The 144,179-nt window shown below is 34.9% G+C and overlaps 1 protein-coding gene across 2 annotated transcripts; it reads right to left on the bottom strand.

Moving 5' to 3' along the window:
* Positions 1–31,813: 31,813 nt before the first annotated feature.
* Positions 31,814–92,601, bottom strand: LOC123531949 (uncharacterized). Of its 2 annotated transcripts, XM_053518743.1 has the most exons (3): positions 92,478–92,601; positions 54,578–55,357; positions 31,814–33,305 (listed from the first exon to the last, which is right to left on the bottom strand). In XM_053518743.1, the coding sequence occupies exons 2-3, from the start codon at positions 54,903–54,905 to the stop codon at positions 32,350–32,352; spliced, it is 1,284 nt and encodes a 427-aa protein (XP_053374718.1). In that variant the 5' UTR covers positions 54,906–55,357; positions 92,478–92,601; the 3' UTR covers positions 31,814–32,349. The 2 variants fall into 2 exon arrangements, with proteins under 2 accessions (XP_053374718.1, XP_045169193.1); XM_045313258.2 differs by lacking the exon at positions 92,478–92,601 and having other exon boundaries at positions 54,578–55,866.
* Between the last annotated feature and the right edge of the window lie 51,578 nt (positions 92,602–144,179).

Here is a 144,179-nt window from a genome sequence, read left to right as displayed (position 1 = left end):
GGAAAGCAAATCATTTCCTCGGGAAAAAATGCAGTTAAATTTACACTGAAGCCACCAATATTTAAAAACATACTTCACACATACCAAAATGAAGACAACACTAATGCGTTTCTTTCCTTTAAATACATCCTGATGTAAATGTAGACTGTACGTTCTATGAAAAAAAGGCAGAATGCGGATTGGCTTCTACTAGAAATGTGGCTACAAGATTAGTTAATTTGATTTATAAATACTTTCAACAAACAATTCATTATGAAGTTAATATGTGTATGTATCACACAAACCAAATCGGTTCCGCCGCATCTTGTCCCATTTAAGGCCTTAACTGGTACCGTTTCTTTCTTTATTCTAATCGATTTCAATAAATATGTAATTTCTTTCTGGATTAAACTTCCGGTTTATTCCGTACACAAACAAAAACTGCACTTGTCGTAAAATGATTATAACTTGCATAAAAAAGACTATATGATTCATTGTCGATGTTTTGTCTAAAATTTGATACAATTGTTGAAGATTGTCAGTTGTACAGTGGCGCCATTCTGTGCTTTAATCCGACAGTTAAGGAATTCGAAAGTGTCAATTTAAATATAAATACACATTCTATTGCAGTTTTGCATGCAAGAAGAGAATCCAGGAGTTTTTTGTTGCTGTCTATTTTGTCTGGAGTTCTCTGCCATTGCTCTCCATAACGAATTTCAAGGAACAATAGGGTTATCATAACAGCAGCTCGATCTGGCTCGAGTGGATTTTGATAGATCGGATCTCACAAGGCACACAAGTGCCGTGTGTGATTCGTCCTCGCAAAATCCACGAGAGCCGAATACAAAATCCCAGATCGAGCTATTGTTGTAATGACCCTTTTATTATATACCTCCGTCTTTTTGTTTGTTGTTTTGTTATCGAACGAATCTTTATTGTTTGTCGATGTTAAAATAGAAATAAGTGAAGATTTGAAGTTTTTGTGTGCGCTATTTATTGAACAGTGTCAGGTTATGAATATTAAAGGAAAATAGTCTGGCAACATACAATACAAAAGGTACAATATAGTACGGATTTTTTTTCCTGTTCATAATTATTTACTTGTGAAATACAAGCAGTATTTTCGACAGAAGTTATGTAGGTATATAATAAATAGCTATATTATATGACTATATAAAATCTGTAAAAATCGGCTTGTATTTCAAAAGTAAATATGAACAGGCAGAAAAAAAAAACCGTATTCTACCTTTTGTATTGTATGTTACCGGACTACTTTCATAAATATGCCTGACCAGTCACAGTTCTATAAATAGCGCACATAAAAACTTCACTATGTTCCATTTTAACATCGATAAACATTGAAGATTTCGTTCAATAACAAAACACCAAACAAAAAGCTGGAGAAATATAATAAAAGGGCCATTATAACTGTAGCTAGATCTGGGATTTTGTATTCGGCTCTTGTGATTTTGCAAGGTCGGATCACACTCAGTGCTTGCGCGCCTCGTGAGATTCGATCTGGCAAAAATCCACTCTAGCCGAATACAGCATCCCAGATCGAGCTACTATTATTATAACTCTCTTATATTATACTCGCTTTTAAATTAGTTAATAATGTTGAATTAAAAGAGTAATTGTTTAAAAGTAGCCTCATCCTTCAAATGACTACAGGTTTACTTAGTTGACTTTCGTGACTGCTGATAAAATGAAATCACGTAGCTCTCCTCTACATCTAGGGAAATCTGTACCGAGTGTACATAAATATTCTTTATAGAACAAATCTTTGTCCGGCTCACTGTTTAAACTTGTATATTTTAAACTTAAATTCAGAATAAATTCAGAATAATATAAGAAAAAGGAAAATGTTCATTTAAAATAAACGTTTCTAATTTTTTTATCTTCAGATATTTATTTCAAATTTAAACACCCTTATCAGATGTATTTAACTTTACTCAATATATAAATCAATTGTGTACGAAATTAAATGACATGTGTAAATAAAACACGTGTTTTCGTGTTCAGATATACATGCATTGTGTGAAAGACTTTATTACTGAGCTTATTCTTTATTATTCACTTTTTAAACCTGAGTACTGTTTATATATCAAATTAATAAATATGTTTAGGTACGAAGGTAGTAATTCGCCGAATATGTCTTCGTGGTCCACTTGAATGTAGTCCATATCAGTAAATAGTGCCATTTTCCCGGCTGGTAAAGGCCATTTTAATGCCAGATATAAGCTTTATTGATGCTCGATTTAAAAGAGGAATATATGCGTATGATTTTAAAGGTGGTGAATCAGATTTTGATCAAGTAAGGGATTTGGTTGAAAATTTTTAAAATGTATTAAAATTTCACTGGACATTTTTTTAAAATTTGGTCTTCCAGGAGATAGAAATATAATAGCATCTGTATAAATATGATTAACATTCTTATTACCATTTACGCTATTAACGTTAGCCATTATATAATAGTTGTTTCATTTTCAAGTATAAAATTTGAGTCTAGTATACCTTTTATCTTTCTCTTCAGATTATTCTGTTCATCACAATTTGAGCAGCATACTGCATTTATATGCAAACACGTTTATGTCTTAACAAAGTAATGACTATATAGTCATTCAAAATTTCAAATCATGCCAAGATTAAGTATTGTTTTCAATTAAAGGGAGGTAGTTCGGAATCTACAACTCGCTGTTATGCAGCGCAAATAATGAATACGCTCTCTAATGCGTCACTTAATGCTAAAATTACATTTATTATAAGGTGATGTAAATATATGAGCTGAATAATGGTTCCAATGCACCATTTAAGAAATTCGCTGTACATTAGTTGACAATAATTTCATTACGCGGCCTTTCATTCTCAATTGCGTCCCTTTATCAAAGTGTGCCGCTTGCCGCTTACTCTTCAGCTTTAGATACATATCGCCGATGCTTTGAGACAAAGCTATGTATGTTACAAGACAGTTGAAATCATAAAAAGGAAGATTTATACTTTCACAGCTGCATTGGGGTGTTGTGAAGTAAAATCATCACTTTCGTGTCGAAATTTACATACGTATATAATTTACTCAAATGACAAACTACTACATCGGTTTTGTATCGTATTTAGTTAAACCTTTCCCACTCGAATACACAAAGATCTAATTATAAGATAAATCTTGCTGACCACAATGTTCGTTGGGCAAATTATTTCGCTTCATCGTTCCATTTTTATTCTGTAATTTCCAGTCGAAGACGCTAATCAAATTTCACAGTGATCAGTTATTCCACAAGTTTCCTACACAATACTTGCTGGGTCTTAAAGTTAACGAAATGCTGCAGCACATCCTCTAAACGTTTACAGAACAGAACAGAACAGAACATATATTTTATTTTTAGGATTTGAACTTTACAGCTCCTCATCCATAACATGAACATATAAACTAATGTCAAGGTCAGAATAAACAATACACAGTTTTTTTTCAAGCATAAAACATGTATAAGCTACATAGATAGTATGTGGTTACGCCTCTTATAATGAGGGTAATATAATATATAGATAGAACATGACAACTACGAACTCAGTATTACAAATCGAACTATGCATCCAGAATGTAGCTGATTCATTGTTTAGTTAAATCCATACATTGCGGCCCCAGCTACATCCGTGGAACAAGTCCGATCCCGAACACTAAGCAAAGAAAGCAACAAAGCGATTATTACAAACTCATGAAATGCATATATACATACTAGCGTAATAGTAACAAATAACACTGCATGTAAATTTCATAAAAGCAACAGTTACAAATTCCCATTCCTACTGGGTAAGTGTATTGAGCCTAATTTTCAATGCACATAGGATGAAACATGTCAGTTTTTTAGCACAGTGTAATCTTGTGAATTAAACAATGACAATAATTTGTAAACATTCGGTCTAATATAAACATTTGTAGACAAATAACGTTTTCGAATAACTTTGTATTTATCGCATACCAGAATAAAATAGAATTCATCCTCTGTATCACCTTTATTACATAACTGGCATATTCTTTGATTACGATCTAGTCTGTTTTGACCATACCTTCCTGTCTCAATTCTTAGGCTATGTGCACTGAGTCTTAACTTTGTAAACTCTTTCCGATCTTTTTTGCACAATTGATCCAAATAATATTCATAGCCAAAATTCTGTTTAAGGTACTTATATACAAACAATACACTTTTTTTTTCCAAATTATTTCTCCAATCCTGAACAAAACAGTCAATAACACGTTGTTTGAAATATGCTAGAAAACCTTTTTGTTCAATTAAACTAGGATTTTCCCAAACATAGCCAAAGCCATATTTATACAGTAAAGTTTTTACATTGGACGCCCAATTCTTCTTGTTATTTTCGCAGTCTTTTAATGAAGTAAGATAACATGTTCTTAAGATACAATTGTCTGTATTTAAAATTTTCAACCAATATTTTATTATTCGTATGTACCGATTAACATAAAGTGGGTATCGCCCCAGCTCACCATAAATACCTACAGTGCTGGTGGACACTTTAACATTGAGAATCCGTTTGCAATATTTCAAGTGTATTCGTTCTAACTCTTTTGCTTTAGTATAACCCCAAATTTCTGATGAATAACATAAAATTGAAGTGACAAAACCATCAAATAGCTGACATAATGTCTTTGGTGTAAACTCGAATTCCTTGATTTTATACAGAAGAGTGTTCATGGCTTTGAGTGCTTTACCTGTAATCAGCTGTTGATTGCTTTCAATCTGAATCTAAAACTACACCTAAATAATTAAAACTCTCGACAACTTCTAAGTCTACATTTTTATATGACCACTTTTCGTTTGCACGTAATTGTCCGCGTTTTCGAAAGACCATCACTTTGGTTTTTGATATGTGAACCTGAAGGCCCGATTTATCACAATAGTCATTTAGATCGTTCAAGTTGCGTTGCAAGTTTTCAACAGATTCAGCTAAGATAACCATATCATCCGCATAAAGCAAGAGGATTAATGTTAGTTCATCTAAATTGAGTCCGATGCTTGATTCTGTACTTAACGATAACTCCAAATCTTCTATAAACATGGACCAGAACAAAGGTGAACAAATTTCGCCTTGTTTTAAACCCACAGCAACATCCATAAAATCGGAGTAAGTGTTACAATGTCGTATACGACATCTCACATGCTCATACATTGCTCGCACAATACGTAACATTTTCCCATTTACACCTAATCTATGCATTTTTAGCCAAAGGGCATTTCTGTAAATCGAATCAAAACATTTGCTCATGTCAATAAAAGCACAGTATAACCGTGTTCCGTTATTTAACATATGTTGTATTAAACAATGAAGACTGAAAATCGCGTCAGTGGTTGACAAAGTTTTTAACCCTTTCGGAATCCAAATTGTGAATCAGATATAACATTGTTTTTCTCAGACCATTCTATTAATCTTTTATTTAAGACTGAGGTAAATAATTTGGCAAACACGCTAACAAAAGTTATCCCTCGGTAATTATTTACGTCGTTCTCACTTCCTTTTTTGTGCAACGGGACAATAATGCCTTCCATCCAAAGCTCTGGAAAATGCCCGCTCTCAAATATTATATTAAATAAGTCTGTAATGTGTGATGCTAGTATGTCACCTGCTTCAAGGAAATATTCATTTATTAAATTATCGCTTGCTCCTGCTTTACCACGTTTCAGCGATTTCAACGCGCAGTTCACCTCCTGCACAGTGATATTTTTATCGAGCTCTTCAAAACTGGGATCGTCTGTTTGTAAATCCTCGGAGCAGAAATGTTCGGCATCTTCATGTGTAGTAATGTTTATTTGTTGTGTAAGATCTTTGAAAAAATTATAAAACTCGTCTGTAGTAATGTTACTGCCATTACATTCCTTAGTTTTTTTGAAAATATCTCCAGAAATCACGAGGTTTGTTCTTCTTTAAATTCTCTATTTCAGCCATCTTTCTAATCTTAAATTTTGTCTTCCTTTTCTTTATAAAGGATTTATATGCTCGTTTCTTTATCATAAGGTGTTCTCTATTTGCCTATTCTTAACACTATTAAAACAAGTCAAAGCCTCTATATATTCTTGCTTTTTTCTATGACAATCGGTATCGAACCAGTCAGACTTTCTAAGCACAGGCTTAGTTTTAAAGCGTGGATATTTATTCACGTTAACAGTACAATTATATTGAAACAGTGGTGTACAAACATCATTTATAGCACTAACAAAACCAGATATGGCAGTTTCTACTGATTCTTTATCTCTATCCTTAATATTAAAAATAATTTGATTTAACTCTGGTAATTTTGCTATAAGACCACTTCTAAACAATCCTCTTTTCTCATCACTCCATTTAATCTTTGATTGGTGAATTTCTTCGCTATTAATATTTCTCCGTTTATTTCCGGCAATATTAAATTTCAAAACTGCATGGTCAGAAAACATATTAAAGTCAGACACCTCAAAACCGTTCACATCCGAAAACCCATCTTGCTTGCACAGTAAGTAATCTATAACAGACAAACAGTTGCCTCCGCAGTACGTAAAAGGACCTTTATTGTCTAGTCTACCGTTACAAATTCTGAGATCGGTCGCTTTACATAAGTCTAATAGCTGAATTCCATAATTATAATATTGTGAATCCATAGAGCATCTTTTCCATGGTATGTCTGGAACATAACTTGAAACATCTGTAATCGAGTTTACACGGTCGTTCGGAACATAATCAACTCTTCTATTGAAATCTCCCGCCACGAACACCGTCCCAATATTGTTGAAATATAAAATATCCGCCTCTAATATTTCAAAAAGATTGCATTCTACTTCATTATATGCAGGTGATTCTGCACCCCAAATATAAACGGCACACAGGTAAACATCATTCTCTAAACCGAAAAAGACTGCATCAAACCTAACCCAAATGATTGTATCATAGTGATTTCGTATTATTTCTATATCTTCTGACAGCGTTTCCTTAAAATATAATATTATTCCACCACTGTTTCGTCGGGCAATTTTATGTTGAAATTTGCGATAAAAATTCTTAACACAATAACCATCAAAGTCAATTTTACTGTCACTATCGGTCCAAGATTCAAGAAGGAGTATAACATCGGATTTAGATATAATGTCACAAAACTCGTCACTGTCCCTTTTATCTGCCGTGAGACCGTTACAGTTCCATACCGCAATCGATATATCACCCTCTTGCACCTGCTTCTCGACTTTACCGTATGGCCCGTTCGTGTATACCTCACCGTCTACTATCAATTTGTTATATTTTATATATGCATTTTTACCATCATCGCGCGCTTTTTTCATAATGGGTGTGAGTTCTTTTCTTTGTACAGTGACATTTTGCGGATACTGATCGTGCATGAATAAACCAGTTTCTCTTGTATTCAGGTTTGCTTTGCCTGCCGCCTTTACCGCTTCTTTATCTTTGAAATTCCTAAATGCGACAACAATATTTCTAGGTTTCTTTGGCCTACGTTTACCAAAACGATGTGCTCGCTCGATGTCAATTTTCCTCACCTCTTCGCCGCATATTTTCGACGAATCATTGAAAAAGTCTTTTACAAGCCTCTCGGTTTCCTGCGTAGTCTCATTTTCCGTCTCTGCAATTCCCCCGATTATCAAGTTCTTTATCATCGACTTGGATTGAATATCGGTTAAAATATCTTTTAATTCCCTATTTTCATCCTGCAAATCTTTGACAATGCGCTGTGTTTTATCCAAATTGTAATCCTGGAGCTCAACCGAATCTTCTACAGTGCTCAACCTTTCGCTGTTTCGTGTAACTCTAGCATCGACGTCCGTCCACAGTTTGTTGAGCTTAGCGTTCATGTCGGACACCTTCTTTTCTAGGGATTCTAACTTATTTAAGCGGTTACTCATCTCATCAAATGTACAATACATACAATGGGTCTTTCCTCACCTGTGTTGTACCTTCAAACTGGCGGTAGTTTTGCAAATAGCAGATTTGGGAATATACTAATAAAAAAGCCAAACACTCGTATATAAACATTTATTATTACTCTATATAGGCCTACGTCCTTATTGTATAAATCGTCGGTCAAAAGGTTTTCCAAAATGACGGGTCAAACGTTCTCAATTGGTCACTTATGGTACCAAGAAAGAGAATAGCAAGAACTATTTGCAGAAGTTTCGGAAGAAGAATGAAAGGTCAGCTTTTTACGCGACATATCGAGTATTCTCTCCCTTGATTGCCTATATTGTTAAAGCAATTCCGTCAGATTTGATTGTCTCCCTTACATTAGCCGTACATCAATAATTAAACCATTGATCTATATATTGTTTCGTCATTTCCTTGATATAAAGCTTGAATATTGTCCCATAGAAGCCACATAATCTTCTGCATTTTAGTTAAGTTTGTTCTTGCCATTTTCGTTATGAATCCTGCTACTTAATTGATTCATATAAAAACATTATGTCTGCAAAAACATTTCTGTAAAGAAACATGAAAAAGCACCATTTTAGCTTACGATTTTACGGAATGCAAGTTTTCATATAACAAAAAATGAAAACATTTAGATTTTATTTCCTTTCGTTTTGAAATCATTATGCTGTGTTTGAAATATGGCTGCCACATTTTCGACTAGGAGAATGAAATATGTTAATTTATTTTTAAATCATATTTCTGATTATTGTTTTCTCTAATATCGGGCAATGGTTTGAAAATTGATGAACATAGAAGAAAATTGTATTGAATATAGTGTTTTTGTTTAACTCCCTTTATGGTTCTTACAGTAACAGTTCATGACTGTGCAGTATTAAAGGCAGAGCTTTCCTAACGATGTAGTTACGCATGAAAACTATTTGGACAGCTGATTCATCTGTTTTTAACCTTGTGGAACTTTAGATTCCGTCATAACAAGACTGCTTAACACTGACATCCGATGATTATTTCAAATACGAGATTTTTCAAAAAGCAACAACAAAACATATAAAATGACTTCCATCTCAATAAAAACTAGATGAATATGAAGATACATAGATCCTATTTTGTTTGAATGCTCCTGTCTATTTAAGGTTTAGCAATATATCACAAAACCACAGATTTTCTTAATATACAAACAACATCTTTATAAACAGCCCATCTGTCCAATATATTTTTACCGATCCCACCCGTAAAATTGGATACTTCAACTATTGTAAAAGGGTTGTCCGCCTTTAAAAAAGAATGCCATTTGTAAAGAAATAAAAGTAAACAATTGTCAAAAACGATGTTTAACCTAGTTATGTAAAGTTTAAGCACTCGTACGTTGTTGCAAATGCATCAAGACGAAGACATGTAACAACTTTTTTAAAAATGGTGAGTTTTTAAAGGGGTTGAACTGTCAAGAAGTGTGGCCCCTCCATGCAGTCCCTTTCAGAAATTCAATAAATATATGAGTAAATTGACAATGGGTTTGTAGAATAGTATAAGTGTTTTATATGCCGTTTGATTTTCATGTAAAACAAAGAGCTATAAAAATAAATAGATCGGCAACTTGAAAGGCATATAGAGCAAATCTCGTCAGAAAAACGTGACAACTGAATGAGATCTCGTTTACCAGAAGTGCCGCGTTCTCCATCGGCAATTTTGTATGCGAACGCAGTTATTCATCGGTAAATTAATTATCACCGTATGACCACGCTTCTTTTGATGGTAAGGAAGGTATACTTTGTGTCTTAAGACTATTTCACCTTAAACTAATGTTGTTTTAGAATCTAACATGTATTTTAAATGTAGTTTTAAAGGTACAAATTGTAACTCCATGCTCGCCGATGTTTGTTTTTACTAACATGCTAAGATAACGCCGATTCGCGCTCTGACACGAGATCACGCGAGATTACAGCCAGTTGCCATTCTGTGTATTTTATACTTCTTTGTGTAAAACAATTCTTTCTTTCTATGATTCGGTGATGTTCGAACTTCCTTCTCCGAAACATGGACCTAACTCTTAACAGTAGTTTTCTGTCACTTAACATGCCTTGAAGTTTGCTCTTTAAAAACGTGATAAAAAGTGATAAAGTAAGCAATATGGTATCTGACATATACATTTGCAATACCAGTCTTATATACAGGTATGTATGTAAAACACGCACGCACATTTGACTGATTACCAATTTTAACTGGACTTAGTCCTTTCTATTGTCAGATAACTGTAAACTTAAAGGTTTTCCGTAAAGAAAGACACTTTTGAATCCGTCTGTACATGTAAATTCCGGCACAACCAGTTTTCGACCGCGTTTTCTGTTCAGTTTTGTTCACATGCAAGTCCAACTCTTTGGTTTATTACCACACATTTTCTATCAGCATAAGTGCTATAAAGCATATACCGTTTAAGTTTCAAGTCTCTTACTGAATCCATGGCACGATCTATAATTTTTAAATTCGTTAATAGGAAGTCATGCTGGAAGTTTACAACCTAACTCAATCCATGTGACTGTGTTATTTGCGCTCCAACAAAAAGAAACGGCACTAAACTTTTACTGTAGTTTCCTTTCACCCTGTCAAACATAGAACACCCACAAGTCAAGTCTGGTAATAAACATCAAAGCCAAAATGGCAGATCAGTATACATGTACTGCATGTACACTTGTTTGAATTGGCAGATAAACTACAAGGGGTAGGGTAGAGTAAATGGCGGACAATAGGTACATTATCATGTGCACAGTAACTCAAAAGAACCTAGGTGTCACATCTGCTACATTGATAACCGTCAAAAATAACAATGCATTACTTTACTGCTAAGCTTTCGAATCTCCGAATATTTCAAAATGCTCAGAAAATGAAGAAAACTGTTGTAGGGACCGGAATTGCATTTGGTATAAAAATTTTGTCTGGTATGCTTCACGATTTTGGTAGGAAACATCGGTTAAGGAATATATATTTAGTGCAAAAGGTACTATGTAAATAATGAATATTGGTTTACTATAAAAAGTAGTCGCAACTTGACCGCGATGGTTGACCTTAGGCTGATTATTCATATCGATTATTTCATTGTAGAAATCAAGGGTGCATAGGGTAGCTTAGTATATTTATATGGAATTAGTTTGTATACAGCGCAGTATTAAAGTATATATATTTATACATAAGATCAGTTAAAACTTTCCAATACACTAATTTATATTTATACATATATTTCATTTTTCTCGTGCAGCTTGTGTTTTACGTACACTCCTTTTCAATAATAGGTTGTGCCTCATTATGTATTATAATGCAAAGTTCAACCATCGGGGTCAAGTTGCGTCTACTATAGTAAGTAAGGATTTATTTAAGTGTCAATATTTGGCAAAAAAGCAAGACTTAATCGCAAAACTCGAATTGTATAAAGACGATATACTGTAGATCTATAGTGCCATTTATACAATAACTGTGTGTGCTGATTTATAGATTAATCATGAAATAAAATTTACCTGTGTGAAGTTTCCTAATTAACTGTAATGGTAAATATATTGCATGCTTTTCACGAACAGACCACGTGACAAATATAGGTCGAACTAAGGTCTGGTATTCCTACTGTACAAATTCGTGGAAAGCATGCCTTGGTTTTTTCCTTGCTAAAATAGACATGATATTGCTTTTCCGGGTTTTTAGGCTGGCGATTATTCGCCAGACTATTATAACCATATATCGAGTTTCTGTAAAGTTCAACAGGTGCTGAGACTGACAACACAAAATATAATTTCATGCGCAATTCAAAAAGTCCGCCACGTCTATCAGTTTTGCCATAGAGTTGTATAAAGATTGTTAAACTTACCTGTTTTAATAGATCTATTTGTTCAAACATGTTATAATAGTGTTTTATTTTTCTAATGGTAAATACTTGAAAGATAACATTAGAAAATATTACATAATGATGGTAAATTAATTCGCCTCTATGAATGAAATGTCCCTTATGAATGGAACTTTTTCGTAACTCAACACTACTGACCGCTTAGTTATAAATTATGACCCCGGTCTATAAATGCTAATCAAACAAACGCTGGTTCCGAGAAACAATTGTCGATATGAGTTCTACTGCGCATTATTCGACGACCTGACAAGAAATATCAATTAAAATGAACTTATAGTGATATGAGTTATGTTAGGTCTTATACTGAGGGCTTTAAGAATCTATTCTTCCAGCTCATTTGCTATAGGCACTACGGGACGAAATCGCTGCGTGAATTGCCAGAGTAACGTGAGAAGAAACAAATGACCACATTCTACGTGTTATATACAGTGTAACTTCCGAAAACCGAACGACCTCCGAACCAGCCTAAAAGTTCGGTTTTTGGAATTCAGAAGTTTGAAAGTTTGTAGGCAAAGTGGACGTGGTGCACAAGAGTTATGTTTTCTTACACGTAGGATGAAGAAGAATTTTATCCTTTTTAATTTTACAATTTCATATTAATTAATTGATTGATTAATTAATTAAATTATTACAAACATTAAGGATAATAAATACATAAATAACAAATATAAAAAGAAAGAACAGAACTTTAATAATGGCATTTACGCAAACATTTTCCACTTACATTTTACCATCTTTGGAGTCTCGAGTTCGTAAACATTAAATTTTAAGTAATGTTGATAATGCATAGTTTAATCGGTGTAACTAAATCATTTAAATCATCTATCTTTCTTTCATTCAAATATTAAGAAAGTTTTAAACACATAAGATATTTAATTCATCACGTTTTCATAAATTGAATACAAATGGAAATAATCGCTAAGTACTTCCTTACTTTTGCATCAAATGATCATTGTGATTATATAGCGTGTCAAAGTGTCAAAATAAACGCGCACCGCTAATAAATAAACAAACGAACATGGTGACAGCGTTTCTGGATGATCAGGTGACACTTCTAATCCAGCAAATATTTTGCTGTTCGGTTTTCAGAAGTCAATTTTAGTGTTAAAATATAAACGGTGCTTCAAAAATCGTCCGGTTTTCAGAATTCGGAAGCTCCGCTTTTCAGAGGTTAAAAATATATGGAAATAAGAACAGAAAAATAAGGGACCTTGAGTTTCGTGCGGTTTTCAAAGGTTTCCGGTTTTCAGAAGGTCCGGTTTTCGGACGTTACACTGTACCTTAATAGGGTTAGGGTTAGGGTTAGTAGTTTTTTTCTTTTTATTATTATTATTAGCGTACGTGCTATATTTTGTTACAGAAATAATGTTTACATTTACAACAGAAACTATAACATTACTTAATGTAACAGCAGGTTTTTTAATGATATTTTCATACTAAATTCGTTTAAAACATTCTGACGAATTATGAAAGATATAATGTAAAAAGTACTTTATCACCAATTTGCTTAAAGGGCGGGGCGTAGATGTATGCGAATTTTGTTTAAACACACGTTTTCAGCTGTTTTCAGGTTATATTAAGATAGTGGACCCGTACAATTGCACTAACATGATACTGTCCTGAAGGTAATATATTTTTGCACTGTTATTTATCTTTAAACCCGTTTCGTTGTTGCTTTTTTTTTTCTTTTCCTTTTTCTTTTTATTATTATTATTATTATTATTTTTATTATTATTATTATTATTTGTTAATTTTGTATAAATTGTGTTGTTGTTTTTTCCTCCAGCTGAAACAGAGACAAATTTCAATGTTTTATCCATTGCGCAAAACGATCGCAGAGAATTCATTTTACCAAATATTTTTCTAAATGAAACCTCAAAGTATTGCGTAACAATTATAAAACACAAAATAAAATTGTCGATAACAATTTTTCTAGGGAGCCTCGAGTAAAAGGATTTAATCGGACAGAAATTAAGCTCCAACTCTTAAAAATTATGGCCTTGCTCTCTGCATTCATAAAGAAACATAGGGCAGAAGTAAAACCTACCTAGCTACATTTCTTCCAAACTTTGTAAACTTAAGAATAAATGTAAAATTAAGAACTATTACAAATGTAACTAAGTATTTTCAAAGATGTCACCCTTCAGGTTAAATTCATTTTAAACAGCAAGAAATGGCTACTCAAATAAAACATTTCCGCTTTTGTATGACAGATCAATGATAATAAGTCTTGAAAAAAAGAGTTTATCTTATTTGAAAAAAAGAAATATAATGAACAAAGTTTGGTCCTAGTTGGGCCTGAACCTACGCCCTCCTGAAAAATTGGTTAAAGTAATCTCATGGTAGAAATTGAATACGCTTTAATAAAAAACATTATTACGGGTACGTCAGTTTTCCTAACCATCGTATTAGGAAAGAAACATGACTAGACAATAATCATTAACAGTCCGGTATGTAGCGTTATTCGAGCCCAAAATTTCCCTCATACCGACAAGAAAATCGTCCCACCTGATCAGTGCCTGTACATTCATACATGATGTGTGTCGTGGAGGGGAGGGGGATTGCATATCGAAATATAGATGTTGTGTTTGATTCCTTTGTATTTTATCTGATATAATGTCCCTCAATGTTTATAATCGCTTCTTTAGAAATCTATATAAACGGTTATGGCACGCGAATTGTCCAATAATAACGTGAACCCAGGTTCACGGTCGAAAATCTAGGATTGACAATCGATAAAAACTATGTTTTTCGAACGTAAAACCAGATTTTTCTAATACTTACCCATATTTTTGAGCAAAAACACGCCCAGGTTTCAACTAGGTTTTTGAATTGTACTTTGAATTTCGGCCGTTATTCAAAGTTCACGAGCGTGAACCTATTTTTACGGAAGTAAACCAGGGGTCACAAGTGTAAAGCATGGTTTACGAACGTGAACATATGTTAACGATCGAGAACTTAGGTTAACGACCGTGAACATGGGTTTACGACCGTAAACATAGGTTCACGCTCGTGAACATAGGATAATGACCAAAAATCATAGTTTTGTTCGAGAAACCTAAGTTTATCGAGCGTAAACCTTGGTTCACGTTCGTAAACTATGGTTAACGTTCGTAAACCCAAGTCCATGGTCGTAAACATAAGTTCACGTCCGTAAACAATGGTTCTCGGCAATTGAATTATCCAATAATTACATTCTTGGTCGAAAAACTAGGATAATCGAATACTAACCTAAATTTTCGAGCGAACACACGGGATAACGGGCGTAAACTATAGATTACTCTCTTAACCTAATGTTTACGTTCGATAAACTAGGTTTCTCGATTGAACTTTAACTTGGGTGTACAACGTGAACCTACACTTACAAGCATGAATTATGGTTTACGAAGTAATCCTATGTTTTTTCTCGAAAGAATAGGTTTACGTGCTTTTACGTTCGAAAAACCTAGTTTATCCATCGTTAAACTTAGTTTTTCGACTGTGAAGCTGGGTTCATGTTATTTAAGAAATAATATATCCCATTTAGTGATTTGTCGCTGAATAAATCATTGTTTGGAGTTAAGATGCGAAGGAATTAGGGGTCTGTATCACGAGGGCGGAGTCCGAGTAATATAATAATATGCATCTGAACGACAAACAATGACTTTATTCAAGAGCAAATCACTAAATGAGATATGTTATTTCGATTCTAATACGTTACCAGGGATTATAAAGTACATCATTGACTGCATAAATTAAATATTTGCCCGTTTTCAATCGGTTTCTTTTCCAGCGCGCCGCTATAAAATGAATTGGATCGTGTTAAAATATTGGACAATTTCCATACATGCCACGTCCGTAAACTATGGTTCACTATCATAAACCTAGGCCCACGGTCGTAAACAGGGGTTCATGTTCATAAACTCGTAAATATAGGTTCACGGCCGTAAACCATAGTTGATTTTTAATTCTAATATATCGACCGTACACCATGGTTAACATTTGAAAAACTAGGTTTCTCGAATAAACAATGAATTTCGCTCGTTATCCTATGTGGTTCGATTGGATTACGTGCTCGGAATTTGACTTTTTTGTAAGATTTTAATTTTTGTGGTTTCAGATTCCAAGTGAGAATTATGTGCCGTTTGTATCACTAATGAAGCAAACACAATGTATTTTCACCATCTAAATATAGTCTGTAATATCCTTACACTACCTTCACAAGTTCACTAAGATGGTTCATCACAACAATACCCTATGCTCGCAAGTTTGATATGGAGAACTTTTATAATATCTAAGATTTTGCAAACATCCTTCCCGCACAGTTTTAATTCAGTGTTTTGTGATAGCCAGCCTTTCTGTACTTTCAGTACTTTGATTTTTACCCATTTCCACTACCGTCCATGAACAGGCTCAATCAAACCGAGCCTGCAACATTTTCGTTTTTGTCGTGTTGAGCGACCTATGAAGTTTCCACTTTTCTCTATTTTTGTATAACTGAGGAATTCATGTCGTATCTTTTATTTAGATAAATGTACTCATTCCCCTTCCCACCAACCAACTTTCACCGTTCGCCAAAATTGCAACCTCTTTTGTCCAGAATCTGACTCTTGTTGACATTTTTTCTCCTATCATCAAATGTTTTCAATACTCCAAACATATTCTACTTTCTGTCGGAAGGCATGTAATTTAATTTATGTTGATTCGTACTGTTCGCTAACCCCGTTGTTGTATTGCCTTAAATAGCTGGGTAAAACACCTATATTTGTGCTAACAAGTTGTCATAATTGGGAAAACATGATTTATTTGCATCTTTAAAGGCGTATCCTAGAATTTCACCATTTTTTCCCAATAACAGATTTTGTTCATATTTCATATATTGTTAGTTCATTCAATAAGTAACTTAAAAATAAAAAGAAATATGGTGGTCACCGACTTCGTTTTCATTTTATATCAGATTATAATGCATGACAATGGTACAAGTGTATCCTGAAATCTAGAGCGTGTCTGCCATAGCATATAAGATCAAGGAATCAAAAAAATGATTCACGAAGTATAACTGCTAGTCAAATCTCATAAGACATGATTATTTCCCTTCAAAACAAAAAGAAATTTTAATGAAATTCAAGAAATAGTTGCATGACACTTGTGTGTTGTTGTTGTTTTCTAAGTAAAAAAGCATCATAATATATAAATATCATATGGCAGCGTGTTTGACATTGATATTGTCAACCCGAGGGCAGAATGTCACCCGAGGCGAAAGCCGAGTGGTGACATTCCGTTTCGAGGGTTGGCAATATCAATGTCAAACACACGGTCATATGATATTTATTTTATTATACCGAACAAAATTTAGTATATAAAAATGTTTAAAAATGTTTTTAATTCATTTTATTTAACAGTTTCATCTTTAGCGCGGTAATCACCTGTGTACACGTTGAATAGTGACGTCACTACTATATGTGTACAAGGGAGACAATCATTTGGCTAAAACATTGAAGCAGTTAATTGCCTTCATATGACATTCAAAATATCAGCGCGGTCACATGACCTGACAGTCACTTTCGCTTTGTCACGTGTCAAAAAGGTTGAAAATGTTTTTGATAGTCAAAATATCTCTTTCTCGGGTAATGGGATTTTATCATTGTAGACAAAAGAGAGGTATAATAATTATGAAATATTGTATATTTCCTTCAGCAGTTAATATTTCCAAATCTACATAAAAAAATTTGATTACACTTGCAAGAATAGCAGAATATAATGTTACTTTTGAAATATAAAAAGAAAAAGGATGGTCACCGAATTTGATTTTTCACATTTTCATTTTGAATTATTGCTCCTTTATAATTCTGGTTTGTGATCTCCATGACGAGAAATAATAACCATTTTAAATCCAAAATAGCCATAAATACTGGTCAGACTCCAATCGATTACAAATAAATATTCATAAAGAAACGTCAACTGGGTCAAATGTAACTCATTATTTTAAATAAGAGACTAAAATCTTTGGAAATATGTGAAAAAGTGCGAGGAGATATCTACCTCGACACCGGTTTCAGCCGATGACACTAAAGGTTATAACACACTAAATAGTTGTTGTTCTTTTTTCTATATAAAATTGACCTAATTCCAATGACCGCAGCACACATCAGGACCCATTTTAAATTTCTGTAAGCTACATTTTCTTGAAGAATATTGTCAGTATTAACTAAAAATCAAAAGAAAAGTGGGGGTCATGTTTGATGCAAGAAAAATAATTTCAGTCAAACACACAAACTGCAAAATCAGCTAAAAAATGAGACCCCAAATTATACTGGTGGTGTATGATCTACGTTTCCATGAAAATTTTTGTAATGTTGTTATTTCATTATGAAAATGCTACCTACATGTCAAGCATAGATCTGTCATGTGATTTTAGCAAAAAAAAATGCAAAGAAAATAAGGAAAATAGCTCTACAGAGCAAAAAAAAACTGAGGACTATTTGTATCCGCCATATACCATTTTTTTTTCGCGCCATTTTTCTTTTTAGTGTCTGTATGCCTAAAATGACAGAAACAAAAACACAAAACATACGTTCAAAAATATCAGCGAAACAATTGTATGCTTTAATGTCGACATATATTCATTATCAGACCTGTTATCTTTACAAATACATTCATATTTACATGTACCAGAAAATGTTCCAAACAAACTTCATCGGAGGTGACCATACATAAATACACACAATAAGCTCAGACGTGACGGGACTGTGACTGTCAAACGTTATTACGCTGTCCCGAAACTTACATCTTATTATTTGGATTTGTTTTGATCAAGCATTAGAAATAAACACAGCGATTGTCCGAATATCCAAAACCATGCAACTTTACTGGAAACGGTGAGCCGTGCGATTTCTGCCTCGTGAAAATCTTATCTTGCGTACGTTTTCATTGCAGATTTCCTTACAGAAATACTCAGAATAAGCATGGACGTAACGGGACAGTGATAGTCAAAAGTTATCAGCTGTCCTGAAACGTACATCCTATCATTTCGACTAGTTTTGACCAAGCGTTGAAAATAAACTTTACCGGAAACGGTGTCGTAATCGGTGCGTCATGCGATTTCTGCCTCGTGAAAATTTTATCTAGCATACGCCTTTAAGTGAAAGAAATTGTTAATTTTGTGACTTTCGCTATATGCTCAATATAAGTGATCGTGATACTTTTAAAACAAAATTGGAAGCAAGAAGATATTCAGTTGGAATAATTATTTTACATCAAATGGGAGAGGAGCAACTGATGTATACTGTCATAACTGCTGAAATATTTGCAAATTTAAAGATATATTTGAAATTAACCATTGAAAATAGTTTCCCTATATAATCTATTGCTCAAAGTTTTGACAGTCGGGAAACCAATTATTTTCAAGGGGGACAACCTGCTATGATATATTATAATTTCCTATTAAACGAATGACAAGAAAATGGCAAGACATCTAAATCAGGAAAAATGAAGAGAACGATGAAAAATCATGACTAGAATATCTACTTTTGAAAATAAAACATGTTGATGTAGGGTTGTTGTTGTTGTTGTTTTTTGTTCCTTTTAATGAGTTTTGACGCAAAATTAGAGAAACATTTACACCTACTTAGAACATTCAAAAGAGATTTGCTGATCTAAAATCTAAACTTGAAATAAATACAACTGACAAAATTATTTCTGAAGTTTGTAGCTTGGCTTACCGGTCAACAGAAAAACTGTTGTCGGCGTTCTGTAATTCGGGCAAATATTTTTTACTATTGACCAAGATATTCAATAACTGTCGAGTTTTAAACCTAGAACAGGTTTATGAATATACCTATCTGACGTTGCGAAACCACAGAAGTTATTGTTGTAACAAAACGTGCAAGATGTTTCAATGATTTACACTATTTTAATGAAGTACTAGTTATTGTTGGAGTGTTTAGTCTGATAAGAGATTTTGTCACGCTTTTCTGTTTAAAATTAATTTAAAGCATACGATTATGATTCTATTTACATATTGCTAACGAAGCAGCCATGTAAATGATGTCAACTACGTGAGATATAGTAAATGAAACACTAGTAAAAGGTATGTTTAATCATTTGTCAGATGAATTGCAACCCATGTGTAAAAAGATCATGTGAACACCTTCTCGGCATGCGGGGCCTCCGCGGCCAATTGATTAAGTCACTGACTTCGAATCACTTGCCCCTCATCGAAGTGGGTTCGAGCCTCACTCGGGACAATGAATTCTTCATGTGAGGAAGCCATCCAGCCATCCAGGTCGGTGGTTCTATCCAGGTGCCCGACCGTGATGAAATAATGCACGGAGGGGCATTCTGGTCTTCCTTCACAATTAAAGCTAGAAAGTCGCCATATGACGTATAAATGTGTCGATGCGACGTTAAACTCAACAAAAAACAAACAAAGAACCAAAAGGTATTCGGAATGGTGTAAAATTAGTACATAATTATTTCGTACAGTTAGTACTATGTGAAAGTGGTAATGTTATCGTCGCCGCTGTATCAGCACTATACAACAGCAAACTACTAATACAATACTACGATTGTAACATACATACTTGCTGGAATAAACAATATATTTAAGCCTTCTCAAAATTCTTGAAATCCAGTATGTACATCCGTCACATTAAAGTTTGTGATATCTTCTCATCTCCAATAGATCTACCTTGATATTTTGTTTATTATGGTTGCTGTTTAAAACCAATACTAAATTAATGTACATGTGTTGGTTTATGTATGGAATGACTGCATAATCTAAAGGATTTATGTTCAAAATGTTATTTGTGGCGATGATATTTAGGTCGTGCTGACTTCGTCGCTTTCGTTTTCATATGTCACTTGTTTGACCTTCCTTCTATCTTAATGTCACGTCTTTTGTCGTAATCTTACAAAAATGTGCAGCACACAATACAATTGAGCAGCTGTAAAGGTGTTGCGTGTTGTAAGTACATATGAGCCATGCCATGGGAAAACCAACATAGTGGGTATGCGACCAGCATGGATCCAGACCAGCCTGCGCATCCGCGCAGTCTGGTCAGGTTCCATGCTGTTCGCTAACAGTTTCTCCAATTCCAATAGGCTTTAAAAGCGAACAGCATGGAGCCTGACCAGACTGCGCGGATGCGCAGGCTGGTCTGGATCCATGCTGGTCGCATACCCACTATGTTGGTTTTCCCATGGCACGGCTCATATATACATGTTTTCTTTTAAAAAGTCAAGGATAGATATAACAGAAATAGCCTCGATCTAAGAACCACAACCTTGTAGCAGTGTATGTGTGAAACTTTCAATAACCAAATTTCAGATTCATTATAGAAAGCTATAAATTAAACCCCTCTTTGTTTAGAATACTCCCTTGTTGCGTAATATGTTCTGTGTTTCTGGAATCGTTTAGGAATCAAAATGACTAGTCTTTTCAAAGCTTATCTTGTACATATTTCTAATATGATTGTAATAATAAACCTAAGCAACAGATGCTTATGCATTAAGACTAAATTGATGCGCGGCGTGGACGAGAAGCAACCGATAGACCGTTAGTGTTGTAAATTGTTACGAAAATATAATAGGGATATTATAATAGTAGCTTGATCTGGGATGCTGTATTCGGCTCGGGTGGAGTGATCTGACCTTGCAAAATCCACGAGAACCGAATACAAAGTCCCAGATCTAGCTAGTGTTATAATGACCCTTTTATTATATACCTTTACCTTTTTATTTGTTGTTTTTTATTAAACGAAATCTTCAATGTTTATCGATATTAAAAAGGAACTAAGTGAAGCTTTTATGCGCGCTATTTATAGAACTATGTCAGGTCATGCATACTAATGAAAGTAGTCCAGCAGCATACAATACGGAAGGTACAATACGGAATTTTAAAGGTACAATACGGATTTTTTTTCTGGCTGTTCATATTTAATTGTGAAATACAAGCCGATTATTTACAGAATTTATATAGGTATGTAATAAATAAGCATATTAATTCAATTTTGAAAAGTATATTCGCTTCGTACCAGGAAATATGTTAGATTTTTCTATTTACACACAATCGTTGCATACAGTTGTCTGTATATGTCATGCTTTCCTTTTAAACGTTAGATTTGTATCCTGATAAACACGTTTAAACATTAACATATTTAGAAAAAAGTCTGAAAAAGTATTTCTAAGGTAGCATATTTTGGCCAGATAACATAGAGCGATAATCTGAAAGTTCTCACGATGACTCGTACCTTTCTTTAAAAGATATAAATTCAAAAAAAAATCATGTTGTTTTAGTGCATAAGAAATGTCGAGAAAGCTATAAATAGATTTTGTTTGTCGGAGAATATTTTTTTTGTATTCTAACTCAATATAGCATGTCATTTTAAATCAGAAAATAGAAAAAATTACAATAAATATATCAATCAATCTTCGATTACTTATTAACAGATGCGCATCAATGTAACAGAAAGGATTCACACAAAAGTATTGAATGTGAGACGACAAAGTGAGAAATCGAGACTGAAAACAAGAGTAGTAAAACTTAAAACATACTTTGCTTTATATTGGAATATCGCTTACTGGAAAGATTCTGGCATGGGCAAGAACACAATTTCAGACGGTCGGGTTTTTCCATCAGACGAGGGTACTTGGATTATAATGATGATTTCCAACTGAATGAATTTATCTACAGGCTATGGTGTGTGGGGGACAAGTCAGTCTCCTGGGTTTTTAAAAGTTAGCTGGGACAAGAATAGCTACTAGTAAAAGGGCATTTTTTAAAACATTACATGTACTTATTTTGCATCAGTTGTTCGTTTGGCAATTCTACTTCAAGATATTTTTCATTTGTTTTGATTTTGAGGATCTGCCCACAAAAATATGATATTATAGTACTGTATGTTTATTTCGTGAAATTATAAGAACCTGTCATTTGCTTGGGTTAAAGTATATTTCCTATTATATTTTTTCTTTTCAGTATTAAGTCGAGATTATGCTGTAAGCTATTGCAATACACTGTGTTGTTAAAATGGTAAAAATCAGATAAGTCGTTAATATATAGAAGAAAAAGAAAATTCCCGAGGAAGAAATTGGCTATTAAGAATACTTGCTTTAGCAAAGTTAACACATGCTAGAAGTATTTGAGTCTTATTCCTTCATTCGAGCTTGCTTGTCCTACAGTATTTTTGGATACGTTTATACAATATCTGTAAACATTTTAAAAGAATACGGACAGTTTTCAAGATAATAAAACATGGGAGTGATCATATCACACACGGAGTAACGCAGTGGGACAGATCAGTTTTAGCTATATTTAAGCTCATATTCGCTTCCACGATTGTTCAACCTTTTACACTATGATATGTATTGAGGTTGAAACCAATGTGTGCTACTGATTTTGCGGTCAATATTATTTGTTAACGTAAAATTATTAACGATTGGATGTGAACATCAATAGACATCTAAGAATCAATTCAGATGGTAATAAATAGTCCAGATTGATTGACCTCATTTCGTCATTTATTTCTGGTCGTCTTTTGTAAAAAAGATTATTGTGGAGTATTTCCCATGTTAAACTGCGGACACCAAACAAAACAAGAGGGCTTTAGTTGCACTACTTCGCTCACATGACCATGACAATTTGACCTTGTATATATTATGTATGGCATACCAAACCATGAGTGGTAACAGATGTTCAAGGTATAAAATACATCAGGTCAAGTGCCCGCATATGAGAGAAGACAATACAGGGGTGCTGAGGATCAATTCTAATCAAGATCCATCAGGCTGTTCATGTTAAGAAATTGTTTAAAGGTGTTTATTGTCTTAGCGCTAGAGGTTCCTTGGAGGAATAAAGTGCCCTCGTGTGTAAACAATTGGAAGACGACCTTATAATGACGTCACAGACCAGGTTGGATGAAAATCATTCCGGCAGTTCATGAGAAGTAGGTGTTTAAAAGTATTTCCATATTAAGCTCTAGCAGACACTAAAAGGGACCTGGTGCAGCCAATTCATTACAGTTTGAAGGAAACCTTATAATGACCCGACAGGTCAAGTGTGATGAAGACCCATCAAATAACTCTTTAAAAGTATTTCTATTTTTAGCTTTAGGGGTCCATAATAGAAACAAAGCATCCTCGTTTGAACACAGTTGATAGAAAACATTATAATGATGTTAAAGACCAAGTTTAATGAAGATCCATCCAGCGGTTCACAAGAAGAAGTCGTTTCAAGGCATTCCTATTTTTATAAGCAGCTCCTCTCGGAAGCATAGTTATTGAGTCTGTTCAATAAAATGTGCAATGCCACTCACGCACAGAGCACCAGCTTAACTGAAACACTTCTCTAATGATAAATTGAATGAACTTCATGATCCCAATGGACATTAAAATATCACAACACTATAATCAAGTACGGTAGGATTATTTTCCCGACAGGTGTGATAGTTAAATTAATGGTTTGAAAGCACCAAAAATAGCAAACACGGTTTGATCGAGTCTGTTCATCACAGGAAAAGCAGATGACTAGTGAGATGTTAAACATATTAGAAATCAGTTGTGGGTAATTCCGTAAAAGACACCAAGCATAAAAATGTGAATGGGGATATCAAAACTAGTGTGTTCTTTTATTCTCCGCGCCCACAGACGCGGAGTATTTGTGATGGCTTTTTGTGAGTTCAGTGTATGTCACAAATGACTCTTTTTTTTTTTCCTTTCGATTTGCAAAATTTCAATTTTTTATATTTAATGTCTGATCTGGCCTATAATAATGGCATCAAATTTAACAACACAAACGAGAAAAATAAGTTGCACTAGAAAAAAAACACGCAGGAAAGAAATCAAAGAGCAGAAAGGAAAGCAATATGTGTCGGATATCACATAGAAAATTCCCTTTGTCTTCAGTTTGATGAATGCGTCAGAAAGAAGGTTACCTTTTTCGTGTATAATACTTTTATTTTTTACTTTATTTTAAATACTGATTTATTATATAGAGGGCATTGTTATTTGCCACATTTATTTCATATGATAGAGGGGTATAGGCCTTTTATTCCAACCGAAATTTCGAATACTGATTTGTACATGCATGTAAAATTAATCTATAGTAATTTTTAAATGCCCTTTATTGTGTTACTTTTATTGGTATGTATATAAATAAGTTTTATTCTACTACTTCTGTATAAGCATTAGTTAAGGATTGTTGCGCACTTGTTAAGGATTGTGGTATCCTGCTGTCAATGTCATTGTTTCTATGTATTAAGTTTGTAACTTTAAAGGTACAAGGCTCTGTCATCTTAATGTAAGCATGGCTATGCCCAATCAACACCAAACTTATTACACATTTACGTACGTCTGGAGTAAACATCCATAAACAGTGTCTTATATTTTATTTTTCTAAGTTAAGTATTTATGTGTTTAATGTATAAAATGCATAATTATAGTCAAATTTTATACAAATGTCACCTAACAATAAGGCAAGAACTGGCCTTTGAGCCAAGGTGAATTGCATTTTAAAGTATCCTTGCTGTATTATCTCAATGTAGGTTTCTTACAGGCTGACCTTCAGCAATATCAGAACAATGGTCTTTCTTGAGAGGTGGCTGATTGCACAACATTGACTGTTTGTCCTTCGTCCTTCCAAAATACCAGTTGATCAGTATATGTCTGTATATAGTGGTAAATGTGTTTATAGTAGTGAACTGTTTAATCAGTATTCATTGCTGCGTATTCATAAGCTGTTCTCCTAAGGAGGGGGTGAAGAAAACAACAACAACAATACCCTCTAAGTAAATACACCAACGTAATCGTCGGGTTATACTTTTCTTTTTCCTTTTAAAGTGTGTTTCACGCCCCTAGGCGGGATAAAATGACGTGTGTTGTGTGTTGTGTATATTTCATTGTACTTCTTAGTCCTTCCTTATCATTTAACTCGAAAGTATCATATAGAGCCATGATTAGACATTTATCAGAATAATGGTCTTGATAAAATCTGAGCTAAGTTTGAAACTCAGTCATTTCGGATGAACAACTACGTAAGTCTTAAGCACAACTTTGTGTATGCAATACATTTCATTTCATATGCAGAAACTTAAGAGGTCAACTCCGCATATTGGTCATGATCAGTCAATAATTAGTCACTAAATACAACACAAAAAATATCCTGCTCACACTACAAAGGCAATGTTTTTTTTTTCCAGCATTCGTGAAACCCCGTCAGCCTAGGGGTTACAACAAAGACATCAGTATCGTTATATCATCTCCTGTTCTATCAGTACTACGTACACTGTTTTGTTTGGCGCGGAGTTTCCTTTTGCTGCATTTTGCAGCAACTTTCGTACTTGTATGGTAAAGTAAACACATTATGGGTGATTACTGGAATTCTCAACACGCTTCTTAAAATAAGGTGTGGGTTCAGCACTACGGTCAAAGTGAAATGTCAAGTTTAAATTAACCATACTTTGTACCGGAAAAACTTTTGTGACCAAACTCGATGGGAAAAGAAGCTGAAAACCTTAACACAGTAGCTAACCTTTGATTACTCTCTGCAACTGTGAGGGAAGCAAGTAAAGACGTCATAATGGTTTTATATAGTTTTAATATAAAAACAAATAAATTATGATACTAATTTTTGTTTTGAAACAGACAAGTATGTTCACAAATTAACATTAACAAATACAAGTGTCTATCCAATTAGCAGATGATATGAAATAACAAGAAATCTGCATCATTTTACATGTAGTTAATTACTACTCATTGACAAATTTAATGTATATAAATTTAAAACATAGATATCTTTATAACATGTATTGTTCAGCAAAATCTACATAATTAATACAATGACTGGTATGTTATCATTTCTGCCGAAGGATATAAATGTAAAGCTTCAACAAAATCTAAGATTGTGTCTCCTTAATAGCTGAATGAATCACCGGCGGCCCGGATTAATTCAGATCCTGTATATTATGTAGGACAGAAGAAACAATTTAAATCAATCGTAAACATAATATCGTGTTATCACGATGTCATAATTATAAAACAAGATAAAACTTACAAAAATATAGTTTGCCGTATTTAATTTCTAAACTGTCCTATAAAGTCGTAGATGCTTGCAAATATATTTAGGCATTTCTGCAGTTTCTGAATGAAAATATCTATAATGCAGAATTTGATTAAATCTGGATTTTTAAAATTTCCAGGCCATACTCAGAGAATTTGGCAAATAAAAAGAAAGGTTCATGTACATTATTTTATGAACAATACTGGACTTCAGGCTAGAGAGTCAATTGGAAAATGACAATTCTTATGACATCTTTCGTGAGTGGAAAATGTTCTAAAATGTGGTCTTGAATGAAACCTCTTAGAAACCTCTCAGAGGTGTAAATCAATGTATAATAAATAATTTGGTCAAATAAAATGTACAGTCTCTTGTGCATATTTTTGAGATATTTGCCCATAAGCATAAAACGTCAAAAAATCAATCTTAATTTTCAATGACGTGGCACCTTTATTTCCGGTTTATCAAATGTGCAGAAGTCCTTAAATGCATTTTACACTATAAGAGGTAACAACTTATATCAGAAGTGCAACGTCATACACAGTAAGTACGGACCTACTTTTTTCACCGGTTGTTTCTGTATCACAGCACGTGTCATGTCGCTTTTTATGAATGTTGTCATTCAAGGGTCTGTTTCATTTAAGACATAATATATCCCAAACAGTGATATTTTTGTCAAATTAAAGCATTGTTTAAAGTACAGACTGATGCATATTGATTATATTATTTGTCTGTTTTTGTCGTCTTCATTTTTAGCGGTCCACTAGGACGTCTGACGCCATGACGTAAGACGTCTAACGTACAAGCTGTGATTCTGTTCCGCAATAACGTCCCATCTTAATCTCTCTGTCTATGTTTGTGAAATGTAGTCTTTTCATACAAGATTGACCTTTATAACAGTCAGAATTTTGAAAACTGACATTATAATATTGACTGTAAAAATACATAGAGTAACCAGCACTCTCTCAGCAATAATCAAATATGATATACAACGACATTTTAAAGGTGTGACACTTTGTGCGAAGTACATATCTATTAAATTTATGAACTCTTCATCTATTCGATCAATGACAATGAAAATACGTCATGGCGTCAGACGTCTAACGTACAAGCTGTGATTCTGTTTCGCAATAACGTCCCATCTTAATCTCTCTGTCTATGTTTGTGAAATGTAGTCTTTTCATACAAGATTGACCTTTATAACAGTCAGAATTTTGAAAACTGACATTATAATATTGACTGTAAAAATACATAGAGTAACCAGCACTCTCTCAGCAATAATCAAATATGATATACAACGACATTTTAAAGGTGTGACACTTTGTGCGAAGTACATATCTATTAAATTTATGAACTCTTCATCTATTCGATCAATGACAATGAAAATATTAATTTTAATGACCCAATAAATACCTTTAGTATATACGTTCAAAACAGGTTCAAGATATTCACAAATCACAATAAAAATGCGCCTGTCTTCATATTATGCAATGACATTCAATAAAACAAGAAAAAAACAGCAATAAAATACTGATAAATATTATTCACCGGTACATATAAATTGTTTAGACACACACGAGGTTATATCAATGTTATAACCTTTTGCTTAGTAATATTCAAGATGCTTCGTTATTTTATTATCTTTTTTTCAGGCAGGCGATCATCTAGCCTCTAAGGATTTCAGTAGATTTATGTTACATTTATATCATTTATCTGGAAAAGAAATCCTTTTGGCAACAATAGTTTACAAAGATTCTAGTTCTGTTAAGACAGATCTTGTTTCCTTAATGAAAATGCCTTCGAATTGTAAATCATTAACAGTTTCAAATTATTGCCATTGTCTTCTGTATATTCATATTGGTGGAATGGGACCTATTTCTTAAAACCTGAAATACATAAATACACACTGTTTTAATGCCTATCTGCCAAATATGTTTCTAGATTATACCTTTGAAACCAATACCTCTTACGCTGACTAGTTCCAGTGTATGTGATATACTTTTAGCACTGTCGACATTTACTTTCGTTCAGCCTTAGATTAGCCTCAATTGAGCTTTCTCTAAAAGGTAGCGACCTTTCTTTCAAGAAAGCATTACTGCAGTTGATATATTCTATAGCCAAAAATAATATCATTCAAAAGTAACAGCAACAGTTTGAACATATTCAAAATACATTTGATGTTAAATAATGAAAATGTGCTTTGCTTCAATTAAATAGTGTAAATAAGGAATACAATTGACCATTCCAGTACACCATAGTTTTATCACGTTCACCGCAAGGAAAGCTGTTTTGCAATCGGTGTTGACAAAGCATTGGAGAAACATAATTTTGCATCGGGTCCGGACAACGTGAAACAGGGGCTCATCTTAAATGATTATATGGAAGTACTTTTCATGAAACTTCTATCAAAAGGTTCATACATGTCCTATTAACATAACAACGATTTTGCTCTGGTTGTGCAAACTTGCACCATGGAACGTCAGTATAAAATGGTTTGCATTTTCCTAAAAGGCAAGTAAATATATAACAATGACAGTATAATTGTAATTAATTTAAATATCATTTGATTGCTGATTTCAATACATTTTTGATTTAGTTTTAAACGGAACGACAAGTGATGACTGGTATGTTTTTATTTTCCCATCCGTTAATTTTGAAATGATCATGACTGACTTTTATTAACATAGTACCGAAAGGATATACGTGCAGAGACATGCAAAACATATGGCTCAAGAGAAAACCAATATAGTGCATTTGCGACCAGCATGGATCCAGACCAGCCTGCGCATCCGCGCAGTCTGGTCAGGATCCATGCTGTTCGCTAACGGTTTCTCTAATTGCAATAGACTTTGAAAGCGAACAGCATGGATCCTGACCAGACTGCGCGGATGCGCAGGCTAGTCTGGATCCATGCTGGTCGAAAATGCACTATGTTGGTATTCACATGGTGCGGCTCAATTATCAACTTGTTGCTATCTGTAGAATCAGTATTAAAATTTATGTACAAAGCTTGTACACTTAAATGTCAGACAACACTCTTTTTGAGGGTAATTTGGAAATAAACGTAATTCTTATCCATGATCATTCCTTTATAGATGCATACGTCTTTTAATCTGAATTTAGAGCATCCAAAATTGTTACTACTAGAACACGGTGTACACCCTTACTTAAAATATTTGATTGGTAATATGGCTGTTCATGTCTTAGAAATTACTACGATCAAGTCTTTTGGTCCAATTCTTTTCACATGATTTTTTTTCTGTTGGGTTTAGAGTCACCCCGACACAAATTGGGTCATATTGCGACTTTTGTTGCCTGGTGGAGAGAGACCCCCGGGGGTCATATTGCGACTTTTGTTGCCTGGTGGAGAGAAACCCCCGGGGATCATATTGCGACTTTTGTTGCCTGGTGGAGAGAGACTCCCGGGGGTCATATTGCGACTTTTGTTGCCTGGTGGAGAGAGACTCCCAGGTATCATCCCGAGTAATGTTTCAGGCATTGGCGGACACTTGTGTAGAGCAACAGACTAGCCAGCTAGATGGCTTTCTCACATGACAAGTTTTACAACCAAGCAAGTTTCCAAACCAATTTCGGTAGGGGCAAGTGCTTTGAAGCAGGCGACTTTAACCACACGGCCATAGAGGCCCAAAAAATGACAATGATAAAATGTAATTTTGTTATAGAAGAATAGGATATCTTTTGCGTCACGTTCTGGCCAACAGCTAAATTTGACTTACAACACAAAGATATCTGGCAAAGTACTTGTTATACACAAAGAAAGCACTTTTCACTTTGGTGATGAATCAAATACGTATATCTATCGTACGACATTGTTTAAAATCAAATTGCGACAGTGTATAAAATATCTTAGTACCTTCGACACAAGTTTTCTTCCCTAACGAGTGTATGCCTTTTGAGTAATAGTATGAAACCAAGAGGAAAGAGAAATTCACTTAAAATACTTTCTTTAACTCGGGAACAGTGTCTTGGTCAATTTTTGTTTCCTTTGTCATTATTTCACACAAAAAAACTGTTTCATTCACTGGTCACAAAGGCAGAATCAGTCGTGTCCAGCATGATAAGGGTTAAGTTATTCCTACAGTAAGTATTATGTGGTATTTCAATAAGTTATCGCACCTGTGTTATGTAAATTCATCAATAAAGTGGCATTCTGCTAATACATACAAGATGTCACCCAACTAAACAACAAACAACAAATCTTTAACAGTGTAGGTCTGAACATGAGGTGAACATATAGCTAAACAGCTAAGATTAATACGAACAAACGAACAATTATAATAAATTACTAAACTGTCAGACAGGGTCCAATGTTATTCAACTAAGTTTGGAGAAAATTTCAAATTTAAAGCATCCAAATTGGTTAATGCCCGAGTCCAATCGTGAAATTCAGAGTGGTCTCCAAATAAAGTTGTATAATATTAGAGACATGTCTTATACCATGAATTTATACCGCAAACATCAATGAAGAAAGTAAAATCCTTTCAGATCTGTGCCTCTGTATGGTACCCGTTTTATTAACAAACTGGCATATTGGTATCCGTTAGATCTATCAAGATTCAAAAATACAATATATATCGCTTGTAAAAATGGTGACGCCGTGAATAGAAAAATCTGTTTTCAATTTAAAACAAGAGTAATTCATTTACAGACGGACTTTGTATAACAAATATTTTGTCTTATATAAAAGTTTTCTGTGACAACTCAATACATAATCCTCCTATCGCAACAATATTTATACAGAAAAAGTAATATGAAATAAAAGAGTTATTTGAGCCGTGCCATGAGAAAACCAACATAGTGGGTTTGCGACCAGCATGGATCCAGACCAGCCTGCGCATCCGCGCAGTCTGATCAGGATCCATGCTGTTCGCTTTCAAAGCCTAATGGAATTAGAGAAACTAATAGCGAACAGTATGGATCCTGACCAGACTGCACGGATGTGCAGGCTGGTCTGGATCCATGCTGGTCGCAAAGCCACTATGTAGGTTTTCTCATGGCACGGCTCATTTATCTTTCAATTCGGCTGGTATATTACATGTTTGCTACTCCATCTACCAGCATACCAGTTGCCTGGACAACATATCAGTATGCTATTATTTAAGGACAGACTACACACATTGTGCATTTAACAATTATCATAAGATATCAATATCAAATGTTACACAGTAGAACACCTTCATAAAATGTACTATAATTGACTAAGCTTTATTCACAATTAAATGAAATACAGTGCCACAGCAACAGCTTTTTGGTTGTAGTGCAATTTCATAACGTGGCTAGGTATACTTCTATTAAGCGTGTACTGTTTTAACCTAACACGCAAATAACGTGTGCATTCAATGGATACTTTATAGGTTCGTTTTTCAAATACAAAATTTGGAAATAATCAAACTTTAAAACATAACGCACAACAAAATTGTAATAAGAAAAAAATTTGACAATTAGTTACTGAACGGATATTTATACTAGTATCTACTATCTTTTACATAAGGGCTTTAAATATGCCATATGATTATGATAACTTACGGCAAGAACATCCGACTGGTATTAAATCTGGAATGCTGGCATGTTTCACTTTGAAGTGCTTGTTAACATATATAAATTTAAATGGTTCATATAAAGATGGTACACATTCTATATCATTAGATAGAGTCTGACTTGAATTAGTTTGAGATAGTAACGGTTGGTCTATAAATGAGTCGGTGTGTCCCGCACATAAGCTAATGTTGATAGATTCTGGATATAAAATGCTTGGGAACAACTTTGAAATTTCTTCTTTATATATATCTTCCGAGCAGCAAGTCTTTTTATTTTGAGACGGTCTAGACCGCTCAATATGACGACGTCGACGTTTATTGTTTATTACGTCACTGGATCTCCTTATGACGTCAGTAGATCGCTGATATCTGTAAACAGTATGAGATCGAGGCTCTTCAAAATGAATGAATGGAATTGTAGGTGGATCCGTGGTTGTTTCTGGAGCTACACCTTGTGTATTCAACTCTCGGGCTCTGTTTCCCTTTCTGTATAAGTCCATTTTTACCTTCTTACTGCAACGTTTACATTTAAAACACAACGTAAAACTATCATTTACACTTATAACATCTGGGAATTGAGATATCGGTAACTCAATTTTGTACCATTTCGTTTTACTTACTCTCATTCGCATTTTAACTAACGTCTTTGTCCCGTCCGAGATGAAAAGCTTTATTCTTCTTCCATGTCTTCTTTTTCTGTTTTTCCTTCTTCCCTTCCTTCTAGCGGTATCATTATTTTCTTTACCTCTTTGGTTTTCGGTTGCACCAGCTCTCACTGCTTTATCGCTCTGTTTGTTCTTTTTCTTTTTACTCTTTTGGTTTCCTCGTTTGCGTAAATGTATCCACAAATTAATTTTTTTCGGAATAATGTGCTCAACGTTCTTTATGTATTTAGCAATATTGAAAACAAGGCATTTGTCCCGTGCTTGCGCTGAAAATATACGAAAAAGAAACATATATATTTATATATAAAAACTGTACTGCTATAAATATCTGTAAACTACATTTTATATTTCATCTTATGTTAATATCAACAGATCTACGCAAATGTTCTGAATGAAATGTATGTGAGTCTGACATGCCATCAGCCAATAACGCCGTCATATCCAAGTAGCGTTACATTGTGTGTATCTATATAGCGTTTGATGTTTAATAATGTTGTTTGATTTATAAGTTTTATTCCTGATTATGATGATTGTTTCAATAAATGACTATTTTAAAGTTTTAAACACGCGCTTTGTACTGAGATCCACTTATTTACTGGGACTTTCAACAAAAGAAATGAAATGGTGTACATGACGTGTAATGTCAGCTCCAGAATCGTTTTCGAAAGCTGCAGGTTAGCTTTCAAGCATTCTATACGATATGTATAAGTCTGTGTATTTACGTTTATACTACAGATGGACGGAGGGCATTCCTATAGTTCCCTCCAGTGTTCCATCGGTAGGGGACTAAAATGGTTCATAGCTAAGAAACAAAAACTAATTTACTTAAATTTCAAAATTGACTTTGACTTATAAGCATAGATCATGTACGCAACACATTGTCTCATCATGGGGAACATTTGTGTATGGTACTAAGATAATTCGTCAATGCACATAAAAAGTTTTGGAGCAGAAACAATCTTTCTTGAACTTCAATAGTGAAATTGACCTTTGCCGACAACCACGGGTCATGTGAGAGACAGATAATTTAATCATGGGGAACATTTTAGTATAGTAATGAAAAATATTTTGATGCATATAAAAGTTATGGAGTGGAAACAAATTTTTACTTGACCTTAAACAGTGACCTTGACCTTTAACCGACAAGCATAGATCATGTGTTGACACATTGTCTGATCATGGAGAACGTGTGTGTGTAGCACCAAGATAATCCATCGATGCATATAAAAATTATGGAGTGGAAACAAGTTTTACTTGACTTTCAATGATCACCTTGTCCTATGACCTACAATCATAAATTTTGTACATGCATAATCCACATATTGTCCTCTATTAACATATTAAGTTTTATGAACTTTGTTTGAATACTTTTTTAGTAATTGCAGTATCCAGATTTGCGGACGGACGGAGGGCATTCCTATAGTCCCCTCCGGTGTTCCATCGATAAGGGACTAATTACGGCTGTTGCCACTGACAAGGGATTTGTTAAAACGATATATAAAAAGCAGTGACATTTTTCATGTCATTATAAACCGACTAATATTTTTAAAAGATTCCACACATCATTCATTTTCAACTAAACTTTGCAATATGAAATGTGTAGTAACTTATCAATGTTCCTGTAAACTAATACAAAATAAAATAAACTTTTATTCAATTAAAGAATTATCGTTAAAATAAAATTGAACAAACTCGTCAATAATAGAATAAAAGGCGCTAAATTAGCCGATCTTTTATCTAAATTAAATGCTCGTCATGTTGTATCAAAATAAAATAAGTTCATGTAACGAAGAACAATAACCATTTCCAAATAAAGGAATTACGAATCAAAAATTTCCCATGAGAGCAATCTATTTGTCACAGGCAAGATTTACATGGATGAGGAGAGCGGTTGACCTAAATATCTGTAACACAAGACAATCTGTTACTGACTCGCTTCATGTTAGAAAATAGAGCCATTGGAAAGTATAAAAAGGTCAATATTATTCAGTACGGAAGGAATGTAACATGTTTGTACAATGAACATGTTTGTCTCCAAGAATATATTTTGAAGTCTTCAAAAGTCATATACATGTTAATTAATTGCTTTTGTTTTTCTTTATCCTGTTTGTACTTATCATCCATCAAAACAAGCGAGAACATAACATCTCCCGCCTACAATGTTCATATAATTTAAAAACAAAAATTCAAACATTGATCACATCAATCTGAATATATTGATAATGTTTACACAGCAAAAGTTATACTATTTACAAAAAAGAACACTGATGGGCATGAAGTTAACCGGATTAAATGTTCGCAATTAATATTGCATACACTTAATAAAATCTTTAATGTCCATTGGAAGCATAGACCATTCATTGGAGGTAATAAATAGTGCAACACCCCTCACGCGCACCTCCACCTCCCAGGCACAGGCTTAAGTGGAATTCGTACGCACACATATTGATTGGACTCCATGATTAGCAAGGACCAGAAAATATATAATAACACCTAACAGCAAATAATCATTTTCTCATCACAACGGCAAACCAGTTACTGCAGACATCTGGACAGCCTCTGCTACCAACTTCAAGGAACAACTGAGAAACGGCTTATTGGTGCTGTTGTGATGACAAGAAACAAAGATTCCAAGCAATGATAATCCTTTCAGTATGCGTTTGATTGATGAGTTTCTGGTTAGGCTTTTGTTTTATTGTTGTTTTATAGCGGAATAGCCATTTATTCTTGTCTCTGTATTAAATATCATGGAGTATTCAAGCATTCACTGTCATAATTTTAAACTCTGTCAAGATAAACATTAAAAACCACACTTGAGTGCCAAGAACAGAATAATACATCACATATTTTTCCGATGTCCTGAATAAATGACCCCAATTTTTAACACACATATCAATCATTTAAGCGTTGGCGATCTTCTATAACAATAATTATTCAAAATGCCCATATCCAATAAAAACAAGCAAATGCGATGATTTGGTATACCCCGCCGAAAGGGTTTGTGGTAAGGAATGGCAAAAAGATATATCCGGCAAAACGTTAAAGGTCTTACTAAGAAGCAAATAATTTCAATAGTCAAAATCAATTTAACAGAAAATGAATACCTTATCTGGGTTGAGTTGGGGTGGGGGTGATGGGCATGACTCAGCGGGGTGAAGGAGTGAGGTGGGGGAACAGTACAACTTTGCATGTTGATAAATATTAATAAAAAGGAATTATTTTTTGGGGGTGGGGGCGGGGGTGGGGGCGGGAGGGAGAGGGGGGACCAAGGCAGGGTGGTGACCAGGTGTGGGTACACAACTTCACATGTTTATAATGAATGTTCATGGAAAAGAATGAAAGAAGTTTGACGAAATTCTACCAATTGGTCGGTTTATTATGTACAAATCTGTAGATTTTTAAACAATTAAATGGCAATAACTCTAAGGAAACTTGACGAATTAAAACAAATGACAGGCATTATCAAAGTATGTTGATTCATATTTATTTAAGTTTCATTAAATTCTACCAGAATACCTGATTAAATTTTTCATTAAATCAAGGGCAATAACTCTAAGGGAAATTGACCAACCAAAAAAAAAAAATTGACGGGCATAATTGCAGTATGTTAGTTCATGTTTATTTCAAGTTTCATGAAATTCTACCTGCTAGTTACTGAGAAAAGGCTGCGGACGGGCATTTTTGGGCATTTTTTATTACATCAAGGGCAAAAACTCTAAGGGAAATTGATCAATCAAAAAAAAATTTGACGGGCACCATCGCAGTACGTTGGTTCATGTTTATTTCAAGTTTCATGAAATTCTACTTGCTAGTTACTAAGAAATGACTGCGGAGGGACGCACGGACGCACTGACGGACGGACAACGCCATTTCAATACCCCGCTCCCGATTTCATCGGCGGGGGATAATAAAGACAAGTACTAGCGATCACCTGTTCCTTGACAATCAGCAATTTGTTTTATGTCCGTATGTTTGGTGTTTGTAATAAAAGTACCAGACTATATAGTTGATAGATAAAAGAAATTAGCATTTTTTAGCCTTTGCATTGCCCAGATTACCAATGCCCTCTCCCTCACTTAAAGACACACATCCCCCACAAAGGGAAATCATCTCTTACTAATAGAACCTCTCCCTCACAAATGAAATTCACTCTCCCACAAAGGAACCTCTCCCCAACAAAGGGAACCAACACCCCTGGAAAGATAATCCTTTCTCCACAAAGGGACCCTCTCCACAAGAATGTGTGCCCTCCGCAATAAAAGGAACACCCTCCTCAACAAAGAGAACCTCTCTCCCCACAAAAGTAAAGCTAACCTCTTTAAAAAAATCTTTCCCAAAACAGGTACCCCTCCCAAACAAAGCGAACCCTTCCCCGCACAAAGAGCTGTCCATTGCCACAACAAGATCCCCTAAATCCATAAAAGGAACCCCCTCCCTCCAAGAAAAGCCCTCACCTACAACGACAACCCCTTCCACAAAGAGAACCCCTTCAAAAAACGAACCCAACTCCGTCATAAAAATATCTCAACAGCATCTCTTTTGATAAATGACACTTTATTTTCCCCACAAGAGATCCCCTCCACAGCAAAGAAACCCCCTCCTAAAGAACTGACAAATACCCACGAAGGGAACGTCCTTCTCCAAATTAAACACCTCCCTAACAAGTGAGCCTTCTCCTGACAAATGGAACCTCTCCCGACAAAGCGAACCCCTCCACCACAAGGAGAAGCCCTCACCTACAAAGAAGACTCTTTCCAACAAGGAGAATCCTCCTCATAAAAGGAACACCCACACCAAGAACACATGACATCCTTAACAAAGAAATTCCCTCCTCTCAAAGGTAATACCCTCTACAAATGGATCACCCTTTCCCACAAAGAGAATCACTTCACTAACAAGGAGAACTCAGACCCATCCGACAAAGTAAACCTCGTCATACACAAAGGAATAAATGACATTGCTAAGATTCAAATATGTAAGTAAGTACAAATCGTTTCACCTGGTGACACATTTTGTTTTTGTACGATCTTCATGTATATATATAAGGCGAACTTTCTAATCACAAAAGAAAACATCACGTTTAAAAAAAAAACAAAAAAACAATAGAGGCTTAGCAACTAATGATTAGATACCAATTCAAGCCCGAAGCATGACACGTTCAAATACTTAAAATACCGTTACATACATAAAGCTATTTACTACACTCTGAACAGAGTTAACCTCACGACATGAGGTTAAATAAGAAATAATTACAAACAAAGATACTATTTTTGAATGTTGTAACATATATTTTGCAATAAAAATCTATTTAAATACAGAAACATCCCAAACTGTCGATAAATGGTGTATGCTTGACGTAAGCTTGATGTAACGAAAAACATGTTAATGGCCGTCAAACATGCAAGGGTATAGATATAATACGACAATACAGATAGATAATGGTTCATATAAAAATGTGACAATTGATCTTAGTTAACGAGGTCTTCAGCTGTTTTGTTAAGTGACAGACGTATTTTTTTTGAAAATCATTAATAGAATAAGTTGACAAAGTTTCTTTTTCAATGTCAATTTAAGAAATAAGTCTTCGGAATAAGGCAATTCGGTAAAAATGGGAAAGAGTTTCTAAAAAAGCTTATTAGCTTACTACTCGGTCCCTTGCTTTTGTAAAAATGTATTGTAACCACATGCTATTTGTTGAATAAAATATTGTTTAAACCAATTTGGTAAGAAAGTCATTCTGTTTGGGAGAGGGGGGGGGGGGGGGGTCCATTGACAGGTATGGGGCGACAATTTGACAAATAACTGCTCTTTAAAAAACTTGAATGTATAGGCAATTACTCATTTCTGTTCAACTGTTATTATAAGATCATGCTTTTTAACATATGTAGCCTTTTCTATTTATGTCTCTTGTGTCCTATATAACTGTCATATTTTAAGGACGCGAAAAGTTAATAGTTTAATATTTTAAAACTTGAAAGAGCGATAAAACCAGACAACTGGAAAATTCTGACATTTTACATAAGAAATCATTTCAAACCTATTCAAATATAGTCTTATTAAAGTTGTAGGAGTGAATATCAAGAAACAAACAACAGAAATTGAAACAAACAACAGAAATTTGCTAAACATTAACGGGTCAACTTTTATCCCTATATTAATATTAGCAAGATATCTTAAACTGATATAGAGGAAGGGGATGTAATTCTTCTATGGCTTGACAGCTGTATTCTCTGGTGCTTTGGAATCAGGGAGTCAATCCAATGGTTGTGTAACAGAGTTCCGCTCAAAACTCTTGTTAGAGGGCGAGCGAGGGGTGCTGTATTTCCTAACTTCTATGCTTTCAAAAAAGCGTCTTATACATTTTATTTTGCCTGATACTTCGTGGTTTATTTACTGGTAATTAATCGTCTTAGGTAATACATAATCAACAGTTTTATTATATAAACAGGTCAAGCTTTCCTTTTTCTTTCTGCTTACTACTCACTATCTTTCCAACTTGATAGCAACGATCACTGCCGCACAGGTGGAGCAATATCTCCAAGTATACTTGTCAGATGTTTGCATAATGTTTGCAGTATTAATGTCACGTATTTGAAAATATGCCTGTTATGATTAGTGTTTTGTTGATTTTTAAAGAGAATAATTAAAGTTTGAGACATTTAAACGACTCTTTACAGTACTGGATGACAAAGTTGATGTTAAATATAACAAAATGCAAACTACTTAAACAGTTGAGAAAGTACACAAAAATACAGTTGCCACGTTATGTCAGTTGACTTTTAATTTTTCTACTAGTTTTACATCCCGTACATTGCTATTAAATATTCAGTAAACTACTTTCTAAAAGCATAATTTTTATAGCTAGTTATTCACTTTGTGTCTTACTATTTACTTTTGTTTGTGTCCTATAATCTACGTAATCAGTTATATTGTTTAATGTGTATAAACATCATAATAGTTTTGGTCATCCTATAAATAATGTAACAAAAAAGTTGTGTGTCTTTAAATTCCTTATTAATGTCCAAATGTGTACAGCAGCCTACTGTGATATCTGTTTAAGAGGTAAATCATATGGACGGCATGACCAGTGTCTACTCCTGTATGCAATAACGGCATTCGCCAGTTTGTACAAAAGAAACTTACTCGCGTTATTTCAATTTGCTGCCAGAGAAAGCCGAAAAAGCACACGAGTTGCGTATTTACTTCCTTGATGTAAATAAGATATTATGTGAGGACACTTGGTCGTTTTTGCTGACGTAATGATATGGGCAGGTCAAATATGTCACCTTTGAAACTAAAATCATAAAACTATAAGTCTTAGAACATTTACTAAGTCTAAGTGAATTTTCTATTTTGAACCAAGTTTGTATCCAGATCATGTGATTAAACTTTTTTTTTCTATTAAGAACCCGTTTTTGAAATCAAAACCATTATTTATCTTTCTGCCAAATACTTGAAAGTATGCAATGTAAGGCAACTCTTAACCATAGCTTAACGAGATAATCTTTTACATAGATATTTGAAAGATATTCTGTGGTTGTTCTTTAGTAGATCTACTTATCTATAGACAAGTGTCGGAAGTGAACTAGAAGTGATTTCCAGTAGATTTTGCTTCTTAATAGGATAAGTTTGTAATCCCTACTTAATATCGAGTCATTATATGTTTTGTTTGGATATCTGACAGAAGCGTGCCTTATATTACTAACATAAGTACTGTTTTTTTTATCTTTTGGACGTTATCTGCCACTATTTTTCTCTTTCTGTTGTATAAAGCAAGTTAATTGCAGTTTCCTGTATATGCAATTAAAGTCAACTTATCTGATGGAAAATGTATACGCCCCGCCTAAAAAGGGACTTATAATCAGCAAGGTCTTATAATGAATCGCCTTTTACTTGTTTTTCGTTGTTTACGCCAAGTCTGAAAATGCTATCAAAAGCTATAATATCTATAGCACGGACTTCGTGTCACAATAAGCCATAGCAAGTATGTAATACTATATAACTGACTGACTAACCGCCTCGGTGGCCTAGAGGTAGAGCGTCCGCTTCTAATGCAGGAGGTTGTGGGTTTGCTACTAAGGTACTAAGTAGCTTCCTCGCTTGTCGCTCAGCATTTAGAGAATAGTGCTAGGACTGGTATTAGTATAATGTGACTGGGTGGGTTATCATAGTACCTGTCTACGGCGTGATATTCCAGTGAGGAAGGACCATAAAGGTGGACAGTGTGCTCACTGATACAAGCAGACAGTGTCATTTATACGACTGTAGAAATGTTGAAAAAGACGCTTAACCCTAGTACACATATACATACAACTGCCTAAACGGCGTTTCGTCAAGACCCATTGTGCTGCAATGAAATTGACATTTGCTATATTTTAGCATTGCTTTTTCTTACATTGGTGTTATAAATACTGAAGATATACAGGGCTTTCATCAAATACTAATATTTTTCAAAAGGATTGGATTTCCGAATGTTCTGTATTAACAAAATGTATACCATGATCGGTAAGTGATGACATTAAGAGATGCTATTTTAGAAATTAAGTCTTATCTTCCAGTTAATCTTTCAGCGCATCAAACTGTCAAGAAAGTTAACAAATCCATGACCTTCACCGATGAAACAGATTAATGTCTCACATATATAAAGCAAATTAAACTTGCAGTAATAAGTCTATGGTCAGCAATATTTGGCGAAAGTGTTCAATGGGAATAACATGGACCATTATCTACAAATCATAGCTTCTCCTACAGCCATACAATTTATTGGAAACGTCTCTATAGAACTATTTTCGAAGAATATAAATTAAATTTGGAATGAGGGCGTGGGAGAGGTTTGGAATGTACCCATGCACAATTATAAGCCATTAAGCCCTCTTTACACAAGGGAAACAGTCTGTTTATAGAGGAAAAGTTTTGAGTGAACACCGTTTGTCAATCGTAAACCTCTCCATGTTATATCAATGGAATAGACAAGTAAGCTACCTATGTTGCCTGCTACACAGGATAACACAGTCATGCGTCTAACAGTCGTGAAATGGTTTTCTTCGATTTTCTCATATTTCTAGATATTTTCCCATATTTTGACGCATATAAGTGGGTATCAGAGATTGTTCCCTTTCCATTTTACCTTGTGAAATTCTTCGGGTTTTGACTTTTCCAAAAACAATCATCTATTTATGATAAATTTTACCACAAAAATTTCACACTTTCCCCAAGGTATTAAATGGTTTGATCTTGACAGAAAATTATATTTCAAAACTGTGAACTTTGATGCAGTTAACTACACATATATCTAAAATATGTAGTGCCTTCTTTAAGTTTTTTATTTTTAGTTCCATTGCCTACAATTAATATGGGCAAAAATAGTTCCAGTGATATATATATTGCCGAACAATCATTTTAAAGGAAAACCCAAAACATTGAGATAACAGCCTAATTTGGACTTCAATATTCTCTAGTTACATGCATGTAAAAACATTGGAATACTGTTATACTAGAAACTAAGCGGTATACGTCTATTAAAAGCTCTGTGTAAAGTTAATATTTTTGGAAAATTGAAAAATATCTTTTCTCTCTGTCTGAAACTAATCACTATAATCACTTGTTTTACGTGTCGAGTAAGAAATATACAAATAGGACGGGGGGGGGGGGGGGGGGGGGGGGGGGTTTGGGGGGGGGGGGAGCGATTCGTTTGCTGATGAAATTTTTATAGTATGTTTTAATATCAGAATTTCGAAGAAATGCACCGGGTCACCGGGACACCGCGTTTTGAGTGCATAATAAACACAACAAACAAACAAACAAAACAACAACAACACAACAGAAACTAGAGCTATCACTAAAGGTGATGAATGTACCCCCCCCCCCCCCCGCACTGACACAGTACATTGCAATAGACCGTATGTACATAGTATGTTAACAAGAAACAAAGTCCCGGACAGACAGACAGACAGACAGACAGACAAACCTGAAACCAGTATACACCCTCTTACAACTTTGTTGTCGGGGGCTACAAAAAGCAGCAAAGAATGTTCAAGTTCATATTCTACCTTCATTCAAAAAACGTTTAGGTCTAAGTTTAAAAAACAAGAGCTGTCACTATTAGTGACAAATGCCCCCGAAGCGTACCCAAGAATACTATAGTTGTCTGTACAGTAGGGGAACTCAACCAATGGGTTTTTTCCCTACTTCCATAACGGGAAACTTGATACTAAATAAAGTAACTTGCTTCCCGTTCGGGAAGTAAAATCGCCCTTGTTTGACTTCCGATCGGGAAGTTTATTATATAGATTTATATAGAATTGCTTGTCTTTCACAGAGTACTCAAGCTACACAAATAATAAAAATAAAACACTTTTTAATATTGCTCTGCTTGATGACTGCTAAAACAAATTAAAACTTTCAATGCTTTAACACTAATATTGTAACAAATAAGCCGTTTATACTCCTATACATGCAGTTCTTGTTTTAAATGTTATGTTGCTTAAAATCATACTGGCCCAAAATGATTTTATGCAATAGTATGCCTCATTGAAAGCTTCATACGGACCTTTACAAAAACCTGAAAACAAACAGAAATGAATTTTCTGACTGGGAAAGGGATAGTAATTCTGACTGAATGCAAATCAATGTATTTCCCGATTGAGAAGTAATGTTTCCTGTTCGGGGAACTTTGAAATTAATAAATATTAAAGTTTAATAAAAATTTTGTGAAGACATTAAAAAAAAATCTGAACGGTAGAAATTTAGATAAAGTATCTAAGTTTAATTTGGCATATTTCATTTAAGGACACCATGTACACTCTTATACACCGGGCCCTTTGGTGTAAAACAATGATGATTTTGCTTCCCGAACAGGAAACAAGTTACTATATTTAGTAACAAGTTTCCCGTTCGGGAAGTAGGAAAACACCATAAATTGATTTTCCGAACGGGAAGTTTCCCCTACTGAAATATGCCAGAATAGTTAAGGTATGAATCATTTTGTGACCTTGACCTGAGAGACCCGGGTCATATGCCCGACACATCTCAATATGGTTAACATTTGCGTCAAAATATTTTAAAATCCCTAAGAAACAGACCATGTTAACCTTTGACTTATAAGTGTGACCTTGATCTTGGAGCTAGGGGTCTGGGTCATCTCATTATAAGGAACATTTATGCCAAGTAATTTTAAAATCCCTTTATGAATGGCAGAGTTACAGCCCGGACAAGAATTTACACGGACACACGGACGCACAGACAGACGCACGGGCGCACAAAACACATGGACGGACAGTGCGACTTTAATATGCCCACCTTCGGGGGCATAATAAAAGGTAAGAGTAGATTTCCCGGAAGCACAGTGCACCCTTAACACAACCAGACAGTCATGCATCGCAAAGTAGGCCCACAACAAAAAGAAATACAGCAGACATACATTTTAATAATATGCAAACTACAAAAATAGGTAAGGGGTAGATAAAAGGGTTGGGTGTAGGGGAAAGTGGAAAAAATATGGATAAATATTGAAAGGGAAAGCCATGCTCCGAAACCGCGGTCTTTCTACACTGAAAATTATAGCAGCGCAAACATGCACGTACACAAGGTAAAACCGGAGACTTGTTATGCAATATGCAGTCTTATTTGAGCAAACCTTCTCACTATATAAACTATGATCAACAACTTAATATGATAAATAGGTTAGGCTGGCCATTTTAACTTTTGGGGTTGAACTAATTCCAACATAAACTTTTGATGTGGAAAAAGTAGTATTTAAGGAAATGAAACACAGAAAATCTTCAGGGCACATTTTTGAGATATTACATTATGGACTTCTGAAGAAACGCCCATTTATTGTGACTGTTTCTGTGCACTATATGCTGTATTATTCCACTACTGGTATACTATGTTTGCTTTGAATATCAGGAAAAAAGATATTTTGAGATTTCTAGTTAGTACTGCTACGTTTAGTACTTTACCATCTTCCACAAAAGAAGTGTTAAGGTGGCAAAATTCAAAACATGTGTGTTAAATTCAGAACATAGAATTTCTAACCGTTTTATGCGTACATATTTCTAAAGCAAACTCGTAAGCATTAGAGTTAAAAGAGTAAAAGAGGTTAAACACATATCTTTTGTCTCAGTCAGAAACAAAAAGAGTGGCTTCGAAGTGCTGTGTGGCGGCCGTAAAAAGTCGCCCCGACTTCATCTCAGTGTTGTTATATTTTCTGGTCCTTCGGGATCATTGATTTCAACTCATTTAGATTTGAAGATTGAATACTGCTTAAGCCGGTGCTAGGGGGCGTGGGCAGTGTTGCATTTTCCATTACTGCTCATGAACAGACTCAATCAAACCGAGTCTGCAATTTTCACTGTTTGCCTTGTTTCCGGTGCTTCCGAGGGATCTACTTTTCAGATTTTATTCATATTCACAATGTCACAGTAGATGGATGGAGTAATCGGTAACATCAATATTTGTTTGAAATTCATAAACAGTTACGTCAATCACTTATAAAATGCTTCTTGAACAGTATAATTATGTAGAGCATGCATGTTAAAAATGCAATGATACTGATATTTCCTTTAATTTATTTTATTTTAGATAAATTTGCAATAATTTGTTTAATTAAAATTCAAAGGATGCTGCCATTTAATATCACCTGATTTTCAGAGTTTGACTAGGGTTTCTTCTGAGGACTTTTTTCCAGTATTGCATTAAGTATCTAAAGAGTAACAATTATCAATGTAACTTTATTTTTGAATTAGTTTAAGGTTTTTCTGACATAATTTCTCGTAATATAACCGGCCTATGTACTTATTACCAACTTTTGAGCATAGTTTTGGCCAAAGAATGTCAGAATAGCCTACTTGCCAAATACATGCAAAAGCATAATGACGGTTGTTAATATAAGATTTTGCCAGATGCACGACCGAAAAAGAACAACATACGTTACCAGATAAAATAGGGTGTCTAACCAGTACATTTTATTGCTGTATGTTAGCGTGGGTTGCTTCTGTAAGTAATCCAAACATAGAAATGCATAAAAGGGGCAATAATGTTTATAGGAACAGTACTCATAATCTAGGAATGAGAACGGACGCGGTCAGACTCATGATCACAGTTCATGTAAAAAAAACTCCACAATATCAATCATTAAATAAACATATATTTCTTGTTTTCAAATTTGGAGTCGATAATGACTCAATGTTCCTGAAGCACTCGTAACGATTTTGAAATAGTTAGAACATACAAAACAGGCTTAAAATTTGTATCAAACAGAAGCAGCAGGCAAATTGTTAGCTGCGATATTAGCGTGCATCAATTCAAATACTTTTGGATGTATTGGCATCCAAATATAGCTACAAACGAATTGAGCAATACTTCTAGTTTTCAGAAACGATATTGACTTTGTTATTCTGGCAAATGACATCATTATCAGATTTCGTATTGAGGTTCATGTAAAATTGTGCTACACGTTATTTTGGCTAGTAGGCATTAATTTGAATAAGTAATATAATATTGCTTAGTGAGTCTAATTGCCGAAGCGTCTGTATGATAGTGACTGAAAGACTGAAAGATGAATTCACGTGATGATGTTTTTTCACACTGCACTTATTGTTGTAACTCGACGGGTGTTGTTTGAACAACTTGTTGAATAGAAAAACTAAGCGTCAGCAAGTGATATTAACAGCTAATGTGAGGTTACAAAATGATAGATACAGGAGTAAAATGTACGCTAGCCTGACATTGTCATGTAATGTATTAAAACCCGCGAAGGATTCATTTTTATTGCCATAAATCTGTCATCAACATGCATTTGCATCAGTGTCACAAGCAGTCGTAAATTCCAACACTTTAATTATAATAAGTGCGCGCTCTTTAAACAAATGAATCAATTTATATATTTTTGCAACACGTTTAGTGCGATCATAATATATTTTTCCGAGACGCTCCAAAATGATCGGCTGTCATTAACATTCAGATTTGAAATATAATTCATCATGTTCTGTTCCAAGTTTTCAGATCCTGCTAAGTTTACAATCAAGAACAGGTTGATTATGTTTACTAACAACAGCATAGTGTGCAACTAAGAGCATAGTGGAAAGCTACAAACAAATGCATAATGAGCAAGTCTTCATTCAAGAGCATAATGAGCAAGTCTTCATTCAAGAGCATAATGAGCAAGTCTTCATTCAAGAGCATAATGAGCAAGTCTTCATTCAAGAGCATAGTGAGCAAGTCTATAATCAAAAGCATAGTAAGCAAGTTTATAAGCAAAAAGGCATTGGACAAGTCTATAAATAAGAGCAAGTCAACAATCACGAGCAATGTGAGTATGTCTAAATTATGTCTAAAACAAGAGCATAGAGAGCAAGTCTACAAACAAGGGAATAGCAAGCAAGTCTATAAACAAAAGCATAGTGAACAAGCCTACAAACAATAGCAAAGTGAGCAATTCTAGAAACAAGAGTATAGTACGGAAGTATACAAGCAAGAGTATAGTGAGCAAGTCTTCAAACAAGAGCGTAGTCGGCAAGTCTACAACCCAAAGGACCGTGAGCAAGTCTACAAACAAAAGCATAGTCGGCAAGTCTACAAACCAAAGGACCGTGAGCAAGTCTACAAAAAAAAGCATAGTCGGCAAGTCTACAAACCAAACGACCGTGAGCAAGTCTACAAACAAGAGCATAGTCGGCATGTCTACAAACCAAACGACCGTAAGCAAGTCTACAAACAAGAGCATAGTCGGCAAGTCTACAAACCAAACGACCGTGAGCAAGTCTTCAAACAAGAGCATAGTCGGCAAGTCTACAAACCAAACGACCGTGAGCAAGTCTACAAACAAAAGCATAGTCGGCAAGTCTACAAACCAAACGACCGTGAGCAAGTCTACAAACAAAAGCATAGTCGGCAAGTCTACAAACCAAACGACCGTGAGCAAGTCTACAAACAAACGCATAGTGAGCAAATCTGCAATCAAGAGCAAGATGAGTGTGTCTACAAAAGCATAGTTAGCAATTCTATAAAGAAGAACACACAGTGAGCAAGTCTACAAACAAGAGCATATTGAGAACGTCTTCAAACAAGAGCATATTGAGGATGTTTATTATAACAAAACCACAATGAGCATGTCTACATACAAAAGCAAGGCGATTAAATAAGAGCAAAGTGCACTTCTAGAAACAAAACCATTGTGAGCAAGTCTTCAATCAAGAGCACAGTAAGGAAATATTTAATAAAAAACACAGCAAGTCTACAAAGAAGAGAATCAAGAGCAGTGCGAGTATGTCTACAAGAAAGAGCATAGTGAGCAAGTCTACTAACAAGAGCGTAGGGAGCAAGACTTCAAACAAGATCATAGCGAATAGACATTGAACACATTATAAAACACGAAATCATTTTTCTCCATGCAAATATATTATATTTATTATTACTATTCTTAAATGAAATGTGCAAAGATGTGGCAGCTGAATGACACCTCTTCTCCAAATAATTACATGTTCAAAACATAAGTGTTTTAGCAATAAAAGAAATAAAAATAATGGAGAAGATTTATAGAACAACCGTTTGCTGTTGAAGATGATTAATATTTTTATTCTCTCACGTTAATATAATTATACAAAAACATCGAAAACAAATAATAGTATGACAGAATGAAGGTCACTCTATCCCACTTTTGTTTTAATTAGAATGTCTTAATTATACATAAAACAATCTATTTATTTTCATAAACGTAAGGTATAAAATGAATGTCGTATATGTGACACTTTTATACGAAGTTTAAGCAAAAAGACTACGCCATAAATAATTAATTTTATGGCAATTATTTTTCCAACCTGAGATGCATAAGATATATTTTTAGACGTTATTTCTAATGAGAAGGTGTTTACATACTTTTTTCCAGAACGTTGTGTTAAAGCACTGAATTAATATATTTATATGTAACTCTATGGGAAAATATTCGTGTTGTTTTTGCTGGTATGAAAGCTGAAAATGAACTGGTGTTCATGTTGAAATTCTGCACCGGCTTTATTTCTGTTGGGTAAAGACTTCATAGACAGTCTGTATATTTATTTGAAACATACACAGTTAATGCTTCTGTCAATGCAAGTCGGCAACCATCATTCCTTTCAGAGTTAACGTTCTTCTGTAATGACGGTACTGATGGAACGATTTACAGTCTCTCTCTCTCTCTCCTGCATACTAGTGAAGAAACACGTACTATAATCGGATACAATCCGTTTCATTTTGATGCTCTCTTGTTGTGTAACTGCCATTATTGTCCATATTCAGGCTGATTATTTGAAAGCGATACTCAAACTTGGACCGTTGCAACCAAATATTTGAGCCCGAACTAGAGCATACATAGGAGTGATGGACATACTTAGAGAGCAGTCTCCAAAAAACAAGCCACAGTATCACCCAGGAAACTTGGTAAGACTTTTTATATAGCTTTGATATCCCCAGGATTTTCTTTTCACAGTGTGTTTTTTTAATTAAATTGAATGTCTAGAAGGTTGTTTAACAAACTTACTTCTGTCTGCTTTTTTGTTGAGAAGAGGAAACATATCCGTGCTAAAATGTACAGTGTAGCACTGCGGAAATTAAGCTTATCCGAGATGTGTTGACTCAGAAAATGTTTCAATCATACAAGTTGAATTTGGTGCCTTAACCTAACCAGGGCTCCTAAATTCTGTACCAGTACAAACAGGTTTTACGCAATTACATGGAGAACAAGTGATATCAGACACAAAGTCTTTTATCAAATCTTCACGGAGAACATACGACCCGCTCGTGTATCGAATCACGACCCCGTGATCCTTAGATCTGCGCTCTTCCTATGAGCTTAGCGTTCGGGCTTCGACGTATTTCAACAACATTCATTCGCTTACCAGTACAGTTTATTTTGAACAGAGTCAATAACAAACTATTGCGGAGTCAAAAGTTTCACATGCTAGAGGCATTTTGTCCTGGCTTCCTGCGGCTAGCGCTGTTTTGTAAGTTATACCGACTGTCTATAGCTAAGTGTTGCTATATTGTTCTCATCGTTGAAACGTTTCTTTTGAGTTCTGTAAGCATCTGTTCCTTTTCACATATGCCGTAATTGTTTAGATTTGTTACAGCTGTGGCGACTTTGGTTGAGGTCTTCTGCATGATGCAGCTAGATGGTAATAGTATATCCATTCAAGATGACGGAACCATGTATTACAAATCGGAGGTCCCTTTATACCAATGGCAAATCGTATACTTGGGAGCATCTGGATTGGGTCCAGGCTTGGCGAGATTACTTCCTACCACATTTTCTGCTAAAGTGCAACAAAATTACGAGTCTAATATTTCAGTATACCTTTCCAGCTGATACCACATTTCGTCTCCGAAACAACTTGGAAGTTCGGTTCTTCCCATTCCAAGGATTTGGCATTCATATAAATTTGTACAGCTGTGCTGAATGCCTGTGTCATCATTTCATCGTCAACTATTCTCATTCCTTCAAATGGTTTTGAATTCTTTCCCTCCGATTTCAGGTCAGTATTTATGTTCTGTTAAGGTAGTAACAGTCGTGGAGCCTTAGGTATTCTCTCATTGTCAGGGGTGGTTTGTGTTGAGCAATCTGTGGAAATCATGAGCACCTGGGAAAACTCGTCGGCGTTCATCTGTGAAGATGAGGGTTGCATTTCGGTGTCACTGTCGTCGGAACAGGATACAGTCAGTTTCAAGTATTTCTCTTTCGGAAATGTATTTTTTCACCTTTTCTTTTCATATAGTTGTTTGTATCAGTAATTAAGTAATAAAAGAGTGGCTGGGAGTGTCATTATTTAAAGTGAAAACCGGTGTACCATTAGTTAGAATAAGAAATGTGTATAATTTCTTTGTAGGCAGTACACGGGACCCTTTGTATTGAAACATGTCCCTATGATATGAGGGTAGAACGATTAACTAGATGCGATGCCCAAAGGCAACATGTCGAGCCCGCCGGGGTCTGTGAGTTGCATGCGACACTCATTGAGGCAAACATTAATGCCAAATAAAGATTGCTTTATGCATGGCAAAGTTACAGCCCGGACAAGCTCTATAATGACATTCGACCACCAAGTGTGACCTTGACCTTTGAGATAGGGACCCGAGGTTTGCGCACGACACCCCGTCTCATAGAGGTGAACTTTTTTTTCGCTAAGAAAAAAGATTGCTCCATACTTATCAAAGTTATGGCCTGGTCAAGCTCTAAAATGACCTCTGACCCCTAACTGTGACCTCGACTTTTGAGATAGGAACCAGGAGTTTGGACAGGACACTCCGTCTCATTGAGTTAAACATTCAGGCCAAATATAAACAGGATTCCTTAAGGCATGTCAAAGTTATGGGCCGGACATGATCTGACATGACCTTTGACCTTCAACTGTGACCTTGACCTTTGAGATAGGAACCTAAGTTTGCGCATGACACTCCGCCATACTGAGGTTAACAATTCATGCCGAATATAAACAAGATTGATCCATGCATGTCAAAGTTATGGTCCGAACAAGCTATCTGACATGATCTTCGACCTCCAACTGTGACCTTGACCTTTGAGATAGGAACTGGGATTTGCGCAGGACACTCCGTCTCACTAAGGTTAACATTCATGCCAAATATAAACAAGATTGCTTCATGCATATCAAAGTTATGGTCCGGACAAACAAATCCAGACGGACGGACGCACGCACGCACGACGCATGCAAATACACCGAACAGCCATTTGGACGACTATGTCTTCGCATCCGCAAGCGGGCTCGACAAAATGGCACTAAGTCTTGTGATTTATTTAAAAAATACGACATTCTTTAAGGAGATGTGTAACTGTTCGACATGTTCATTCAAGTCGGGCATGTATACATACTGCAGATACGGACTTTTGGATTTTTTCTCAATTTTAAATGTTATAATGTAAAAAAGCAAATCTTTTCCGACAGAAATTTACATACGGACTAAATTATGTGTTTTATGCAGACAACCATCACAGTATGAAAGATAACATTTTTATTTCATTTAATTATTCAGATTTTTCAAGTAGGTTACAGTGCTGAAATTGTCATTCTCAGAATTGCTGCAAATAATGATGTTTTCATTTGTCTTAGCTGCATTTCTGGCATTTCCATATGTATGAATTAGGATGTCTAAACGTAAAACTTGGTCCAGTTGTTTGGTTATACATGATATACGAATATCACGAAGTACTTTTTTTTTGACATGACATAAATATTGGGATAAAAAGGTAATAAGGTATAGTTATATAGTTATCTCCTCTCGTTACCCAACTAAGAGAAATGTATCCGAGAGAAAAGCAGTCCCCTATGTCATGATAGATTTGACTGAAAATATATATCTTGATCATCTGAAAGTAAGCAAATTTTATAGATCTGATATAATTATGATATTAAAAATCTGATATGGGTTAACGTTTGCAGGAAAGACATGATTCGTTTTGCAGATGACTGTCTGCGGATTTCAACAAAAGTTAGACTTCTGCAGGACGTCAGAATAGAGAAACAGTTCAATCGGTCAAGAAATTTTTGTGTTTCTCTCAGATAGATTTCAGACAATTGTGTAAAAGCATTGCATTGATGTATATATATATATGTAACTCCAAGGGAAGTTAATTGTACTTTTTGGCCAGAAAGTACAGAGCTATAAAACAGTGAACTGTTGGTTTCACAGTAAATAAAGTGCTCTAAAGTTGCAAACGTTTACCTTAGAAGTACCGCTTACGTAAAGGGTATTTAATGATAGCTATAGAATTACTGAATGACTAGACAAGGTATCTATTGGAAAGTTCACTACTTTAATTCTAACCATCAGCTGACATCTTACTCATTCCATGACCACATTATGTTCAAATATGGAGCAATTTATATTTTACTGTAGGTAAAACGGCTTCAAAAGCTCATTCTCTCATAACATATATATCGTTTTCTTAAATAATGTAACTCAAAAGAAGTCATAAGATTAGTATTCAATATAATAAAATGCTGATCAATGCATACCTTCACATCTTTTAACTTTAGCCTTCAGCCCTACATTTTACGTATAAAGGACAAGTATCTGTATTATAATGAAAAAAGAAAAGAATGTATTTGTCCAATCGATTGGTTAAATATGTGTTTAATGTGTATGACGTAATATACGACAATTGAAGAGGTTAAAAGGTCTATAGAAAAAACGTGTCTACTTGATAAAATACGTTGTCAATGTATAATCACATTGTTTAATTTCACAAAGGTGTCCTTGAGGCGTAGTTAATTTACAAAATATATGAATGAACTTGTATCTTAATTCAGCACGAATTTTGCTCTACTATAAACTTCTGTTTGTTTTGCGTTTAACCCGTTTTTTCAACAGTACTTCAGTTATGTAACGGCTGGCAGTTAACCTAACAGTGTTTCTGGATTCTGTTCCAGTACAAACTTGTTCTCAGTAAGTAAATGCCAACTTCCCCACATGAATCAGAGGTTGAGGACGAATGATTTCAGATACAATGTTTTTGTTTTTTTTTATCAAATCGTCAAGGAGAACATACGGCCCGCCCGAGGATTGAACTCACGACCCCGCAATCTGTAGATCGGCGCTAGCTTAATGCGTATTTGTAAGGAATAATTAATGTGACGATGCATTTGTACTTTGACACTACGGAAAATTGCATGACTTGTCGCCAAAACAACGGTTGCATAATCTTCCAGAAAAAAAGATAAGAAAAAAATCACTTTTTGGAAACAGTTGTGGCAATGATGCGCACATATGTTGATTTTAATAAATAAACTGACATTCGCGCAAAGATTGGTATATTCGTTACGTGAAATCTGATGCATGCTTAAAGGGAGCGAACATATTTAATAAACTTTATACACCACGATTATAAGTTAGCACTTGTTTTGGTTTCTATGAACACACACACTGATTCTTTCAATTCTTGTATAAATTTTACTTCTTAAAAATTGTATGAAATCAAGGGTAGCTTTTGACTGAATCAAAGTGTCACTTACAAAAAATGCCATATCATTTTTTTAAAGTAGCAGCGTAAAAGAGATGGTATACAACCTCAGATTAGTAAAATCTCTCTGTAGCAATATGTATTCTACTTGATTTTGATACAGTTTTGTTAAATCCATATTTGGTAGACACAAGGTAATTAAAGACGGTCCTGGTGTTAAAACTTTAACCAAATGTGAATTTGTGACGAAATAACGATCATAAATTTGGCAGGTCTATAAGACATACAGCAATATTTTGCTAGTCACTTGATAGCTTAGAAACTATAATTTACCAAGCTTAATGCGTTAGAATTCAAATGATAACTATAAAAAAATAGGGAAAAATATTTTAAGTCAACCATTCAATGTTTACAACATACATATATTCACCAATTTTTCTTTAGTTTTGTAGAGGTGACATACATTTTAAATAGACATTAGAACATAATAAAATATATACCAAACTCTCATACAAAGCAATTTAAAATAAACATATTGGAAACTACTGCAATTTAAAATGACATTGAACGAGAAAGGAACAAAATACTTACACACTGGTTCGCCAAGTGTTACCATCACTTTTGACGTGCCTTGCGGAACCGGTCCGATTTTAATATCATTTTTCAAGTCTGTTTTAATCTCCTCTTTCGCAACAGTTTCTTGTTCTCTAATCTGTTCTATACGATTTGTCGCTTCAGATCGCGATATTTTTGCTCCATTGTTCACTAATTCTTTTAAAATTTTGTTCCTTATCCGAACTATTTGTCTCTCTTTCTCAATAGTAGGCTGAATTTGCGAGATGTCCTGCGCTAGCGAATATCTATTGCAGTAAGAATGTAGCACTATAAATATAAACCAAATTAAAACTAACCGCGACATCCTTGTAAAATGTATAAACACGCCGTTAGTTTTCGACAGTATTTATTTACATCGTATTTAAGTCACAACTGTTTTAAACAGTTAACTAGTAATGTGTCCTTATAAACGTTACATAAACAGTAGTTACACAACATCCATTTTTAACGTGCTTTGCAAATGTGATAGTATTAAAAGTTATAGCGTGATCTTTGCAATATAGGTCACCGTGCATAAAATAATGCGTAACCTTTTCCAGTTAATTCTTATCTCAGTCATGCAAACAATCTTTCCATTCTTGATTCATCAAACGTCTTATTTGAATTCAAATGTCGAAATGCATAAATACAGTTCCGCGAATTTATCAAAATCAGTTTTGCAAACAACTGTTTCTGCGGGCGCCCAGAGGCTTTACAACGCTAACCAATGTCCATCCGTCCAATAGCGTGTAGCAAGATCTACTGGTCACTGCGGCCCTGCAACGATATATTAAATGATTAAGTATATCTATCGGATATTATAGCTATCCGCTATATGATTCTGAGTTACAGAGAATCCCAATACGAGACCGGTTGCTAATAATCTCAGGACGACTCGAAGAAATTCCATTTAAAACTCTCCGTTTTACTGGTATCAAGTCATGGAAATTCTCTTTTCGTATACCACTCCCTAATGAATGTCTTATCTTCAATGGCTATTTGTAACCTTTTTCTTCACATTTCCATAAGACTCTTCGCATTTACATAAACATTAATTTCCCTGTCTCCATGAACCGAGACGGAATGTTTCACATTCATAAATTCACTCTAAAATAGCGACGCTGTAAACCAGTTGACCAATCGCAAGTCTGTTTTAATCGCGTGTGCTTCTTTTACGTCTAAATGCTTCCCACGCGTGAGATTTTTCCATTCACAAAAATGTGTTTTTTGTGCTATCTTAAAAGCTCTCCAGAGTCGCAAAGAGCGCATTAAATACACACATAACTGCGATAAATCAATCGCCAATTAACCATTTCATTCAGCTGAGATATACAAGAGGAATGGATATAGCTAGCGTAATAGATATTGCAAATGTTATCACGATATATACAGTCACGAAGGAGTGATACGTATCATGATGTCTTGTACTTTATATAAAGGCATAATGGACTTGTGACATTTGGTTAAAGATTACACTTTACCAATTTAAACAGGCTATATTAATTCGTCTGATTGTATTCTAAGTGATAAATAGAAAACCATCGTCTTATATCATACATTTCGGGGAGCCATGTCAATAAAAAAAGAAGAATGTATATTTTGTTGATTAGATGCCCTCGTTATCTGTCTATGCTACGGTGCCCCTAAAGTGACATGTTACGCACTTTTTTCCACTTAGGTAATGTGATACTTTTTTTATTTCGTTTAAACGAAATGATTTCGTTAACTATTTCGTTTAAACGAAATCATTTCGTTTTAACGAATTAGTTATTTCGTTTAAACGAAATAACTAATTCGTTTAAACGAAATGATTTCCGTTTTTACGAAATAACTTAAAACGAAATGATTTCGTTTAAACGAAATGAAATGATTTCGTTTAAACGAAATAAAAAAAGTCTCACATTATCTAAGTGGAAAAAAAGTGCGTAACATGTCACTTTAGGGGCACCGTACTATGCCCCCATGGGGATTTTATAACTAAAAGCGACCACTTGTCAAAACTGTAACACTTTCTGTTTCATCAAATACCGAAAGGTATGTGTTGACTACCCTAACATTAACTGTCGAAGTAAATATAAAATACTTCAGTTTCCTTAGAGACACGGGTTAATTGTCTGAAAAATTCAATTCATTCTGATCGTTAGAGAAACATTAATTTTATTGATAAGAACATGTATTTTATCGAATTTTCGTATACAAACATCATCGTTGTAATGATATCAAGGACGACACTTTCCGCGGGATTAAACGTACGAGTGGACGCCATTAACAAAAAATTATCTTTAGAAAATCGGCAGTCAAGATGTAAATAAAAAAAAATATTAGATAAAATTTCTTTTTCTTGATAAGGATCAAAACTGAATCGAAACGATACGCAAAAAAAGTTTTATTATAATAAATTAAATTAAAATCAGGAACTGTATTAAAATTTAACGTTATCAGGTCTTTCTGACTGTTCTATCTTTCTATTTTAAAGTCGGTAATCGAAGATTTATTGTATGATTTCCTTGTATTTACAGCAAAGGACCCTCATGTTGCTGTAGTAAGTAGTACCGTAGGAATGAATGGTCATTCTTGTGTGTTTATATGGGTATAGACCCCCTTGGGACTTCTGGCAGCTCATTCATGAATTGTACACTGTATTCCTTTATGTTTTGTCTATTCTTTCTTGTCTAATTGTTTTACTTCGTATTATGTTTTGTTTTTGTATCTTTAGAGTCACAAGGAAAGAACTAACGTCAAATGGCGATTTTTCCAGCGTTTGATGTTGAAGGAAGACCCCAGATGTCCCTGGTACTACCCAAGCGAGGTTTCGGGTCCTCATTGGTGAGGGGCAAGTGGTTTTATATATTTTGATTTCGAAGATACAACGATAGTCATTTTTCTACAATGAGGCGAAATTTCCACATCTGTATGATATTTTTAAATTGACATTTGCTCACGGTACCAATTTGAACCCATTTATCACACTTTTAGATGATACATCAAAATTCAGTGTGACATTTATTGCAGACTGTTATATATTTTCTTGGAATGTAGACTTTTTTTTCTTCTTCTTCATGATATGTTATATACATATTCTTTTATATTTACATGACAAACTCCCTTTGCCTTGACTTTTAACATATATTATATTAAATGTACTACGTGTCTGATGACATGAAAATTAATATCAAATTGTTTTAAGTTACAAATGTATTAATCTATCTTGTTCAAATGTTACTGTAAAAATTACCGGATGCTTCTCACATGAACCTGGTTTATGGCTGGCCGAACGTTGTAATATTAGTTATAACTCTTCTCATGTTCAAACGTAAAATTGTGATGTTCAACAATACATATAAGGTATTAAAATATATATTTTTGTTATTCGTTTTATGCTATTCGAAATTATTTGCAGGGCATTAAATGCAGCGGTTTCAGTTAAATGGGCTATAATTTCGTTTCGAATTGAATTCGAAGAATTTGAAAAGTGTATATGCAATGAAAGGATCTTGTATTTGTTCTTTCCATACCTCATGTTTTTATTTCGATGTAAATGAGATGTGGAACCAAAAGTTGTAGTCCTGTTTGGCGCCATATAACCTATACTGTGTTGGTGTGCCGTAAAACCAAATAAATAAATAAATAAATAAATGTATTTGTTCTTTAAGGCTTACTTTCATAGAGTGATGCAACCCAACTCCCAATATTAATGATGACTGCACATTATATAAAGGCATGTCATAATTTGCTAATTGCTCATTAACAAGTTCAATTCTATCTGTAAACTGTCAAATAAATCTGCCATTACCATTCTTATATAAAACATGTGTAACAAAATTTGTCAAGGTCTACATTCTTAACATGCAAATATATAACTGGCAAATATAGACCGCAATTGTTATATTTTACGTGTTTCTAAATAGAAAATGGCCAACTGAATTTAAAGTAGCATTCTTGTTATTTCAAGATTATTTACAGACAATTTATTTCATATTCAATTGAAATATGAGTTAACGAAGTTTATTTTTTCATTCAAGACTATTATCGTTATTTGTTCCCCAGCTTAATATCTATTAACAGCAACCATTATCTGTATCTTTAAAGATCTAAATATATATATTATCAAGGACAAAATCTTATCTAAAATCAGCCCTCTTTATAAATACCGTTAAAGTTATATTTGACTATATTAAATTATTGACAGAAGGTTTGTCAAAAGGACTTATGAAAAAGTTTCAATAATACTCATATATCAATGAACACTTTGTACGTGGTAATGGCTAATCTCAGCATGTAACGATACGTTTTTGTATTCTATCTGATATATCTATAACAAATGGCATGTTACTAAACGTTTTTGTGACAATTTTTCTACGATATACATTATTGATAATTTGAAATGTGTGACATTAGCACCTGCGATTTTTTTACGAACTATGCTCCAACAAAAGATCATTTTGACGCAAATCTGAAACCACCTGCTTATCTCATAATTTATCTGACACTCTTATATTTAGTTTGATGACAACTGCACCACTCTTCGATACTTATTTATTCAGACAATGGGGGAAGAATAGATGAAATTCAGTTGTAAAATGCTTTTGATGCCGTTAGGATGCATAATTTGGCTGCCGGAGCCGATAGGTTTGCTAATGTTGGAGTATATATCATGACTACTTGTGAAGTCGTCTAATGGCTTCTTAATTAATCTAAACAATGTAGAAAGTATATTTTAAACTACTTCAATTAGTATCACAATTACAACTGAAAACATCTATAGCCAGAATAATTCAACTTTTGTTGTTTTTTTCACTTTCCTATTCCAGTGAAAATATTAAGACCAATATTTTAAATTTGCCATAAAAACTGATTGTCACGTTTTTAACATACTAGCCTTTTATCATCAAAATTAAGTCAATGAGTATGCACTGAATGATATAGCCTAATGTGTACCATTCTGGACTTTATCATTTCTTCCATTCATACCACTATCCTTAAGTTTATGTATTTAAGGATTAGCGTATCCGTATTTGGCATTTTATAGGCGGTATTCTGCCTATAACGGGAAACATATAAACATTCTCTGTGTAACGTACAGCTGTCGAAAGTAACCGAGTTATTGTTACAGGTATAAGATGTTAATCTGACTTTTACTTCTACTTGGAAAAAAATCTAAGAAAGGGTTAATCTTATTCGATAATGGATAATGCGCTGGGGAGATAGTACATTAAGTTCGGAGCCTCTGATATATTCGCCCATTTATATTATTCTGTAACATGCACGCATGTCAAGTTATCCTTTTAGATCTATAGTGAATAGTCTTATTAATATACAAATGATATTTTTAGATTTCACTAGCTAGAATCGTGCTATCCCAAAGGTAACTTTAACACTGGCAAAGGGAGTGACTAATTGTAAAATCTTTACATTTTTATCTACATCAGAAATTGTTCTGTTATCACACATGAAAACACTTTTAAGATTTCCTTTGGCCGAAAAATTTGCTATACTTGCGGCTAACAAACGATCATTAAAATACAAAAATACAAGAATGCTTGTGTGGTCAGTTACTAATTTTGAATATATGGCTGTACTTTAGGACAGTTTCTGCAATTTAAACAACCCAACAGTAACAGTATTACGTCATTTATCAGGAAAACGTAAAATAAAGTCCGGACTCCGGCATACAAAACGAAAATCATTTTATGAATCAATATCAACACGTGAGCGGCAACGTTACTTTGTTTCTAAATGAAAAACAAGAGCTGTCACCAATGGTGACAAATGCCCCCGCAGCACCTTGACCTTTGACCTGGTGACCTTGACCTTTGACCTGGTGACCCCAAAGTCAGTAGAGGTGGTGTACTCAATAAGTACTATCAGCATGTGAAGTTTAAAGGTCCTGGGTGCAGTGGTTCGCGAGTAAAAGGCCTTTATGCAAAAAATTAACGTTGGCCCCTGTGACATTGACCTTTGACCTGGTGACCCTAAAGTAAGTAGGGGTGGTATACTCAGTAAGTACTATCAGCATGTGAAGTTTGAAGGTCCTGGGTGCAGTAGTTCGCGAGTAAAGTGTCTTCATGCAAAAAGTTAACGTTGTGACGAACGAACGAACGGACGGACAGTTGAAAACTAATATGCCTCCCTTCGGGGGCATAAAAATCGTTTAAAAGTTTGACATGTTAAATAACTCAAAATAACGTGATATGTGCCGATATCTTTATTATTTTTTTTTTGTTGTTGTTGGATTTAACGTCGCACTGACACATGATAGATCATATGGCTACTTCCCAGCTTTAATGGTGGAGGAAGACCCCAGGTGCCCCTCCATGCATTATTTCATCACGAGCGGGCACCTGGGTAGAACCACCGACCTTCCGTAAGCCAGCTGGATTGCTTCCTCACATGAAGAATTCAACGCCCCGAATGAGGCTCGAACCCACATCGATGATTTAATCCTAGGCATTAATCTCATAAACAAGCATACGGATCTATATATTTTATTTCACCACATTACACACGAATATTTACAAGTGTGAGAAGTTTCATTAAAATCTACATTGTAGAAATTTTCTATTCGCAAAAAATGGCAACGAATTTGTGATTTTCCCATAGACTTCCACCACGAAAACTTGTGCCACGTGAGCTGCAACTCAAAAAATATATTTCCAGTTGTTATGTTATTCTATTGATAAGTTAGCAAACTATTTTTTGCGGTATGTGTTTACCTTTACTAGTATTTACCCCATATTTGTAAATGTTTACCAGACTTTATATCGCGAAAATATATCATTTGCCGCTTTGCCTATTTCACATGGCCGGCTTGTCCAGGTGAAGTGTGACCCATATCCTGTCAATATATGCAGTACATGTACATACGTTAGGTAATTTATGACTAGGTTCTGAAATGGTACTTCTGTCAAAATCATAATTAAAGCTGAATCAGTGTAAAATTAAATTTAGACCTTTTGTTCGTATATATTCTGTATTATGTGTCATGACGTTTTAGCTGTACAATTGTTCACGTACGACGGACAGACGAACGACCGATAAACATAACAGCCCACTAATGAGCGCTTGCTGATCAGATGAGTTTCTACACACATTAAAATCAAAGCTTGACACTTCCTACGTAAAAAGAACCTTTCCACCGTCTAAATGACATTAAATATTTGTCAAACGAGCAAATACAGATATGTTTTTTTTTATTTCAGATCGATGTTTAAAACGTTTTTAATTTACAAAGCGTAGTAAGGCAATATTCGGATATGTTGCAATGCTCATGAGAGCGGACCATATGTGAAGGCATTTAATTAAATTGAACGCGAGAGATCTCAAACTTTCTTATAGAAACCGCCTACAAACGAAGACCATTACCATTAAATACACAAATTAAAGGATTGAAGCATTAACAAAATAATCCTTAAGTAAACTCATAAAGCCTATCAAATACCAAGAAGATACTACCTGAAGTGACTTGCTAACAGGTCTTATTGGCACCATTTTTAGGTTATCAGTCAGAACAAAAATGATTATCCTAAAATAGATTACAAACTAAAATGTAATGTCACCGAGTTCCTCGATCCTGAGTGTTTTCTTTATCTTCATAAAAATACCAAATTTAAGTTTGTAATCAACCTTTTATGTGAATGTACTGTGAAATCAGTAACACTTATTGGTTTATTTCTGTGTGGATTTCATAGTTAAATTGAACCGCGAAATACTATTTTTTAAAAGACAAATCATTTCAATGTAAAATTGAAAAAGCAAAATTCATGTCCAAACGGAGTAGCCTGTACCACGAAGTGTGTATCATTAAATTAGAAGTCTAGAGCGGTCAAAAATTACTTGGAATTAAGTTAAAAACATTATGATATATCTATGTTCCGACAAGTGTAAAGAAGTTGAATCTTCGTATGACATTGTGCAGTTTACGTCTACTAGAAACATGGCATTGCATAGTTTATGTCTACTAGAAATATGGCATTGTGTAGTTTATGTCTACTAGGAACATGGCATTGTGAAGTTTATGTCTACTAGGAACATGACATTGCATAGTTTATGTCTACTAGGAACATGGCATTCCGTATTTTATGTCTACTAGGAATATGACATTGTGTAGATTATGTCTACTAGGAATATGATATTGTGCAGTTTATATCTACTAGGAACATGACATTGTGCAGATTATATGTACTAGGAACATGACAAGACGCAGTTTATGTCTACTACGAAAATGACATTGTATAGTTTAGGTCTACTAGGAATATGACATTGTGAAGTTTATGTCTACTAGGAACATGGTTTTTTTTTCAGTTAATGTCTAATAGGAACATGTCATTGTGTAGTTTGTGTCTACTAGGGACATGAAATTGTGTACTTTATGTCTACTAGGAATATGACATTGTGTAGTTATGTCTAATAGGAATTAGAACATGTTTAATAATAGTACTTAATTAAATCGGACAGTGAAAATATGTAAACATCTCACACTAAATCAACATAACATTTAAGTTATCGTGCCTTGCCAAAACCTTAACGCAGTTGCATCCTTTCTGATTCCGTGAAAATGTTTCTTGTTTCTCAAACACTGCATCACGTTTTTACAAACAAAGTAAAACTTCTTACAAGGTACATTTTAACACATGGATTAATTGTTCAGGGCAAGCAAGTAAACAACATTCCGGTGATATCTTTACAACTTTACAAAACGAAAAAGCTAAAAATACGTAAATATGCGTCTGTTGGCGCGAGCTTGATGTACCTGACATTTCTATTTCATACGTGAATCAATTTTGTAACAAGAGGGCCATGAAGGCCCTGTATCACTCACCTGACCTATTGACCTAAAGATCATCAAGATTAACATTCTGACCAAGTTTCATTAAGATATTGTCATAAATGTGGCCTCTAAAGTGTTAACTAGCTATTCCTTTGATTTGACCCCGAGACCTAGTTTTTGACCCGACATGACCCAGATTCGAACCTGACCTAAAGATCATCAAGTTTAACATTCTGACTAAGTTTCATGAAGACATAGTCATAAATGTGGCCTCTAGAGTGTTAACAAGCTTTTCCTTTGATATGACCTGGTGACCTAGTTTTTGACCCCACTGGCCCAGATTTAAACTTGACCTAAAGATCATCAAGATTAATATACTGCACAAGTTTCATTAAGCTATGGTGATAAATGTGGCCTCTACAATGTTAACTAACTTTTCCTTTGATTTGACATGGTGACCTAGTTTTTGACCCGACATGACCCAGATTCAAACTTGTCCTAAAGCTCATCAAGTTTAACATTTTGACTAAGTTTCTTGAAGATACAGTCACAAATTTGGCCTCTAGAGTGTTAACAAGCTTTTCCTTTGATTTGACCTGGTGACCTAGTTTTGATCCCACCTAACCCGGATTTGAACTTAAACAATAGATCATCAAGATTAACATTCTGACCAAGCTTCATTAAGATACGGTCATACATGTGGCCTCTACAGTGTAAACTAAGTTTTCCTTTGATTTGACCGGGTGACCTAGTTTTTTATCCTAAATGACCTAGATTCAAACTAGACCTTAAGATCATCAATATTAACATTCTGACCAAGTTTCATGAAGATACATCATAAATGTGGCCTGTAGAGTCTTAACAAGCTTTTCCTTGGATATAATCTAGTGACCTAGTTTTTGACCCCGCCTGACCCAGATTTAAACTTGACCTAAAGGTCATCAAGATTAATATTCTGACCAAGTTTCATTAAGATATGGTGATAAATGAGGCCTCTACAGTGTTAACTAACTTTTCCTTTGATTTGACCTGGTGACCTAGTTTTTGACCCGACATAACCAAGATTCAAACTTGTCCTAAAGATCATCAAGTTTAACATTTTGACTAAGCTTCATGAAGATACAGTCATAAATTTGGTCTCTAGAGTATTAACAAGCTTTTCCTTTGATTTGATCTGGTGACCTAGTTTTTGACCCCACCTAACCCAGATTTGAACTTGAGCTATAGATCATCAAGATTAACATACTGACCAAGTTTCATTAAGATACGGTCATACATGTGGCCTCTACAGTGTAAACTAACTTTTCCTTTGATTTGACCGGGTGACCTAGTTTTTGATCCTACATGACCTAGATTCAAACTGGACCGTAAGATCATTAATATTAACATTCTGACCAAGTTTCATTAAGATACGTCATAAATGTGGCCTCTACAGTGTAAACTAGCTTTTCCTTTGATTTGACCCGGTGACCTAGTTTTTGATCCTACATGACCTAGATTCAAACTAGACCTTAAGATCATCAGTATTAACATTCTGACCAAGTTTCATGAAGATACAGTCATAAATGCGGCCTCTACAGTGTTAACAAGCTTTTCCTCTGATTTGACCTGGTGACCTAGTTTTTGACCCCAGATAACCTAATATCAAACTCGTCCAAGATTTTATTGAGGGTAACATTCTGACCAAGCTTCATTAAGGTTGGGCCAAAAATGTGACCTCTAGAGTGTTAACAAGCTTTTCCTTTGATTTGACCTGGTGACCTAGTTTTTGACCCCAGATGACCCAATATCAAACTCGTCCAAGATTTTATTAAGGGTAACATTCTGACTAAGTTTCATTCAGATTGGGCCAAAAATGTGACCTCTAGAGTGTTAACAGTCAAATTGTTGACGACGGACGGACGGACGACGGACACAGGGTGATCACTAAAGCTCACCTTTGAGCACTTCGTGCTCAGGTGTGCTAAAAACACAAAATGTGTTATGTCTGTTTTGTAGCCAGATTACACGTTTTGTATTATATTATATGATATGATATATAATGTTGATCGACATTTTCTTAATAAATAAACTCCATAAGTCCCCTACCTTGTCGTATTGCTCCACTGCAATAACAATCCATCGCCGATAATCATTTAAAGTTTAATTTCCATGGAAATTTCAGTCAGTAAATATTTTTGAGATGTTTAATCAGTTTACGTTGTATCATACAACAAATTTATCAAAATTGGTATATAATTTAATGAATGCGGCCTGATTGGGCTGTATCATTCCTTTACCATACGTGTGTGCATTGTTCCATCAGGTAATGTTTTTGAAAATATATTGTTACTGTATGTCAGTATCGATATTATATTGGAACATGACATATCTTACAAAACCTCTGCTTTTTTGTGAGTCAACGGCAATTTCGCAGTTTAATTTTAAGTTGTTTCTTATTTAGTGTCATTTTAGTCACACCGTTGTTATCAGACAATTACTTTTTTCATTTTGTATATCCTTTCCGCACCTGTAACGTAATAAAACGTGTTAGCGTCTGATGGCCCTTTCACGATTCCGTAGCTAAAGTCCACGCGCATACATTTTGACGGGGTGACCCCTGCGCGTGACTCCTGACTAGGGGACTTTTGTTTTCAAGTTTAGCATGTCTACTTTCATTTTCTTTACTTCCGGAAGGTCGAGTGACGTCATTTTCTATGTTGTCAAAAACATACATATGCCTGGCGAGATTGCATAAAAATGTACCCGGTGTCCTAAAGGATATGTGACCAATCTCTGAGCTATGTAGCTGAAATTCCTTTTGATACTTTCAACGTATGTGATATTTTAATTGATGTCTCAATGACTTAATGTCGCGATGTAAAATCTAATATTAAACAAATTATTAAAGATTTTAAAATATCTTATATCCCATGTTTTTTCACAATTATCTTTTATTTTTATATAAATTGCTTGAAATTCGTTTTATATCTGTATTAAAAGTTTCAGTCTGTAAATATTTGTAGTATCATTTTGGGAAATCGGATATTTTCCCGGAAATGTAATAAATAATTATGGTTTGAGACAGAGCAGAATACGTTCATTTAAATTTCAAAACAATACGCTAACACCGATAATAATGGTATGAGCATATACACGGGTACTAAACAGTGCCTGCGTGGCACCGCCTGTGCCGATGAGAAATGAAGGCACTTCGCTTCCGGTACCGCAGGCATTCCGCTAATGTTGACAAATCAAACGAGATCGGTGAGTGATTTTTTTCAGTTTTGTCATTTTGTTACTGCATGTAGCATTTTTTTAAAAAATCGGGGAATGTAACGGGGTGTAGAAGTACCTCATGAACATATCCATGCTAAAGTTTGTGGGAAATAATCAATTTCCTAGAAATGTAAGGACAAATAAGTTAGGAATGAAACGTGATTTTTTTCATATCAGTGACTGTTCAGACTCATTTCTTTCCGCTGACCCAAACCATATCGTCTCTGCCTTTGTAAAACATATTTATAAATGATATGTGATCTGCAAAAACATAAAATGTGTCCAGAAAATTTCGAATTTGAACGTTATGCCTATTTTGAAAATGTGCCGCAGGCATTTCGACGGTGCCGCAGCCCCTTGGAGGTGACGCAGGCACTTCTTAAAGTATCGGGGCATAGATTTGGGGGTTCTAGATTTCGCCCAAAACTTACCAAATCTCGAATAACTTGCATTCGTGCGATTATATATAACATATTCACAAACATTTTCAATATCAATATATTGATAGCAAAATGGATTTCTGTCTGTGTGTGTATGCGTGCGTATTCTTGTTTTCTTTTTTTAGAGGAGCACAATCGTATAAGTCACTTATCTACTTTCCTTGCGTTTTTCTAAGTTGTTCCACTGAAAAGCAGTTTTGTTGAAAAGATAGATGTAGTCATACAAAATGAAACGTAAGACAAGTATATTTCTAGATGGGCTCGATTATTTACTCCTTTTTTGTCCTGTACCCCAATATCAATTTTCATTCGTTTCAGTCGGGCTAGTTGCACGCGCATGAATTCGGTACATTTTTGGGACATGTTAAATAGCCCGATTGAAACATCAAGGCGCAACTCAGTGTACCTGTCGCGTGATCCGGGTAGCCCGGCTTGGTATTATGTCTGTCCCCTGTGCGAAACATAGGGAACACTTCTTTGTTGTTTGTGTTTTGCAAACAAGTAACTATTTCAAACTAATGCAAATATTGAATTGAAACCTATCACATTTCTCAAGGTTTATAAATCTATGTTATAGCATAAAATTCCACAGATACCGATTGAAACTTTATAGATATTTTAATATTAAATGTTATATTCCCGAATTCGAATAGTCAAGGTTTTGCTGTCTTGTGGGTCTTGTTATAAAAGTTTTGACAATAAGTTTATGAGTAAGACAGCACGCCAAGACAACATGGTTATACCTGTCAACTTATTATTGTCTCTTGTTATTCATAATTTATTTTGAGAAAAGATGTCTGCATTTCTGAAATTCATGTTCATTATCTTTTTTTTTATAATGATAATCATAAGAAGCATAATGTTTGGGAAATACAGTTTGCTTCAATTGACTAAAGCAATGGTGTAGAGTTTAAGATTACTTGCGAATATAAGCTAATTGCTGTTCATACTGTTGTAGAGGCCACATGTGATTAAATCCATTTAACATATCGTTTCTGACTGCTCTTTTCTTTGCGTTCTCCTAAATTCTTCGTCAGTAGCAACTTCCGTATACATGATGCATTCTTCACACCGTTATATTCTTATAAACTTATAGTCATCACAATGTCACAACATCATTGATAGCAACTAGCCTTACATTTTATGGAAAGTCCCACCCAATGTTTATTTAAACGCGAATTAAATGCATTTACTGAGGGTGCTGACACTACATTATCAGGTATAATTTGCTTAACATTTTTATTGATAACTCATCGCATGTATTGAAAATGTTTGTGAATATGATATATAATCGCACGAATGCGAGTTATTCGAGATTTGGTTAGTTTTGGGCCAGATTTATGCCCCTGATATTTTAAGAAGTACCTGCGGCACCTCCAAGGGGCTGCGGCACCGTCAAAATGCCTGCGGCACATTTTCAAAATAGGCATAACGTTCAAATTCGGAATTTTCTGGACACATTTTATGTTTTTGCAGATCACATATCATTTATAAATATGTTTTACAAAGGCAGAGACGATATGGTTTGGGTCAGCGGAGTCTAAACAGTCACTGATGTGAAAAAAAAAATCACGTTTCATTTCCAACTTATGTTCATGAGGTACTTCTACACCCCGCTACATTCCCCGATTTTTTAAAAAATGCTACATGCAGTAACAAAATGACAAAAACGAAAAAAATCACTCACCTATCTCGCTAGAATTGTCAACATTGGCGAAATGCCTGCGGTATCGGAAGCGAAGTGCCTTCATTCCTCATCGGCACAGGCGGTGCCGCAGGCACTGTTTAGTACCCGTGATATAACACACTTCAAATCTCTCTCTCTCTCTCTCTCTCTCTCTCTCTCTCTTATGTCATTCTCAACATTCCTACCGGCATTTAGCTGCGCCGTGAAATTATAATGCGCGTATTGTACCGGGTATAACGAAAATGATCTCTGACCCGTCTGTTACTGACCACTCTGATATTATGCGTAGCGTCATTTATAAGTTCTTATCAAATTGATTTATTAGTATAATATCAATATTCATTTTTGTTAATTGCGCTAACTCTACTTAATACTCATAAAAATATGAGAAGATTTACATATTAAACGGATTTTTAAAGTGAACCATTGACATTTATATCTCATTAGATGTACTAATTATGTATGTGTTTTTACAAAAGAAATTCTATGTAACAACCAAAACATAGAAAATAAATTAAAGGATACTTGTAAAAAGAACCATAAACATTATATTAAATACTACAAATATAAGCGCTTTTTAGATAGCAAAAACTAACATTCTTTAAAGAAATAGAATCATATTTCGAACAACCAGTCAGCGAAAGCATAATCAAATAAAACGTTATTGTGATTAAAATATATATTCAATCTACATTATATGTTTGCGCGTTTTAACAGAACTTTTTACATGCTGTTTTTACTTATCCACCCAGTGTGGTTACAAACAATAGAATGATTTATGAAGAAGATGCCGCTAGTTTTGGCCAACTTCGTGATTCTATCTGTTCGGGGTTTTCTCTGTTTATCAGTACACCCTTCATCATTTGGGTTAGTAGGTACACGAGCTTTATTAAGTCACACTATCATTGAAATTGCTTAAAACGCCTAGACTGTAAAAATCGTAGTTTGTAATCAATTTCACCCTTATAATCATTCATGACGTAAAGCCTGATATGGAGACATTTGTTTGAATGAAAGTGAATTTATCGGGAAAAAAGCAGTTAATAGGAACGAAATTATTTCTGTACGCGCAAAAGGTTAATGATTTGTTTGCAAAGCAATGCGTAGGAGAAAAAAATAGGTCAGTTATTCTTTAAGTCAATGTAACCAGGGTCTTTGCCTTGTTGGATCGTTAAGCTGACCGACTAAATAATTCTTGAATGATTTAAACGTCACTGCATGGTTTTGTTTTATGAGGTTACAGTTCGAACTTCTAATTCAACATGCAGCCTGTAATGGTAACACCACGTGGGACTGTTTTTAGATGTAGTAACAGGTAAACATCATAACAAGAGACGGAGATTGAATCGTATACTGATAGCAATAGGTGTTTCATTATGTATTAACAAAATGATGATATAAAAACAAAACTTTATTTAAGTTAAACAAAATATTATAAATAATGCCATCTGAGATCACAATTTGCTACATATGCAGCCTGCCAATATCTTTGTAAACTGTGACCTCGGACGGCCTTCTCTGCTAATGCTCGGATATTAGTACAAATTGTGGTCTTAAGGACCAAACATGAAATTTAAATGGGACAGTCACCTTCTAGGTTTATTCATGAGGGTATAATGGGGATAATAATATACTTTAGTATCTTCTATTTACCGCCCACCACTTAAATTCATAGCTTCCACTATTTAATTAATAATGTTGATGGAAAACGTGACCTCTGATATTCTTGATAGGTACGATATTTTTTATAAATGGTTCAACTGCGGAACTATCTTTGGACTTTCGTATTCAATGGCACAATATGTTTTGTAAAGGAGACTGCGATTGTAAATGCATATATTTAATCTCATATTAAATGTAAAAATAAATATGGTATAAATTATTGGTATTAAAGAAAGAAGATAATAATTCTTCTTAGCTATTTTATGTCATTCCAGCATATCAGCATATTAAGTTTTTTTTTTTTTTTTTTTTTTTTTTTTTTTTTGCTTTTCCAAATTGTAAAACTGACAATACTATGTTCTAATATCTGTCCTGTAAACATTGATGGGATACTTCTGACAGAAAGCGTACGAGAAAAAGAACATTATGTCGTTTTACATGAAAACAATTCCAATTCTAAAATGAAAATTGTTGCATGACCCATGTCTTTACACTATGGAAGCCCTGGAGGGACAATTGACTTCCGTACTTCCCACTTCTGTCTTCTAACTTTTGCACTTCTCACTTCTAACTTCTTGACTTCCTACTTCTAACTTCCGCACTTCTCACTTCTAACTTCCACACTTCTGACCTTAAACTTCCTGACTTTCGACTTCTGATTTCCAACTTCCACACTTCTTACTTCCGACTTCTTGAATTCTTACCTCCTTCTTCTAACTTCCACACTTCTGACTTCTAACTTCCGCAATTCTTACTTCCAACTTCCTGACTTTCAACTTCTGATTTCCAACTTCCACACTTCTTACTTCCGACTTCTAGACTTCTTACTTCCTTCTTCTAACTTTCGCACTTTTGACTTCTAACTTCCGCACTTCTGACCTCCAACTTCCTGACTTCTTACTTCCGACTTCCACACTTCTTACTTCCGACTTCCAGAGAGGGAAAGTTGGAAGTCAGAAGTGCGGAAGTTGGAAGTCAGGAAGTTAGAAGTTAGAAGTGTGGAAGTTAGAAGACAGAAATGCGGAAGTTAGAAGAGGTAAATAAGAAGTCAAAAAGTCGGAAATAAGAAGTGTGGAAGTTGGAAATCAGAAGTCGAAAGTAAGGAAGTTGGAAGTTAGAAGTGCAGAAGTTAGAAGTCAGAAGTGCGGAAGTCAGAAAAAGGAAGTAAGAAGTGAAGAAGTCGGAAGTAAGAAGTGTGTAAGCTGGAAATCAGAACTCAAAAGTCAGGAAGTTTGAAGTCAGAAGTGTGGAAGTTAGAAGTCAGAAGTGCGGAAATTAGAAGTAAGAAGTAGGAAGTCAAGAAGTTGGAAGAGAGAAGTGCAATAGTTAGAAGTCAGAAGTGGGAAGTACGGAAGTCAATTGTCCCTCCAGGGCTTCCATAGTGTAAAGACAAGGGTCATGTAACAATTTTCATTAAAGAATTGGAATTGTTTTCATGTAAAACGACATAATGTTCTTTTTCTCGTACGCTTTCTGTCAGAAGTATCCCATCAATGTTTACAGAAGTACGGAAATCAATTGTCCCTCCGGGGCTTCCATATTACACAGATTTAATACCAAAAGAAATAAACGTTGTGTATGAAAATTCATCTTTCCTAAAATTGAACGCGGGAATTCTTTCGCATCTTCTGATTTTGGACTTGTGTACTGGATATTAACACAGCTATCACATGATAGTTTCTTCACTGATATTGGTGGGTTTTTTTGCGGATACATCCTTGGACGATGTATTAAAGAAGACCAATTTTTTTTCCTTTCCAAGACAACGGTTTTTACTGAAACATGGTCTTACACTTAGTTTGTTAGGTATTTTGACATTGGCCATACAATCGAACGTTTCTGTTCGTAGTTATGACAGTATTTCCTAACGCCCACACAGTCCTGAAATTACTAAAGCAAATGCGCATACCACTGAAATAGAGATGTCATCAATAGCATATTAAAGGCCGTTTTAGAAAGTACTTGAGAACGTTTGCACATTTCATAATATCCCATAACAATAACATAATAACGAACTTACTCAAACCGAATTTATTTGCTGCATTCTGTGCTTCCAGGGGATTTCTTTATAGATTTTAGTGAAATGTCAACACTAGGTTATATTTTGATCAAATACACTTAGTGGTTAATGGTCATACGGGTGATTAATATTAACTAAATGAATAAATATTTCATGACAATTAAAACTGATGACAAAACTGTCTTTTTAAAATGTACAGTCTGTCTAAAATCAAATGGGTTGAGAAAAAATAGTTTTATATCAATAAAATTTCAGTGCATGCGCAACTGAGCTTTTTCTGTAGGAAAAACGATAGCCTTATTTTTTCAGTCATAGATTTAATAGATCTCCACAAATTTATTTGTTTTACTTCTCAATTCATAATTATCACTGACAAATTGGAAGTTTACATTGAAAAGGTAGCATGACTGGCAAACATCATACCTTTATGACAGTCGACCCATGCTATGACCTATAAAATAGACAGAGCCTCCTTCCTCCACCCCTTGAATTGTTTCCACATTTTCATAGTATGAACATTGCTGTCGCGCATTATAAAAGGCAATTTTAGGCCTCATTTTTTGGCCTCAATTTTTGCAAAGATAAGCAGACTAATAATGAAACAGCAGTTCTGTGGTGAATTAAGCACTAAATGATAATATATAATCAGTCAAAGTCATTTTTATTACAACTGAATGCTGTTTATCTTTTAGTATCAAATATTTATTATTATCAATGTATCATTTGTGTTTGTATTAATAGTATAAACATGGCTGTGCAATTTCACAAATACTTTTGCTCAATATTTATTCTATTTATATGCATTTAAGGTCATATTAGTACATCTGTAGCTAAATTACATGTATCCATTAGCCATCTGTGATCTCATATGATGTGACATTAGACAAGTTATACATGACTTTCCCATGGTTATGCCACAGAAATTTTGTTTTCTTTTTATTGTGCTATCCTTGGTATTGGTGTGCATGACATGGTGATTAATAGTAATGAATATTATTGCTTTTTATTATTGCTGATATGCATTTTGTTATTGCAATGCTGTGTTAAACATTTGATACCAAATAAATCTATCTATCTATGGATTGACAAATTAACGAATAATTGAGTATGAAGCCTAAATTGCAATTCTTTTGCTTGTGGGTACGTTTTGGATTCCGCACGAGAAGAAAATTATTTATATTACTAAGCATAGATCTGACACCTATTTTGGAAGTAGAGAATACTATACCGTCACGAAGAACCATTCCTCGATTCGGTATATACACTATTAGCCTTGATATTTTGGTAACATTAATAACAGTACATTGGTTAATTTTCTCTTACGTTTAGAAACTATCCAAATGACGATGCAGTCATAGTTATGTTCTTATTCAGAAGATGGAAATTCCCCGAAGAATACGATGGTAGTCGATCAAAATATGGGCCAGGCCTTCTTGCACTAAGCCCTTCAAAGACATTCATAAAACTATAAGCTATTCATTATATAGACAATTTGAAATGAATTATTACGCGTCTCCTTCATTTATTATAATTCAAAAACATGTCAATAGAATACAAAAACACGTGGTCGATTTAGCCGTTTACCTATTTAAATTTAAAATCAGTTTGCTTATAAATATATTCATCTAGTCTGTCCTTAAACTAGAACGATTATTTCTTGATCTGCTGATGACAAATAAAGATTTACTTTCTTATCGCGGAAAACTGCGTTAAACAGAAAAAAATTGTCAATATCAGCAATGCTTTTGCAAGGTCAAAGAAGTGTTACAAGGGCAACGAAACTATTTCGTCATCAAGATTATTTAAATGTCAACAAGGAAGGATCCGGTGTATATAAATGTTACATATGCTACTCTATACTAACAAAAAAAATGTTGTGTGTATTTTGGTTCAAACAGTATTTATTTTGAAAAAAGTGCGTACATACATGCAAAAATACAAATGAAAGACATGTGAGCAAATTATACATAGGATTTAAAAACAAGTCTTCCTTGGGTGTGTAAAAAATAATGGCAATGTTACGAAATAGAAGTATGTGTTGGTGGGTGTATTTATGAGGTAACATGATATGAGATTTTTGAAGTGAGAAATATAAAAGGAAAGAAATAAGCATGGAAAGAAAGAAAGATTGCTGCAATTAATAGTCAATCTAAGGCCCCCGACGTATCTGCGATCCGACAAACCAAAAGTTAAAATAAACGATCAGACAGTGAAAGATAAATGATTGGACGTGCAATAATACGACATTGTTTGCAAATTGTTTTCGGAGCCATAAACTTTAAAAGGTGGTAGTGCGCGGTAAGTTTGAAAAGAATATTTGTCATACTCCTTAATAAGGATGACATGCTAGTAGAAAATTATTCGCTGCCTCTCATATGATATGCAATGCTGACTATATACAATTGATTTTTTAAATGGGACATATTTCAACGACTGCATTCAAAATGAAGACGGCAATGAAAGATTTTTCGTGTATTTTCAGTATGTGTACAAATATGTTTTCTAATAAGAAAGATGTGACAAGTTCTTTGCTTTCAGGTTTTAAATACTATCAGAATAGTTACGAAAAAGATTATTTCTTGCATTTCTACAGACTCTTTATGTTAATATTACTTATTGCAGAGCAATTCACAACATGAAGGGACATTAAACACAACACAACACAAACAAAAGATAATCCCTTAAAATCCGACGAAGCGCACACGCTGGTATTTTCTGCTTACAAAAACAGGGAAATACGTGTCTAACAAATATTTCATTAGACGGCTAGCTTCTTTTTTTTTTCTTTTTTTTTTTTTTTTTTTTAGGCTTATGTTAGTATAACAACTTTTCTGAAATGAAGTCATGATTTGATTGAGCTCATGTAAACTAAACTGTGATATGCCAGCTTCATTTATGATCCTGAAAATTTATGTCTCATATTTATTAAAAATATTTTTGTGTGAAAGATTAAATTTGATAATTTAAGATCAAAACTGAATCAACACGTCTATATGATTATTCACTGGATTCAAAGATATCTTAAAAGAAACCAAGGACTGTATTTTCATCTACTGGAAATAAAGATAATAGCTCATTTTTTTGTATTTGCGTTATCCATGGTGTTGATGTTCATGGCATTGCTTTTACATTCATGTTGTAATCAGGGCCAATTATTCTACTACGAGGGGATCCATTTTATTTTAAGACAGTCTATATCCTTTCCGCACATGTAACGTAATAAAACGTATTAGCGTCTGATTGATTTGTTTTGGTGTTGTTTTTTTTTCGGGTGCAAATATGTTTTCGTAAATAAAAAGCTGACATGTCGTGCTAAAGCCCAGGTATTTTCAAATCGTAAAAAAGTGCTGAAAATTTACTCCCCATTAGCAAAAACGAAAACGAAGTCCACGCGCATACCTTTAGACGGAGTGACCCCTGTGCGTGAGCCCTGACTAAAGACCAATACAAATGCGACTTATGTTTTCAAGTTTAGCCTGAGTACTTTAATTTTCTTTACCTTCAGGAAAAGCTGAAGGTCTTTTTACGTCATTTTCTGTGTTGTCAAAAACATACGTATGCCTTGCGAGATTGTATAAAAATGTGCCAGGTGTCCTTAAGGATATGAAATATAGAAAACCTGTATTTTAGCATATTGGTTACACCAGGCCCTCCAAACACTTTTCCGTCCCGGCTATCGATGATATGAAAGCCGCAGACTATGCTGTCCTTGTTGTACTGTACAGAGACTGATACACTGCGCTATTTCGGAACCTGTATATCTCTAGTCTTCTACACCATTTTTAAACTCAGTGCTACAAAATCAGGGGAAAAACCATTATTCTATTATAAAACTGCTGTTTAGATTCAGAGTTGCTCAAAGTCATCATAAACAAAGTCTAAACAACTATTGTTCAAGCAAGAATCTGCTGTTTGGACCCAAACGTTATTCTAGCATTAAACTGTGTCTGTGTTGTCAAACTCAACAAGCATAAATACATCTCAGTCGTTATTGTAACATGACTGCTGTTTTAGCCCAATTCTATTTTCTGGTCATTTTGAATCATACAGTCACACGGTTCCATATATGCCGGTGCGAGAGGGCACACGGGGTGTCAAATAACACATTAAGTTAAACCGAGTCTGCTATTGTATTTCTCTGGTGAGTTGCATGCTTCAACACGATCTTCTAAAATTGCATTTGCAGTTTAAGGTGTTGTTTTAACAGAGGTAGTAAACAGGTGAAAACAGTCATATTCTCAAACTCAGGCTCTTTCAAAACATATTTTAACATACGGGCGTATTATATTAAATTGTGAAAATGATAGTTTTGTGATATGAAGACAAATTTATACAAACTAACCAGAAATATATATACATAAAAATGTTTGAAAAGAAATAACGTTAAAATTAGCAGAAAATGTTGCCTTTCACAAGCTCATTTAGCGAATAGATTCTATTTTGTATGCATATTTTTACAGACTTACGATAAAATAGGATTTACACTTGTTTCATAATTTAAAATAGGTGCTCTCAAAGGTTATGTATTCAATAGATGTTACAACACAAAAATACATATGTTATCCCAACTAAACTGGACACGTGCAGACAGGTCAAAACTCGATTCACGTTACCGGTCGCAAGGTACAAAAGACAGAATATTGAATAACAAAAACGTTGACATCATCTTCAAAACCAGGCCACAACTTCAGAAGTAAAACTGAAAACCACCATCGCCTTATTTTGAAACCATTGTAAGATAAATTTCAATCTCTTGATACCTGTCAGCTATGTGTGTTGTACAAGTATTTGAAGGGGAGTTTTAGAAACAGATGTTTTGTATCGTTGGGCGGTAAAAGTTAAGGGTGCAAAGCTAGAAAACAGTGGAGGTCTTGCAGAAATACATGCATTATATTTTTGGTAGTTTAATACTGAAGAAATGCGCATTTGATCGGTTTTATAGTAGCAAGTAGCTGAGAAGATACGGGCAATTTCCGAAATACCATTTTCAATTTGTATACTTATCAGATGATTCATGTTACGTAGTACACCCGATTAGCTCAATAGGAAGAGTGCAGATCTCTAGGTGATGAGTTTGATTTCCAGGCGTCCGATATCACTCGTTCTCCACCTCTGATTCATGTGTAGAAGGTGGCAGTTACTTGCGGACAACAGGTTGGTACTGATACAGAATTCAGGAACACTGGATAGGTTAACTGTCCGCCATATTGTTGAAAAACAAAAGGTGCTGAACCCAAACCAAACAAAGAAACAAACACATGTTACGTAAAATACATATTATGCGTTTCAAACGCATTTTACTGGTCTGAAAGAATGTTCACAACAGTGGAAACTTCGTCTGAGTATCTATAAGCTAAATCATGACGAGCCTATTTCAGTAAGTAGAAAAACAAATGAAAGAGTATCGGAAGTCCTGATAAGTGGAATGACAGAACACTGAAATAACAGCTTATCAACTTGCTTGGATAAATATACATGGTTACAATAACCAAATCTTATTTTTGTGCGATTTCGAACGTACGCATAATGACAGATGTCAGTCAGTAGGTCAAGAGGCATTTAGCGAAATATCACATTACAAACTATTTTAGCTGTTGCATAATTGTCTACCTGGTTCATACATCAGTTGTCAGCCTTTGAAACTGTTTACTGGTGTGAAATAATTTTGAAACCGAACACGCGTTATGTGTGACACCTCTTGTTAAAGGTATGAAACTGAAATAAGTTAAGATCATTTGTTACAGTGACTGGATTTATATCGGCGTTGATATATAAGCTTGAGGTCATACGCGTCAAGTACGAGGTTATGTTATAGATGTTTTTTGACCGCAGTGTATTTGATATTAAATACACCTGTTAGACATAATGCAACCGATCTCTTTCAAAATTACGAAATCCTATTCGTGTCACTTTAATTCTCGCCTCACCAACACGCGACAATGCGATAATTATCGCCTTGTCCAAAAACATATATACATGCAAGATTTAACAATCCTCGCGAGGTGTTTAAGTCGATAATTATTGTCTTAATTTCGCATGTCTTTCTTAATTCTCGCATCGGGAAACTAAAACTCAGCTTAAAGAATAATACTTAGTTGCGAGAATTAGTAACACCTCGCATTGTAGCATTGTCGCCCGGTGATAGGCATTACTTTTTTACTGAAGCACCGCGGATGAAACTTTCTGCTACACCATTGAAAAGGGAAAACGGCATCAGCAGAGACTGTCATTAGAAATTTGTTTCGGTGTATTGATACATAATAACCAGGAAGAATCATATCGATCAATTTGTCCAGAAATTTAATCCCAAGCGACAGTGCGACAATGCGAGGTGTTACTAATTCTCGCAATTATGTATCATTCTTTAAGCGGAATTTCAATTTCCCGATGCGGGAATTAAGAAAGACATGCGAAAATTAAGACGATAATAATCGCCATAAAAACCTCGCGAGGATTGTTAAATCTCGCATGTATATATGTTTTTGGACACGGCGACAATGCGATAATTGTCGCGTGTTGGTGAGGCGAGAATTAAAGTGGTACGAACAGGATTCCGTACAAAATGTTGTAGAAAAATGTAAGTATAACAGCAGGTATACATACATATGTTGAATTTTCACAACAAATTAGCAAAACAGTATGTACCTAATTATTGTAGTGCGGTATGCGAGGCTTTAAAATATTACAGAGTCCTAAAATTTCAAAACATTTGAATATTGAATACAGCAACATCTATTGTGTAAAGACATTTTTCGTAACTAGATTAAAGTGTACGCATTAGATTGAATAGCAAAAGTAATAAAGGTGCTGGTGTCTTTTATGTTGGACAAATGAAAGCAGGGGTCTGCCTGTAAGTAGGAAACAATTATCTTGGCTTCGAGTCTTAAAGTGTAGCTCCAAGTCAGGATGCATTTCCAAATGACATAGGAAACTTTGAATACTTAAACACATTATAAAATTATTTTATATTACTTAAACATTGTCGAACAAGCAAATAACTGGGTTAGCCGCACATGGAATGAGATGATTGCATATGCATTGAAGTACTGTAGGAAACATTTGAATTCACTTGAAAAAGAATTTACAAGAATATAACGGACCAAGTCGAAGATGAAGATCAATCAAACGGTACCTTATAATGATGACACAATCCAAACGTGATGATGATCAATAAGGTGGTTTATGAGAAAAAATCGTTTAAAGGTATTTCTTTTTTAGCGATAACGGCATCAAGAAGGGACAGAGTGGCCCTGTTTGAAACACAATTGGAGAAACCCTTACACTGATGCTAACAAACCAAGTTTGATGAAGATCAATTAAACTGGCCTCATAAAGTGAATGATTGCCCCTTTTGAACACATTTTGGAGAGGAAATTACAATGATCCTACAGAACAAGTTTGATGAAGATCCATCAAGAGCTTCATGAGCAGAAATCGTTTTAGCTCTAGAGTTCCAAATGGGGCCAGGTGGACCCATTTTAACAAAGATAGGAGAGAGCATTACAATGATTCCAAAGACGAAGTTTGATGGAGTTCCATTTAGGAGTCAAGGCACTACTATTTGCAACAAAATCAAAGAAGACATTCTGCTGATGCTACAGACCATGTTTGATAAAGATTCATTAAGCAGTTCATCAGAATAAGTCGCTTGAAGGCATTTCCATTTCTAGCTGTTGCAACATCTAAAAGGGGCCAGGCTTTCCTATCGAGACACACATGAGGGAGGTCTTTCATTGATGCTGTAGACAGAGTGGACTGAAGATTCATCAAACAGCTCATGGGAAGAAATCGTGAACAGGTATCTCTATTATCATGTGTATACCCATAAAAGGGGCCGAAAACTTGTGGGCATCATGATGTTGTTACAAACCAACCTAACTGAAGACCCATCAAGCTGTTAATGATAACTATTTATATTTTAAGCTGTACTAAACCCTGAAAAAGGCCAGTGCCACTCTTTAACAATTTGTGAGATGACCTTATTAGATCTACGCTGTTCATGTGAAGAAGTGGATTAAATGTCTACTTTTCGCCCTAGCGACCCCTTAAAGGTGCCAATTTGAACACATTTTGGACATAATCTACCAATGGTGTGATATACCAAATTTGAGAAAGATCAATCAAGCGGTTTATGAGAAGTTGTTTGAATGTTGTTTTTCTGTATTCAATAGTGCCCCCCCCCCCCCCCCCCCCTCCTTAAAGGTCAATCGCTCTTATTTAATTGCAGTTTGGAGAGGATCTTACAATTATGCTGAAGACCATGTCTGATGAAGAGCCATCAAGCTGTTAATGAGAAAAATTCGTTTAAAGGTATTTCTATTTTCATCTGTAGCAGCCCTGAAAGTAGCTTAGTAGCCCAATTCAACATAATTGGGAAAGTCACTGACAATGTTGCTGCAGGCTAATTTTATTGAAAATCCTTGCAGCTATTAATGAGAAAATGCGATGCTACCGATCTAATTTGATGGAGGTCATGTGAACAAGACTTCGAAATATTTACCTCTAGCCGCCACCCATAAGTCGCTAAGGTCTCCCATTTGAAAAAAACAATGGAGAGGACCTTATGATGATGATGTTAAAGACCATTTCATGTAGATCCGTAAGAAGTCGTTTGAAAGCATTACATTTTCCCTTCAGCAGCCCCAAAACGAGGAAAAGTGCCCAAATTGAATTAATTTGGAAAAGAAATTTAAGACTTTGCTTTAGACCAAATAATTTGATGAAGATTCGTCATGCAGTTCATAAGAAGAATTCGTTTAATGTTGTGTTTTTACTTTTAGCTCTAGCGGCCCCGTAAAGGTCTAAGGTGTCCCAATTAAATAACAGTTGGCGACACAGGTATAATGATGATACAGACCAAATTTGATAAAGACCCAAGAGATTGTTCATGAGTAGAGGTTGTTATAAGGTATATTTATTTTAGGACTAACGGCCTCTGTAAGGGTCAAAGTGATCCATGAGAGCATATCTCTGGGAAAATAACTTGCAACATGCTTTTCAAATATTTTTGATAAAGTCGGTGAAATAGAAATTGGTCTATAATTATTTGGGTCGTCTAGAGGACCGGTTTTATGTAAAGGTAGTACACAGGCTCTTTTAAGTTTTTCTGAAAAAAAAACACTCTGGTCAATACATTTATTAATTAAACGGGTTACGCAGTTTATTAAGTAGTCAGAGGACATTTTTATAACACGAGATCCTACACCATCAACATCAGTTGCTTTAGTTGTATCTAAACTATTAATAAGATTTTTAACTTCATGGACTGTTATGCGTTCAATGTTAAAGGTCACATTATTCAATTTCACATCACAAAATGACTTAAGATATGAGAAATTAACTTGAATCATTAAAAGGAACCCTACTGATACGCGGTATGTATAAAGTGCACATTCATCGCATTTGCAATATTGATGTCGCCTTCTACGACTTCATTATTGATTTTGAGAACTGAAGGGAGTTTCACTGAAGCTGAAGACTTTTAAGATTAGACTATAGGTGCTTTGAATCCATCTTAGACTTAATGGCATTATTAAAGAACTGTTTTTTACTTGTTGTAATCAGACTTTTAGTAGGAATCCCAATCTTTCATTTGATGAAACTTATCTCTCTTTCTACGTGTTTCCTTTATGGAATCTGTATACCATTCTGGTTGTTTAAGACGCTTAACCCTTTTAAGTTTGAGTGGTGCATGTTTGTTTAAGACGTCATTTAATTTATAGTAATTATATCTAGACACTCATTAGGATCTGTTACAGTTTCAGCATCATCTATACCGGACAAGGCTAAGTCATTAAGGTAGTTGTCTTCGGAAAACTTACTAAATGATCTGTAAGTGATGGTTTTATGCTTTACAAATTTAATATGTTTACTGACTTTACGTATAAAACTTACAGGATAATGGTCACTTAAACTTAATTCTGAGACATTGGACTGAACAACATTTTCCATATGTGTAGTATAAATATGATCAATAGTTCTTGAGCTAGTTTTAGTAACTATTGTTGGTAAAGTAATCAATTGAGTAAGCCCATACTTTAAAACAAAAAATTCCCACTTCTTATTTTCAAATCCACAAGTATTTGAATAATTAATATTTATACCGCCTAACATGTATATTTCATTACAATAGTCTATTGCTTTACAGTATTGCTTTTCAAATTGATCTATCCAAGACTGCGTTGAATCAGGTGGCCTGTAAATAAGGACAATTAGAAACGGCTTAGTGTTTTGAAAACATATTTCCAACCAAATACATTCTATGTCATGAGATTCAATACCATTTCTTCGTAAAGAACGGTATGGTATAATTAACATAGACCAACAAGCTACCGCAAGATTTATCTATCCTATCTTGGCGAACAGTATTATAGCCATTAATATATAATTCGTGTTCACCAACCTTATCAGATAAGAAAGTTTCACGTATTCCAAAAATATCTATTACATTGTTACCTTGGAGAATACAGTTAACTTCGTCATGTTTTGGCATTAAATGCTGTACATTTAAGCAAGCAATCTTTAAGCCTTTACCATTTAGATTAAATGGGCTATCTATAATAGGCATTTGATTGCCAAACTTTTTATCGGACGAAATCATTTTTATATTTAAAAAATCATTTTTTGAATATTCCTCTTTCTTTTTGTTTATACTAGCAGAGGTAAACGTATCTTGAGTCGAAGAACTATTATAGCTAGCAATTAACACGGAGGGCGAGGAGGAATCGTTCTTTAAATCAGATTCATTTTCAGAAAATACCTCCTCGTAAGTACAAGTATTATTGAAACAATCAATGCAAATGTCATCCAAAATATCTTCTTTAAAAAATCATTCTAACCTGCTGTGAAGTTCAAGTGCCATATATTCACTGGGTTCTGACATATTCAAAGAATATATCAAATTTGCCTATCTTATACATTAAAAAGAGAATGGTTTTGTCAAAATAAAGGGCATAGTTACGGAATTTGATTTGACTTACACTATGCTCTCAGATGTTTGTTTGAATTTTACATCTAATACATGAATAGGCACTCCAAAACTAAAGGTGAGAAAAGTTTGTCCAAACAGAAGTCAGATTATGTGAACTTATCTTGTAATCCTACAAACATATTGCAAGATTCAACAAAGTATACATGTATATGTGGGTTTCATAGAAAGGACGGGACAGGCACAGACGGGAGAAAGTATTTCATATAAAACCTTTCACCCCCTAGAAACGAAGTTTGCTGGGGTATAAGAAAGAATTCATTATAAACAAGCTTATTACCAGTACCTTGAAGACGTTTTACTTGCCATATAAGAGTATGTCATATACGCTTATCGACTGTTTTTAGATAAAATGATTAATTGAAATAAAATAGGATTGTATCATAGCATATCAAGATCCTATTCTAAAACCTTATTCAAGTTCACAAAATGCACAAATATGCATTATCAGACATTTTTCGTTTTCTTTGTATTATTTTCCAAAACTCGTGAAAACTGATAATTGTTATTTTGAACATTATTGGTACTGTGTCAATTATATTCAAAATATTAAACAAATAGGTTTGATGCATTGGTCGGTATCATTGTATGGCTAATAACATTCAGCTAATTTAACAGTCCTTTTCTTGTATTATATACTTTAGAAATTGTCTCAAATCTTTTGTGTCTATGTTGTACAACTTGTATGTATGCATTTTCGATATAAATTTGAAGGTCATGGATGTAACAGCTTCAGAAAAAGCCTAGAAAATTGACAAAAATAATGTTTATATGCAGAGAGGGTAAAGATGATGACAAAAACTGAACATTATCTCGTACTACATAATTAAATACCGATGTCAGATTATTAACGGTGTATTGCTTCCAGCAGGCAATAACCTATGCATGTTAACATGCTGCTACAAGTATAGCATGTCTTGTTGTATACTTGTAGTACGATAGGTTAAACTGACATTTCGGGTGTTATAAGATTTACATTTTCATTATCGCGTTACATTTTCTTTGAAGTTTTTGTGTTAATGTGTGGCATGTTTATAAATGACAGTCATAGTTTATGTTTCTCCCCTATGATAAATTGCTAGATTTGTTTTTGGGACTTTCTTATTAAATTATGTGAACATGTTTTTGCCTTTTGTATGATACTGTAATCATATTAAGCGTATGTCATCGTTTTGCATTAATATCTATGTACCAACAGTCATTGAATGTGTCTTGTGCTTTGGATTTGGCACTTTTTAGTATGTCTTTGGCATTATTGTTTGCCAATCTTTCATTGAAGTACGAGACAAACCAAGTCAAAAACCTTATTTTTATAGTAATTATCAAACAACGTGTTATAGGCTCCAATTAAAGAAATTATTAGAAGTTATAACAAAGCTATCATGCAAAACCAATAGAATATAAATTAATATGAATATATCAAATTAACCTACTCGCTGTACATATGTCAGTGTGACTTTGTTTTAAGCCGATTGGCTTTGTTTGCAGTATATGCATGTGAGACTATCTAGCACTGTAGTTTACCTTATATAAGTGGCAACTGGCAATCACTAGATATTCGTCGGCGTTACATTTACAATCACAATCCTTGACTTCACTTTTCTACGCAAGATAATTTAGTTTTATCTGACCACATTGTTTCAAGTATTTATGTATCTTGGTGGCATTTTAGCAAGATGAAACTACGCAGAGTACTAACTCCTCTACAACGACGATTGCTTCCGAAAACGCTTGCCTATAAGGAAGTGGAAATGTAATGATATTCGGCAATTTCCGTATGTTTACGTACTCGTGTTTTGCAATTCGGCATTCTTTAAACGTAAATGTAGTTGAATGAGCATATGACTTTCCGTACAAACCCGGAGAATGCCGGAATCTTATAGGAGAGTACGTAATTTCATTCACTACCTTAAAACATCACTGAGCTCGGGTCAATATACTGTAAGGTATTTTTTTATCTTATACAATTTTGTAATGAACATGGTCAAAAACTCTCCATCTGTAAAACATGCCATAAGATATATACTTCACTAACAAATAATAAATTTCTAAGCAAGTAATTCTTTGTACAGTTTAATTTTTTATCAATTGCAGGCCAATGGTGATAAAAAATATTAAATAATAAGATTTTTTGTGGCTCACATGCTAAGTATTTCAACATAACAATGCAATAAATGTTTAAAGCCAGTGTAAAGTTTTATTAATAGATTCGCGTTTACAGTAACCGATTATACGGCTATGTCCGATTTTTGCATCTGTCGTTTAAATGGATTATGCCGATTAATCGATTGGAAGGCGTAACCGACTTTACCATAACTATTTTTATATATTATATTCAATTTTTTCTGTGTTCTGTCGCTTTATGCTTGTGGAAGGTGTAAAGAAAGTTCGTACGGATTTAGCAAACAAGTAATAAAAAATGCCCATACTATCTAGTGAAAGACTATCTTTGATCATGTGTTGGGTTTTACTACTGGATAAATTCAATTCGCTGGAAATTTGCATTTGTTTTATAAGTCGTTGCAGAAAATGGCATTTACGGGCAAAAGCCACTTGCAGACGCAATACCACAAATATGTTAAAATTTATTTAGAAGTAAATTTCTTTCTTTTTTTACATTATAGAACTTAGTTGAGCTTGTATTGTGCAAATAATAATAACAAATCTGTCATAAATTTATTTATTTATTTGAGTTTCACGGCGCACCAACACAGTATATGTTATATGGCGCCAAACAGGACTACAAATTTTGGTTTCACATCTCATTTACATCGAAATAAAAACATGAGGTATGGAATCAAAATGTGCATACATGCTGGAATCAAAGAGTTACAGCATAACCAAGTGTTAAGGCCCTATTAGTCACCTTTTACGATCATGCAAGGGTAAGGCAGTGGTTCCAATTCTTTTTATACACAGATCGTCCCAGAACCACATGCATAAAATATTGCTGTTATTATAATACCAGATTTATATAGCGCCCTGTTAGTATCAAACAAAGAAGTAATGTTTATTTTCAAAAGTTAAATTTTTCTGAAGATTTGTATTTTCTTCATTAAGAAAATCTGAAATCAACCAAATTTCTCTAGCGACAATATGTAAACATAACAGTATTTTACATGACGGGAGAACTATACATGTCTTACGTTTCTTGGTTTTACTATGTCAGTTTAATGCTCCAGTTAGAATGAACTTTCCATACACCAGGTTTCTATAATATATGGTTGGCTTATCTGACACTTCTACATTGTCTGTGCATTACATTGATTTTAGCATCTGTTACATTGTAGTTGATCTACGCTACGTAATACATCACTGTACGTTTTGTTTTTACTTTTCCATGTTACTTCATTTCAGTATGTTATATTGATACTTGCCCATGTTACATGATTGCAGTATATCCATGTTGCATTGCAATATGTCCATGTTAAACTGTTATTTGTCAATGTAACATTTTAGTGTGTCTATATTACATTGCATTATTGTCTTTATGAATAAAGTGTAATATCATTAAAAAATTTAGCTTTTTGTAAAAGTTAGTCAGCGGCCCGTTTTGTTATGAATACTGTTTAAGATAACCGAGACTGACAGACCGGTGTAGTAAAAGTAGATGTACCATCGTCTAATTTTACAGAAAAGGAAGTCTTCTTTTTCGACTTGTATATTGCAGTAGCTGGACCTCATCTTGCGAATACTTTTGACAGAAAACAATGTAAAAATGTCTACGTTGTATTTGAAAGGTTTAGTTTTTTCGTTGGTTTTAAACGAAACTCCTATCGAAATACCGGCACGTCGAGTCAGATCGCTGTAAATAGTCACAAACATGTGATGTGAAATTTGAACAGAAGAAAACATTTGGGCAGGGCAACAACTGGCACGCATGCCTTTAAATGCAAGCATTTCAGATAACGCCCCTTCCGAATTTTATTCAGTGTATGCATTATTCGTTAGAGTTTAAATTTTGCGTGAACACCAAAAAAAATAATTTAATCCTATAATACTGAACACTCTACAAGATCACGTCAAAGAGATTCACATTAACAAAGCTAAGATTTTAACAAATACGTACATGTGTTTACTTTAATCCACGAGAAGTAAATAAGTTGCTAAATAATGTTCTGCTGTTCCTTCTAGTAGAAATGTTCACTTATGGAAACATCGCTAGGTAGATTTGATATGCTTCCTATAGCAGTTGCATCGCAATGTTATATATAATGTATGTACACCTTAAAATACTTGTAAACTATGAGAGGTGTACTTAGTGAGAAAATTAATTATGATTTATGCTTTTATTAGCGGAACTTTGTGTAGAAAAGACTTAATGGAACACACTGCGTTTAGTTTTACTTTTTAAAAAAGGGCAAAGTTCCATTCTGATATGACACTTGATACCATTTAAATGTTAATCAATTTCATTTGTTGTTAATGGTTATTTTATTACGCGTATATTGCGTTTATTCTTAGTACAACTCAATCAAGGGGCATTAGGAATGATTTCTTGGGTGCAGTTATATTGCAAAAATGTTACCTAGTTTGACTTCGCATTTTACTGCATAATGATGACTTTGCTTTTTTGTAGCTTTACACTTCCCATTTCATAAACTGAAGTATGATAATGGATTTGAAAATCGATTATTTATTTTCAGTTTTTACTGAATAATGATATGTCAGTTTTCAAGAACGTTTTTGTACCTGTCAAATATTTGTTTGACAATAACGTTGAAACGTGTGTACGACTTAACATTTCGTCGCCTTACTCTTGTAATGTGCTTAGATATCAAGAAATATATAGACCCCTAAATTCGTCTCAGATAGAGCTATCTATTGCTGTCCTTGAAATAAAGTTCGCAGGCCTTTAAAGACATCGGTTACACACTGCGGTCCCGGAGTTTAAATACTACAATGATAAATCAGCATTTTCACCTTGATATTCTAACATTTTGCTTTATAACATACTGAGCTAACTCCTTTTAGTTTCATCTCATAATGAGTTAAGTCCTTTTTAATTTAAAATTATAGTAAGTTATGTCCAAACACATGGTATTGAACAAGCGGTAGATAGCGCACTTTAATAGCGAAGAAAAACTGACTTTTTCCCATCTTTGAGGTGTCTCCAAGATAACAAAACAAAAAGTGAATTGCGGAAAAACACTATTCAGTAAAACTGCCCAATATTTAGCATCTCGGGAAATAATATGAGCACCCTAAATTTGTTCTTTTAACATGTCAAAATGACTACGACCGAAATAATAGAGGTTCGAATCGTTAGGCTGTTGTTTTTTTAAATAAAAAAAGAAAACAGCTTTTAATATTCGGTTAAAAATGCATTTCTTTACTCAGTAACACATATTTCTACATTATGGTCCCAATGGTACGTGATTACCGTAATACCGTCAGTATGGTTTCACACCGGTATAGAAGTACTTCCGGGTCCTTGTATCCTAGAAAGTAGTTCTTTAAAATTTTGAAGTTCCCAATTTAACGCTATCCTACTTTGACATGTTATATTCCAAATGTATTTATTGATACTGTGTACATTTTTTGTCTTTTCTGATGTCTTTAACAGTTGTTTTATGTGTGTTTTTCAGGATTACATTTCTGTGCGGAAGGATTAAAAAAACTACACCAGACTGGTGGCCATGACAGATGTCAGTGGGAAATTTAAACATGGACTAGATACTTTGATGTGTAGCAAAAACGTTCATCGTTGATGGTGGTGTTTTTCCGTGATATATTGACTGGGATAGTATTACTCTTCAGAAATACAGAGCTGTCAATGCTGCAATTTTGTTGTGAAATTCACAATCCATGTCCAAAAGTGCTTGTTTTACTATACAGCAAAGAAGGAGATATTGTACTGGGCCGACACCGTATACTACTTTATGATATTTACTTCTGCAGCTAATGTGTATTTTACAAGAATTATCAAACAGATATTTGTGCGTGGATCCTCAACATTTACCATAAAGACTTTCAACCCTTATCATGCTAGCCACGATTGAGTCTGCCTTTGCGACTAGTGTAGAACATGATCAGCCTGCACATCCGTGCAGTCTGATCAAGATCTGCAATGTTCCCAATTCAGTCAGAATCTTTTTGTTAAGCACCCCTTTTAACAAGTAATGATACTGACCAATCTGAAAGATGGACTAGTTCATTATAGAAATTTAGCAGGATAAGGGTTAAACAATAACAAGTATAAAACACATTGTATCATAAGAACAAATTTGAAACCTAATAGAACTGAAATAAAAAAAACATTACATGAAACTCGAGTATTTGAATTTGCTAGATAGTGTAAATGACAGCTTATCCGTGTAATATACCGGGAAGAATTTGCTTTACAAGATGATTATGTCCTACATTAAAAGAGTATAAAGAGTAAAGTCAATTTTATTCTTTATGTTTGATTCCCCTTTTCCATGAAAAAGTTATTGTAAATTTGCATAACTATATCAGAATAAATAATGAAAAATGTGGAGCAACCTTAGATCAAACAATTTAGTCGAAATTTATAACACAAGGTGATCAGCAAGATGCATTTAATAATGAAATCAATACAAGATTGTGGAAGCGATGATGATAAAACATCGTCAACATAAGCATACCAACGCACGTAATATATAAAGGTATGGACAAAAGCAAGACAGAAATAGGAACACCGCCTTGGAAGGGTCAGATGATTAAGAACTATTCTAACTACCGCACAATTTAGCAACGGAATTCTAAAATGTCACGCAGAACTTTGATTTTCCTAATAGCATGTGTGCCTATTTGTTTGTTTTGAGTTTAACGCCGTTTTTCAACAGTATTTCAGTCATAAACTTCACATGATTAAAATACAGCTTCGATTTTAAATTGTCCTACCATCATACATGAAAATACATTTTGAATAAGGTATAACAGATTCAAACAGTAACTGATATATTAAAGTAGAATGTCTATCAAAACGGTATGTACTAGTATGCTGTATTCTACTGTCATATGTCAAAAAGTTTAAACTATAAAACATGAAAATATTTGACTGAAATCATTAAAAGGTTTCGACCAAGTCACATTTAGATTTGTATTAGAACGGAGCTAAAAGCTACAAGATGAAAAATGTTTACGACATTGTGTTACATATAGTTATTAAAATAAATGTGCAAAAGTTTATAACTTACTTGGGAAACTATTAATCATTTTTTTCACTTCAAAGAGAGCCAGTACAACGACCTTAGCCTTATTGCATAAGATACGCATCAACGTTAACATTAACTTTAAAGGTTTTTTTTTTTTTTGCTGATACAAAGAATAAATTATTCAACGCCCTTTGTAAAAACACGGTTACTTTAACAAAAGGAGACAAGCAGCTATTGATGCGGTATTCTATGTCAAGTTTTCCTCGTGGTGCCTCGATTAATCATGTCCTATTTAACTGAGTTTTGTTAACATATTTTCCGCATGTATAATCTGAAATATCCAATTTTTTCCAGGATATAGTGGCCTAACCGGGTATTTAAAGCGAGTTTTCTCCAAAACCCGGATTAATCGAATATTATTTAACTGCAAACAAGCTTTGTCATTGTTTATAAAAAAGCATATTATATACTATAGATGTATATTTACTGACATCGGGAGTTGTCCTACTGGAATCATACTGTCTATTAAAAGAGTCCCCTTAAAGTCGGTTTATGGCTTTATGGTTTGAGGACTTACAGGGGTCAGTGCGCTCACACGGACTGTGTTTAAGGTCATCTTTTATACAAGTAAAGAGTCAAATAAACCAATAATATAATAATAAGGACGCCCGTTAATCTGGAAAAAGTATCATTTATACTGTAAAACGTTGTGAAGGTCTTTAAGGTTGGAAGTAAGAAGTTTTTCACTTTTAATTTCCAAAATTATCTTATTACTCATACACTGCGTTACAGAGCATCTACTAGGCATTTTGGACACATCGTGATATTTCAAACATGACAAAAATGCATTCTACAATGTCATTTATTTGTCTAATTAGAGTTTTCATGTTACAAATTTGATACACTACCTACACCACATTGAGTGCAAAGTAGATAATCTGTTTAAGACAAAATGCCTATTTAATGAAATACAACTCTGAATGAGTCAGATTTTTTAAACTGCCTATAATTTGAATGAAATATGTGCATAAAGGTGTTTCTCTTCAAAACTCATAACATTACCAAATCAGTTTTGAGTGTATAGCATATTTAGGTTAAAAAGTTTTTTTTACAAAGTTTAACATTCTTTTGGAAATTTAAGGCCAATGTTCTTTTCTAGTACAAGATATGTAACCGATTTTAGAAAAGTACCAATTTGAAATAAAACTCGATAGTATATGTACGCCACATTACAGTATACGGTTTTGAAATGGCTTGGTTGTTAAAATATCAGTTACCAGGATGGCAAAAATGTGCTCGGCGCCACTCGTTGTTGATTTCGAAAGTAAATTTCATACCGTAGTGGGAAGCAGGTCAAACTGGACAAAACTGTTTCTACTTAGAATCCTTCAGAAATATGTCAAATTACCTTCATTTAACCATTTGCAGATATTATCATTTTACACAATGATGAAACATGCTTATTTTATTGATATGAAAAAGAACGATTTAACGACTTAAAATTGGAAAGGCGAAAGGGATGTAATATCACGTGTATATAATACATGTACAGTATAGCAACTGTACACTTAAGTTAAAATATTAAAGACGCTCTGACATTTATTCTGGTGTCTAAATTAACATATACAAATGTGAAAACTGTCCATTAATAACTTATTCAGCCGACACATAAAACTAATTTATAAACATCTGGCCTAAATAGTTATACAATCAAACGTTACAATCTCGGGTATGAACTACTTTTCATTTTTACCACCCTCTTTGTGTACTTTTGAAGTTTGCACTAGTTGTTTAAACCGCGTGGGTAATATCCGACTTTATTTAAAGTTTTTAGCCTTCTGTCAATAACGTAACATTTTAAATTTCTACTGAAACGGTGTCAATCTTTAGATAGAATAAAATGCTTCATCAGAGTGATGTGTTAATTTATTAATTTTGAAATACTTAACACATACCTTTGCAGAAGATATACTTTCTCACTGTATCTGTGAACGGTTATATTATCCACATCGCTTAAGTATTTGCAACTACTTTATAACTAGCATTTATACTCCAATAAAATACATGACCTTTCCGTCTCAAAATGAAAATGAAATGTAACAGATATCTTAAAACTAGGGAACAACTATTTTTAGTTACAATATCTCAATAAGGTAGTGGTAAAATAGTAAATTGTCATTTATCATTGGCGATGTCCATGAGTACTGTATACTACCTTTACTATTATCAGTCACCTTGGCTTAACAATTTGTCATATAGTGGACTATCATCGTATAGCATATGCGAATTGGAATGTCCATTTACAAGACATCTAAATCATTATGCTTTTAACAGTATAAATAGTACAGTCTGTGCGTATTGGAGTGCTGCAACATAGGACTGTCATGATATAGCGAGTGCATATCAAAATGTCGCGTATCTCGTTCGATACTACTATCATAATATAGCTCGTGCGAATCTGTTTGTCGCTAGATTAAGTCGACAAATTTGAGTGCTTAAGGACACGTCACAGACGAGCTATTTTAGCAATATTGTAATACACAATAGGTATATAAATTGTATTACTATATGCTTATTAGATTTATCCTCGATATGTATGTGTAAATAAGGGATCTGTTTTGACTAATTAAAAAACTGTGAATGGCTCTAATCAGTGTCAGTTGATTAAAACAATAAGAATTCCTATAGTATTTGGACACTAGAGAAAAGAAGAGCCTTTTTGAGAAAATCGAACTGGAAGGTAGAAATAACAGCAAACTTTTGATTAGGTCATGAGTCATTTACCGCCTGTCAACATTTGTCATTGGTTTTCACGATCTGTCGGAATAAGTTTTATCTCTCAATTCTTCATATGTATTTGTTTTGCACGTATCTTGTATCTTGGTAGTATATTGTAGTGTGTTACATAACAAAAACATTCATAACAATAGTTGTGCTAGAAATTGTTAGGCTGAGCTCATTGAGCTCACATAATTTCTATTGTTTTAGTTAATTGTTGATAATGAGGGCACCAAACTTTATTCTTAGGGCATAAGAATGGTTCTTTTCTGATGGGTAAAGACAAATATTAGTGTGACTCGTAAACGCTTTTTTTTTTTGGTAAACAACTGACAACTGAATATTTTTTGTTATTTGTCTTTCACCTGAAATTCAAAATGTGATATCACCTTAACTTGTCAGTTTTAACAAGAATAGTTAATAGTTGTTGGCTATCCTTGCATTTAACTACGTAATAAAATGTTACATTTTTTATTTTTTAACTCTCCAACGGATTTCAAGTTTATTGTATGACGTATAGATCTGTTTGCATACATAAAAATGATGACATGTGCACGCATAAACTATAATTGTGGTTATCCGCAATAGTGGCATTGTTTTTGTAGCTGAAAGTAAGTACAATATGTTTATTTTATTTGTAATATAAATGCCATTGTTAACATTTTATTTTCTGTTACTTCAAAATGATATATGAAGATTAAGTTCACTGTATGAAAGTTTTTATTTTTAGTTATGCTCGTGTACTTAAACCTTAAAAACAATATCCGTTTTGTTGAGTATACTTCAAACTTCGTCAAATGTTTCAATACGGTCCTTATACTCATACGAAATCTTACGAATGATGAGTAAGTCTTACTCTGTTCTTGCAAAAAGAAGAAGATAAACACCACGAACCCTGTAACCTACTATGTCAATGAAGCCATATTTAAAATAATTTAAAATGCAGGTTTCATAATTAAGAATTGTTAGATTATGAAGAAGCTTGACTGCTTAAGCCCTGTTAATCCAATTTTAACATTTTTGAACATGCATTTTTGTAGGCGTAAGATACATCATGAACAATTATGATCACAGTTTACATCAAGTTTGGTATAATAGAGCAATTTCATAAAGCAAGAATACAACAATTTAATATTGCTATAAATATATAAATGTATGATTCAAGATATTTTTTAAAATTTTACTTTCATGCATGACATGAAAATTCGAACAGACTGAATAAATACTGAGCCGTTTTTCTTAAATACTTCACATGAATAAATACGAAAGAAAACGATTACTGACCAGTAGGAGTTAAGTGGCAGGTGCCAGATTCGTGTTGTGGCCCGGGTACGTTTTGTTTTTTAATTAAAAAAAATAGATGTTTTTTACAGGCATTTATATTCTGAATCAACTGGTTATTTATGGTGTTTATAAAACCGGATTCCTGTTGACTAGTAATTGTTGTGTAAAGTAAATAAATGCTTGAATCGATTTTCCTTGCTCCTTGTAGACAGTAAAATCTAAAATCTTACCTCAGGAAACGGAAGTCATACGAAATGAAAACGGTCATCCGTCCATCTAGATTTAGCTCAAATTTGGGGAAAAAGTAAACGGCTATTACCACCATTATTTTCGTCTGGTCACAAGCTTTAAAACATACATATGTTTCATTTCCATAAAAACAACGGGATCGGCAGGCGGAATATTTCACTGTCCGCTGCCCCCATTACCAAATTGTATTAATAGACCACCAAAGGACAATGACTTGCTATACGTTCGTTGTGCCCTTTTATCGAGTACTATTTATGAATTCCCCTGCAACTATTAAAAGTGTTTCAATATTGTTATACCTTTTTGAAAGAATTGAAGTTCATGCATATGACTAGCAGTATTCAGTATATGACAAGCCACCGCGTTCCATATATGTTTCAACTCTTGCAGCCAATAGCAACAATCCATTGGACATTAAGAGTTTAATTAATTGGAATAAATAATTATGTAAATATTGCGGTTTTTCTAAGTAAAGCCTGCCAATGAATCTGAAAAACGTACGTGACTTCTCATAACTTTAAGAAAGAAAATAATATAAATAAACAAGCAAATTCGATGAATTGGTATCCCCCACCGAATGGGTTTGTGGTGAGAAATGGCAAAGAAATATATCCGGAAAAAAGTTAAGGATGTTACTAAGAAGCAAACAATTTCATTAGTCAGGACCAATTTAACAGAAAACAAATGTTTTAAGTGTACATAATAAATGTATGTTAAGTTGATTCTGACTAATGAAATTATTTTGAATGGAATATGTTTACTGTAATAGGCTTAGCTGTTACAATTATATGGAGTTATCTGAAATGTGACCTTGAACTTGTAATGAAATGGGTGTGTGGGGGGGGGGGGAGTGTTACAACTTCACATGTTGATAATTATTCATGCCTTTGGAATGTTTGCAAAATGAAAAAAAAAAGGAATAAAAAAAATATTGTTTTGCGGGAGGGGGTGGGTGTGTGTGTTGGGGGGGGGGGGGGGGGGGGGGGGAGGGTACAAAACACAAAACTTCACATGATGATAATAAATATCGATGGAAAATATAAAAAAAATGGGGAAAAATGTTGGGCTGGGGTGCATGATCGGGGTGGTAGGGGTGACTAGGTGGAGGAGCGCGATGAGGGAGGATACAACTTCGCATGTTGATAAACATTCATGGAAGGTTTGAAAGTTTGAAATAAAAAATAGGGGATGGGGGAGGGGGAGGGGGAGGGTGTGTGTCCAGGGCGGTGGGGGTGACCGGGTGTGGGTACACAACTTCACATATTGATAATAAATGTTCATGGAAAAAAATGAAAGAAGTTTAATGAAATTCTACTAATTGGTTAGTTTGTTATGTACAAATATGTGGATTTTTAAACAATTAAAGGGCAATAACTTTGAAGTTACTAGAGAGATCCGGACGACATTGTGTATACACTACCAAATTATGGTGATCTGAATTCAATCTAAGTTTTATAGTTCTAAGTCAAATATGTCACAGATAATGAAGCAGAAACTGCCATATGTGTGGTACCTTATATAGCTAACACTTATAACTTCTAAGGGCCATAACTCTAGTGTTACCTGGGCAATCCGACTGAAACTTGACGGGCCGCATTTCCCTATAGTGGTTGAACATATATATAAAGTTTTATTTGCATATTCCCAAAAACTTCTTAGAAATGGCTTCGGACGGACGGACGGACGGACGGACAACGCCAAAACTATATCCCTCCGCCTTCGGCGGGTGATAATTATTCTGAGACTATGTGTTAGTGGCCTATGAAAATGCATAAGGCATGTTATGTAATAAATTCTACAAACAAATGAACAAATATCCTTTGGAAGCATAGCACGCAACGAAGCAATATAATACCAGACTTGGTTTGACTGATTCTGATCATAAGAGGTAATGAAATGAACAACATCCCTAACGCTCACAAACACTGGCTTAAGCGGAATTATATTATAGCAAGATTGAATGAACTCAATAGTCGCAAAGGAAAATATAACAACATTGAATACATGTATAGAGAGACCGGCATTAAAAGACTGCTGCTGTCAAAGCTGCCAGGGCCTCGTTTTGATTGCGTCTGTTTATGAGAATTAATGAAATGTGCAACAGACCTTATGCCTCCCTAGCACCAGCTTAAGGATATAGGAACGAATTTTGTCTAACGTTAAGAATATTTTCATACTCTGTGAGCTTGAAGAAGACAAACAAGAGAATAAAAAATACAGGTCACCGAACTCGTTTTAATTTTATAGTGCATTTTCTTCACCCACTGTTTAAGCATTTCTGAAATTCTGTAAAACTGAAAAAAAAATGTGGTACATTATAAAACATATAATATCCCACTTAATGTTATAGGAGTTTCAGGTCTTACAGGTTAATATGATTACAAGGTAATGTCAGTATTATATAAGCATAAATGTCACTAACAAATCTCTTTCATTTTTACATGTTGACATAATTACCCCACTCACTTTATTTTCAATGGAAAAAAAAACATATTTAGATCTACAAAAAAATTCTGACGTTAACATTTTCAAAATATTTTGCAGTTTTAATGACAAACAAAAATGCTTCAAAATGAAAAGAAAAAACTCTAAGAGATTTATTAAGAAAAAAACTTAGAAACGGGTGAATTTTGATAATTTTTGTTCTTTTGGTTTTAATTTATATTTTCTAGATAATATAAAGTGCTGTCTTGAAAACTTTTATTTCAATTATAGCTTATCATTATATGTATCAATCAGGAAAATATCAAAATCAAACTTGATCTACTTTAACAGATATTTGAAATTACCTACCCCTACCCCTTTGTAAATCTTACGTCAATTTTAGGCAAATGCCGGCTAAAAATAAGGATGAAAAAAATCCGCAAAAAGTAGAATCTATCTGGTTAAATTGTACATTATTACCCATATCTTAATTATTTAGCATTAATTTTTGGCAACACTTTTATGAGAAAGCAATATTCGAAGAAACATTTTTTTCAAAATGCGGATATCCTGAAAAAAAAATAAAGGCAAAACCAAATGTATTATGAATCACTACTTTAATTTTGCCATTGATTCCAAACACAACAATAAACACTTTCAATAAATATTCTATGTTTGATATGTTTTCGACGGCTATATTGGCGACATTCTCGATATTAGGTCTTTGTCTCCTGGTAAGCCGATTTCATCAAACACATCCGGAAGGTCAGGATCCTGGCCAACATTTTAGTACATAACTCAAGCAAAGCTTTTTTCATAGACAACCTCAACTCATCCGTACCTCTTAGTTGTGTAGGAGTGCATGACATATTTCATCATACGCTTGGCAGTCATTTAAAACGTTATTTATGAGTCGGACTGGTGCATCTTAAAGGTCATTCAAATTTCAATGTAAGGTTAAAGCTCAATAAATTCAGTTAATTGAATTCTTCTTTAAACTTACGATGACATGATTTCATATCAAACCTAGTCTGGTATTGACATGCTTGGTCACTGGCACCAGACCAGAAAGAAAATGACTACTCATCTAAAACGCACAGTTCGATGAATGGGTACCAAGTATATTTAACAAGCAGTAATTTATTTTCCATCGTGCACCAGTTACAATGGAAGATAAATTGCCGCTTGTTCAATACCAATAGTGCACATTTACCGAACTGTGCGTTTAAGGTTGAAATGGGTTGGTTTATTTTCCCTTTTATGACCATGGTTCTTACAGTATACCTAAGGGTAGGGTAAAACATGTACTGTGGCATTTTCTTTTTGGTCTTTTGGTCTGGGTGTTGCACATACGATAATCTTTCAGGACTTATTCAAACCGAATCAACTAGACTCAACTTATTTGCTTCAAAAGATCTTATAAATGTATTATTGTCTCGTTCTATATGTACGGCAGCAACGTACTACTACATTACTTTTATTTCAGTGCCACTCCTGATGTATAGGCAAAAAGTTGAGAAAAAGTACTAGATATATCACATGCCGGGGCAAGTGTTAGAAATGTAATGTAAATTTTAAAAAGACAGAATGCTATTGTAAATAAATCATGTAGAAATGAATTAGTTGTTAATTGATTGCCTAGTGTCAAATTTAATGGACTTGATATGGACTTGCTGAGACAGAGTCTGCGTATAGAATGGTAACTGTAGCAGATTTCAAGAATTACTAAGGATCAGTCATTTGTTCCAGTGTAAGATCAAAATACATGAATCTTTCACCCAGTAAATACAAGATTCTATATTTGCACGTGCGGCATATTGAGTGAAAATGCAAGGTATAATGTTCATGAATGACAGATTTCAATTTAATCCACTTTATCAGTTCTTACCATAGAAAAGCATATTTTCTGTGAAAATACCAGATATATGTCACTCTAAAGTTATATATTTCACATCCTAAAGTTATCTTAACATTTAAGCGTGTTCTGTTAAATTTGATCACCTATAGGAAATAATGCTAACTCAGTATTGATTAATTTAAACGTCAAATTAACAATGTCCGGCCTCAGATCAACATTATATACAAATGACCAAAAAGAAAGATAGTTGCCCTTACAGCTTATCTTTATGATCACTGCAAAATTAACATTCGCTTTTCCTTTCGTTTACAAAGCTATTGGTTGAATGTCCCATTGTTTCCTTATATAAATGACATTAAGATCCCTACAGCCTATAAATATATACAATTTCAGTCACATGTTTTGCTCACAAGACGTAGTATATCAATGACACGGATTGATAAACTGATGTTAAAAAGACGTGTTATATTAGTTGTTGTTGTTTTTTTCATCCTTTTCGTCAGCTTTATGAATTTGCAGTGCCATTTGCTAAAGGTGTGACAAAATAACGTTTTCTACACGTATTTTATTTGCAGTAAAGCAAATAAATAGGACTGTTTACACTGAAGGTCAGTTTATGCAGCGGGTATCCCGTTAATGGTTTATATTTAACAATGTTTACGACGTCAACCGGTCTGTTGAATAAATAAAATTAACATGAAAACAATTGAGATAAGTGTGCATTCTTGCTTGGTTTATAACGTAACAGCTAAATCCGTAGACCTTTCAAAACCAGTCATAACTGTCTGTAAAACAAAAGACATTGATTCATCAGAAAATCATAAGGCAAGGACAGTGTAACTATGTCTTTAGCAATCAGTCTGCATACCATGAGAGTATAACATATATATATTAATTATCATTATCAAAGTCACAGGTGCCGTGCCAATATCAATCTGTACATATCAATTACTTTACAATTGCCTATAAATCATTGACAAACAGACAGCTCGCACTTATTAAGTTGACATATATACCCATTGTAGTGTTAAAGAGCAAGTCAATGGAACTGTACACCACACGTTAACGTGCTGGTAAGTATTTAACCGCGGTTTTATAATTGTTTGACGAGCGTGCAATTGCTTAATAATATGCAATTAGCCCCCTATTAGGTATCTCTAATAAAGCATGATGGATTGTGGCATGCGTATATGGATGGTAATTTACTAAGTGTTTCTATAATGGTTTGATGATACATAGATATATCTGATCTTTGACCATTACACTTTGGGAGGCATACCAAAACGAAATAAAGGTATTGAAACTAATATTCACCTGAAGGAAATATGTTATTATTACAGTGAACATTAGTTTTAAGTTTTATGTTAACACAGGCCAATGAAGATTAATGACACTGAGTTTGAAACCTCACGAACTATAATAATGCTGCATATACCTTTTAATTTTGTTGCATCTAATTTGACCGATAAATGAAGATTTAACGCGTTCAAGGTATTACTTGGGCTTACGAAAGCATTCGGCACTGGAAGTACTCATGTTGAGTGGTAATGGGTGTACTCATGTAGAGCGCTACTGGAGGTGCTCATGTAGAGCGGCACTGGATATAGTCATGTAGAGCGGCTCCGGATGTACTCATGTAGAGCGGCACTGGATGTACTCATATAGAGCGGTAATGGATGTACTCATGTAGAGTGGCAATGGACGTACTCATGTAGAGCGGCAGTGCATGTACTCATGTAGAGCGGCACTGGATTTACTCATGTAGAGCGGCACTGGATGTACTCATGTAGAGCGGCACTGGATGTACTCATGTAGAGCGGCAGTGCATGTACTCGTGTACAGCAGCACAAAATGTACTCGTGTAGAGCGGCATTGGATGTACTCATGTACAGCAGCACTGGATGTACTCATGTACAGCAGCACTGGATGTACTCATGTAGAGCGGCAGTGCATATACTCGTGTACAGCAGCACAAAATGTACTCGTGTAGAGCGGCATTGGATGTACTCATGTACAGCAGCACTGGATGTACTCATGTACAGCAGCACTGGATGTACTCATGTAGAGCGGCAGTGCATGTACTCGTGTACAGCAGCACTGGATGTACTCATATAGAGCGGTAATGGATGTACTCATGTAGAGCGGCACTGGATGTACTCATGTAGAACGGCACTGGATTTACTCATGTAGAGCGGCAGTGCATGTACTCATGTACAGCAGCACTGGATGTACTCATGTAGAGCGGCACTGGATGTACTCATGTAGAGCGGCAGTGCATGTACTCGTGTACAGCAGCACTGGATGTACTCATGTAGAGCGGCATTGGATGTACTCATGTACAGCGGCAGTGCATGTACTCATGTACAGCGGCACTGGATGTACTCATGTAGAGCGGCATTGGATGTACTCATGTAGAGCGGCACTGGATGTACTCATGTAGAACGGCACTGGATGTACTCATGTAGAGCGGCAGTGCATGTACTCATGTAGAGTGGCACTGGATGTACTCATGTAGAACGGCACTGGATGTACTCATATAGAGCGGTAATGGATGTACTCATGTAGAGCGGCAATAGACGTACTCATGTTGAGCGGCACTGGATGTACTCATGTAGAGCGGCAATGCATGTACTCATGTACAGCAGCACTAGATGTACTCATGTAGAGCGGCATTGGATGTACTCATGTACAGCAGCACTGGATGTACTCATGTACAGCAGCACTGGATGTACTCATGTAGAGCGGCAGTGCATGTACTCGTGTACAACAGCACTGGATGTACTCATGTAGAGCGGCATTGGATGTACTCATGTAGAGCAGCATTGCATGTACTCATGTACAGCAGCACCGAATGTACTCATGTAGAGCGGCAGTGCATGTACTCGTGTACAGCAGCACTGGATGTACTCATGTAGAGCGGCATTGGATGTACTCATGTACAGCAGCACTGGATGTACTCATGTAGAGCGGCAATGGACGTACTCGTGTAGAGATAACAACATATTGTAATTACGGCAAAGTTCAAAAAATAGCACAGTTAACATTGCATTCTAAATGATTTTATACATGTAATATGTATGCACTTTCTTATCATAAGTTATCAGTGTAATTAAAATGCAAATATCAGTGTACGTGAAAACACTCTTATCAAAGCCGAAACTGGAATAAATTGAAGAAAACTAGCAAATATCTTAAAATAGTCTTTGAACCAGTTTAGTCAGAATAGTTAAATTCGTTTAGTGAAGAATATTTACATATACTAATCTACGCCAGCATCACATAGGGGACAGATACAGATTAAGGAGTTGACGTTCTTGACCTTCAAATATTCTATTGATCCTTATATTTTCAAGTCCTGGTACCAAGGTATTTTGCGTGTCCTTATACACCAGTACAAAGAGTCAAACAAGATTAATATCTAGTGTTGAAAGCTACAAAATAACAATCATTGCACATCACTGAATATCTCGAAGATTCCATTTGAGCCGTGCCATGAGAAAACCAACATAGTGGGTTTGCGACCAGCATGGATCCAGACCAGCCTGCGCAGTCTGGTCAGGATCCATGCTGTCCGCTAATAGTTTCTCCATTTCCAATAGGCTTTAAAAGCGAACAGCATGGAGCCTGACCAGACTGCGCCGATGCGCAGGCTGGTCTGGATCTATGCTGGTCGCAAAGCCACTATGTTGGTTTTCCCATGGCACGGCTCATTTGTTGAATTATTTAGTCTGTTTTATTAGGCTTTAAGACAACTAGAAACAATACCATTTGAACATTTTTAAAAGTCAACTTATTAATATGCAGTATGCTTCCATACTTAGTTAAAATATCAATCCCAAGCAGTCCATATTGTTCACGAATAAATACTGCGTAAAGAAGATGTGGAGTAAGGCAACTTACGTGTATTTTACAAAGAAATAACGAAAGTCCATTTTACAGGATTTCTTTTACTGACGATTCCGAAATGTCAAATTTATATACTCCAAGGACCAAACATCGCTCGCTGGAGCTACGGTGGCTCCAGCATCCGGGCTCACCCTAGCAATTCATTTGGACCCCAGTCGTAGCCCTAATTTTTTATATATTTGGACCTCTCGAAATCTCTGTACAACTCGAACGTTGATCTTATTTCCTCGCGACCTCGAACGATCGGTACTTTTCGGTATTCAAAATAAATAAAACGAAACTTAAATTAAGGGCCTTTAACTAAAATGTCACGCTAGTATCATGCCAATTTCAAATCAGATATATGAAGACCTCTTCGGATAACAATAATTCATCACATACCCCTACAATGTTGATTTGTTTGTTGGTACTTCATGACCACACTTGATGTGTTTAAATATCGTTATACAAATAAGAGGTCTAAGTGAATTTAAAAGACCCCCTTTAGCATTCTTTCTCACATTTCAAGTGCATAAGTCCAATAAAAAATAATATATGATACTCTAAATGGATTATAAATAGGGTGTTAGAATAGGTAAAAGCTATTTAAGCTATTCCCTTTTTTAGTGTGTCATATGCGGTGTTGGTTTATAATTTATGCTTTTTCTATTATATGTAGGTTTCAACGATTTCCATTGTTTAAGTAAAGAATAATGAAATGTACTGTGCGGGGGTCCATCGCTGAATTTCAGTCTTCTCCAGCAGGGGAAACGTCCCATTCGGGAAACAATCTATGGGGTTCCCTTCCAGCCGAGCGGGAAACATGATACTATATATAGCAACTAATGTCTCGGTCACAAAACCGTACGATGTCCGTTACGGTACAGTTTTTAAAAATCGTACGAGTCTACCAATTTAAAATCTTTACGGTCTCTGTACAATCGTAGCGTCTGGTCACATTACTACGGGCCCCGTACGATCTTTAGAGGATGCAATCGTGGGATATCCGTACGGACATCCGGAACTCGCAATGAGCCCGGCCGTTCCTGGTACGGTGCTCGTGGGTTCGTACGACGCTCGCACGGCACTCTTACGGTGTCCGCACGGTGTCCGTGCGACAAGAATACATCAATTCGGCGACGTCTGAAAAATTTCCATTTTCAATCGTAGAACTTATAGCGTTCAGCTGCTCTTGTAGCAGCAGTGTTATGAGTATTTTGTCATTTTGGGCACGTGCCTGGTGCAGCGCGAGCCGCAAGCGCATCAGTCTGAGACAACGTGGCTTTGTTCTGCACAACGGTTCGACAGTACTTGGTGGAAATTAAAACATATTCCTGTTTTATCATACCACCTTGAAAAACCAAGGAAGTCGTACGGAGCCCTTACGGCGATCGTAACACCCTGCGATTTCCATTTTCAATCGTAGAACTTATAGCGTTCAGCTGCTCTTGTAGAAGCAGCGTTATGAGTATTTTGTCATTTTGGGCACGAGCCTGGTGCAGCGCGAGCCGCAAGCGCATCAGTCTGAGACAACGTGGCTATGTTCTGCACAACATACCACCTTGAAAAAACAAGGAAGTCGTACGGAGCCCTTACGGCGATCGTAACGCCCTGCGAGCCCCGTGCGGACATTGCACGTTCTCCGCACGGTGTCCTTAATATCGTACCGACATCATACGTACGAGTCCCCTGCGATAGTCGTGCTAGCATCGATTAGCCTCGAAGTTTTCCAAATCCGCACGATGTCCATACGAGCTCTTCCGGGGCCTGTGCGGTTCCCGTTAGAGGCTCGTGAGCTGCTCCCGACTTCGAAAATATCTACGTGCTCGAAGAGATCTCGGGAGCTCAGGGAAACGTTTTCACCGCGTTTACGATGTCCGTACGGACGCCGCACGAGTTTGCCAAACTTCGACTGAATAACATACAATATATACATTGTATATGCAATAAACTCGTAGTACTGTGTATTAGTACTGTATGCGTTTTAAAATAGTACACACAATCTTTGTACTGCTAAGCCCAATATAAAACCAGTAAAAATGTGGAAAATTTTATCATAAGACTTTTACCCGTGAGATTTAATTGTACTACAAATACAGTTTCGGTATTTAGTCATGACAAGTTAAAGTTTGATGAGTATTTTGTACATTTATAGTTAGTATAAACTATTTTGGTGAAAGGAGCGTATTGGATATCTATGGCAGCGTCCTGGTGCCAGCAAAGACATTTGAATATGTCTTATTTACGACTTAGTATCTCCTACGTAGGACTACGTATCTCTAACGTAAGACTTAGTATATCCAACCTCAGAGTTAGTATCTCCTATGTAGGACTTAGTATCTCCTATGCAGGAGATAGTATGTCCTAGGAAGAGACACTAAGTCCTACGTATGAGATACTAAGACCTACGTAGGTGACACTAAGACCTACGTAGGAGTTAGTATGTCCGACGTAGGAGATACTAAGTCTTACGTAGGAGATACTAACTCCTACGTAAGTGATACTAAAGTCCTACGTAGGAGATAGTGGATACTAGGTCCTACGTAGGAGATAGTATGTCCTACGTAGGCGATACTAAGTCCTACATAGGAGATACTAAGTCTTACGTAGGAGATAGTATGTCCTACGTAGGAGATACTAAGTCCTACGTAAGTCCTACGTAAGTGACAATAAGTCCTACGTAGGAGTTAGTATGTCCGACGTAGGAGATACTAATGTAGGACTTAGTTTCTCCTAGGTAGGAGATACTAAGTCTTAGGTAGGAGATAGTATGTCCTACGTAGGAGATACTAAGTCCTACGTAGGAGACATTAAGTCCTACGTGGGTGATACTTAGTCCTACGCGGGTGATACTTAGTCCTACGTAGGAGATACTTAGTCCTACGTAGGAGATACTAACTCCTACTTAGGAGACGGTATGTCCTGCGTAGGTAATAGTATATCCTACGTAGGAGATACTAAGTCCTACGTAGGTGATACTAAGACACTAAGTCCTATGTAGGAGATAGTATGTATTTTATGAGTGGTACCCTATAGCATGTGTCTGCCAGTTTTTTTACTTAAGCATGTAAATATGTATTAATTATGGAAGAGCATTAGTGCCAGTTGGGTTTTATTTATTAATTGATATTTCGAGATAGCGGCTCGAAGTTTTGATATTTTGAGTTACAAAGTCAAAATGTTTGAGTTTCGAGTTACTTAGTAGACAGATCGTGTTATGTAACTCGAAATATCGACTAAGTATTTTAACTGCATTTTGTTCCGCAAAATATGAACGTCTGACCGTCTGTAAAAGGCCAAAAATGTTTGGGGATCAATTTTATTGACTCTAAGATAGGAAAACTATCTACCTACAGTTCTATAAATTGTACTCAGCATGTAGGGACATGAACATATACTACCATACCTCTGTGTTTTGCCTACTCCAGCTTTTAAAGCTACTCTAGATTTCAAACTATATCCAGGATATATACCTATTTACATGTATAGTATGTTTAATGAAAGCGGCAAAAACTGGGACAGTGACTTTCAAAATCTGGTCTACAGTGAAATGTGCTATGTTCGAACACTACCCTGTCGCTTTCTTTCGGCTCCTCAAACTCTAAAGCCACTCATGTACCCTGTTGGTCGGTCTCATAACTCCTTGTTCATGTTTGTAGGATTTAATGTCACAAAGACAAAAACTAGGACATAATGTGTATTTTCTAGCTTTTAATGGTGAAAGAAGAACCAAAGTGCCCCATCAGGGCATTATTTCATCACGGGCGGGCTATGGGGTAAAACCACCAACATTCCGTTAGCCTGCAGGATGGCTAAGCGAGGTTTTGAACATATATTGGCGAGGGGCAAATGATTTGGAGTCAGCGGTCTTTTCCACTCGGCTACGGAGGCCCCCACGCGGTCTTGTAGGGTATGCCTATATTTCATTGCCATGTTGGCTTAAACTTGGTCGAAAGCATTCCAGATTTAAACATGCATAAAATAGTGATATTTTGGAGGAAACGCTACTGGTCATCTTGACCCAGCAGGACTTCCGGAGGGCTACACATGGCACCTACTGTTGAATATACATATACACCGACTTTGGTAATTACTTACTGCAAACTTCGAGTTAGCAAGTAGAAATTTTGAGTTACGTAACATCGACTGCGTAACTCAACAATTCCAGATACATAACTTATCGACTTAGGTTCTCGAAATTTCGACTTAGTATCTTTAAATTGCGAGTTAGTATCTCAAACGTTTGACAGAGTTACAATGTCAAAATTGCGTATCTGAAAATTTTGCGATATTTCCAGAACATAAATTATCGACTAAATTACTCGAAGTTTCGAGATACGTAACGCGAAATTTCGACCTAGTCGAGTTACTGTCTTAAAATGCCGACTTAGTTACAAAGTCGAGTTTCGAAATTCAGAGTTACATATCTAGAAATTCCGAGTTACTTACTCGAACTTTCTAGTAAGAAACTTGAATTCTGGGCTTAATGAAGAACACACACCTGGCATTTTGGCTCTTCCGTAGTTGATTATATTCTTCTAGTAAATTACATATAGGAAGCTTTAAACGGTTTATGTGCAAACTCGTACTTTTAAAATATAACAAGTAAATAAAGTTTTCCCCACCAGACCTGAGGATTCGTTAACATTATTAATGGTAACAAAATGTAGGGATAGCGCATGTTTTTTTGTGCTATAACATCTGCAGAATTCCGAGAGATTGGTTGGTGCCCGAGCCCGGTAACTTCCATAACTTTCATATCATTGTTCCTTATCATTAGAGCGCATGAACCACGTTTGGAGGTTAACGGTTTAGTTTCAGCAAGACATATTTTTGTCCAGAGCATAACTTACATGTAATAACCACTAAATATATTGATTCAAACTTTGCCTAATGTAGACGGTGACTAAACAATGGTCCGCCGTACATTTCATCCAACCTTCTACACGCACCTTCCAAACAAATTCCTTTAAATTTTACTTTCTCCTCTGATCTTTATGAAGCTCTTGTTACCATAAACGAATCCATTAGAGCCATAAATAGCTCTTTCATAGCCAATATGATATTAATGTTGTATTAATATTTACGAAAATAGTTTAAGTGCGATCGCACATTCGGTAACATTGTTAAAAGCCATAATTGAACAATTGATACAATCAAGTCTCGGTAGAAAAATGATTTATTTCTTGTTGAAAATTCCTCAAGTTGCTTGGAAACGTTTGCTATTCTAACATTACACATCTGTACATACACTCGTGTAGGGTAGCATTTTGGAGAGGGTGCATTCTTCGATTCTGGTTTTTGCCCTTGGTTTTAGTAGTATTATAAGGTTCTTTCACAGGTTGTAGGTGTGGATTGGAATATTCGGCTCGGTGGAAACTGTTTAGGAAGTAACGAGACTCTCCTCGATTTGATTGAGACTGTTCATGAGAGACAATGAAATGTGCAATATCTCTCAAGTCCTATAGCAATAACTTATTAATAAGCAGTACTTAATTTTTGCGTTGATGCCAAATGGCAAATCAAGTACGGAAGGCCTGTTGTGTTAATAGATCGCTTGGCAACACAGAACGCAAGAAAGTAAAATAGTAGCAGAAACGGTTTGTCTGAGTAGTAATGATATGTGAAACATCCCCTTCGCCACCCCCCCCCCCCATCCCCCCCCCCCGAACCCCAACCCCCACCCCCCGAACCCCAACCCCCACCCCCGCTCCAAGCACCGGTATAACCGGAATTCTGTTGTAGTAAATTTTAATGGATTCCTCTGTTTGTATTTGTTTCAACTTAGCACAACCGTTTATCGAGTGCAGTATACAGTATGCAAGGTTTAAGTCAGGAAAGTCAAACGGTCATAAACTATTCTGCACACCTTTTCGTCAGGGCCTTGCTTTTGTAACCCATATTTGGATGAATTTATTTAACGCTCGTAATTTTCACAACATCACGTATTGGAGTGCACATAGAAGATGAAGGACATGCTTCATGATGAGTAGATTCAGCCAAGAAGATACCTCCGTGACTATTGGTACTTAGAGAACTCCTCTTGTCACGAACTAATACGTTTGCATAGTGCATATAAGTGCCATTATTCACGATATACCTCATGACAGGTTCATTACAAATACAACTGGGCGGAAAACGTAAAGAATGCCAAAGAAACTTCTTCCGAATCAGTGATAATCCTACTGTCTGTCTTCATTCCGCGTTAAGTGTATTGAAAATAGACCATATGTATTGTGTGTGTGTGTGTGTTTTTTTTTTTTTTTTTGTTTTTTTTTGACAAATTGAAATTGTTGTTTGTTTCGAGTGAGCAACATTTTTGTTTCACTTGCACTGTATTTATGGTGTTTATGCGAATAGATAAGCTTTGATATTTAATCCAAAATTTAAATGCATTCTTACTTTACTTCAAACGTTTTAATTCTGTTTAAGTTAAAACTGAATCTGTGAATAATTATGTATATCCTTAGGACGACGGGCACATTTTTATACAATATCGCCAGGCATACGTATGTTTTTGACATCAGACGACCTTCAGCTATTTCCGGAAGTAAAGAAAATGAAAGTAAACAGGCTAAACTTGACAACGAAAGTTTCAGTTGCATTGGTCTATAGTCAAAAAAAAAATTTGAACTCGGAATAAATACAAATCCCACAGGAGTCCGTAACGGAGCAAGACTATATGGGGATTTTTGGAACTTACTCTTCATGCTATTCTTAGAAAATTAAGCTAAAGGAGAAAGGGTCGTGTCAGGATTATTATTTCACTCGAGTAATTAAAAAAATACCTCAAGTAAAAATTCTATATGGAATCTATGGGAAACAGCACTGGCGTATATAGATTTTGTGACAATGTAGATTTTCGTGACACATGAAATAATTGCAATTATCAAATTTTCTTACATGTATATATGTTTAAATAAGATATTTGCGCATAAGTACAATGACTCTTTAGTTTCAAGTTAATATTAAAACATCACTTGAAAATATTTCTCGTGTCAAAATTTTAATTATATTAAATTTTCATCTTAAGAAAAGTATCTTTCCGTATTTGATAATTCAAAGTAGTAGTAAGTACCTTATGTCGGTATGTATGTTTCGTTTTGACAGAGATTCTGCCACCTTCTAGAATAACAGCGGCCGCTTATGTCTTTGAAGTGGACCAATATGGTATTAAATGAAATGACAGCTTTGCTATAAATACAATCTGTTATCTGACATGATTGGTCACTTTAAAGACAAAAACGGCCGCTATTACTTTAGAAGGTGGCATAATCTCTGTCAACACGAAACATAAGTACTATCATTGATGAATAAATAGACTCTTTTTGGTTACAACCGTTTAAAGCAGTCCGCACAGTGATTGCTCATACTACACATTTCTACAATTTTCCTATTCATATGTCCAACACACTTAGCATAAACTTGTAAAGAATGTGTCATTATATTTCTTGATCCAGTTGGATCATAATGGTACTTCATTTCTGAATAATAGATTCCGCTTAGCCGATGCCAAGAGTCGTGATGTGCGTAGAGTTGAACATTTCATTTCTGTTTATGAACGTATCCACTTTAAATGAGTTTTGTTCAAGTCAAGGTCATTTATATCTATATATGTCAGTTTATAGGTCTTGACTTCAAATCACTTCCCCCTCATCGATCGGGGTTCGAGCCTCACTCGGGGCGTTGTATTTTTCATGTGAGGAAGCCATCCAGCTGACTTACGGAATGTCGGTGGTTCTTCCCAGGTGCCCGCCCGTGATGAACTAATGCACGGAGTGGCACCTGGGTTCTTCCTCCACCATCAAAGCTGGAAAGTCGCCATATGGCCTATAATTGTGTGGGTGCGACGTTAAACCCAACAAAAAATAAAATGATAATAAAACGATGATAACATTGATTTAATGGCAATTACCTTTCAATATTTTAACAAACCTACACTGCAGAATTATCGGCAATCAGTCATTGGAAGTCAACACATAAAATCATTAATATTTCATTATTCAAATTAATTTAGTCAGAGTGTTATTTCTATGAGACGGAATCGCCTCGATAGCCTAGCGGTAGAGCGTCCGTTTTGAGTGCGGAAGGTCGTGGGTTCGATCCCCGGCCGCGTCATACTAAAGTGTTTCTCTTGCTTGGCGCTCAGCATTAAAAGGGACATTATCCTCTGCTCTCATACCAACATGGCGATGGATTCCAGCAGGAATGAGGTGTCGAGAGTGGTTAATATAAGTTGTAGAACTTGCTTCACAATCGACCTAAAATAAACTAGTATAAACTATGAGACGGAATCCTATTTAGACTTGCGAAAGACTTGTCAACATTCGGGAATAAAATGAGCCGCGCCATGAGAAAACCAACATAGTGGGTTTGCGACCAGCATGGATCCAGACCAGCCTTCGCATCCGCGCAGTCTGGTCAGGCTCCATGCTGTTCGCTTTTAAAGCCTATTGGAATTGGAGAAACTGTTAGCGAACAGCATGGATTCTGACCAGACTGCGCGGATGCGCAGGCTGGTCTGGATCCATGCTGGTCGCAAAGCCACTATGTTGGATTTCCCATGGCACGGCTCAAATGATGTTTGATGTACGCATAAAATTGCAAAACCGTTCTGCTGTACAACGTTTTAAGATTATTCTAACACGAACCCATTTATTTAGATCTAGTTTTGGCATGCTAATGTATAATGTCGGATGACTCCGACAGTCGTCAGTCGTCAACACTAGTTACACTTGACTGATTTCTAGGATATCGTGTCATTTTTGTCTTTCATATGACATCATACATGATTCCTGGAAGTCTGCACAAGCGTTAACAAACAGGGAGTGGTCGATTTGTTCCTAATTCCTGTTTAATATCAACTTCGTAAGGTATGTAATCTTACACTTTCATGTGTTATCCAATATATGTTAATGCTCCGACTATTGTATAATCGATACATGGATTTTGACATCATTGGATATGAGCATATACATGAATATATTCAACAAGGACACGCGTTATGCTATCGACATCTTTTAGTGGGGTTATTTTTTTGAGAACTTTCGTTTAATTTTTTCATACCTTTAAAACTATTTTAATACACAGTATGTATATGCATTCCATTAAAGATGGTAAAATTAGTTTAAACAGAAAGACAGTTCTTTTAGTAATTTTGGCTAGTTTTCATTTTTCACCCATATTTATTTCCTCTCAAGTAACTGCATCAAATTTAATTATGAAGGAGAGAATGTCGAATCGCCTTCAAAAATGAGACAATACTTTGATTAGGGATGGGTCTTTGTACATAACAAAAGCTTCTGGAGCATGCAATGTCCCAAGAACAAAAACCAAAAACAACATATTTGGTCGACTCTCATCAGGAGATGTCAAACACGATCCGCGAGATTTTTACTCATCTTGGTGGACAACTGCAGTTTAATGTCTAAAATATGTCTGGGGCAAAATATAGATTCCTACGCATACACTTCTCTTTGAAGATGTAAATTCAACTCATATTTCAGTGGCCGCAGAAAAATTTTGTTCTACGAAGTACAATGATATTTTTCTGTACTGTCTCCCTCATGTCATGCATATTCTCCACCCGTGCGATGCTGGTTTCCTTTTACTAATCTAGTATCGGTATGTCTTAATGACGGAAGTTAAAACGTAGTAGATTAGCATATTGGCAAATTCTTGTCAGGGAGAATATTTTCAGGAATCTTAAAAGCATGAACATCTCATAAAATGTGAAAATGCAACATGTGCGTTTTGTATCTACGATCTCTTTCCTTTAAGCCAGCGGAAGTCTATAGCAATCTTAATAAAGACATTTTGTAGTGGCAAATCTCATATAAAATGTGTGGCAAAGTCGTTAATTAATTCGTATTCCTAGCGCCTAATTCGGAAAATTCAACTCCAAAACAAGCGATAATAGATTCTTCCATGAAAGTTTCTGTTACAGGTCCTTCGGATCCCAACTCCAAAGTCATACGTTCACGACCTTGCAAAGGCGATGGTTTTCGATCCTGTACCATTGTCTTCAACATCTCCATCGGATAATGCTGCTGCTCAGCAGTTTGATGTTTATATCGTGAGTCTTGGAGCAGTTTACGGCAGTCAGATTGATTTTCATTATTTTAAACAAATGTTGGGTATCGTCAACTGTCGGCATTTGTTGATTCTACTTCCACTATATGTATTTTATTCATATTCTTGCTCCTTTTAATTTATACATTGTTAGGTATGACCGATAGGAGATAGTTTGTCCTTCGTAGGAGAATGTAAGTCCTACGTAGGAGATACTAAGTCCTATGTAGTAGATACAAAGTCCTACGTAGGAGATACCAAGTCCTACGTAGGAGATACTAAGTCGTATGTAAGACAAATTTAAATCTCTGTTGGCACCAGGACGCTGCCATAGCTCGACCTACTTTGTATGGCGGTTGAATTTCTACGGCAGTAAGTGATGATTGTGGGTTGTCTTAGTAGATAAATGATTTTAATACAGAAAAGTTTATTATCATGTAAAGTACAAATGTATAACTGATTATCTAGCATATACGGTTTTAACAAGTATAACATATTTAAGACTTTATGTGGGCTCGTGTTTCATTTAAGAAATATTTGCATTATAATAAAGCTACAGCGAAAAATAAGTACCACAAGATAAGGATATTGCTATACATTATTATTCAACTATACAATATTACACACTGTATTAGACCAATTGCAAACATCATATGAAACAGACAGAGCTAATACAAAACATAACTGAGCCAATATGAGAAAAACAGGGCCAATACGAGAAAACAGGGCCAATACGGAATTCAAGCATTTTGATTGGTTCAAAAGAGAGGGCCAATACGGAGAAGTCACTTCCGTTAGATTTTTAAATGACGCCATTTTGTTTTACATCAGAGTTATAGATAACATTTTTTCTTTCACATTTTGACAAAAAAATCATTTAACATGTTCATGTAAAAACCAAGTATAACTGAGCGGGGTGCACGTCTTCATAGATTACAATGATACTTTCGCTTATTCGGTATTGTGTAAAATGCAAGTGTTTCCTGTCAGAAATTCTGGCAGTTGTCAAGGAAAATAATGAGAAAACAAGGAAACTCAGATTATTAAAAGGATGAGACTTATCTTTAACAGACATTTTGATAGTGTGGACTATTTGTGCAATGATAAATAGCGATTCAAATGCTGGAAAATGGATGAATAAATTGGCGAACAAGAGTGTCAGTTGTGAACTGCAAACAATTTCGGATAAGAATTAAACGAGGCATGGGAGTGTATAATGTGTGCTTGGTTGGTTGTATTATCTTGATCAACACATATGTGTACAATTTTGTGTCTCGTTGCCTGCAGCCTAAAAGGAAATGATATTTAAAGCAGTTTTGTCACAGATCACATGATAACATAACTCACTACTGTAAAGAAAATAAATAGGAATTCAAAAAATAAGGTAAGTTCTAGTTACTCCTGATTATGTCACATCAAAAATATCTCTCAAAATTATTCTTAAGTACCCACATACAACTCATTCTGTTTTACCGGCTAAAATGATTATGATTTCTAAAATAAGTCTAAACAACTTGTCAAGTTTTTTCCCCTGAACGCGCATAACTGCAATGAGGTAACTCGCTCACTTGTGAGTTCTTGTACTGTTACCGCCAACAGTCGAAAGTTGAATAATAATATTATCATTAATCAAGCGATTTCATATTGGCCTAGTTATTTGTCCTCGGGCAGTCGTATTGGTCCTCGGCCTACGGCCTCGGGCCAATACGACAACCCTTGGACAAATAACAAGGCCAATATGAAATTGCTTGATTAATAACATTATATTATGAAAATAAATTCTAGTTAATATAGAAACAACAAATATCTTACAAAAAACGATAACAGCTGGAAAAAAGATATATACTGTTTCCTATATTCATCAAGTACGTTCACACTTCTTTTCCAGTTTTTCACACATTTTCTTTATTTGAACTATTTTCAAACAGCCATTATTTGATGAAATATTTTTATGAGTCTTTTGCTCTGAACAATAATCAATAGTTTGCTTCTTCTATGTAGTTATATTGAAATGTTATGCGGAATGTAAGAAAATGGATGATGGTAACCAATGTTATTTTGAATATAGTTGGGTAAAAGGTTACATGTTACATGTAACGGCCATTTTCAAATAAAAAAAAATTAGCAGTTTGATTTGTAATACCTATTTTTCAGTTTCCGTTGATAATTTGTTACTTATATACTAAAATTAAGATCTAAAATTGTTCAAATTTCAGTAGAAAATTGTGGTTTCTTGAATTGAATTGATGTTACCATGGAAACGAAGCCCGTGACCTATATATCTAAATGTAAAATTCAAAAGCATTGACACTGTTCTATTTAAGGAACACAGCTTCGGCTTTTTATTTTCATTTCAACAATATCCATTTGAATAATAGCAGCGTACTGAACGATTTTTCCATGAAAAAATGCCAGAAGAAGGGTACTGCTGTAAGTATTTAAGGCTGTGAAATTTGTTTGAAAAATGCAAATAACACGAAAATATAACTTACGTTAGAAATAGTATGTTTTAAAGCTACGTTAACAAAAAAGATAATTTTATTCAATATTTTTTAAGAAAAAAATATGATAAAAAGCAACATATAAGCTATTTTAAACATCTCCTTTGCCATGGTTACTTTAAACTTTATGAAAAATAGGGTACCATGTAAAGTGCTTGGTATTTTGCTAATAGTATTATCCAAATATTCCATGTTGGTCATTAACAGAATGGCACTGAAGCCGTCGAAAACCCCGTTTTTATACATAGTTGTTTAAAAATGAGAGAAAATGCGTTACCATGGAAACACGATCCCCGCGACATATACATTTTAAGCTTATATTAGAAAGCTAACGCGTATACTTAGTCTAGTAAAATTGGCAATTATGCAGACTTCTACGGATATCAATGAAACTAAAATACACTGAAAAGTGTTAAATATCCGTATTTTCCTTCTTCTTTCATATAAAATACCTTTGGAGGGTCATGTTCTTCAAATCTGGATAAAAATTGAACTTGAAGGGACAGAGATAAACGAAATTAAGATTGTAGCAGTTAAAACATCATATTACACGAAATTGCAGCGGTTCAATTAATCTGAATTTACCTTGGTAACAAGGTAACCTACCTCCTTAAATGACTGCAATTTAAGCATTGTCAAGCGGTTGAGAAAGTTTTCATGTAACAACAATATCTATAAAATAATTTTCACTACTAAAGATATAATTGAATTAAATATTGAATCAGTTCTACTATTATTTTGCTTTTCTATAATAACATAATTTCACTTGAACGCTGCTATGAGGCATGAGGTGTGTTGTACATTTCATTACCTTTCATGAACAGACTCATTCAAACGGAGTTTGCTGTTATCTTGCCTTGTTGCGTTCTTTGCTTCCAAAGGATCTTCCCATAGATGTTATTTAAAAATATATATGTAGCAGAACATTTTTCAACATATCGAAACAACACGATGGGATTATACGCTTGCGGAATAATTTATACACGTGGCATATAACATCGTACTGTTGAGAAATGTTAAAACATGGATCTGCTTTATATCATTGAGATTCTGATACGTATTTTATGTAAATAAGTAGATAAAACAGAGACACTATTACATGGCGCAAATATAGGCGTCAAAATTCATAAAGTAACACGCCCTGTGGAATAATTAAAGAGTGCTTAGACGTCTATTGAGTTATTCTACGAGTCTAATAATTGATGCAGTGTGTGTAAATTAAGTGTAACATATGTCTGGTATGTCATTTCGATTCTTAAACGTCTTTCATATAAAGTAGTATATCAAATGTGTTAGCACTCTAGCTCGGGGCATGTATGGCAACAAATAATAATGTCAACGTGACGTCAAATTTCCGCTTTTTAACTATCTATTACACATAGTATTGTTATTGTCTAATGCAATTTGTTGTTGATTTCTCGACATCTACATATATGAATATCTTTTTTAGCATGAAAACCACCAAGTCGTCAAATAGTTTACTCAGTCTGTTCATGGATATTAAAACGTCCTAGACCCGCAGCACTTGTTTAATCGCAATCGTGCCATACACATACAGACATCAAATGGAATTGACTCAATGATCCTAAAGAACCAGAAAAAATAACAAAAACGAGGTCAGTACGAGCAGACTTACGGCCTCCATGATTTCAATGAAGTAATGAATTTAAAAATCCAACGATCCATTCAACCATTTATACATCCTTCCATCCATTATTTTGTATGCAGGAAAACTAATGCACATACAACCAGATTAATTAATTAGATCATGATAACATATTTTATGCTATTAATATTCTTATTAATGTTGTGGTTTCTTTTATAAAAGCCCGGGATGCAGGACATTATGATAGTATGATTTTATTTGTACAAGGAGTCCTTTAAAACTCTGATGATAATACATCCATAAAGGCTAACACTCGGGTCAAATGCAAAGGCAAACGCAGACCCGTACAGGAACTCATTACAGGACCAGGTGTTATTCTACCCAAGGTAAGGGTTCGGTTCGTGTCAACGGATGTCAATAAAGATGAACTTGAACATTTTCTGTCTGTGTCTTCATAATTCAGTGGAGATGTTACTACAACGAAAGAAAAGCTCGTTACAGATAGGGGTTTGAATGTAGTCTACAGTTGACGCGGTGAGGAAGCTGATACTCAGCTTGCACTGCTTGCGTCTGATGTAGGGAGGGCTGAATATGAACATGCTTCGGTTACAATATGTCGACAAGAGATGTGTGTCTGCTACAGATTTAACATCTATTCGATATTAAAGTGAACATAATCTCCGGTACTTCGAAAACGTAGCACAGCAATTATCAATCTGTTACGACTAACGTTTTCTGAACCCACGCATTAACTAATGTGACACCACATCCTAATACACCACATCCGGTATGAATAAAAGGATTTAAGGAAAAATCTAAAACGTATGTCGATATTTTCAATCATGTAGGTAGATAAAACGTTTTAATTGCTTGGTATATGGTGTATCTGACATTCAGTCAGCAGCATTTATGACACTTCGTGACAGGAAGCGGGTTTAGAAATGTCAAGCCTTGATGTGGAAGCAAACTGTAGCCAACGAGTCAATGTATGACATTAATGATCAAGAAACACAAGAACGGAAGCAAGATATAGTAGGTCTGCAGATTGTTTGGAAAGGATTACCAGCAATACCCAATGACTTTTGTTTGCACTGTTCAGTAACTCAGGAAAATGCTTTTGCCACTGACTTCCGTTCCATTATGTGTTTATTTTGGGTGTTGACCATTCTTTTGCTCTTTCTGTGTTAGTATGTGTTTATGTCTAACTTTGACACAGACGTACATACGTACGTACGTACGCACGTACACATTTCAATACTGAACAAAGAATCACACAATATCAAACAAAACTTCAGTAAATACTTAGGAAATGTAATTTTTTGCTGGACTGATTTGAAAAACTTGGATCTCACATACGTTTTCATAATGGGAGTCTATTGGAAAATTACAATTCGAATAACATTTTCACCAAAGTGAAATTTTGTACAAAGTAGATTTTAATGAAAGGTCTCACCGTTGTAAAAAAATAGATGGCCAATAATATCTTTAAATTAGATGTTTAGGTCAGGATGCTTATTTTTGAGATATTTGCCCATCATTAAAGAAATCCACATATTTCACGCTAATTTTAAGAGTAACACTATATGGAGCATTTAACGTGTCAAACGTTTCACTATAATATTTGAGCCGTGCCATGGGAAAACCAACATAGTGGCTTTGCGACCAGCATGGATCCAGACCAGCCTGCGCATCCACGCAGTCTGATCAGGATCCATGCTGTTCGCTAACAGTTTCTCTAATAGCAATAGGCTTTGAAAGCGAACAGCATGGATCCTGACCAGACTGCGCGGATGCGCAGGCTGGTCTGGATCCATGCTGGTCGCAAAGCCACTATGTTGGTTTTCCCATGGCACGGCTCATTTTATCTTTAGAAAGGTAGTAACGTTGCTGTTTAATAAATTTACTCTCGGGTTGCCTTTTATTCATTAGATGATTTTCATTTCCGTATGAAAAGTCTAGGCTTTATTTTAGATTATCTGGATAAAATAGTTTCCTTCATTACGATTTATCAAACGTGCAGCACTACATTAAATTGGAAAATAATGTAGGCATTGCTTCATTTTGTAACAAATTGTCTCATCGCTTATAATGTAATATTATGAGATATAACGGTTCATTAGGGTATGATGCTATAGATTCGCGGTTTGTTACTGAACAAAACTTATAAAGAATTTATCGTGGAACGAAGAAGACGACCAGATCGTCAAACTTCGACTACGATATTTTTTATAGATCGTCCGATGACAAATTTGAGAACAGAATTGGGTAACTTTGTGCTCTCTTAAGAAATACATTCTTTTAACTTTGGTGGGTGTATGTCTTGCTCAACATGACGCCTTATTGCTCACAGGTGCCCGTCCAGTCTTAATTTAAAAACACTATTTTAAGCCTAAAACGAAAAAAAATTGAAATCCCCCCCCATATAGTACTCTTACATGGAAAAGATGCTTGTGTTGCCGTAACGCTATGGAGGTTTACTAAGACACGCTGTAGAACAACCAAAATGTCCAGTTCAGTACCAATGCAAGCTACCCTGCTGCCATTTACACATCGGACATTTAGAAAACAGTAAACATTCTTATACTACATAGTTTACAACCTTAAATAACTTACATTTAAATTCTAAGACGCCAAGAACGGAATAGGTTTTCTTCTTTCGTTTTGAAACAAAATGGCCGATCGTCACTGTTATTTTGCAAGTGTCTAGACAGTTTGGCTTGTTTGAATTTATATGTATGTTATTTCAGGCAGAACAAGATTGTTTACTATTTCGTAAATGCATGATGTGTAAATTGCAGCAAGGTAGCCTCTACTGTTACTGAACTGGACATTTTGGTTGTTCCATAGCGTGTCCTAGTAAACATCCATAGCGTTAAAGCGACACAAGCACCTTTTCTATATAAGAGTATAATATAGGGAAAAAATCCAATTTTTTTTCGTTTTAGGATTAAAACAGTGGTTTTAAACTTTTTTTGATGGGTGGGGGTGAGGGCGGCACCAAGACTGGACGAGCACCTGTGTTATTGCTTAACCGAACCTTTACTTGTATTCATATTAGTTCAAATACTAGTTTGACAACTTTTAATCTCATGGGGTTTTCATGGGCAAATTTAGTGTTATTGTGACATATCCATTCGTTATCTGAAATTCGCTTACATAAAATTCATACACGAATTCGACTGATAATTGCAGTGCTACAGTCTTTGAGAATTCATGATTCATATAAGTATACATTGTAAAATATTCTCGTTAGATTTTCGCTTTTTCGATTTTAAAGTGGTGGACTTTCTGTTTATCTACAGATTTGAATATATCCACAAGGATGGAGACACGTTTTTTTGTTGTACAGTAAGCAAGAATATGAAGATATTGATTATTCGGTAGTATTCATTCACTGACTGAAACAGTCTGATATGACTTGTATAAGAATATTATAGATTGTAGACACCTGACATAGCAAGCTGACAAATATTCATTCACATGTAAAAATGGGTGTAGTCGGTTAGTTTCTATAAATTGTTCTCACTTGAAGTGCTAATAAAACGAGTATTATAAAGTAGAAAAATAAATAAACAATTTATGAAAACTATGACTTAGTTATGTGAAATTTCAGCACTGGGACAATATTGCACATACATCAAAACAAAATAAAATGTGACAGTTCTTTGAAAATGGTGAGATTTTGAAGGCTCTGAACTGTTCTAAATCTTATGCCCGCTTAATACTGTCCTTTTTCGGAATTCAGTTGAATATACCAGTACATTTACAGTCATTTTTATTGAGTATATACAAATTATGTTTTATATGCTGTTCAATTTTCATTTAAAACAACTCTTTCTTTGTATGATCTGGTGTTGTTTGGTTATTTTTTCAAAACATGGACCTCGTCGTTATTATGTGTAAGTATGCTCTCAAGATATGTATCTAGTCCCTGTTACCCTTTAAAATACCCCTGAAGTTTTTATAAGGCTGACTATTTATGCTTAAAATGTACATTTTCGAGTTTTAATGTCTCCAGGTTAAAGTGAGAAAATGTTGAACATATATGTCAGAATAGGTCTGAGGAACCGATATTCTAAAATTCTGACATTGTTAATGCTTAAAAAGTTTACTAACGCTTTTGATGGTTCTCTTTTTCTTGCACACCGGACTGGCGTTTCCGATGATTTTCAGTAGTGTTACAAGATTTTATGAATAATACTTAAAATACATGTCAGGATTTGCTATTTTATTTGTGTGTTTGCGAAAGTTACTATTTCAGTTTTTAAAGGTTAAACTATAAACATGATCAAAGCATTAAAAAGTTGATAATAATAAGTGACGATAAGTAACTCTTAAAACGACTTCTAAAGAAATAGTATGTAAAATACCAAAGACGAAAATATCTTCTTCAAATAACTGTGGATAACCTTTTTTATTACTTATTGTAATGTACACGTACTACAGAATGGCTCAGACAATTCACACCTTCGAGTATGTCTGTTTCTTTTGCCATTTTTTATCATTAAAGAATTTGATATAAAAGACCCTCTTATGAAAATTGTCGGGAGATAAAATCGGCATGTCTTTAGCGCAGACTGATTTACTAGTCTAAATAATGAGACCTCAGGTAGGCCGATTTTACATTCTGATATTTCACGTTGTCTACCTTAAGGGGATATGGACCTGTCAAAAAAATATAACGATATTCATCTCTTGGGTACAATTATTTGGACTAACTGATTTACCAAACGCGCAAGGCAATTACCTTGCGCGTTTAACAAATGTGAGTAAGGTTGCTGCGCTAATCGCAAACTGGTTATTTGCGCAGAGCTATTTACAAAACGCGCAGATTGGTAATTTGCGCGTAACATTTGCGCACCTACTGCCAATATTATTATACAAACGGTAATTATCGCATGCAACACACTGAACAGAATATTTGGATATGCTTACATTTACAATGATTCTGGTAGGCTATCAATATGTGTTTGAGAAATGCATGTAATAGAGTTTACGGAAGAAATACGCTCAGCAAATCATTTTTCTTTTGGCACATTCATCAAACTGAAAACGAAAGGAATTTTCCACACGATTTCCGAAAAAATAAATGCTATCTTCTCTGCTATTTGATTCCTTTCCTACTTCTTTTCTTCTAGTGAAACTTATTTTTATTGTTTGTGGTTTTATGGGGCCTGGCCGAAAGGAAACAAATCGGCATTTACGACATACATTGCATTCCTCGCTTGGCGCTCAGCATTAATAGGATAGCGCTAGGACTGGTCAGCCCGGTGACAGTATAATGTGACTTGGTGGGGTATCATGCCACGTGTCTACGGCGTGATATTCCAGTGAGGCAGCACTATAAAGTTGGGCATTGTGCTCACTGCTACAAGTAGACACCGTCGTTTATATGACTGCAAAATTATTGAAAAAGACGTTAAACCCGAACATATGTATATATATATATATATATATATATATATATATATATATATATATATATATATATATATATATATATATATATATATATATATATACACACACACACAAAAGCCATCACAAATACTCTACGCCTGTGGGCACGGAGAATAAAGTCAAGAAGCGGCCTAACTCAAGCCAAAATTATCGATCATAAAAGTCCGGATATTATGCGCATATCCTCTTAGGTTAATGACGTAAACCAAGATTCATTTCACCTGGATGGACAATGTCGGACTTGAGTACACATTTTCCTGATGTTTCAAAGTCTGAAAATGGCCGTAATTCCAAAACAATTACTGGACATAAAAGTCCCGACAAAATGCGCATGTCCGCTCCATATTGATAAAGTATACCTATTTTTATTTCAACTGAAATGAAGCTAAGAGGAACCGAGTACAAATAAATTTAAGTTGTAATAAATTAAAGTCTAAAAATGGCAGTTACACCAGGAAAATATCTGGGCATGAAATTCCCAATAAAATGCCCATATCCTTTTTATGTTGATGATGTATGCCAAGTATAGAAACAGAAGGAGTTGGGTTCCTCGGTATCTGGGACGTAAGAACAGCTTATTGTATATCAACATCACCGCAACTTGAGTAGTACGCTGTCATACCGTAGTAGGTTTGTTTATTAAACATAATTTAACATAGGCTTCTATATGTGACATTGAGCAAGCAGTCCTCATTATAAACTATACATAATGAATATTTTAGCTTCCACCCATGCAGAACAAGAGCTGTCACTATTAGTGACAAATTCACCAGAAGCGTGCCAAAGAATGCTACAGTTATGCCAGAATAGTTTAGGTATGAATCACTTAGTGAACAGACGAAAAAAAAAGATGTTCTCCGAAGGTGAACTTGACCTTAGAGCTAGGGGCTTGGGTCTTGCGCATGACATATCAACTCGTTACAGGGAATATTGGTGCCAGGTAATTTTAAAATCCCTTGATGAATGGGAGAGTTATTGACCGGACAAGAAACATACCCTGTTAACCTTTGTCTTCTAAGTGTGACATTGACCTTGGAGCTAGGGACCTGGGTCTCGCGAATTACATGTTATCTCAATATAGGGAATATTTATGACAAATGATTTTAAAACCCCTTCATCATTGACAGAGTTATGGGCCGGACAAGAAACTGACCATGTTAACATGTAACCTCTAAGTGTGACCTTGATCTTAGAGCTAAGGGTCTTGATCTTGCGCATGACATGTCGTCTTATTCTGAGAAACATTTATGCCAAGTACTTTCAAAACCCCTTAATTAATGACAGAGTTATGAACCGGACATGAAACAGACCCTGTTTATATTGACTTCTAGGTGTGACCTTGTCCTTAGTGCTAGGGTCTAGGTCTTGCACACGACACGTCGACTCATTATGGTTAACATTTATGCCAAGTTATTTTAAAATCCGTTAATGGATGGCAGTTATGGACCGGACACAAAACAGACCCTGTTAACTTTTGACCTCTAAGTGTGACTTTGACTTTAGAGCTAGGGGTCTGGGTCTTGCGCATGACACGTTGCCTCATTATGGTAAACATTTATGTCAAGTTATTTTAAAAATAGACAGGAAAACTCAATGTTTTTTTGGCACATCGCATCGTAACATTAAATAACTAGGCCAACTAATTGCAAAAATCATTTAATCATGACAATGAAAATAACATTATTTGAATCTCACTTTCCACCACTAAGAAGATATAATTCTATAAACATTACATGCTGAAAGCAATAAACCATCAACATCATGGAAAGCTTCTACTTTACAAAAGTAAATGTGCAACAATTCATACCAATACCGTGTATTACAAACTCTCTTACATAAGATATTTGTTTTTCTTAGTTTAATACAATTTTTGGTCGGGCACAAAAAAGACAGACTGACAGACATAACGCAAACGTATATTTGCTAAAACAGTCTTTGAACCAGACTAGATTATTTAATTTATTAAAGTTGAAAGAAAACAATATTGACTGGAGGCAAATTTTTCCCGAAGGGACTGTAATCAAAATCTTCACTTCCATATGCATACTGTCATTAACATATGTGCGATTTCAAAGTATTTTGCATATTAATCTAAGCAGGTTCTCAATTCATGATGTAGATTCCTTTCTCCCTAATCCTTGATATTTTTTCCACCTTTTCTCTCAGTTCATGTCTGGAAGTATGGTTGCACATTTTGTATGATCAATCAAATTAACTTTTTGTTGTCAAAGACTAATGCCTCAAACACCAGTGAACCTTTGGACAATCATCTGAACGGATAATATTTAGTCTAGTCATTGTTTCATCAACATTGTTACACTAGTATAAATCTTACAGGTTTCGTATGTTCATTAAAACTACAAATTATAGATTGTAAAATGTAAAATGTTATATCTTACAAATAAAACATAATCAGTCTGCTGGATATTGTTAAGAAAAAATATCTTGACACCTTGGGCGTTTAACCGATGTAAGTAAGGTTGCCTGTGCTAATCACAAACTAGTTATTTGCGTAGGGCGATATACAAAACGCGCACATTGGTTATTTGCGCGTAACATTTGCGCACCTACTGCCAACATTATTACACAAACGGAAAAACACTTTACAAAACTAGACTATTATTTCCATGATGCATGTTTTCGTTCGTCTGAAACAACAGTTTTGAAAAAAAATGAACAAACTACACGGTAATTAACATTACTTAAGGAATCTTTATGGCAACTTTTTTCAGTGCAAGTCTGCTTATTCATACAGACTACATGTATGCAGATGTTTTCTGGTTTTCTTCCTCCTTAGCTGCCTTTTAATGGCACACGCACATGTTCGCTATCCAGGAATATGCTTAAAAATGGTCATGAATGGTCATTTTGTTTCCAAATCTTGAAATACAAACGACTAGTTATCAATCTTGTTTCGAGCTCGTTACATGTATGCGTAACAAAATAACTGATTAATGTATAAACTTGCACTTACTTCATTCTTAGCAGAGCAACGTGACCTGTCAAATATGTCAACTTAATGTAAACATCCGCAGAAAATAGTCCAAAAATGTTCCGTTTGCGACACCATCGTGAATAATATTCATATGCATAATGTATCGCATGTAGATTTAAGTTGAAATTCAACGCCTTTATCCGTTTTTACCTGAAGCGCCGAAAATTACGTACTCCGTATGGATGGCCGAGTTGGACATAATATCAGACTAAGTGATGATTACGTCACGAATTAGACTACTTTAATAGTAACTCATACGTAATAGTCTACAATATGGCAGGATCGATCCGGGTAAGTACGGACAATAAGGATAAAACGGGAAGTAAATACAAAGCGTACACTATATTTGCATCTAACAAACCATGTTCTATGTTTACGTCATTCGGGGTATGGTAGAGTAGTGTGTGTACTAGATTGTGACGTACAGAGCATGCGCACTTATATGACCTTTACTTCCTTTCCAGTAAAACAAAAGTTTGTGACAACAAACATCTCTTTTGTTACCAACAGCAATTGCAACTGATAATATTGGTAATTTTCTGATGTGTCCGTACTTTATTATTTCTTATACCAGGGAACTTAAGAAATGCATTTTATGACAAAGTTCTGATGTGTTCGAACTTCTCTACTATTTTATGACTGGAAAAAGAGCATGTCCCTATGAACCGGTCTACGTAGGAGGGAAGTGTCAGACCTCTTAGACTATACTGCAATGGAACAGCAATGCATTTGAATGCTGACATAGTATTACAAACATAAGTACATGTATGACAAGTAAGATATTTCTGAACTCTACCAGTTTTTTACTTGAGAGAATATAGGTTTGCTACTGTGTTTGATTATTGCCGCGCTAGGCAAATGGCCGATGACAACAGCATCGTCTGAATTAATTGCCTCCTACTACGCGAAGAAAGCCAACGACAATAAAGTAGCATCACTCTGCGAGGAAATAATTGAACACTCTCTGTAACATTCTGGGTAAACAAACTGAATAAACTGAAATTGTTTAATCTATAAAACGTGACCAATGAATTGGGTTTTTGTAATAAATTCTCTGTTGTTTTAGAATGCCAAGGAAATATGTTCACATTAAACGGGGTATAACCAAGAACTATCAGGACAAGCAACTTGAAGGTCCCAGTAAAAGGGCTGTTGAAGGTGGCTCGCTGTCTATAAGAAAAGTCTCAGCAACATTTGACGTACCCACGTCTACCACAGGTGATAGAAAACGTGGGATATATGAATTACATATACAACGTGGCAGATTCACGCACATCCTTCGGGATATGAAAATAAATTTGTCGACGCTGTGAAAATGACTTTAAGAAGAGGCATTGGACTAACCAGAAAACAAATAAGGAACCACACAAAATTTAAAGAATTACCTTTAAAATCAGGATATACTCGTAAGTGTGTCCGTGTGATGTCCAGACACGGGCATAATACGGAATCGGGTGTGGCCTTGTGCAGTAAGCGGTTTGCTTTCTATCAGTTAATATTTGTCTATGAATAGCATGCCGTATTTTCTACAAAACATTTATAGGTATTAAACAAATATTCTAATATGACTAATAATGTTTTAATCATCACCGATATTATGTTGACCTCACGTCGACGTGAATTTTAGCGCCATGTAAGCATCAAGAAGTAGCGCTTTCAAATTTAATCAAATATTTTACTTAAAAACATGTTTAAAACAAAATATCATATAGCATAATAAGTCATAATTAATCTAAGCACACATGGAGGTTATTAGCTGTGCAGAATAATTCGCCATAATTTGCGCCCTAATGAAATTAATCCGCAAGGCGTATTACCATTTCCGGTCCTGGCGCGTGACGACCTACCATTTGGCGCCAACATGCGCCAAAAACAGTTCTATCATATTTTATCTAAATTTTACAATAAAATATTTATTAGAATCGAAATACTTTATAGCAAAGCCGTGTTTGAACATTATTTATACACTCGGGCGGTTATACGTCGTACGAAATAATTTCACTCGGGCTGCGTCCTCTTGAAATTATAACGCTCGACGTATAACCGGCCATCGTGTATAAATGGTATTAAAACACGGTTTTGCTATACATTATTTCTCCACCTTAGTTAGTCAGTTTGCCCTAGAGATGTTTACATAGATGTTTAAATAAGCTTTATCATTGTTTTAGCAGAATTGCGAACCACATATTTTACACTATCCTCTTAAAAAATCTCATCGTTACTAATGTGCATGTTGTTTTATCATGTCATGGTTTAACTAATATTTGTAACTGACACTAACGTTACTTTACATCCTTTCAAGAATATGTGGTTTGTGCAAGCGCGTGAAAATTGGATCGGGTTATGACAATTTCAAGACGGGAACAGACTTGTGGGAAGGTGTAGATAGGAGGCACCCTGGTGTTGTAATAAGGGAGCTGGAGAGACTAACTTCAACGAGAGCACAAATTATGAATAGGGAAGTTATCGGCATCATTTTATCATGAACCGGTTAAAGTCGTTGCTGAACAGGGGGAAAACTATTCAAGTAGAATTAACTCAACGTCTACGAATATTACTATTATGGCCTGTGTAAGCGTCAAATATTGGTAAACGAATGCGATCAATGTCTGCCGTAAAAGGCAAACACTTCAAGGTGTTCAATACTCCCATGGCTCCTACTGGACCAAAGTGGACATTCTTGAAAAATGCCTGTGTGGGCGATAGTTTAGGCGACAGACCAGAATGGTCAACAGGTCATTCTGCCTACCCATGTCACTTCCTCAACATGCTTGTTAGATGACGCACTTAGTAAAACAATAGAAGAATTGTTTATCCATCCTACAACAATATATCAGAACAAGACAAAACAAGTAAAGATAAACATTTCCACTCATCGTCTGCTGACAAGTGAGGGAATAAATGACGAACAGCGTGTCGTCGAAAATCTCAAACCAGAAAACTTGAAAGCAAAATAAAAGTAAAGCTAAGATATCAGGCGAAAAAAATGAAAATAGTGAAAAAAGAGTGATGCGATAATCTGTAAAATAAATCAAATTGAGCTTTATTGTCTTTTATGTGTGATTTGATTAAATCATTGTAATTATACAGCAGTACATACAATGAAAACAATGTTTAGTTACAGCCTCGGTAGCCTAGTGGTAGAGCGTCCGCTTCGAGTGCGGGGGGTCGTGGGTTCGATCCCCGGCCGCGTCATACCAAAGACGTAAAAAATGGTACTAATACCTTCCTCGCTTGGCGCTCAGCATTAAGAGGGTAGTGTTAGGACTGGTCAGCCCGGTGTCAGTATAATGTGACTGGGTGGGGTATCATGTCACGTGTCTACGGCGTGATATTCCAGTGAGGCAGCACTATAAAGTTGGGCACTGTGCTCACTGCTACAAGTAGACACCGTCGTTTATATGACTGAAAAAATGTTGAAAACGATGTTAAACCCGAACACACACACACACACACACACACACACACACGCACACACACATACACACACACACACACACACACACACACACAGTTACAACATTACAAATTTCTTTTTTCGACAATGGAAACAAATATAGATTAAAAATGCATAACTCTATTGAAATGTTATGAATATCTGTTAAAAAGGCTGAACTGTCCGTACTTTCCCTTTATATTTTATGATATCTGCATTTTCCTCCTGACTCTCCGCAGTTTTTCTACTGTGTCCATACCTACCTATTTTTGATACCCCTGTAAAATGATGTTTTCCAGTATGTTGGAACAATACCGCCATTGAATGCCAGGGTAAAGTCCGTGGAAAATAGCTTCCACATTATACACCACGTCCATAATGCACTTAACAAATCAGAATACTATGTGTTTAAAAACAAGGATAAATATCAAACAGGGAAAGCCACGTTCCAAAAACGCAGCCTCCCCGAAACGAAACTCACATGCATATTTGCACAATGCCAGCACACACACACATATTCACACGCACACGCATACAAAAGCAAACACATGAGGACAAAACGAACAAATAAGGAACACAGTGGGGCACCGCCTTGCAACGGTCAGTGGCAAAAATACCACAGGGGAGCTTAAAGCCTTTGGTGTAAAAGCTGTCCATACTTATCCAAATCGTCCCTGCTGATGACAGGAATATCGACTTCTGCGTTGTAAGCTGTTTGAGTGTATGTAATGGCTTAACACAAATGAGACTGGAGACATGTTTTCGATCTTCTCAGATCGTTCAGCACGACTTTTATGTAGTGTTACTGGTACTGTTTAGTTTCTCAGCATGAACATTTCGGCCTGGGTGGTTCCAATACTCCCGCTTTCATAGCTTTGGGTATTGTTTAATCACCCCTTGGATATGGTGCCTGCTTTTTAATTTTGTCTTTTGGCAGTTCCTGTGATATGCAGGCTCCATAACCTCAGATCCCCTTTCTAAATTCCAGTTTGTTTAGTTCAGCTCATTGTTTTCTCGTTTAGGGCAAACCCATTATTTTCACTGGGGACCATACGCCGCTTTTCATGGAATTACACACTAGTGTAGCATTGAAGGTTCCATGTGCACCGTCGTATGAACACATCTGCGGATGTCTCTAAATTGTTTTTTGTACTTTTAGCATGTGTTATTGTTGAGTTCTGTTCAGCCCGGGGCTAGAGGGCGTGGACGGTAGCATGCATTTCCACTACCGTCCATGAACAGGCTCAATCAAACCGAGCCTGCAACATTTTCGTTTTTGTTGTGTTGAGCGACCTGAGAGTTTCCACTTTTTCTGTTGAATAAATTGTAATCGCTGTGAACAGCTTTCTTCAGTTTATCTTGATCTATATTGAAATGTCGGCATGTAAAATATTTTAAATATCACTCAATGTAATAGTTATAGATTTAGAATCCAGTCCAGTTTAACATTGCATAAAGCGTCGTCGGAAAACATACTTCCAGTAACACATTCTTAGATATACTTAACTAAACGCGTTTCTGTAAAGGATTGCATGAATTTTGTATTATCATTGTTTACAGGTTTTAGGGTTATTCTTATGATATCCCGTCGGATAAAGGATAAATACACCTTTTCATGCTTGAATATACATTGCTTACTTTTATAAGTACCGCAAAGTATTATGGCGTTTATACTTTTAGCATAATGTAAATAGACAATCAGTACCATTCTCCTTAAAATATATATATATGGGAAGTTAGACAATAGCTGGCTTGTTGGCACAGGGGAAGAGTGGACGAAAAAGCGCTCATTTTGAAACGATACTTTTGAAGGTTCGAATCTTCCATCCGTGCAAAAAAGTTTTGTTTTTTTTAATTTGCATAACATAGTTTTGTGTAAGTTTATTTTTCTCCAGTTCCTAATTCATTGTTTGTTCTCATTTTCGGATAAAATCAGCAGCATCTTTAAATAAATCAATACCGAAGTTATTGCAGGTCTATGCTATTTAAAGAGTGTCCGTTGTAGGAGAACTTCAAAAGCATTACATTATGTTTAAGGCGTAGTGTATTTAAACATGATTGCATGTTAATAATGACATAAATGGCTATGTTAAACCTAAATGAAAATCAGAAATTAAATACAGTTTAAAACATAAAATAGAAAAAATACTTACATCGGAAACGTTGTTAAAGGACTTAATCCTATGTTATTCTTTTGTTTGTTTACATTTCAGAACGCCATAATACTGTGCGATACCTATAATTGTAAAATTATACCTGGATGTAGTCCCGTCAGAAGAGTTATATATAATAATTAAGAAAAACACTTAACCTCATGCGACATATTATGGAATAGCTAAACAGAACAAGGTTTTGTTGTATGCCTTTGAAATGTGATGTGATGACGGTCATTCCTTTTAACAGCATTTATGTCCATCAAATGTTAAGTATGTCCACTTTTATTAGCCATAAAGCGTATACAAATGTCTAAAAAGAAAAAGAAACAATGGGCAAAACCCCAACAGGAAAAGAACGTATGATAAATGGCGTAATAAAACAATCAAATGTATAGTAAAAAACAAGGATGAATATCTAACAGGGAAAGCCACTTTCTAAAAACGCAGCCTCCCCAAACGCGCACACGACCAACACACACACTCACACAAAGCGAAACACAAGGACAAAACGAACAAATAAAGGAACACAGTGGGGCACCGCCTTGGACCGGTCAACTGGGTTGCAATAAATTGTCTTCTCACCCTCGCCTACTTTAGTAGTAAGTTATTGTACATGTAATTCTTACTAGCCAGATTCGTCAAAGTGGGAATATTCACCAAACTAAAACAGACGTTTCTCTAAAGGAGAAACAAATCTGTGCTTAATCATTTCCGCCTACGATTTCATTTATCTAGGAGGTTTTCCATTAAGAAAGTGTGAATAAAGATTAAGTTTCATAAATTGACTTAATTTATCATGCTTTTAACTGGCAATGCTCTAAATTGGCTTTTTAAATGGATATCAGTATTTTCTAATTGATTGTACGATACGGTGTCGTCAGGGATATTGCATACAATTTGAGTTCTCCTATACAGACAGATCCGTGAATAATGTCCTCTGCTCACAAAAACATCACCGTGATGTACAATGACTGTTAAATGTCAAAAAATCGGATGGGTTGGTTACGTATCAACAAAAATGAATACTAAGATGTGCACTCAATTTGTTTTTGTATTTTATTTTTTATATTCAACATATACTAGCGTCTCAGAGGTAAAGCAAGTGGCTGACGGAAATCACAAATTTTCGTATCGTCTGACATTAAAGATGCTTCAGTCCGAACAGCTCAGTTTGCCGGAAAAGAAGGTCCCAATGAGACAGACGTTAAGAAACGCGACCAACCTCGAAATTGCTTTACGTTTCGGTCAATATAATTAATAGGATATGAAGGACATCGCAGTGGCATATATATATATATGGAAAAATTGTTATGGAGACATCGTGATAGACGTAGCAATATTTAGAGTCATCAGTCTTATCAAATATTTTGCTCGTACTAGAAACAAATTACTATAATTGATTTTTTGAATACCGTGATAATAGAATAAGTTTACATGTTTGCCAAGCAGTGTGTATTTTCCGTAACTTTTTTTTAAATAATAGGTTAAGTTTATTTTTGAAACTTCAGAAGGGAAAAATTGCAATCCTTGCTACCAATATATTAATTTAAAATGATTTTTTCTGCGTAAAGTATAATAATAATTTAAAAATAGCTTCCTCTACTGACAACCGATAAAAACATATTAAAACTAATATTACCGTTTCATTTAAGAACTAATACACTACAAAACCATGCTTCAAAATATATTTACATATATTTTATTTCGCGTCTAGTATGTATTTTATGCAGACAAGTGGATGAAACTTGGAATCACTAATTTTCCTGGCGTTTGTAATAATGAATTCTTACGTAATAAAATCTGTAACTGATTCATGGTGTACCAATTCCAAAATTTAATTTTGTAGAAAATATTAAATCAATTATGGCAGCACCTTTTTCTTGAGATGAGCTTTAGTTATTCAAACATTTGATTTGTTCTTGCTCGCATAGTGCAAAGTTGATGAAAACTGACATCTGTTCAAAATTTGCATTTGTTAGGGATAGATAGTGGTAACGTAATTTGTAACTTTTTTTTCTAGGCACGGTGTAAGGAGTTTGGATAAAATGATATTTATATATAGCTGATAGTATGGACCATTCAGGTATGATCAGATGTTTAGAATCAATGTCACTTGAAATGAGAAAATCTGTTCCCATAACTGAATAAAGTATTATAATGACTATACAGCGTTTTTAGTTAAGGAATTGCAACAACCTCAATGTCCGATGGAAGAAAATAGGAATGTGCTTAACAAACAGTTGTAGAAAATTCTGTGTGGGAGAAGAGAGATGGGGGTCCTAACCTTTGTCAATATTCTAAAATTATCTAGATACTAGTATCGCTAATCAATGATAATCATAACATTAATATATTATTACTATAATGATTTATGAGAAACTAAAGTGATGATAGAAAATGAAAAGACTTACATGCCGTCATATTGTCAAGGTAGTAAGTTTGTTGCGTTGAAATATTTGTTAGTGTTTTCAAATGATGATCTTTGTCAAGAAAGCGGGGATTCCTTATGCATTTCATATTTTACCCGACACATATGGTTTCTTGAAGGAAAAGAGGATCGAGAGAGAAAGAGATCATAAAAGGTGAAAGTAAATGCCTGTATTTCAAATGTTTTCTGATTACTGTTGGTAAAAAGAAAAAACATAACACGACCACATAATATAAAGAATCATTTGAACTAGTTAGTGTTTGTATAGAACAGATACTTGTGGATTGCCTGTTGGCTTCAAAGAACGAAACGAGCAAGAAAAGAACGACGTCAATTAACTCTAAAAAGTGAAGTCCAAAGTTTAAACATTTTATTCAGTAGTGCTGAACTATATCCGTACGTCGAGTTGATTGAAATGTTTTCCCCTGTCTGCATTTAATTGGAAAAAATCTGGCAATGTATCAGATAATTACTCCATGACAAGTGGTAAATGGGTAAAAGATGATAAAACCTGTATTTTCCTGCCTACTTACTTAATAGTTGTCTGTTTGTGTAACAAATAACACACTATGTAATTTGTTACCAACAGATATTTGTCATGGTAAGGAAATACTCATTTTCAGTAACGACGACAGAAAACGCTTCCATTGTGAAAACTATAAAAGTTAGTATCAAAATTGTATGCAACACATTTCGTCATATGTATCTTCCATCTTTATAAAGAATGAACCTTTGCATAAACTGTATATGTTTTAACTGTTAATAAATGCAGTGCACAGTCATGATTTTACGCTGATAAAATATTGACAATTGTGCCCACCCCCACAAAATCAAATACGAGATGTTGTCAAAGCTTTCATCATTGGTAAAAAGCGAGATGTCGATTTTGATATTCTTGTCATCCTCGCAGATAAAAGCCGGAAGTTATTCAAAAACATAATTAATCATTATAGCCGTTTTATCAGAGGCTGGGTTATTTAAATATTTAAAAAAAGTCATTAGATAACACCTGATATTTACAGTAAACCTGTCATTTCATTTATCATATTGGCCAACATCGAAGATATAAAGGTCAGGTGTTTTTTTTAAATATCTTTAAGCACGAACCATACAAATGTTAGTACTTTTTATCAATGGTTAGTGAAGAGGTGTTTTACCAGTAACAATCTTTTAAAGTACAAAAATGTAGTTCTTAAATCACATAGTGATTTCCTCATGGCATATTCCTGAATGTTTGCCGACTCATTGGCCAATGGCGCTAACGAGGTAGCAACATGAAAAAATACTGTTCAAAGGATCAGCCTAATATCATTCGAAGAATGACCGGCACGAAGGATGAAAAAAAACAGGGGATTGAGCGAAGGTTTAAAACTTTAATAAGAATACACTTGAATAATTCAGCCTTTTTTCCAAAAATGCACTACAAACATACAAGTACAACTGACATTGTATACTATAAAACACCACAGGTTTCGTACATTGTCAAACTGGCCGTAACTTATAACAAATCTTACTTGTTAATTTGTCATTATTTGATGCATTTGCAATATTGTTCTAGGTTTTAAAGGCACAAACCGAAACTTTTTACAGTTTTATGCCGCTTGGTATAGATGGTTTTTTTTTCGTCTGTCTCGCTCATTACAACCCTCCTCTCTATTTATAGCTTTGTGATCTATCTAGCTGGCCTTCCAAGGTTCTCGACTAAATGTTATTCTGATATCTCAAGGTATATATAAATATGATTTTAGAACAGGGGGATGGCTAAGCCAAAATATCAATTTCAGATATAAGAATATTAAGCTAGAAATAGTGAGTAAATTTAAATATGTTGATATCTTGTTTAGCTCATTCACGTGGTTCTTTAAATGAGACTGACAAAATGATTTCAGGACAGGCACTTAAGGCAATTTTTAAAACGAATAAATGCCTTTACAAGCTGAGAGATATAGGGCCAAAACATACATAAGATCATTTTTATAAACTCATTATTCCAATTTTGAATTATTCAAGTGAAATTTTGGGTTTTAATAAAGGTGTACTGATTACATGTACAACGACTACATCTAAGCTTCTGTAAAAGGTTACTCGGGGTGCAAATTACCACACAGAACAGTTTTATTTATGCGGAAACAGGTAGATACAATTTAGAAACAGATAGACATTATAATATTATAAAGTATTGGTAGAAAATAAGCAGTTGTGACCAAGTTAAATATACTAAACAAGTATACATGTCTTTTAAGAATTGTATAGATCTAAATCCTCGCAAACTTAACTTGGTCTCCAAGGTGAAATTTTTGTTATCAAAATTAGGATTCTATCATGTTTGGCTTACTCAGAGTGTAGGAGACGCAAAGATCTTGAAAGTTTCTGAATATTTTAAAAGAGCGTCTAGTGGATATTTACACACAGGATTTGAACACATCTATTAATAAATGAATTCAGTCGAGCACTATTTTAAAAGAATAAATTTGAGGTCAATTTCAGTAATTACTTAACAGTTATAAATATAAGGAAGTTCAGAATAGCATTAACAAGACTGAGGTTGTCAACGCATAGATTGGCTATTGAGACTGATAGATGGAGTCGTCCAAATAATATACGTTATGAAAACAGAATATATACTAACTGTCACATATTAGACTCTGACTATCATTTTGTCCTTGAATGTCAGAGCTTGTAGACTGACGGCTAAAATTGTTGAATAGTCATAATATATACACTGTTTTATACCAAAGTAAAGATAATTCCATTTGCTCTGTGACTGTAATATTTGTATTTACCATCGTGTAACATGTATCTTTTGAAAAACGCCGACGATTTTCAGAAGTAGAAAAACACAGTGACAGACCTGGAGGTGCGAGTTGATATGCGATTATTGGATGAAAACGGCATAAACACATTTTAAAAAGTTAGTATCAATATTGTTCGCATTGATGGAAATTGCATAAAAATGTTGGGGCAACGAAAGAAAATTATGATTTAAAACGAAAGAAATATTATATGACTTAAGAAAAATAGGAACGATGAACACCACGTGTAATTATAAAATTTATTTCACTAACTTATTTTTCAACAAAACAAGACTTATTATGTACATTTATCCGATAAAATGTTTCCTTTTAAACTTATATTAATTTTATATCAGTTACATAACTGAGACGTTAAACCCGAACACACACACACACACACACACGCACACGCACACGCACGTACGTACGTACGCACACACATACATATATAATTGTTTAATAAGAACAAAACGCCATAATATTAATGTTAATGTCCAAAGCATAAAAAGTTGTAATTGTTTATTCATTTTAAATTTAAATATCACAACAAGTGTGACTCAATGTGACTTTTAAGGAGTTCGGTTACGGCCATAATAATGTAACTGCAATAAAACAAAACTGTGAAGTAAAGTTGTATTCTATATAGCAAACAAAAAGAAAACGTACCAATAAAACTTGCGTTTTTTTTATTATTACTGAACACTGAAATATGTTTACATCGATAAAGTATCAAGCCAGTTTTACGAAACGATTACTGCTACATATATCACATAATATAAACATAACTATCTGACAGTTCAATAGACATACATATTCTAAGTAAAATGGATCAAGTACACAGAGCTGTCACATATAGCTAGACCCATTTTGGAGTACAAATCATTACTTATTCTAATATTGATATATAATGAAATAAAAAGTATGGGTCATGTACAGTGTCTTCTAAGAAACATTTGCTTACTGCAAAATCACATCAAGACCTGGTGTTACTGTGAGTACTGAAATTGAGTTTTACTTTACCAAATACAACATTCTGTCTTATCTGTTATACACAGTCAGTAACACTTAACTAAAACTAGCCTACATGTAAACCTTCGTACCAACCCAAGTGAAATATTAGTGTTCAATAATCTGTCCGCCAGTTTGGTGCTGTTAGGCCTATGTTTGAACCTCATCCGCCTTGGCGAAAAGATTCAACGGCGAATATGACAAAAATGATGTACATGTACCATTGTATATTGTATTTTACGACGTTTTTGACGTTACACTCGATCATTAGCTTTATCATGCTTATTGCCAATACTGTTTAAGCGCAGAATTAACTCGTATAAAGAGTTCTACACTTCATCTAGGCAACCCCGAGTGCATAGCCATAAACATCCGTATCTCTGCTCAGTATGGATGTATAAATATGTGTACTCAATCGCAGTCCATTTAAATACCCGGAAAACTTGATGAAATTACTAAATGTCTAGCAACAATCTTTAAGATCTGTGGAAATGCACTGGCAGTTCTGACGTAATAATGACAAAACGGTAAATTGCTATTTACAAATGAAATGATAAATTTTAAGGCGATATTTGATAACAACTGAATGCCTTCTGTAGGCTATAAACAGTTTGTCGCATTAATTTGTTTCGTGTTGATAGTCGCATGGAAACCTAAAAGTCTTCATATTCCGGCGGGTTTACTTCAAAAGTTTTTGTTGTGACGCAGTCTGATAATCATCATATTATCATAATACTAACTAGAGGTGACTTCAAAGATGACTGAATGTTGACAATATTCTTTGATTTTAAGGGCTCTCCCGCCGACAAGGTGCTAGAAAAAATAAGATAAAAGCGATGTATTCTTTTTCGCTCGTTGCCTATTTGTTTAACTGTGTCGAACTGTCACGCACACATCCATACATACGCTGTTGCTGGGTGTCGTTAGTTTGGGACTGTGTTCTTTGGGTATGATGGCTGCTATTGATTCTTTGTCAATTTGTGTTTACAATATTTCAGAAAATAATAAACCATGCAGCTTATGCAATGTATGTGAGAAAATCGAAGCACTGCTTAATATATTTGGTGTCCCGTCCCTGCTTTTACTGTTATATTCCTTAGACATAAGTTTTCTTCATTAACAATAGAAATAACTCCAGTAGCTTATTTAAGATTCAATCATCAAATGATAATATGCCTAAATGTTAGCTCTGTAACAGAAAACTATTCATCTAGGGAGTTAAATGTACTCCTTGGTTATGTTAATTCTTTTCTTCTTTTATTTTTGTTTACAGCATTTCTTATTATCTCTTCAAAGTTAAACTACATGGTTTTATGTAAACTGTATCTTAGTCAAATAATCTTGTGGTTACGCAAGGTTCTTCTGTTGGTAAAGGTCACATCATAGTTGTTACCTAGTGGTTTAGGCATCCGCCTCTGCAACGGAAAGTCAAAAGTTCTGGCCTTGAATCCTTTCCAATGACACCAACTGGTGAGCTATTTTAAAGAATGGTTACCAACTACTTAAAAGATGTGTGTGTTTCTTAATCTATATATTTTCAATCTGCGGTTTTTTTTCGTCGGTTTTTACAATTTCATTCAATTCACCGAGACAATTCGTCAATTTATGCGTTCCTTTTTCTTCAATGCATCATTTAAACGTTGATCAACACACACATGATAAATTTCCACTTGATAAATGATGGTTGTGGTGTTTTAGATATGTTTGTGGTAAGGTCTTACTCAATTGAAAAGCATTTCCGCCTTAAATACTTCTATGAAAGGAAATAGACCTTGTTACAGACAGTTGGCGAAAGCCACGAGTAAAATTTAAAGCATTTTTAGTACAATATGGTATCATACATACCATCTTCAAATATCCCTATTCAAGTTTTCGTGAGGCCCCAACAGGAGGGCATGCGATAAAAGATAATAATGAAGTAAATTGTTGTTTAAATTAAAGATTAACGTAAATCTGAGATAAATATATAAAAGAATGGGATACTTTAACTATCTAATTTAATTTAAGGATAAACTGTAATTTTCAAGTGAAATTAAAGACGTACAGGCCCTAAACTGGTGGTCCACCATCAGACGACACGTACATGATAATCTGACGTTTCCCCTTTGTTAAAATTTACGTTACATTTCGTATAAACATGTATTTAAGAAATGAATGTTTATCCTCTATAAAAACAAGTGCATGTAGAAACCAATACACGTTCTATATTCAACTCACCTGAGCACGAAGTGCTCAATGGTGAGCTATTGTGGCCAGAGATTGTCCGTCGTCCGTCAACAATTTTGTTTAAACAACATCTCCTAAACCACCAGGTCAATTTGAAAACTTTAAAAATCTTTTTGTCCAATACCACATACGCTAGGATTTTGATATCTGGTATGTAGCATTATCTAGTAATCCTCTACCAAGACTAATTAAATTATCCTCCCAGGATCAAATATGACTCAACCCTGATGGTCACATGGTTTATACAGTCTTATCTAGGGGAAAAGTTTGAAAATATTCGTGTCCAAAACCACAGGGCATAGATCTTTAAAATTTGGTATGTGGCATCGTCTAGTGGGCCTCTACCAAGACTGTCCAAATTATATCACAAGGATCAAATATGGCCCCGCGGTTTATATAGACTTGTTTAGGGAAAAACTTTCCCAACCACAGGGCCTAGGGCTTTGATGTTTGGTATGTAGCATCATCTAGTGGTCCTCACCAAGAAAATTACATCCCCCTATGGCAAAAATGGTTTATGTTTTATAAAAATCTTCATGTTTGGTATTGTCATATCACATCATTTCCCCAATGTCTTACTCCACTTCAACACCCCATCCCTCACGCACCACCCCCCCCCCCCCCGCCACACACACACAAACACATGCACATTACCTGCCTGTATTTATGTAGTAAAAACTTTTAATTGTTCAAGCAAGCAGCTAAACTCAGGTGAGTGATAAAGGGCAGCCATGTCTTCGAATTTTCATAAATAATTCATGAGGCCCACAGTGAGTTACACTCAAAATGAACATTTTTAACCGGACATGCAGCATATCAATTTTGCCATATCAATGTTACATTCATTGAAGTGGATATACTCAAGCAGTCTTATAATCAAGTGTGAGAAATATCATAGAATAAGTCACTCTGAGAATTTCAAGGAAGGAATAGTAGAGCCAATAAAGTACACATACATGGCACTTCACTGTATTTCATTTTCCTTATTTTTATTTAATTGTTTCTACAATAAGAGTGTGTAAAATACCGGTTCGATTATACTAACTTCTGAGAAAAATATAGTCAGATTACCCTTATATGGACAATGATGGAATACTGAACCGATACATATACTCATGAAAGTTAAAACGCAACATCAATTTTGGCAAATATTTCATTATTGCATCAATTTGAGTGTAAAAGCTTGATGTACATTGATACACATATAAAATTGACCAACTTTTCAAAATTCCAGTGCATTCAACTATTTGAAGAATATTGAGATCTATTCTGTTCACTGTTGTTGTTGCCGCTTTTGTTGACATTCTTCGCGCCTTCGTTAAAGCTTTGCATATAAATTAATATCTAAGCACCCAATGTATGTAATGAATTAAACTTTACATAAGGTTTTTGTGTCATCTTCTTGGATTTTTTTAGCCTGGTATCCACCCTGGTTGAATAGAAGAAACAAAAAAAAATCTTTTTGAGGCATGATACCATATTGCACTTAACAATACCTACTGATTTGTTTACAATGCCTCTTTTCCCAGTAAGCCAACTGTCTATTACTAAATGCATGTTTTTGCAACATTAAAATACTCCCAGACGTGTTTTTGCAACATTAAAATACTCCCAGATCAATTAAACATTGAAATGCTCTTAAAATTATGATAACTCTGTCGGCAATTTCCTCTCCCAAACAATATATATACGAGATTAGCAATCCTGTTCCGTGAAACAGAGAAATCTTTCTAACCCAAACTCGTTTAGACCAGAAAAAAGTTTGACGACTATCAGACCAGAAAAAAAGACGACTTTTATATTAAGGTCGCGAATCCGTAATGCCAGTCGACAAATTACGTATTTACTATATACAATTTCGGCATTTTATAGAAAGCCATGTACGAGCTATATTGCCAAGGTATATTAACGTCAAACGAATGTCGCACTTCTTAATGAGAGTAATATATAATGATACGGACATTTCCGAGCTTCATTACAGGTTCGATAGTCTGTGTTCAGACCCTGTATTTTGTTCACAGGAGATAACTCCTGAGGCTATTCACATTTTGTATAATTATGTCCCTTTTCTTTTCAAAACACTAGATAATCAGAGCCAAGACTTATGAAGTCAGTATATACAACAGAATTATTGTTTCTACAAAAAAGTTATCTGGTCGGTAGCCAGACTACAGGTCTGAAATCTTAAAAGTTTAATTAGACGGACACAGGATCATGTGTGTTAATGTGCTCAAACGATTTCACAACAGAGGATGTAAAGGGGTAAGTTTATTTGAAAATCAAGGCCCATAAGGGCATCTGACATACAAGACAATAAAAAAACAAAAACACGGATAAAAAATGGAAATACATAGTATACAGCAATGTATCTAACATGTAGAGACTGAGAAAATACATGTGATGAATGAGATAATACATACTACATGCAATCTAACATTATGTCTTTGCAAAAAAATGAAAGCTTCAACAGCGTATCCTTACTATCACTTTTCATTAGCATAGAAAACTTAATAGAATTTGGGTGCTGAAAATAAAACTTATCCAAATATTTTCGTCTCAAGCCATTAAAGTGTATGCAATTAAATAGATGATGGCATTCATCACCCAAAAGATTTGAATTACAAAGCTGACAGTGCCTTAATTCTCTTGGAATGTTAATAAACCTATCCTTTTCTATAGGTAACTTACCGTTAGTACATCTTAATTTAAAACAAGGGGGCCAAGATGGCCCTAGATCGCTCACCTAAGAAACACACCATAACGGTGTAAACATGTTTGACCTAGTGGTTTCATGAAAACAAATATTTTGGCCAATTTTTATTAAGATTTGACTAAAAATGTGGTCTCTTGAATTTAAACGAGTATTTTCTTAGATATGACCTAGTGACCTAGTTTCTGACCCCAGATGATACATATTAGAATTTTACCTAGATTTTACCAAGGCAATCATTCTGACAAAATTTCATGAAGATCAATTGAAAAATACAGGCTCTATCGCATACACAAGGTTTATCACTGATTTGACCTAGTGACCTACTTTTTGATCCCAGATGACCAATATTCAAACTCGACCTAGATTTTATCAAGACAATTATTCCGACCAAATTTCATGAAGATCACTTAAAAATACAGCTTATATTGCATACACAAGGTTTTTCTTTGAAGTGACCTAGTGACCTATTTTTTAACCTCAGATGATCCATATTCGAACTTAACCTAGATTCTAACAAGGCAATCATTCTCACCAAATTTCATGAAGATCATTTGAAAAATACAGCCTCTATCGCATACACAAGGTTTTTCTTTGATTTGACCTAGTGACCTAGTTTTCAACCCCAGATGACCCATTTTCAAACTTGACATATTTCATCAAGGCAATCATTCTGACCAAATTTCATGAAGATCATTGAAAAATACAGTCTCTATCGCATACACAAGATTTTTCTATAATTTGACCTGGTGACCTAGTTTTTGATCTCAGACAACCCATATTCAAGCTCGACCTAGATTTCATCAAGGCAATTATTCCGACTAAATTTCATGAAGATCAATTGAAAAATACAGCCTCTATCGCATACACAAAGTTTTTCTTTGATTTGACCTTGTGACCTAGTTTTTTACCCAAGGTAAACCATTTTTAAACTCGACCTAGATTTAATCATGATTATAGTTCTGACAGAATTTCATGAAGATCAGTTGAAAAATACTGCCTCTATCGCATACACGAAGTTTTTCTTTGATTTGACCAAGTGACCTAGTTTTTGACCCCAGATGATCTATTTCCGAACGTAGCTTAGATTTCATCAAAGTAATCATTCTGACCAAAATTCATGAAGATCAATTGAAAAATACAGCCTCTATCACATACACAAGGTTTTTCTTTGATTTGACCTAGTGACCTAGTGTTTGATCCAGGATGACCCATTTTCAAACTCGGCCTAGATTTTATTAAGATTATCATTCTAACCAAATTTCTTGAAGATCAGTTGAAAAATACAGCCTCTATTGCATACACAAGCTAAATGTTAGCAGACAGACAGTCAGACAGACGACGGACATTGAACGATCACAAAAACTCACCTGAGCATTGCTCAGGTGAGCTAAAATAATACAATGGCAAAATCAGTAGGAAGAATTCTGAAGTAATTTTCAAATGCAATGTTTTGTTTATACATTCTATAGTTTAGACATTTACTAGAGTTTTCAACAACACTACTCCAATTTTGTACGAACTGATCTTTTAACCTATTGCTAACAATACTCTTAAACATACTTATAGAAGCAACACCTTGATTAAACGAATAATAAGACACACCAAGACTATTTAAACTATTACATACATGGTCTATCCAATTTGATTTAATGTAACACAGTGTTGAAAAGTAGATATGATGTCCTATACAACAGATTACAGATTTTGTTCTCTTTAAAACTGACTAGTTTACCTCAAATATTAAGAACTCGACGTTTAATTTGTACTGAGAGTGGTAAAACTCCTAA

This window comes from Mercenaria mercenaria, chromosome 11 (assembly GCF_021730395.1).
Source record: "Mercenaria mercenaria strain notata chromosome 11, MADL_Memer_1, whole genome shotgun sequence".
Lineage (NCBI taxonomy): Eukaryota > Metazoa > Mollusca > Bivalvia > Venerida > Veneridae > Mercenaria > Mercenaria mercenaria.
Note: the sequence above shows the minus strand (reverse complement) of the source record. Positions and strands in the feature narration are given on the sequence as shown.

What these genes read in the sequence shown, in the direction of transcription:
- LOC123531949 (XM_053518743.1), bottom strand. Translation starts at nt 54,905, where the DNA reads ATGTCGCGGTTAGTTTTAATTTGGTTTATATTTATAGTGCTACATTCT. An exon ending in AACACTTGGCGAACCAGTGT is followed by an intron (nt 33,306 to 54,577) that starts GTAAGTATTTTG and finishes GTATATTTTCAG; the next exon opens with CGCAAGCACGGGACAAATGC.